Here is a 112,288-nt window from a genome sequence, read left to right on the forward strand (position 1 = left end):
ACGGTGCCTCATAGTAAAACACATATACAAAAACTGAATTGTCACAGACAATTTTAGACAAAATTTGAAATGCATTAATTTTCTATGCAGTTTCTGTACCCATAAACTCCCATGTGCCCACGTATGTAAAGGACCAATTTACACGTACTTTTTACAGAACTATTACAAATAGACCACGACGGCATGGTTACCGTGGAATGAAATATATTATGTCCAATAAAAAAATGCGTAGTGCCGCTTCTGGTGAACAATCAGGAGAAAACAAACCTTGTCAATGAAAATGTAAATGATTTGATTTGATTTCGGCTATTCTTCGCGAGATTAACGCAGAATATCGTGTTTCGCTTCATTTTGCAATCCATGTTTTACATCTATGCATTATTATTGTTTACATCCTGTTTTGGATGACAACCGGTGACAAGACACTGACAAGACTATCATTCACATCTGGTCACCGATGCTATGACGGGAACTTCTAAACTAAAGGACCCTCGAACATGTCGGATATTTTTCTCCTCCCCTTTTGGAGGAATGGAGGAGGAGCGCGAGGAGCTAACGCGGAAATACTTCCCCCAGATTCACCACCTGTGCAACTCGCGGGGAATTCAATTTGTGGCTGTGGACATGAGATGGGGAATCACGTCGGAGGCGGCTGAGAACGCCCAGACTGTCAGCATTTGCCTCAGAGAGCTAGATCGATGTGATATTTTTGTCGGATTCTACGGACAGGTATGCGTTATTAATTTTGGCAGTTATATCGGGCACAAGCAGCGATGTTATCGCGCTGTTACTAATGTAGTCTGGTAGGCCTAGATGAAAGCAAGTTTCAATACCAACTTGCATTTGAGGCCGCACAGTGTTTTATTGCTGATTTTATACTTTTAAGATATGTGAATCTATAAACAACTGAATGCCAATTGTATTACCGTATTGAATAAAATTTGTTTTTAAATTTATCCTTGGAATCTCAATGACCATGTGGAGGAAAAATATGTTTTTCTGTAAGTAGCACCAAATGAGGTATCCCTTCCTGTACAGACTTTACATTATCTACTCATGTTTTACTTCATCTGCATGAATGATGTAGCACAATGGTAACACATTTGTACAATGTTGTACAACTGATTTATTACATATTCATTGCAGTAAGCATGAGTAATTGTATCAGAGATAAGTGGGATAGAATACTCAGATCAAATGACAAACCAATGAAGCATCGTCTGCTAGGCTAAGAATATCAACTGTAATAAATAGCTGCATTAAACTTTATTTATTGTTGAAATTGATAAAAATCAATTATATATGCATTCATGTATTCCTGTTTTCAAACAATATGCAAAATATCTCATGGAAAAAATAGGTCCATTCACATGAAATGATAGGTTGATGAAAAGTGTATAGACTAGTTTCTGAACAACTAGTCATACCGCAACAGGGTCTCTACTGACTATGTGTGTAGGGAAGAGTGTTGTTTGTTTTTGTTGGTCTCTAAAGTGATTGAGCACAGATCAAAGTTAATCCGATTGATTTCCTTGATTTATAGATACTGTTTTCCTGTGAACTTTAATCCTTTACATTAACCTTAATGGGACAAGATATTTTGGCAACATGAGCCATAATCTTCATCAGAATATATGTAACCTCCCATATGTTAGACGGTCAGTTGTTAGACAGCTTCAAACAACAACATGGATGCACAGCTAAATACCAACCTGTTACCTTAGATAGGTTATGGAACAAGGCAGGTAAAAAGGCCCCCATCTTCTCGAGGCAAGGGCCTGTTATTTTAGAAACACTGGGACTGTTAAATTGGTCTTATAAGACAGGTAGCAATTTTCAAATTTTAAAAAAATTCTTTATGTTAAAATATAAATGATGATAATATTATTCTTTTTGTTTTAGCGTTATGGTTGGCATGGGATTGACAATAAAAACATCCAAAGGAACATTGACAATGCAGTGGGCCGCTATCCATGGCTGGAGGACTTCCGAGACAGGAGTGTGACAGAGCTAGAGTTTGTACATGGACATCTCAACAATCCAGGAGCTCTGCCAGCATGCATCTGTTTCAGAGACAAGGTAGGGAAGCTTATTATCATTAAGGGGACAACAATTAAAATTTCTGAGGTGAGGAGGAGGGGGTCAGAGGTGTCACTGTGAAATATGCTTAGAGTCAGCACCTTAATTAGAACATGAATTAGCAAATATCACACATTAATAATTTGATAAGAGTAAAATTGTCCATATTGCAATTAACTGTATTGAACTTCGGAAAACATGATATGAAAGGAATGTCAAAGTATGCAAGAAGTTACAAAACCTTCATGTGTTATCAGAGCTATGATGAAGAGAGGGCATCAATCCTAGAAACCTCTGGTGATGACAAAGGAGCCAAGCGGTATCAGAGTGAGGGGGATGAGGCATCAAGGAGACTAGCATCTCTGAGGGACAGGATACATGACACCAGAGACAAGGTAATAGACATAATATACAGTGTTAAACATGACAAGGGACAAGGTAATGGATGTGGTATTAGCTGAGTTTTACATCACCAGGGACAAGGTAATGGACATGGTACAAACTGTGTTATACAACATCAGGGACAAGGTCATGGACATGGTATAAACTGTTATATAACTTCCGGGACAATGGACATGGTATAGGCTGTGTTCCACAACATCAGGGATAAGATAGACACAATTTTTATGGATAACAACTTCTTTAATACTGTAAAAGGCGACGTTTCGGTATAGATCCTTATACCGTTGTCAAGCAAGACTGAATGAGGGACATAGTGCATAATATATATAGCAAGTGGAGGATTAACAGTAGAGGATTAACAGTAAATTGTGTCTATCTTGTCATCCGTCAACTTCTAAGTAATGCCTATCAAACAATCAGGGACAAGGTCATGGACATGGTATAAACTGTTATATAACTTCCGAGACAAGGTGATGGATATGGTATAAACTGTGTTATGCAACATCAGGGACAAGGTGATGGACATGGTATAAACTGTTCTATAACATTATTGACAAGGTTGATGGCATTAAAAGGCATATCGGATTGTAATGCAAGGGCAATAACTTTTGTTTACATCATTTGCTGATGGAAATATTTTAGATAAGAGGGTGAAAGTTATGCTGGTAGAATAAATTCATTGTTAATCGGTCCCTCTAGGTATATGGTGTGATGTACCCATGTGCAGGCCTATGTACCCAAAGCCTATTGACTTAGGTACATAGACTCACACACAGATTACATCACACCATCTGTGACCGGTCTTGAGACCAGTCGACAGCTAATAATGTTTTCTTTGTACAAAAATACTTTCACCTTTACACGAGACATTTATTTGTGGAGACACTTCTTTGAATATTAAGATTTGAAAATAAGTTGTTTATTATACCATATGTCATTTGATGTTTAACATGACCACTGTCTTAACTAGGCAGTTGTCTGATACTTATTTCTATGTCATGCTCATTGGTGTTGACAGACATTGGCTGTGCACATGGACTATCTCAACCCTAAAGAAGTAAGTACAGCTGGAATTTTCTCATATTGAATAGTGGCATGTTGCTCATTTTGTCTACTGACTTATTGCCAGTATTGTCTGCTGACACATTGCTTGTATTGTCTCCCGACACATTGCTTGTATTGTCTGCTGAGACATCGCTTGTAGTGTCTGCTGAGACATTGCTTGTATTGTCTACTGACACATTGCTAGTATTGTCTACTGACACATTGCTAGTATTGTCGACTGACACATTGCTTGTTTTGTCTGCTGACACATTGCTTGTATTGTGTGCTGATGCATTGCTTGTATTGTCTGCTTGTCCCTGTTCCTGCAGGGAGCGAAGCACATGTTCACAGCTATCTGGGAGCACCTGAACAACGTGATGCTCACCCGAGATGGGGACGAGGCAGAGTCTGAGAGGCTCCTGGAGCTGGCTGATCATCATGCCTTCATGGCGTCCAGACAGGCTCTGTACATCGGTGGCGACCACTACTTCCAACAACTTAACACAGTTCTGTCCTCAGGTGAACAAGCCAGTTTGGAAGTATCACAAACTTTAGGGATACATTTTGAAAACATGACCTAAGTTGCAATTCTTTATCAACATGATCATGATCATTCGTAGTTTTGACATTTTATTCCTTTTAGCATGTTTTGCTACAACCATGATGAAGTATCTATTCTACCTTATTCTGACTCATACTCATTGCTTTAGCGTACCAGTACAAGTATAAATGATATTTTTACTCTAAGAAATTATTGTTTTTAACTTATCCTGCATTACTCCTAATTGCAAATACTGCTTTCTTTTGACAGAAAAATGAAGCTGTGTGAGGTCCAGGTAAAAAAGAAGTTCCAATTTGTTGTAAGGCAGACCCCATCACACAGTACTCATGTGACCATGGAAATGAGGATATCACCGATCTCCACATTACTGCTTGTCACAAGGATGAATAGTTGTGTTTAATAACCTGCTCCAGCTATCTGTGTTCATCCTTGTGGTTGTTTTTTTTTTCATGATTTATTTGTGATTATCTCCTCCTTCTGGTTGATGTCTTCATGTTTTACAATATATTTTTGCATCAATATTTTGCACATGTTTGTGGCATATTGTCACAGTGATGTTACTTGTGCTTTGTTGTTCCAACTGTTATTCACTTTCATGGCTTTGTAATTGTTTAATATTACCTTCTATCAACCATTAATGGGTATTAAAGTTGTTTTATTGTTTTCACTGCCGTTATGTTGGTTTAAAACATTGAATTATTCTCTCTCTTGTTGGGAACATGTGGCTTAAATTGTGGATTTATGCTTGCTTGTTGTTCTGATTGTCGTGGCAAGAAGTCGCTAATGGATCCTCACCCCTTGCATTTAGACTGCACTAAGTTGTGCTCAGTGAAGAGAAAGTGTTCTTTTTGCTCCCCCTTATCCCCGCCAAGTTTCAACAAGTACCAATAGGTGTTCTGAAAGCATCATACCAAGATCAAGATTCCACTGTACCAGAGACTCCTGCAATGACGCCTCGACGTACCACCTTGGTTGGGAGCTGATCATGTCTTCCACGTCTTCCCAGGTGCCGATCCACATCCAGTTGGCTGCACCTTCCCAGGCTCCTATGATCTCTCCAAGGACCCTGACAGCCCCAGCGCATCCTGCAATGCTAGCGCCTGCACCAATGGGTCTCCTCCCTCCAGTGCCTGTGTCTGCTGCTCAAATGGGTTTTGGTTATCAACCTGCGCCTCCTGGATTATCAGCGCCTGGTTTCCTGAAGATACCTCCTCAGGCCCGGCCTTCACTGTTCATGGACTCCACCAGGATGCATGCTATTTATGCAATCAATGCTTCAGCAGTCCTGGGTGCCTGAGATCTATTTTCAAATTGTGTCTAAACTTCAGTCAGAGCCTGTGCCTTGGGCGCCTTCTACGTCTCAAGCGGCTCCTGCACCTCCAACATCTCCTGAGGTCCCTATGCCTCCTGCTCCTGTAGTGCCTTCGCCACCTGCCGTATTTCCGCATTACCACATTGAGACTTCTCATGACCAGAATCAATGTCAATGGTTCCCTGATGAGTCTCGACCTGCAGGATGTGTACCTGCATGTCCCTATCCATCCTAGTGACTGCCGATTCCTCAGGTTCCAATGCAATGGTGTCCACCACCAATGGGCAGTCCTCCCAGTTGGCATTTCAGTGGCCACGTGGCATGTATCCCTCCTATCTCCACCTGTGGATCATTCAGTTTGAATCATACATACATGATTGTCTACTGAATCATCTGGATTCGGCAACCTTGCTTCTTCATCGTGATTTTACCAGGCGCCTCCTCCATCAGCTGAGATGGATAGTCAACAAGGTAAAGTCAGACCTCACCCCACTGTACTTACTTCAGTTCATAGGAGCCCTGTTTCAGACCTCTTATCAGTAGCTCGGGACAGGTGGCTCAAGATACTGCTTCATCAGAGCCTTCATGGATGGATGCTTTTGGTGATCCGACTTGCTCTTTGCAAGTCACTACCTGCAGGACGTGGCCATGGAGGACGTTGAAGGCATACACAGTTTTGGCCCTCTGGTCGTCGCCCAGCAGGTCGCCAATCCCAGATGCCACTAACATCTCCAGTTGTCCAGAGACAGCCTTTCCCGACTCTCGCAGGGTTCACACACCAGACAGTGGGGCTTTATGCTACAAGCATTAACTTGGTAAGTCAGCTTTTAGATCTTAACGAATGCTGTTTTCTGTTTCCTTTTACCGGGATATCCGCTCATTCTTCCTTGGACATGACTGGTCCTTTGATTGCCGTTCCTCGCTAGAGCTGTGCTGGACGAATATTTCCTGATGGGTCACATCTGAAGCTATGCCCACCTCTGTACTGTCCGATTCAGATGCATTAAGGAGTAATGCAGGATAAGCTTAAACATTTGGGTAAAATCTAAATATTTTTTGCATTTATATGCTTATCCTACATTACTATATATCAGGACCTATGTTGTACCGGGGTGATGTGTGAATGGGTCTGCCTTACAACAGATTGGAACTTCTGTTTCAATTGGACCTAACAGAGCCCTGTTTCTCTGTCAAAGAAAGCAATAAATGTATTAAGGAGTAATGAAGGATAAGGATACAAATGTAACATATATTTAGATTTTTACTAATAGTTTTCCTTATCCTGACTCATACTAATTCCTTATCTCTCTCTATTTCAGAAAGGTAGTGGAACTTCCTGAAATGTGTTACCGGAGAACATAAAAACAGCTCACTCACATAAACCATTCGTCTGCTCATGTGCACCAGAACAGAAACATGTGACCAAGCCCGTATAATCGTCACTCTCTCAATTTCACAGCACTTGAGTGTTTGGGGAAAATTTCCGAGATATGTAATCCGAGCCATCCTATCAAAATTAACCCTTTGTCATAAATATTTTTGCTTGGATTACATTCGTCCTTTGTTCTGGTCCTTGTTTGCAGTACAGAGGAAGAAGATTTACTGTTAACGGAGGGAATTATCTCATTCTGCATCATCTTCTTGAGAGACGACTTCAATGAATGACTCAACACAGCATACCCCGTCAATGTCACAGAGATGTCACAGCTCCAAACCCTAACCCCTTGTTCCTTTTACAGGAAGAGGATGTGATCGAGTCTACCTTTGAAGAGGAGTCACCCCCAATTGGAAGATCATTCTTCTATCTGTGAGGATTATGAACTTCTAGCCTGGATCACTGATAGACACCCCATTAATTCACTGTCCAGAGACTCTTCACCTTCTGATACTTACTGTATCAAAGGGGAAGACAGTGTCACTTTGAATATTCCACCAATGAAACCTGTCTCACAAGTAGCGAAGAAACGTGATACCTCCTTCACCAAGGCCACTATAACTCGAGGACACCAGGTTTATCCTCAAAAAGTTCAATCTCCATGGCATGACACTCTTCCTCCGGGCCCCAGAAGTAGAGAAGGACTACACTCTTTTGTAAGACACTAAGATATTACAGAGTGGAAGACAAGAAGTTAGCACAATTTGATACGACTACTAGACGTTCCTTCTTCGGCCTAACAATGTCACATTCTATCAACAAGCGATGTTAAACGAGCTCAAGAATCCAATCAAGGACGTGGTGCAAGACTCAAAAGGCTGGATGTTGATCAAATCAACCCAGACGATGAACTCTATGTATAAACCATAATGCAGAGGATGTAGTTTTAAAGCAGCCCAATAACAAGTGAGGAGGAAAGTCTTCTGCCTTTCGTAGGCCACAAGACAAGGGGCCCCAAGCCTGGGATCTGAATGTGGCACTTAACCACCTAACCAGTAATGCCTATGAACCTCTACAACAAGTTGACTTTGAATATATAACCCAGAAGACACTATTTCTACTTGCCCTAGCCATTTCAGGCAGAATGTCAGAGGAACATGCAATTGATTTCTCATGTACAAGACTTGACAGCGGCGAACATGCATCTGCTCATCTGTCTGAGATTTCATCACCACGAATCAGCTACCAGGTCAACCTGACAGATAATTCCATATCCCTCTGCTCTCATCCATCCTGGGATCAGATCACTGTCGAAGATTTGTCACTATGCAGAGTTTGGGCATCACAGAGGACATGTTTCAGAAGACAAAGTCTAAGAAAACTGTTCATTCCATTATTACGTTATCCAGGAATAGTGCAGTAGAAGTCTCCAGAACAATCATCTTCTTCTGGATGAGAGCAGTTAAAGCCTACAAGACAGCAGGGCTGGATCCACCATCAGCATCCAGTCAGCACGAAGTGAGAGCCTTATCAATCCTAGCACTTAACAGAACTGCTCCATCCCAGTAATTATGGAAAGTTGTTTCTGGAGATTGGACACAGTCTTCGCTAATCACTGTCTCAGAGACTTCTCCACATACGATGTTGCTGAAATTCATCAATATGTACTGTTAGTAGTTGCACAACAACTGACAGTGCCTACTAGAAGATAGACCGTTCTACTAGTTCTCACCCATTATCACGCAGACGTCCTGATGTCAGGTTACTGTCCATTAAACAATGGGCAAGAGTCTATGTCCCCTGTTTTACTTCATAATTCAGAGCATGAGTGAAAACGAGTTTTATGTCCTCTTTAAACTTTGATTGTTTAAAGAGTAGGTAGTGGTACCCTGCATGGATTTAAAGAAAATTAAGAAGACTATCACATTCCCAAGGGGTTAATTGAACAGATCTTGTTCTGATTTATGCACACATGTGGAACCCACCACCTTCTGAGGGATTCAAGAAATTATTATGAGTCAGAATAAGATAAAATATGTATTTGAGTATACCAGCTTGGTCACACATTTCTGATGCGCATGCACAGGCCAGGTGTTCGTTATGGTGAGCTGTTTTTCTGTTCTCCGGGAACACAGTGTAGAAAGTTATCACTACCTTTTGGAAAAATGAGAGGGATTAGTATGAAGAGATTAGTAGCAATTAGTATGAATCAGGATTTAAATTATATTTGACTCCAAAAATAAATGTTGTGAGGTTCAGTTTGTATTGATAAGCACTTAATAAACTTTGATGAATCAGTTGACAGCATACATTAATATCATAGTCATGTGTCAACCTTCAGCTTTAAAGGCATTTTATGTTGAATACAAACATGATCTTATGGAATGGAATATATTTGTGGAAAGTAGTATGTTTCATGTTCTGCTTACAGATATAACAGAGAAGGTTGTCCTGGTGGCAGAGGCAGGGCAGGGGAAGTCATCGCTTCTGGCCAACTGGGTCTCTCAGGCCCAGGACTCAGATCCAACAGCAATTATAGCCTACCACTTCATCGGCTCCAGTAAAGATAGTAGCAGTAAGTCCCAGTGAATTCTGTCTTCAGGGCATAATGTAATAACACTACTCACATCAGAGGGCCATGTACTGTGCTAACTCTTCCTGGATTCTGACATCAGAGGTCCGTGTACTGCAGTTACTCTTCCTGAATTCTGACATCAGATGTCCATGTTCCGCAGTAACTCTTCCTGAATTCTGACATCAGATGTCCATGTTCTGCAGTAACTCTTCCTGAATTCTGACATCAGATGTCCATGTACTGCAGTAACTCTTCCTGAATTCTGACATCAGATGTCCATGTTCTGCAGTAACTCTTCCTGAATTCTGACATCAGATGTCCATGTTCTGCAGTATCTGTTCCTGAATCTGACATCAGAGGTCTGTGTACTGCAGTAACTCTTCCTGAAATCTGACATCAGAGGTCCATGTACTGCAGTAACTCTTCCTGAATTCTGACATCAGACGTCCATGTACTGCAGTAACTCTTCCGGAATTCTGACATCAGACGTCCATGTACTGCAGCAACTCTTCCGGAATTCTGACATTATAGGTCCATGTACTGTACGAACTCTTCCTTAAATCTGACATTATAGGTCCATTTACTACAGTTACTTTTCCTGAATTCTGACATCAGAGGTCCATGTACTGCAGTAACATTTCCTGAATTGTCACACAAGAGGTCCATTCAATAACTCTTCGTGAATTCTGACATCAGATCCATGTTATAACTCTTCCTGAATTCTGACTTAGAACTTGTTGATAGAACCAGTTGTGAATTGAGATGATTACAAAACTATTTGTGTCAACTTGACCCTTTACTTTCACAGCAAAGACAAACATCTTGAAACGTTTGACAACAGAAATCACAGAGGCTCTACCAGAAAAGAAACAGGAATCCTCAGAATCAAAGACCGACGATACAACAAAGAGTACAGACAGTGAGGGAAAAAAACCTGCCGTAGAAGACACGGGGAAGAACAAGGGTCAAGGAGATCAAGGTGAAGTAACCCTGGAAGACACAGATCAGGATTCAAAGGGCAGAGTTGAAAGTTCAAAAGAGAAAGAGGATGGTTCTAAGGACAAGGCTGATACAAATAACAATTCGGAGGACAACAAGAAGAAAAGTGAGAAGTCGAAGGATGTTCGTGAAATGATGACTCTGTTGATGGGGGAACTAGATAGGGCAAGGACAGAGGGAAGGGTGGTTGTCATAGTGATTGATGGACTAGACAAGATAGAAGAGACTTTTGGGAAGATTGCTAAGGTATGTTGCAAAGGTCTCATAGCATAAACTTGTCTTTCAGTGTTTTTTCAGTATATTCTAGTTATAACATCCACTAAGTGTATTTCTATTTTCTGTACAAATTGTAATGGAAGAAACTAAAAAAAGAGATGTCATAAGTTGTTTTCTTGCACAATAATCATTGCAGATTTATTTATCTAAATTTCAGCAATGGCAGCCTCAACAATTTTTCGGAATTAATGAATGAAAATCAACAATGTAACACTAAGCATTATCGTTTCCTCTGTACTTTGGAATGTCTCATATTTTCATTCAAATATTAGGATGGTTTGGCTGCAGATTATGGACTGACTATCAATGTCAGCAAATTCTGTTTTTCCAATTCTGTTGTCAAAAACAAAGTTGCCAGTATTTGAATACACATATAGCTATGAACTATCCTTATCTACACCAACTGCTTATCTGAAGAGGTCTTAAGCTTGGCCATATACTAATTGTTTGATATTTTGTGTCCATAAAAGACAAGATGCTGTTATCAGCAAAATTAACTGCCTCCTGCTTTGTTTTAAGGATAATATATGATGAAAGCAATTTGCAAGTGATCTAAATGATGAGGACAGAACCTCACGATTTTTTAATTGGAATTGTTTGTATCATACTTTGTTTTCTAAGTCCATGGCTAAGTTATTGATAGTCAGATTGATAACAATATTTCATATAGCTGACATTTTCTTTCAGTAGTCATGAAAGATTAAATGTAGGAAATATGAAAAGCTTGCAGAAACTTTAAAAACGAAACTTATGTAAACTTTATAAGAAATGTTTGATGAGTTACCATGGTTACAGCCTATGTAATTATCTCTCTGCAGCCTGTGTCCTGGTTACCAGACAAAATTCCAGATAATGTGAAGATTGTGGTGTCAGTGTTGGACACTGAGCCAGGCATTATAGAGGAGCTTGTGACTGCAAGGAAATACCGGAAGATAACCCTAGGGGGCCTACAGCTGGAAGACCGGACGCAGTTATGTGAGGTGAGTTTCTCTAGTCTGTCTGTTCTGTGTACTGAGAACTCAGCAGGATTGTAGAAGTCAAGTTTTGTCTATTCAATGTAAACAGGGAACTCTGAAGGAGAGGGGGGTAGGCATTGTCTAGTTTGTCAGTGTACAGAGAACCCTGAAAGGAGGTGGGGTGGGTGGGTAGGCATTGTGTAGTAGTTTGTCTGTCAGTGTACAGAGAACCCTGAAGGAGGGGGTGGGGATTGGGGGTGGGGGTAGGCATTGTGTAGTTTGTCTGTCAGTGTACAACAGAGAACCCTGAAGGAGGGGGCAGGGATTGGGGGTGGGGGTAGGCATTGTGTAGTTTGTCTGTCAGTGTACAGAAAACCCTGAAAGGGTGTGTGGGGTGGGTAGGCATTGTGTAGTTTGTCTGTCAGTGTACAGAGAACCCTGAAGGAGGGGGTGGGGATTGGGGGTGGGGGTAGGCATTGTGTAGTTTGTCTGTCAGTGTACAACAGAGAACCCTGAAGGAGGGGGCAGGGATTGGGGGTGGGGGTAGGCATTGTGTAGTTTGTCTGTCAGTGTACAGAAAACCCTGAAAGGGTGTGTGGGGTGGGTAGGCATTGTGTAGTTTGTCTGTCAGTGTACAGCGAACCCTGAAAGGGATGGGGGTTGGGGGGGTGGGGGGGTGGGATAGGCATTGTGTAGTTTGTCTGTCGGTGTACAGAGAACCCTGAAGGAGAGTGGGGAGGAATTGTTTTACTCTCTCTGTTCTGTGTACAGAAAACACTGAAGGAGAGTGGAAAAGAGTTGTCCAAGCAACAGCTGCAGAGGATTGTTGACAAGGATCAGACTGAAAACGCCCTCTTCCTGAAGATTATTATAGCTGTAAGTAATTTGTGCCAAAATTAGTTGTGTTGCGAAACAAAATTTTGCTAAACATCTGTAAATGCACTACTGAGTCACCAGATATTCTGGTTTGTTTACAGGCTGCCATGGCTTTGCAGGAGTACTGCTGTGCTGCACCATGCAACAAACAAACCTTACTCTTTGCGCGAATACCTGGTGCTGTCACTGATTTTCACAATCCATTCATATTATTTTCACCAGTTTTTCTTCTTGTGCCCAATGCAATCTATTTTGGCAGATAATCGAGACTGGTTGTCTCAGGCAATGACGTTTTATATTTGCTATAACCTGTGCTATCAGCATTTATTTCTGTGTCATCATTTTATGAACTGGATGAAAACAAGTAAAGCTACTTACCTACCTTCATACCCACCCATCCACCAACTACATGCCTCAACATCTAAAGATTTGTATCAGAAATCAAATGACATCTGCACTTAACAGTCGTTGTGACACCATGATCAATATTTTAGAGGTCACCTTTTTGTCACCTTTGTTGCCTATTCTCTTTGACTTGCAGGAACTGTCTGTGTTTGGGTCGTTTCGGAAACTGGATGAAAAGATAGATGACCTTTTGACATCTAACAGGTAAAAATTGTGTGCAGCGATTTAGTAGGAGTTATGAAAAGAGAAATGTTTTAATGAAGTGGAGATGTATACAAATACAGAGTATCTGCATTGATTTGTAGTCCATGTCAGTCAATATTAACCAGGTTAATTTCATATGTGAAAAATGATTCTTTTACAGCATTCGTGATCTTTGTGTGAAAGTCCTGGAGAGACTGGAGTCTGATTACAACACAGCAGAACAGCCAGATCTTGTACAGGAGGTGGGTAGCAACCATATAGATAACAAGGCACATGTACATTAGATAGCTATTAGCAATGTTGTTCATTGAGTGGCTAACAACAAGATGTAAATTTGGTGGATGAGAACAAGAAATTGCGTAACATCTGGAAACCAGTATTGAACAACACAGACTGTGACGCAGTAGGCCTAAATGTGAAGTTGCGAAAGGTGGACAAATATGAATTTGTACAGTTAGGATGGACCTAATTGTTCAACTGTTTGTTGTAGGTACTGAAGTTACTTCAGGTGTCTCATGAAGGTCTGACTGAAACGGAACTGAAGGAGATACTGGATCTCTCTCCCCATGTGTGGTCACCGTTGTACTTTGCCCTGGAGCAGTATGTGGTTGTCCAGTCAGGACTGATCAGGTCACTGTTTGCCTCCTATCTCATCAACTCTACTGTCTTGGAATGTTTGTTATTTGTTAGCTGAGAGTATTGAATTTCTTTTAATAATTATGTAAATATACTTAATATATTTCATTCGAGATAAAAACAAATATTAATACAAAATGTGTCAGTTTGACCTGTTGAAGACAGCAACTGAGAAACGGTTGCCACTTTCACCACATAATCTGATATTTGAATTTACGTCTTATAAACTTAACTACATAAACTGACGTTCTTGGATGATTTGACCAGGTTATTTTGTTACTTTGCACTAATGAGAGACATGTATGAATCTTTAGCCAGATTTAGATTTTACATAAGGTATATTAATGAGAAATTATGTCTTCACCTAAAATAATTGTGATGGCTGCCAGAAATTTACAATAGGAACTGTGTGGCTATTCTGGAAAACTGAGACTTTGAGCTGTGTCCCTGCTTGTCAACATGGTGTAAGCTGATATATGGTCTAATTGTTGTTCAGTTGCTGAAATATATGTGTAAGTAAGTGCAGGAACAGTTACTGTGTTTGTGTAAAACATGAAAGATTTTGTCCTTATGTACTTTCAGTTTTGCTTTCTCTGAGCTTGGTAAAGCTGTGGCGGAGAGATACTTGAACTTGACAGAAGACAGGTAGGAAATGTGGGGATTCCAGGTCAGGATAGATCTCTAGTACATCATGTTTGTCTCCCTATGGGGATTCTGCATCAGAATCGATCCCCAGTATCTCATGCTTGTAACCCTGTGTGCATTCGGGGTTTAAAATCATTCCGTCAGGGTTTAAGATCAATCTGTCATGCTTATTATCACACTTTGCCATTCTGGGTCAGAATAGGTACAGGATACTCATGTTTGTCCCCCTTCTCAGAAGGACCCAACTTTTCAGCATGTTCCCAAAATGGAATTAAAGAAATTCCAGTTCATGTTAATATGGTTATGACTTATACATATGTAACTTGGGGGCGGTCGGGTAGCCTGGTGGTTAAAGCATTAGCTCGTCATGCTGAAGACCCGGGTTCGATTCCCGACATGGGTACAATGTGTGAAGCCCATTTCTGGTGTACCCCGCCGTGATATTGCTGGAATATTGCTAAAAGCGGCGTAAAATCAAACTCACTCACTATAACTAAATGGTATGGCTTTGTAGAGTTAACTTGTATATCACTGATAAAAGGACCATAAAGAAGAAGAGGCCTGATACTTAGTTTTATATTATGCAATGTCAAAATATGTCCGAATGGAGTATATTTTGAAGAAAAAAAAGAACCTTAAATGAATCCCAATGTTTGAATAAAATAATCATTTTTGTCCCAGTGTACCTGCCAAGGGCGCTTACTTTAGAATCCTTGATAATTTCTTCTTTTCAGATCAGCTAGTGCAAAATGTCTCATCAGCTACTTTGATAAAAAGAGAAAGGTAAGCTGTACCACCAAGAATAAATATCTGTGAATGTTTCCAAATCATTACCCCATGTGATTATAATTTCACATTGTGCTAAACTTAATAGAAATAGAGGCTGTTTGTGTCAGGACGGTAATATTTGATTAGTTTATGTCTTTAGTGAATCATGCAATTATTATCAATATTTTAACAGGCATTTGACATATCTCCTACACCTGCAAAGTCATTGTTGAGGCGACCTGCTATGGAGTTGTCATGGTTACAGAAGCAGATCGATGATAAGGATGGTCTGACTACAACGCTCAGCGATCTGCTAATGTTTCATTTCCTGGTCGGGTATGTTCTGAAATAAAGTATTATGAAATAAATATGTCAAATGTCATGTATGTGGTCAATGTATATATGTATCCATTACTATTCAATATAGATAGCTACGAATACATGATAAATCGCTACGAATAATGATGAACAAAGCATGGTTTATTTCCCGTTAAAACACTGTTCTAACATTTTCTGGAGATTCAAACATGCTCTCACAACCATGATGACATTGTAAATTGAACAACATTATTTTTTAGAGGGAAGGGTCTAGCAACTTGTTCCCAATAGATGTAGCTGTGAAATGTTGACAAATGCAATGGCCAAACGATCGCATCCAAGGGTGGGAGAGATATGACAAAATGTTTTGGGAGAAAAGGTACAGATAATCAATGTGAAAATTGTTAAAATATTCAGGAAATGCCAAACTTAACCCCCCAGTTCATAAAATGGCTTGTCCAACATTGCCTAGGTCACATTGTTTTGAGGGAGTCATCATTATTCATATAGGGGTCAATATTTTTAACACTTGTACAATATATTAACATCCTTAAAGAGACAGAACATAATTATGATATCTCATAAGAAAAATACGACTTGTGGTGATTGTGTATCATACAGTATCGTCGTTTATTTCTTTATTAGAATGCTAGTCTTCTGCTTTGGGTTTCAGGAAGAATGAATATGAGCTGTTTGAGTTGTGGAAGTCAACTGGTCACACGTTTACAGACATTGCTGACATGTATGTGAAGTCGTTTGACAAGGCCCTGGTGGAAGTTTACTGCCTGGAGAAAGACAGCCTCATTGAACCCAAAGATCGGTCAAAAACACCTGGGCAAAGAGTAAGTCACACTGATCCTGCAGCCTGAAGTACAAGCTACACATATACTTTCTTCTGTTTCATGGGTTGGCTGTCAATGTTGTATTGTGGTAATGTATGAATCTTGCTTGGTATTAGTGCTGGACTGTTGCTTGGTTTCATTGCTTGACTATTGCTTGACTGTTGCTTGGTGTCAGTACTTGATTGGTGCTTTTTGTCAGTGCTTGATTGTTGCTTGATGTCAGTGCATGACTGTTGCTTGGTGTCAGTGCTTGACTGTTGCTTCGTGTCAATGCTTGACTGTTGCTTGATGTCAGTGCTTGACTGTTGCTTGATGTCAGTGCTTGACTGTTGCTTGATGTCAGTGCTTGACTGTTGCTTGAAGTCAGTGCTTGACTGTTGCTTGATGTCAGTGCTTGACTGTTGCTTGATGTCAGTGCTTGACTGTTACTTGATGTCAGTGCTTGACTGTTGCTTAGTGTCAGTGCTTGACTGTTGCTAGGTGTCAGTGCTTGACTGTTGCTTGATGTCAGTGCTTGACTGTTTCTTGATGTCAGTGCTTGACTTTTTCTTGATGTCAGTACTTGACTGTTGCTTGGTGTCATTGTTTGACTGTTGCTTGACTGTTGCTTGGTGTCAGTGCTTGACTGTTGCTTGATGTCAGTGCTTGATTGTTTTGTTTGATGTCAGTGTTTGACTGTTGCTTGGTGTCAGTGTTTGACTGTTGCTTGATGTCAGTGCTTGATTGTTGCTTGGTGTCAGTGCTTGACTGTTGCTTGGTGTCAGTGCTTAACTGTTGCTTGAAGTCAGTGCTTGACTGTTGCTTTATATCAGTGCTTGGCTGTTTTTTGGTTGTCAGTGCTTGACTGTTGCTAGATGTCAGTGCTTGACTGTTCCTAGATGTCAGTGCTTGACTGGGTGTCAGTGCTGGACTATTTATGGGTGTCACTGCTTGACTGTTGTTTGGTGTCAGTGTTGACTGTTTTTGGGTGTCAGTGCTTGACTGTTGCTAGGTGTCAGTGCTTGACTATTTGTGGTAGTCATTGCTTGACTGTTGCTTGGTGTCAGTGTTTACTGTTTGTGGGTGTCAGTATTTGACTATTTACTGACTATTGCTTGGTGTCAGTCCTGGATTGTTGCTTGGTGTCAGTGCTTGACTGTTGCTTGGTGTCAGTGCTTGACTGTTGCTTGGTGTCAGTGCTTGACTGTTGCTTGATGTCAGTGCTTGATTGCTGCTTGGTGTCAGTGCTTGACTGTTGCTTGATGTCAGTGCTTGACTGTTGCAGGGTGTTTTTTCTTGTAAGTGCTTTTGGCATCAGGTGTTGAACTGTATTGTGTCCATTGTTTCAGCTGCTGTTCCTGTTGGAAAATGTGAGGTTCTTCATGGACATGGCAAGTTGCATTGAAGGAAGTATCAGGACCCTGAAGCGCATTACACAGTTATTGGTAAGACTGCAAAACTGGTGTCTGATGGGTTGGGCTGTATGCTGCAGCAGAATCTGGGATGGATGAAGGGCTGTGTTAGATGGTGTCTGGGAATGAGGGGCTGTGTTATAGATGGTGTCTGATGGGCTGGGCTGTATGCTGCAGGATAATCTGGGTGGATGAAGGACTGTGTTGGATGGTGTCTGATGGGCTGGGCTGTATGCTGCAGGAGAATCTGGGTGGATGAAGGACTGTGTTGGATGGTGTCTGATGGGCTGGGCTGTATTCTGCAGGAGAATCTGGGTGAATGAAGGGCTGTGAAAGATGGTGTCTGATGGGCCGGGCTGTATGCTTCAAGAGAATCTTGGTGGATGAAGGACTGTGAAAGATGGTGTCTGATGGGCTGGGCTGTATTCTGCAGGAGAATCTGGGTGAATGAAGGGCTGTGAAAGATGGTTTCTGATGGGCTGGGCTGTATGCTGCAGATGAATCTGGGATGGATGAAGGGCTGTGAAAGATGGTTTCTGATGGGCTGGGCTGTATGCTGCAGGAGAATCTGGGATGGATGAAGGACTGTGAAAGATGGTTTCTGATGGGCTGGGCTGTATGCTGCAGGAGAATCTGGGATGGATGAAGGACTGTGAAAGATGGTTTCTGATGGGCTGGGCTGTATGCTGCAGGAGAATCTGGGATGAATGAAGGGCTTTGTAAGATAGTGTCTGATGGGCTGGGCTGTATTCTGCAGGAGAATCTGGAGGGAAAGTGGAAGGAGGAGTCTCAGCGCCTGGAGCTTCTGGCAGAGCACCAGTACTACCTGGCCTGCAGCGACTGCGACAGTGGCAACTACAAAAGGGGAGAGGAGTTGCACAAGAAGGTGATGAAGTACTGGAGGACGTAAGTGCAGCAACCCTTTAGCATATTGTTTGGGTCTCAGGGTGCATCGCTTAGGTACAGATCCCTGTTTATGATTCTTGGTCTGTTAGCACCATACCCATGCTTGGCTTTGTCTTGTAAACTTTTGACTTTACTCCCACAAAATGATGACAAACCCTTTATATTTGACCCCATTTTTGAATTGATCCTGTGGAGATCTTGTTTGGACTTGCTTGTCGTAAGATGAGACTAAAGTGATAGGGTGGTCAGGTATGCTGACTTGGTTGATGCATGTCATCGTATCTCAATTGCATATATCGATGCACAGGATGTCAACCACTGAATTGGTCCAGACTGCATTAATTACACACTGCCGTCATATAACTGAAATATAACTGAGTGCTGCGTTAAACAACAAACAAATTATACAACTGAATTTCAGCTCACCAATATTGCCCTCTTATACTTTGTACTGTTAGCTATCAACATGGAGGTGAGGTGAGGTGAAATATGGTTTAGTGTCACATTCAAGAGTATTGCACTTATAAAGCGACTGACATGTGTTTGATAGAGGCCTGATTTATATACTGACTGTGAATCACTGGATGAATAAACCTCCTACCTTCCACTCTCCAGGCTGATGCTCTATCCACTATAGCATGGAGGTGTTCATCAACACATGGAATATTAGATACCTACAAGACAAGAAGTGTTCCAAAGAAACATTAACTTCAGTGAAATGCTTATTGAGATTACATTTAGTTGAGACCAGAATAAAGACAAAGAAATTCTGAGAATTACATCTATTACATTTCTGCCATAAATCCTGTATTTTGGCTTCAGTCACACTAACTAAACTTTTCATCAGTCCTCTTCACTGTCAATTACACACAACTAGTTGTTGCCAAGTAGCATCATAACCACCCAAGCTATGACATATGCAAGGCGGCAATCTCACTTTTTTTCCTGTGTGTGCTAGAGCCAACCCTTTGTAATAGTAGTAATGATCTAGGACATGGTAGTAAGTCACATTAATCTAAGATTATTCTAATAGTTTTCTATAATAACTGACAATAAGTAGATATTAGTAAGCTGCTTCTGGAGTGACGATCGCGCGCACGTAAGTATAACTGGTGCTTTGTGGGGTCAAAATGGAGTCTACCTTTACCCCCGGGTGCAAAAAGTGTGGTCGTTTCATGATCTTGGGAGATCCTCATAATGACTTCACGAAGTGCAGAGGCACTTGCACTTGCATTGAAAAATGAAATGTGAGAAGTGCGCCAACACATTTAAAAAAAACATCATCAAGATAGCCGATTCTGACCAAGGCTAAGAGGCACGAGGCTGCCAAGCAGAAGGTGGAGGTCATCACAGCAGAGAAATCGGCTTCCACCCGTTTCTCCCTCTCCAGTTGATCAACCATCTCCTGCACTCTCCATGAGTCTAATTTATCAACTCTTCAAAGAACAGCAGGAGATGATAAAGAACATGTTTGAGGCTAAGCTCTCAACCCTGGATGAAGAAATAGAGAGAATAAAGGAGATAGCTCCTGCAAAGAAGAATTCCCAGGTTACGAGACCACATAGGGATGCCATCTGTCAAATCAACACTCACAGCCGTAGGGCCTTCTCCAGTCGACCAGCCATCTGAGCCGTACGGCCGGGTATAAGCCAGCAGGCTTTTCCCTACCATGAGACAATACCGTACAGGCGTCGCACGGTATCCATGGACCAGCCATCCATGGCAAACCAAGCCAGCCAGCCAGCCGACCAGCCAGCCGACTATTAAGACACTGATGGTAGCAGCGGCTTACCTTATGAACTGGCGGCTCCCAAGCAGCTACATGAGATCGTCCAGCCAACCGTTCAACTGACCGGTCTGCCGACCGAGAAGATAACTAACATATGGCTACCGGTAGACACGGACCATTGCAAGCCGCATGGAGTTTAATCACACCTGATCATGGACACAGGAGGATGACAAACCCCATGTTGTAGACACGGAGGACTACTATGATTATCCACTCCCCATGGGAACTTCCCACGGTCACTCGGAAGTGGAAACAGAGTGCTTTGAAGATCAGGTTGACAACTCAACCCAGTAGGATTACACGTAGGGTTACACATTCGTAGAACTAACAGAATTATACCATCTTATGCCTGTACTCTTACCTCCTGTGACAGAGATGCCGGAATATGGGATATGTCATGCTTTTACATTGTCTCGTCAGACATTTGTCAGACATTACCCTGGCCTAGCTACGCAGGCAAGGTAGTAGACCAGATGTCCGATAGTCTAAACAAGCTCAAACATGATGAACGACTACCCTTACCTCCATTAAAGCGAAAGATATATATACGAGGCTCGGCTTCCAGAATTCCAAAGTTTGGATGAGGACAAGATGGTAGGCAACCCAACACAAGTATCACATTACCTCCTTCGCGGATTAAGGATCTGACATCGGTTTCCAGAATGGACATTGGTGGTCATGGGCGGATACAGAGGGGGGATGTGGGGGTGCGCACCCCCCCTTTTTATTAAAAAAAAAATCTTTGTTTCTATATAAATTACCACCAAAGACGAATAAATAGATCTTAACTGTGCACCCCCCCTTTTAAAAAAAGCTGTTTCCGCCCATGGTGCTTATATCAACCACCAGAATCAGACACATCATTCCACCATTACAGTCATCTTATGAAGCATAACCGGAGACACGCCCATGACTATGAGGACTGATCAAGACTTATTCTCCACCCAATTCTGGATGTCTTCACAACTATTATGGCTACAGCGTCAACAACTTTATTCCAAGATCTGCTCCAAAGCTGTCTCTAACCAAACCAAGAGGTTGATAATGTCATAACCCATATCAGCTCCCACGAAATTCAACGGGAAATTGGGACACGTGATAGACGAAGTCAGACAAGATACTACGGAACGATTCCAACCTAGCTGCCAAAGCCCATTGATCTTCCAATCCCCAGAAACGTCCCTGGGACCAGAAATCTTCATCATCTAAAACTCAGCTACATCAGAACATGATATTCTTGATCCAACTTATGACCTACCTAGGCTTCCTAGTCAATCCCACCAAGTCCAAAACCACTACAGTTCAAGACATCATATACATCGGAGCAAGATTCCAACTAAACAGGGGATATCTAACTAGAGGATTGATTCGACAAGACATCAAGATGATTCAATCACTTTCTAGTCAACCCGGCAAGTCTCTGAGGTGGTGGATGTCTCTTCTAGGCAACTTAACAACTCAACAGGATATGACCTTCAGAGGAAGGCTGATGCTACGTCCTCTACATACATGGATCAACTCTATGCGATCCTACAGCTTAGAGTTACCTCCTAGATTAGTACGAGACCTGCATTGGTGGACAGAGAGCATGTGATGAGAGTCATCCCTCTGACTACTCCGACACCTGAACACCATCTATTCACAGACGCATCAGATTCGGGATGGGGAGCCCATATGGACGATCTCATGGTACAGGGATCTTGGAACGGCAGAGAGAAGAACCTTCATATCAATCACAGGGAAATGAAGGCCATCTATTACGCCATCCTGGCATGGAAGATACATCTTTCCCAATTGTCCATCCTCATAGACACGGACAACACCACAGTAGTGGCCTACATCCAGATACAGGTAGGAACCAGATCCAGCTCCCTGATGACAGAGACTACACGATTGTTTGCCCTGGCAGACTCCTTCAATTGCCGGATGAAAGCGAGACATATACCCGGGAAACTGAACATCCTTGCCGTCACCCTTCCCTGCCAGGGGAGAGTAGTGGCAACAGAATGGACACTACATCCCCAGATGTTCGCTTGGATAACCAAGTTATGGAACACACCACACCTGGATCTATTTGCCGTCTGTCAGAACAACCTACTTCCGGTTTTTGTCAGCCCAGTTCCCGACCCAAGAGCTCACCAGATCGACGCACCATAGATGGATTGGACGGGTCTATTTGCTTACGCATTCCTGCCTTAGGACCAACAGTAGATCACCCAGACAGACTCTTTTGTCCCATCAGAGCTCTCAAGTTCTATCTCACGGCTACAGACCCACATAGACACCATCGAAGGAGACTCTTCTTATCTTGTAAGACCAATTCCAACAAGGACATCACCAAGGCTACATTAGCGGGCTGGCTAAAAGCTATCGTTGCATCAAGTTATACACAAGCTCAGAATTCCACGCCTTGTCTCGGATCCTGCTTAGCTCATGAAATCAGAGCCCTAGCCACGAGTCTCGCTTCATGGACATCAGTCTCAGTAGAACAAGTAGTTTCTAGCTGTCAGTGGGCCTCACAAAAAACCTTCAACAGTTTTTACCTGCGTGACGTGCAGCTGGACCCAAGAGGGCATATATGGTCTTAGTCTTATTGTCGTGGCGCAAACTATCATCCAGGACGGGGAGCGAGGATCCGACACCAGCTGCATCGGAGGGTGAGTACACCCTTGATTATCCTGTCTATTAGGTGTAGGATGGATTAGGAGCACCTTGAGTATCAACTGCCTCCAGTGACCGGAAGTGACGTCATCACCAGAAGTGAGATCATAACCTTAAGTGACATCATCACCAGAAGTGATGTCAGTATCAGAAATAGCAGAACAAGGTCCATCTGATCAGGAAATGACATCTTTGGGTAGAACAAACCTTGAGAGACGTCATTACCCAGTAAAAGGGAAGTGACAAACCAGAAGTGGCGTCACAACCGGAATTGACGTCAGCACCGGAAGTGACGTCGGCACCGGTATTAGTGTCACAAATCCTAATTTAACAAGAAATGACATCATTAAGTAGAAATAGATTAGAAATGACATCATTATTATGATCAAGATCAGCAAATAAAATAGTAATTCTAGTGAAGGTATCACATATTGGACTGATTCTTGATACATTTCTGATTTTCAACTCTTCAGGGGGAATTTCAGAGGAAATTATCTCCAGTTAGGATTAGAAACAGTAAATAATGGTTTCCAGAAGAGGATTACTGTCAATTACACAGGGAGTTACTAGAGGCAGATCCCTATGGGTCATTCTGGTATATTCTGGCATAGATGTAATAGATGTAGAGATTTCGTAAGAATTATCGAACAATAGTTATCATTATTAATAATTCTAAGAATACTACCTCCATTACATCCAAAGTACTCCCACCCACCTCCCCAATTCATCTACCTCTAGGAGTTAGATGTGGGGGGAAACTGAGATTGTCGCCACTGCATATGTCATAGCTTGGGTGGTTACAATGCTACTTGGCAACAACTAGTTGTGTGTAATTGACAGTGAAGAGGATGTCTGTTGAAAATCTGAAAAGTTTAGTTAGTGTGACTGAAACCAAAATACAGGATTTATGGCAGAGATGTAATAGAGGTAGTATTCTTAGAATTATTAACAATGATAGCTATTGTTCGAAATTTGATGTAAACAAACTATAATGATGCACACAGCGTTACACATGTTGATGTGTGAGGTAGCGGCCTCCTGATATCTGTAGCTCACTCAAATCAGTCAACAAATTTAGATGTCTGTAGTCTAGTCAAGATATTCATCACTTATCAAAATGTCTGGTTTTCTGTGTTTTAAGCTGAACTAGGGATACTTTTTGTCATGTCCGTTATTCTATGTTTAAATGTGTTTGGCATATCAGTAGCCTGCCTCATTAACTCAATTGCTCACTATTTATATAATTACTTATTTGAGCGATATTAAAACAGAAAATGTAAATTCCAACATGTCATACTTGGTACCCTGTAAAAAAAATGTAATTCCAATACATTTATTGTCCGGGAAAAAGTTATGAAATTGTGATCCATATAACATGTATAATACAAATGTCACTGCTCAAAGACAGACTTGAAGCTTCCTGTAAATGGGGAAAGCTCCTTTTCCAGCATAGGAGAAATGTTGGGGCTGTTGGTGAGGAGTCAAGTATCACTTTACAGAGCTTTGGAATTGTGAACAAAACATGTGAAATTGCGGACATGTGTCAATGCAGGATCCAGATTAATGAGGTTTAAGTACTTGAAAATACTTTGAATGAAGTTAGTTAAACTGTTCTTTTTTTCAGGGGCGTACAGAGTGGTGAGATTGATAAAAAGCTTGGCGAGGAGAGAATGGCATGGTGTTATAACGGACTTGGTCTCACCCACTATTATCAGAAGCAGTATATTGAGGTAATAGAGGCCTTCTTTAAAAAAATGAATTTATAGGAATTTTACTGAGATATTTTCAAGTTCAAATTGTTTAATCTTTGTTTTCTTTAACTTTTGTATAAATTGAAATATGTAACATTTTTAAAACTTATTCTATCTCACACAACGCATTTCATCCTTCTTCGATTCTGGTGAGGAAATGATCCTAAAACAGGACTCTGGAGCGGCATTATTATGGAATCAGGACAGATTGACCTAATGCGAGCCTTTGGTGCGCTTTACATGTTGTTTGCATGACTGTTAGGATGTGCTGCTGCAGCCATGGCAAAGAGGAGTTTGATGATATATGCTTTTGTCGCCCTCCGTGTGATAGCGTGAAGCAGGGGACATAGTATTCCTGACCAATTGTCTGTACATACGAACAAAAGTGTTGACGTGATATCTCAAGAACCAATAGGTAACTTTCATTCATAATTGGCATCAAAGTGTATATGGAGGATGTCCACATGCCAGTCGATTTGGGTGACATTGGTGACATTGGTGACATTGGTACATTTCATGTAGACCATGTTAATGAAGAATTGCAAGCTGGAAGAGGAAATCCTCCGTACCTGAAGGAAGCAACTTAGTCAAATTATCCTGGTGTCCTGGTTTCTTGCATGGGCAGTTACTGGGCAGTTACTGGGCAGTTACTGTGCAGTTACTGTTCACAAGTCACAAGGCCTTACATACAGTTCAATGGTTTGTGTTTTGACAACAGAAAAACACTAACCAAGATGAGGAAATACACCGATATGTCTCCCTTCTCATTCATTCCTTCACAAGGCATCTGATCACGGAGTAGCAATGCTACTTAAGAGAGATCTGAGTTACACACATCTTCATTGGCCAACATCTCTAGAGCTGATGGCAGTTATGGTTACACATTCAGAGACATCTGTATTGGTTGTTATCGTATACTGACCTCAAGGCCCACTTAGGAACTTTCTGCGTTTTTTGGATGAAGCTATATCTTCACTTCCAACAGGAATGGGAAAAACAGTTCTGACAGGAAACTTTTACATGAATAATCATGCACAACTCTGTCAGTTGGTGAACAGATTTGACTTTCATCTTATGCAAGGCAGTCAAAGATCTACATACATCAAGGGTTGAGAACTTGAACAGACACAACCAGTCTCTGTCTTCTTCACTGACCACTTCCTGGTGTTGGTGAAGATGTAGCAGGTTTGTAAACTCATGAAGCATAACATTACTTACTTGACTTGCAGAAAAAATTGATTTTTTAGGTTTTGAATTGAAATCTTTTTTTATGAAGGTATTCTATATTGTCCATCACATGAAATCACAACTTCCTGTTTTAGATTTTTATTGATATCATGGAGAAATATTGTGTGACTACTTTACTTAAATTTAAGGAAATTATGTATGTTATCGTTTTGTGGCGGCAGGGGCACATTGTCACACTGTTACAATGACTGCGCATGGAACCGTTCACACCAACGCACCTCATTTTTGTCTTCCTAGGCCTGCGATGAGACTTTATTGCAAAGAGACGACTCCCTGGACAGGCAGACCTGTTATTTACCATCCCTCAGCTCTCCTTGATTTTAGTCCAAGACAATCTAGAAGATCTATCTCTCTCCTTAGTGAGAACTTCAAGCAGCCGAACATATATAACGCTCCCCTTGTCGACAGATGTGACTAATGAAGTATCCCAGATCAGTGTTCTTTTGGCTGTGATCAGTCATCTTACAAGCCTACACATTTGTGGGCTTACCACCACCAGTGGCCTTCAACCTGCATGAGGCAGTGGCATCAACCATGGCACTACAAAGCAACTGTACATTATTGGCGGTAATGGAAGGTTGCTTGGGGAAGTCCAACACAGTTTTTACCTGAATGACATCTCCACCTCAGACGTACAGGACCTACACCAGTTTGGACCATTTGTACTGGCTCAACAACTGACAACAGCCCATCAGCTCAGATGAAGATGGATCCATCCAGCAGGATTCTGTTTCATATCATCTACCTAACAAAACAAATACTTGAGTCCTTCAGACGTGTTTGTTGGTTTCTAACAGTTGGGGTTCCCAGACTTGGTGTCTTCAACACCGAAGTTGTCACAATGCGCCTCCGTTTTGACGGTGTACCAAACGTATGTCAGCCGAATGTATGCACGAGGAGAGTCATACCAAAAGACGTTAAAAGATGGTACTTGTTATACTGCCTGGTGCTCCGCATTAAGGGGTTAAACAAGGACTGGTTGGCTCGGAGTGAGTATTCTGTGTCTGAGTAGGGTACCTCAGTGGGCCAGCACTGTAAAATAGGCATTAGTCTAGGCTAGTACAAGCAGACACACACATACATGCACATCGTTGTGTAAGTGCAATAATGTTGAACATGATGTTAAACCTCATTTCACCTCACCTCATGTACATCTCACGGTTGAGAACTTTTACAGGCTTGGGTATCTGCACCCAACCCTCCAACCCTGAGATAAAGACATAGTGTGAGATAGGATAGGTTTCAAAAATTTGAAAATTTTATAATGAATTGTATGTTTATACATGTAATACTAATCCTGTCTCACACGGATAACACCCACCCAACCATCCCTGCATCACAGTTACACCAGCCAGTACGCTCTACGAAAGGGAATGAATAAGCTGGGGACACCACATGATCAGACAGCACCAGATGCATGCGTTTGGAAGTCCATTGGTGGTGATGGTAACCATGGTTATGTTTTCTTTGTTTGTTTGTTTGTTGTTTAACAACGCACTCAACAATATTCCAGCTATATGACGGGAGTCTGTAAGTAATTGAGTCTGGACCGGACAAATCCAGTGATTGACAACATGAGCATCCATCCACGTAATTGGGATCAATGACATCCATCAACCAAGTCAGCGAGCCGGACCACCCGATCCCGTTAGTCGCTCTTACGACAAGCATAGTCACCTTTTACGGCAAGCATGGGTTGCTGAAGATCTATTCTATCGTGGATCATAACAGGCCACCATGGTTATGTTGGGATATGTCTGGGTGAGGTGTTTTGTTAAGCTTGAAACATGTTTTGGGATCATTTCCTCACCAGGATTGAAGAAGGTAGGTGAATAGTGTGAGATAGGATAAATATGCATTTTCTCATAAACTTTTCAATATTCAGGTGTCATGTGTGTGTATTTTTATATCAAATGATTCTGTTATATTCAGGGAGAAATGATGTTCAGGGACTCTCTTGCCATTCATGAGAAGCACAAGAATATCTGTAGTGCTGCAGATTGCTGGACAAATATTGGTCTGATCAAACTTGGTTTGAAGAAACCAAAAGAGGCTATCAAGATCTTTGAGGAAGCTTTAAGAGTAATTAAAATTAACGATAATTGATTTATTATTTTTTTAATAGATTTTTACCTGGTGCTCACAAAAAGATGTTAAACTTTGGCATGGTATATCAGTGGGCTAGCACTACCCGACATAAGATGGTACAGTCAGGACAGAAACCAGAAACTTATCTCCCCTATGGGAATTCCAGGACAGAATACACTCTTAGCACCCAATGCTTGTCTCCAGGACAGAATATGCCCCCAGCACCTAATGCTTGTCTCCCCTATGGGAATTCCAGGACAGAATATGCCCCCAGCACCTAATGGAACAACCTACAATATTCCTGCCTGCAGACTAAATAAATTAATATGGACCAGAATATCCAGTGATTTCTATAAGTAATGATTTGCAAATGATGACATGCAAGCCCTAATGTCTGACCTGTCCCATTAAGTTGCCTTTTAGGACGGCCAATGTGAACTATACTAATACCCTCAAGGCTTTCCTGTAGTAAACAAGGTAACTGTTTTATCTCCAGCTGTATGAGGAACACTATTTTGACTCCGTACCTCACAGCATTGGGAACGTGTACACCAACCTGGCCCTGGCATACAGACGGGACAACCAACTGGATCAGGCGGAGGAATTCTACCAAAAGTAAGTCTTTGATAGGCACTTATATAATGACATGACACCAATAGGCTGGGCTCCTCTATCCTGCGTGATAGAGGAAATTGAAATTAAAACAAGATATGTTAATCGGATGAAATGCTCATGGAACTGGATGTACTGATTGACTGCAGAAAGCTAAATTCTTGTAAGTGACCCCAATGCAGCAATTGCTGCCCTGCAACAACGGTTGCCAAGCAACCCATGTTGCTTACCAATGCAGCGAGGAAATACAGCCAAGAAATTGATACCTGGTCAGGGTAGACTTGTCAAAGCGTACAGATGCTTGAGTCTGACCCTGTGGTCGTAATGTTAAGTGTACTTTAATTGAAGCCACTGGACACAGATTGTGGCCAGGTATGGCAGAAATAGAAACCACAATACCTTGGGACAGCCTGTCCTCTTTCACCAGACAGATATATGTACCAGGTGAGTGATCGGAACCGGCCAGATGTCTCCCAGGTTCTGTGATGCACTGAAAGCTTGGAACGCTAAAGTTCCTGCCTAGTCAGTCGCCCACATGTTTGCTGCCATGGATTGCCATCAAAGCCTCTCTGGCTCAATTGTTATCTCTGGGATGGGATGGTGTGTGAGTTACAGTTCAGTGACATAATTCTGGGTGCTGTTGAAGACCGTTTTTTCCTGTCAGCAAAGGCTGTGCCCCACAGACAATTGACATACACTGTCAGAAACAACTTCTGTAGGGTCATGTCACGAGTTGAGCCATCCTTCATCCACTCACGAGGGCAGAGACCATTTGCCCAGTTAAAGTATGCCCTGAACACTATGGTGCTGGCCGCATCTGTGAATAGCTTCAGATATGTATCGTCGGCCCAGTTTTGATTCTGAAAAACTGACATTGTTAAAACCCACCAGGAACCCTAGCCAAACCTCTAGGTCCTCCTGAACACCCTATATGATGTCTATGGCAAGACAATGTACCCATGGGTATGGCCTGTATAGCAGTACCCTGCTAGGGACGCATTCACACGTGCAACTCGCAGTAAACACAAAGTTCGAGGATTTATTCAGATGCATGTCAAATACGGGAGCCATCGCACATCACACAACAAATATAGTTACTCAAATACACATCGTAGACTCCGTGAACACCATGGTTCCTCTTCATTTACATCGAACATCGCAGTTTTCCCCAATTCTCAACCGTATTGCCGATCACCTTTCCAAAGCAGAGGATTCCAAAGCTAGTACCAGCTCATCACGTCCTAAAGACAATCCTGTCAAGCCTTTAATTTCTGTCACAGACGAAACCCTCTCAGACAGCTTCCTTACAGACGATTTGTTGACTCATGACCTGTCTACCACACCAAACAAGAAGATACGCTGGTCGATACGCAGATACGCTGCACTCAGTCTGTCTGACCAACCGGGGTCCCGCTCTCGTTATACCAGCGACTGATTGCGCCAGTCCATTTAAAATCCCGCTCTTGGATTCATCTCTCTCTACTCCCCCGGGGGCTGGAGATATAACTTCATCACAGCTCGTTTGAGATCGTCACACTTCGGTGCAACGTTCACCCTGCAAGACGACATATCGGCACTCCCGCTCCCACAATTGGTGGTCTCGCTCACAGGATCGGCATTTTCGATCGAGTTACCATGCTCGCTCCTCGGCTGATATCGAATGCTCGCACCATGATTGTCATCATTCACGTTCCCGATCATCTTCAACTGACCACCCGTCGGACAGTTCTCTCTACGGCAGAGATCGGTCATCCATTGTTGAATATCACCATAGTGGCTATCCTCATGTGACCTTTTCGGCGGTTGATGCCTACGCGGCACATCACAAGGTGCCTACCCAATCTACCATGACTCTTATTACTGTGTCCCGGATACCCTTACTCATTCACATTTTCAATAATTTATCTGAAACTGCTAGGGCTACATTATGCTGAACTTACAATGTTATAAATGTTGCTTGAATAATACTTATTTGTGATTAGTCTCTGATTTGATGCGATCAGTAAAGATCAAGCAAGGCAGATTCGTGTCTGTTACATTGCTGGTCCTTGTGCCACAACCTTTTCACCATGACTGTCATAAGTCTATGTTTAAGTTTGAAAATTATGTTACAGGTCACTTGAACTGAAGATTAACGCTGTTGGCAGTGAACACCCTATAATTGCAACTGCGTACATGAACCTAGGCACTCTGTATATGTTCAGGAAGAATTACCTCAAAGTTCAGCAGTTTACAGAGAAAGCTCTTCACATATACAAGGTGAGATTATCCTGATTGTTCCCCAGGGATAAAAAAAAAATGGGTGACAAAAGTTGTCCCAAATATATAGCTATTTATGAAAAATGCAAATCCAGTTTTTTAAGAAATTTGCCTTTTAAGTAAAGTAATATACCTTATCCTGACTCATACTAATTTGCTTATCTCTGCTTATTCCGGAAAGGTAGTGGAATCATCCTGTGTTCCCAGTGAACAGAAAACATCTCATCCAAGCAAACCTCTCTTACGTGCAGGCACACTGGAAGCTCGTGACCAACCCGTCTGACTCATCACTCTCTTATTTTCATACCAGCTTGCTGGTGACGAAATGTTTTTCTCTGTGTTCATAATCCAAACAATCCTATCAAAATTGCCCATTTTCATAAAAAGGTTTGGATTACCTTTTTCTAACATCATTTCATGATATTCATCAACTATTTTTTTTTTTTGCGAGATATGTTTACCTTTTGACTATTTGAAATCTGAAAACAGATGTCTGATCCCTGACCCCTCTGTTCTACTTACATTATGCACCACTGTACTGCAGAACAGAAATGCAAAATTCTGCACACCACTAGATGATGCTGAATACTTGAAAGATGAAATTTAGATTGAGCTTACTTCATTGTCTCAGTGCAGACTTTCTCCCTTGGCTGTAGGAGGGGCGGTCGGGTAGCCTAGTGGTTAAAGCGTTCGCTCGTCACGCCGAAGACCCGCGTTCGATTCCCGACATGGGTACAATGTGTGAAGCCCATTTCTGGTGTCCCCCGCCGTGATATTGCTGGAATATTGCTAAAAGCAGCGTAAAACCAAACTCACTCACTCATTGGCTGTAGGAGTGTTAACTCCTAACTGAAGAGCATTTCAAAGTCTAAGAAGAAATCTCCAGCTTCATCTGACTCTGGCAAAAATCTTTGAGCTCTAGCGAAAAAGAAAAAGTCTTCCTCCATGAAGGGGTCCTCCTCCTCTGCGAAAGAAGACACTTGCGAGCAACCCTCCATATCTGTGCAGCATCTGACTTTCGTCAAACCGCCTACCTTTTCACAGGCGTACCCTTGCAAGTATTTTGTCTTTGTTTGTATGTTGTCTTACGTTTGTCGTAATAATTGTTTCAGAAACCCACGCTGTGGGATAAACATATTATAACATACATAATTGGGCAGGGACGCATTGTGATTTTACACTGCTTCATTGCAGATAATTTTACACTGCTTCATTGCTCAAAGTGCCGACATAATATGTCGATGTGGGACCCCTACCCCCTGTGCCTTAATTGTGCCTCAATTCCTCCAGGGTCATAGGTGTAAAGACTGTCTCCCATTTTCCCCACAGCTTTCAGACAGTACCTCCATGTGTCCAGCAAACAGAGAACACAACAGGCCAGGAAACATTGGGGCAAGATGTCGGACCATTCCGAGAATTCGGCCACTACCAGATTGGCCATCTCGGACGATTACCCCCCGACCTCAACTACTATCTTGATGTCGGGACCCACGGTCTCAGTCTCTTCCCAGAGCACCCTGACGACCACTACTGCGTCTATTTTTATGGTGGCGGCCACCACCATGATGGCTCTTCCAGACGCACCTTGACCTCCTCTCTCTACCCAGGGACTGGTGGAAGTGCTTGCAGTCGCACATGACTCCAGCTCTCCACCTACCACGCTCTCTGCGCCAATGGCAAGTCTTCCTTGGCCTACTATCCTCAGCGCAGGACTTGACCTACAGAGGAAGGTTCCAACTGCGCCCAGTTCAGATGTTCCTGGTTCGCTACATCAGATGGCAGGACCCCTCTATATCCATCGCCCTCCTGGATCACCTCAAGCAGCGTCTCCCGTGGTGGACGGTGGAATCGAATGTCTTAGGCGTCGTCTCCTTCACAGGGCTTACGACCTCTCTACGCCTATTCATAGACGCCTCCCTGCAGGGATGGGGAGCACACCTATAGGGACAGGCTGCCTCGGGGCTGTGGTCCACCGATCAGCACCTATGGCATGTCAACAGTCTCAAAATGGAGGCGCTTATCTCAGCCATCGCTCATTGGGAGCAGGCCTTTGGACATGCCTGACTCTCCATCTCGTCAGACAAGATATCCATCGTCAGGTGCCTACAGAACAAGGGAGCCACTCACTAGACCTGAATCCTTCAACAGACGTTCCGATTCTTTTACTTGGTGGATCATCTGGTTATCCAGTTCCAGGTCCAACACATTCTGGGCTGCCGAAATATCCTAGCTGATGCTCTATTTCGGCCAGGCAAAGTCGCCCCTGCAGAGTGGAAGCTCCACCCAGACGCCTTTGCTCTTGCTTGTTGAGACCACGGTCTCCCCAACATATTCCTATTCACCACTAGCCATAACTACCAGATACCTACCTACATATTGCCGATTCCGGATCCCCTGGCTTGGGCAGTCGATGCATTCAACGTTCCCTGGGAAGGACTAAGAGCGTATGCTTTTCCGCCACCTGTACTCGCTCTGAGCCTTGAGCACACTGAGCCGTGCATCTTGGACTGTGCTGGCACTTCTTTGCCAAGAATCAACTCCCAGGACACCCAGATAGATTGTTCCTCATCCCTCTCCTATCTTTGATTGTGGGCACGGAAGATGAACAAGAGCTCCGTCTATATATTAGAGTGCTCCGTTGCTACATCAAATGATCCAAGGAATGCTGTAGACAACAACGACGCCTCTTCATACCGGTATCTGCGACCTCACGAGCAGAAGACAGAAGCAACACAATCGCCCTCTGGTTACAAGCCATCATTCTCCAGGCCTACGAGGCCGTGGGACTGGACCCCCCAAGCTCCAACAACCCGCATGAGACCCGGATGGTCACCTCCACCATGGCACTACACAGCAACTGCGCTCTATGTGCCATCATGGAGAGGTGTTTCAGGCTATCAAACACTATCGTCGCCAGTCACCATATGTGAGATGTCGCATTGGAGGATGTGCAAGGCACGCACAGCTTGGTCCGTTAGTAGTGGCCCAACAGGTCACCCCTACTACACCTCACTGACCTCGCCTCCAGTCCAGGGCCAGCCTTTTGACCTCCCGGCATAATGCCCTGGACTAGAAGGCTCATGCCCCACATGCATGCGGCTCGGTACTCCAGTCTAAAACTTTAACTTGAGAGGGTTATTGTCGATGGCTGAGTAGTACCAGTACACAACGCATACCTGACTCTTCCCATCCATAAAATGGTCATAGATGCCGACCATACAGCCGAGGATGGGCTGAGGGAAATGGAGGTTCCCTTACATAGTGGTCACTTGAAACCGACCACACAACTTGGCTGAGGGAACAGAGTCTGGAAAAAAGATGAAAGTCCTCATCTGAAGGTATGCCCTCCACCAATTACGTCGGATAAAAATGTCTAATCAACACAATTCACAACCCTTTTCTCCGGCATTCTGAAAGCAAAGGACAAGTGCTCCACCAGCTATCAAGGAGGTAAGACCACAGCCTTTCGATGACCTCAGGACAGACCACGTGATCAGTCCAGCCGAGGCCGAGGATCCAGAAGAAACTTGTGCCTACTGCTGAAGGAGAGCTGTTGAATGACTGGGACCTTCAACCGCCAGCCGTTCAAGTACAGCAATCACCTGTAGGTGGAAGATGGGGCAGATATTGGAGAAATTGGGACATCCTGGATGACCAGTTGGTATCAAACATTCTCAGAAAGGCTACAGTCCAGTTGCATGCAAGAGACTTCTTCTCTCTCAATCCGATTATGTGGCAAGCATCAATCCCCATTCATCCAGCCTCCAGGATATTTCCTATGAAAGGTCATCATTACAAATAGAAAGTCCTGCCCTTTGGTGTTTCTATGGCCCTATGGTAGTTTACACGTTACCAAACCAGCTGTGGTCTTTCAAGGGGATCCATTGCGCCTTCTATTTGGATGACAGGATTCAGGTTCATCAACAAGCAGAGCTACTCAGACTTCAACTGAATGTCACTCTGAAACTATGAACACAGTAAGAATGGTTAGTCAATTATCAGATGTCTGACCTCCAACCATCCCAAGATCTCAAGTTTTGGGGAATCAGGTTTCTGACAGGGCAGAAGTTCCAGAAGATTGTTGGATCAAAATCCAAAGTTATATTCCAGCAGCAATTCACAAACAGATATCAGTCAATCGGTGGCAAGTGTTCTACTCACTTTCGCCAAGCTCTAACAGTATGGGGCAGACTCCACTTGCATCCCATACAAGGTTTGACATTTCAGCTGTATGAGTTGACAGACAGTCTGAATCTAAAAATCAAAGCAAAACACATCGCAGGAGCATCAATGTCTTTCCAAACGTGCTGTCCATTCCCAAGGGTGGCCATTCGAGCAAAAAATACAAGGACAAAAAGTATGTAACAATAGTAAAATGTTACGAATAAAGTATTAAATGTAACAAATAAGGGTCAAAATACAAAACAAACAGATGCCGTTAAAAAAAATATGAAGCTGAAATAAAGGTCAAAAGTATGCAGTATGATAGTCAAATGTTACAAAAAGACATCATATGAAAAGAAAGAACAATATGCGCACGAAAGGACACTAAACTGCTAAAGGACGTTGAAATTAAAGAATGCCAGATGGCGCTGCAATTTGTAAAACATTCCAAGTTTACTCGTCTCGTTCTGTTATGTATATGATAACTGCATGCCGAGGTACACAGTGTTATTTCTCGTGCACCCACCGTCTGATGTCACTTTGTATAATGTATAAAGTACACATGGTGTATATCAATGTTGCATTTATGCATTGTCACAGGGAAAGGTCCTTTTTGCTTGGCGCAACACGAGGGTGTCATGATGCCGAGTTATGTTTCAGATACACATTTTCATAACATCTGTGAAATGGACATTGTGCGAGAATTGTGCTCTGTGTCATTTCTGGTAAGCAGTGTACAATAATAAGTGGCGACATTTGCTGGGGTTTTTTACGCATTACAAAATCTCAGACAACACTTGGCAGTGTCTCTTTTTCAAATCCGTTTCATATTTGCAGTTAAATTTACACCACACCACAGACAGGAAAGTGAACATTTTACATCTCTGCATAATTTTTTAGTCTGAGGTTGACACAGTGCCACATGGGCACAACTCTCGCACAACATTCACTTTTCAGATGTCATGAAAATGACATATTATACATTGTGTACCTCAGCATGCAGTTATCATATACGGGTACACAGCAGAACAAGCCGATGAAACTCAGAACGTTTTGCAAATTGGTGTTCTTTATTGTCAACGACCTGTAGTAGTTTAAAATGTCGTGGGCACTAACGTTCTTTGGTACACATTGTTCTTTCTTTTCATATGACATCATTTTGTAACATTTGACTATTATATTTTGACCTTTATTAGTAACATTTAATACTTTATTCGTAACATTTAACTATTATTGCATACTTTTGTCCTTTATTTCAACTTTGTATATTTTGACCGAATGGCTGCAACGATAAGTACCGTCGCTAACATAATGATGCTACATCCAGAAGCATTCCAACTGGTTATAAGGGAAGGAGATTGCTCATTTGCAACCAGGTTCAACAAACAACAAACCTCGTCTCCCCAGTACCAGACCCTCAGGCTTAGTCCAACAATGTGCTGGCATTATCATTCTATATCAGTATAGAAGATCATTCATACAACTAACCTTCAACCGCTCTTGTTAACGCCTTACTGGCCGGTGGGGGCGTGGTTTCCAAAACTTTCTAGCAATAGCAGGAAAACCAACTCCAAACTGACCAAATCTGCTTTGTCATCCACACTCAAAGCAAGTTCACCCAAGACCGAATATTTACAAACTTCACGTATGGAGCATATTACGAACAACCTCACAAGACGAGGCTTCCCTGCCAGGGCAGCTAAGTCAGTCTCCCCAGCTCTTCGTAGCTCCACAAGGAACTTGTATGATGACAAGTGGAAGAGCTTTGACCAATTCGTAAATACAAAAGGGTTCACAGCAGCAAAAGCTACTTCATCCCAGGTGGCAAATGTCTTCATCATCTTCCGTCATCTACACAACATAAGAAATCTCAAGGGTTCAACCTTAGGAACCAATTTGGAGGCAATCAGCTCCGTCTTAACTATGACTAACATAGAAAACCCCAAACAGATTCCCGAATTGGTAGCCCAACTTGAGGATCAATAGACAACGTTTAGAGCCCCAGCTTGCAATTTTAATGAATAGTGCTGCAACATATTATCAGTGGTGTTTACGAACCACTAGAAGAAGCTGACTTTGAACACCTGACACAAAAGATTTTGTTTCTCCTGGCATCAGCTACTAGCAGCCCAAATGTCAAAAATTCATGCGCTCAACTTCAGCTGTACCAGGTTTGACAGCAGTGAACACGCATCGGCCCGTCTCAGTTTCATATGGAACTTCATTGCGAAGAACAAATTACAGTAAACTACGGTTATAACAAACTCAAAGGGACTACTATTTTCGGTTCGTTATAACCGTAGTTCGTTATAAGCAAATATACAGCATAACTACAGCAAATAGTTGGGTTTAAAAAGTAAGTTCGGTATATCCGTCAGTTCGTTATAAGCGTGTTCGTTATAGCCGTAGTTTACCGTACCTGGACAACCAGACAGACAATTTCATGTGAGTCAGGATAATTTTAAGTATGATTTTTTTCTGATAAAAATCTCATTAATACTTAACCTGACTCATACGCTGAAGCACCCACCAAGCTGTCCCTGCACACTCAGATGATATGATGAGTCAGATGGGTTGGTCACGTGGTTCTGTTGCACCTGAGCGTGAGAGGGGTAGGATGCTTTCTGTTCACTGGGAACACAGCACAGGATGTTTCCACTACCTTTTGGGAATAAGAAAAGATAGGCAAATTCGTGTGAGTCAGGATAGGTATAAATGACATTTTTATCAGAAAAAATTCATTTTTCAGTTTAGGCATTCCAATTCTTTCACACCTTATTTCCATCCAGTAATGAGGTCAACATTTAAAGGTGTAATCAACAAAGCAAATAAAAAATCCATAGACAAGCTACATATTTGTAACTTATTGATAACAGAAAGTTTTATATAAGATGAGATAGAAAGAATAAAAACTGGAATTGATTAAAGGGATTAAAATAGAATGCCTAAGGATGAATATTAGGCTGCAGCATGTTGCTTGGTCTGTGTCTTATAGTTTTTTCCACCAATGACCAACATCACTTTGGTCTTTCCTTCCACATTAAGCTGATATTGTGATATGACTGAAATACTGTTTAAAATGGCATGTAGACCAGTTCAGTAGTCTAGTTCAGTAGCCTAGTGGTTAAAGCATTAACTCGTCAAGCTGAAGCACAGGTTCGATTCCTCACATGGTTACTATGCGTGAAGCCCATTCTGGTGGCCCCTGCTGCTGTATTGCTGGAGTATTGCTAAAAGGGACATAAAAACATACCCACTCACTCAAAGTGCCATTAAATCCAACTCACTTGTTATTTAGATTAACCAGTTGCATGGGGATCATCGGTCTTACTGGCAATGTAAGGAAAACATGGCAAACTGCCTACTGAAACAGAACAAGATCGAGGAAGCTGAACCATACTTCTGGGATGTCTGTAAGTTGCTTGTGATTGTTGTCAGGACAATAATAAATCATTTCGATATCCACAATTATGCAAATGGGGAGCGGTCAGGTAGCCTAGTGGTTAAAGCGTTTGCTCATCACGCCGAAGAGCCAGGTTCGAATCCCGACATGGGTACAATATGTGAAGCCCATTTTCTGGTGTCCCCCGCCATGATATTGCTGGAATATTGCTAAAAGCGGCGTAAAACCATACTCACTCACTCAATAATGCAAATGGACATGGTTCTTATCCCCTGCCACAAAGTGGAGTGGGGGATATAGGAACTTAGTTCGTACTTCTGTCTGCTTCTCAATGGGGACAAAAAAATCAAAAACAATTTCAGTTAGACAAATCACATTTAATCAAGTTTTCTCATGACATAAATCCACACTGCTGCCTATCTCTTTGTAGGGCTTTATTTTTTATAGTTAAAATTAACTTCTATATTATTCACTACTGTGTGAACAAAATAATTCTTATGTGCCCCGTGGCAGGGGATAGTGATAATGTTCTTTCTTGTTCAAGGATGTTTCCTCATCTGTATATACGTTTTCTATGATAATTATGTTTAAAATCTTAATCATTTAATCTAACTGTTCAAATGAAGAAAACAAAGGCCCTTAATATCAATACTGCACTGAATTCCTGCAATTTGACAAACCTCACACATAAAAATCCTTAGATTTTCAACAGATGTCCTCTTCACTGACAGCCATTCCAACCAGTTGTTAGGCAAACAGTACCACGTGCAAAAGCATTTCTGGATGTATGACACTTAGGTAGATTTTTGTAAACATATTTTGGGAAGCATGGACTCAAACCCACCGTCACCCTGCCATTCGTCCTTCATCATTCTGCATGAAACGTTGTCTTCAAACAAACCTAGGACGGCAAGATCATCGCGGAAGGCGTCTGCTAAGTCCTCAACCAAGAAGCATTTATTTTATAAGGCCTTGATGATGCATGCCCTGGCAGGAAGGGTACGGCAGTACTCGCATGGTGTTGGGGTTGATGACCACAATGTTCCCGTTTACCTGTAATTACTGGGTTTTTTTACCGGTACAATTAGGTTTGAACTGGTAATTCATGTGCCTGCCAGTCCCTGTGCACTGGCAAAAAGTGGATGTGCTTAGTGCATGTACACTGCATTGCACATCGTGTTGTCCTGGCGTTGCAGGAGGCAGCTAAACTATCAAAGTGCATATCAGTATGACAGATCAAAAGAACTTTCTAAAGTTTTGGACGACACAGAATTCTCGAGTGTCAAACAGCCCTGTACTGTAAGGGGGTTGTCACTGATTCGAGCTGTTACTTCTACAAGATTGAATTGTCAGCTGTAGTCATTGAAATTGAGGAAGAGGCAGCATAGCGTAACAACACAGTCGCGGTGAATCTCGCAAAATGTTTTATTGAAAACATTTTAATTTGTTGTGACTACGTACATGTTTTCTGATGTTCTGCCATACATGTAAAAACTTGTCACCATCTTTCAAAAGGACAGCCTGAACATAGCTATGATACAGCCTATGGTGGAGTCAACCATTAGATGCCTACAAACTTTATTGAATGAAACTGGAAAACACAAAAAACATTTGAATGAGAATGTAGTTGATGGCGAGTTTCGTGGTGTCAAGTTGACATACGCAGATCCGAGGTCTGTCATCGCCTTTCAAGCCAAACGAGTGGATCAAGTCAAGGCATTCATTCATTACACAATTGTTTTCCTGCTGAAAGTCTTATTGTCCTGCAGTCACTGGACATCGTTCTGAATCACTTAAGGTACCTACAATCACTTCAAGACCTCACCGTGCACGGAGAAGAATCCCTTGACATACTTCTGAATCACTTCAGCCCAGTCATTGGTCCAGACAATAATGACGTCACAGCACATCTACCGGTTCTCGATCGAGATTGCAAGAGAGACTTCCAGCAATTCAAGCAAGCTGCAGCTGGCCTGGCACTGTTATGTTTGCGAACACATGCCAGGTCCTGATAAATGAATATGCTGACATATTCCCCGATTTTGCACTACTGGCTACCATTGCGATCACAATTCTGGAAAGCAGCGTACCTGCAGAGCGCAGGTTCAGCGTTCAAAACCGAATCCACACAGCCAGTCATAATAGACTGAGTCAAAGGAGGTTGAATAACCTAATGATGCTGCATATGCATGCTGTTGGTGATGAAATGAACTATGCACGAGCAAGAGGAATATTCCATACAAAAAAAAGAGAAAATTGTGACTGCATGTACATTGCATAGAACAAATAAATTTTTGAGGGAATTAAACCCTAAACAATGTCAGTTATTGTTTGCAAATAATGCTTCAGAATGGTCAACATATACTCACACGCAAAAGAAATGCAAGTGGTTTTAAGCAAATAGGTAACAAACACGGAACCATAAATTGATACGAATTTTAGCATGTAGTGAAGCCTGATGGTGTTATCAATATTTTTGGTTGCATTTTGGAAGCCCCAAGTAAAAACGCAACATTAAAAATGAATCACGAAAACGCACCATTTCAATGAATATGTGGGTATCATGCACCCATTTCTCACGAAATCGAAAATGCAGGAACTGTCACGAACTGTAGTAGGTATAAAACTGTGGCTGATTCTTGGACCTACCACTCCTTGGTCAACAATGCCACGCCTAACTCAAATTCAGAGAAACCTGGCTATCGGACGTTTGAAAGCTGGAGAGTCTGTCCAAGATGTTACCCGTCTTTTCAACGTTAACATAACCACAATTTACCGCTCCTGCATCGATACAATGCTACACAGACCACAGATGACCTTCCTCGGAGCGGTCATCCTAGGGTCACCACACCTTGACAAGATCGGCAGATAACCCGCCGACACATAATCGACACATTAGCCGGGACACTGTGATCTGATGTCTCCGTTCCAACAACATCAGATGTCGCTGACCAGCACGTCGTCCTGTTCTCCAACAAGCACGACTTCAGTGGGCACATGGTCATCGCAATTGGCATCGTTGTGGAAAGGGATCCATGGGATGGACCTAGCGTCATGATATGGGCAGGGATTGGACTTAATGCGAGACTTGGACGCATGCGCTTTCTGAATGTTGGTCAAGGTCGGCATCACTGCTCAATGGTATATCGACCAAGTGATCAGACCCCAAATTGTTCCATTTTTTGCACAACATCAACAACACATTTTCCAGCAGGACAACGCTCATCCCCATGTTGCCAGAGCTACCATAGCCTTTCTGCAACAACACAACATCTACCGTGTTCTACCGTGGCCAGCCCTCAGACCTGATCTGAACCCCATCGAACACTTGTGGGATGAGGTTCAAAGGCGTCTGCACAATGTGCGCCCAGTCCCTACAACTGCCGATGAACTACGCACAGCTGCTCTGGATGTGTGCAGGAGGATCCCTAGGGCCTTCACAAATCTTTTGATCCACTCAATGTACAGGAGATGTGTGGCAGTGATCAGTGCTAATGGTGGTCACACCAGGTATTGACTGACATTTTGGGTATTGACCCGAAACTGTGTAAGCCCTTAACATTTGAAAAAAACAATGATGTCATCTGCCTTTTAATCTATTAAACTGTCTTCAGTCTAATTTTTATCAATCTTGCCCTATTAGTATTTCTTGTCTTTACTGTTGAAAATAAGTAACATGTATACTGCATACTCGACTTGCATTTCTTTTGCATGTGAGTATATTATCCCTTTAATAAGCCATCACTCATTAAACAATTAAATAAGATAAGTGACAACGTCCTGGCCCTTTAATTTGTGAGCAGCTCACCCATGCTTGCAGCTTTCCCTAAAGCATTTAACATCCAAGACCTGCATCACTTTGATCTCTCCATAAGCTGAAACACGCTTTATAGCGGCACACACTCACTTATAATCAGATCATAATTAAGCCTAGTTTATGACTGTATTTGCTCAGCACCACCTCGTATGTTTTTGTAAATATGTTGCTTTGTTTCTTCAGTTGATGTCCAAATAAGGCTAGGCTTCCTGGCTGACTGTTTACCATATGTTCACCACACAATATCTGAACACTACATCAACAGCGACCAGTTTGACAAGGCTGACCGTATCCTGACTGCTTTGTCGCATTGTAAGGAGAGAAGAAGAGCTAAAACCTTTCTCTTGCTGGACATACTTGACCAGAAGCATCCAAGGTCAGACGTAAACCCCCGTCCAAGGGAGGAAACTCTGGAATATGGAATGGAATTGTGAGTTATATTAATGATTTTCAAGATATATGTATTTCTATCTAAGTAAACTCAAGACACTTTGTGTATGATCAAAGTGCTACTGTATGCTACAAGTAGAAAAGCTAGCAGTGATATTGATAAGGTTTATGGGACCTGGAGGTCTTTTACTTGTGAAGGAGGATAATTGTAACCTTAGGAGTCGGTACTATACGCTTCTACCTTTGGTCACTTGTACTTATCAACCACTTCTTGGTTCCTGGGATGATGTCGTTCTCAAAATCACAAGTAGGCTTGTTTGCTCAATTCCTTTTATTTATGATGTAAGTTATCATAAATATGCACACACAGTCCTCAGACACAGCCTATCAGCTGGGTATAAGCCAGTAGGCTTCACCCTACCATGGGACAATACCGTCCACGGCAACCAACCCATCCAGCGACACCAGCCAGACACCGCACGGTGGTCACATGGACCCCATGGGCCAGCCTTCCATGGCAACCCACCCGACTGATAAGCTGTCCAGCCAGCCATCCATTATCATACTGTGTAGCACGGACTTCATGGGCCAGCCATCCACGGCTACCGAGCTGACCGAACACGGCTTACCATATGACCTTCATCAACCAAAGGCTCCCAATCCAGCTGCACAGACTACACATGAATACTAAGCCAGCTGAGAGGACAGCCACCGCATGGCTACCATTACCCACTGACCACAAGCCACACGGAGACATATTACACCGGAATCATGGTCATCGGAGGATGACAAAACTTACGGGGTAGATGCGGAGTGCTACGATTATCCACTCCACATGGGAGACACCCAAGGCCACTCAGAGGCAGAGTCAGAGGGTTTTTAGGATCAAGCTGATAACTCACCTCAACAAGATTTCACCGTAGGCTATACATTCATGGAACTAATCGATGAACTTTATCATCTTATGCCTATGCTTAAGCCGCATGTGACCACCCCAGAGTTCACCACCCCAGATGCCTGAATACAAGGGTATTATCATGCTCCTACATCGTCTCAACATATTCATCCGACATTACCTTGGCCCAGTTAAGCTGGCAAGTGGTTGTTGATCAGTTGACTGATAACATTCACAGGCTCAAGCATGATGAATGTCTGCCTTTGCCACCTATGAAATGGAAGTTATATAGGACGCACATGGCTACACTTCAGGAATTCCCAAGTATGGATGAAGACTTCTACAAGTTGGTACGTAACCCCGACATGAAGGTTACGTTATCGGCATCACGGTTCAAGGATTTGACATCTGTCTCCAGATACTCTATGGATATCGGAGCTTATATAAATTGGTTTGTCGCCAGAATCGGACACATCATCCCACCTTTACAACCGTCCTATGAAGGAGTTGCACCGGAAACACCCATGACTATTAGGACCGATCAAGTCGGACTCATCCATAGCCTCCTAGACTCGATTGTCAGGATGCAGGAACGACCTTTCATCCAACCAATCAGAGCGTCGCTTACCAGATTACGAAAGTGACACACTGAATGTGTTTTCTAATCATGCAACCTCAAAATATTTAACAGAGGGTATTCCGAACGAAAGTTACAGGTATTATGATAATATCCATACAATATAGGCCATCTATAAGCCATTCCAGAATGTTCTTTTAATCAGTTTTATAAATTTTAATCGAGAATACGTCAAAATATGTTTCGAAGCGTAGTCGCCAGTTTGAAACTAGTGTCGTAAAGCTTGAGAAAGCTGCCTTCTGATTGGCTAATGTTGATTTATTGTCAGTCATTTCATTGATCGGTCAAAGTTCACGAAAGGTCGTTCTGACATGAACCGTAATAGGATGTCCTCAGATCTTTGTTCAGCTGTAGCGAAAACTAAGATCTGATTTAAATGAGACTGCATTTCGCCAACCATATTACAATGGGGATATAATAGCCATGGAAGATCGGGAGGTAGACGTGACGCAAGTTCTGACTTCCTTACCACCCCCTCTGACGTTATAGATCCTTTCGACCTGGTTATGTCTATGGAATGCGATTTACGCCTACCGTCTTTCAACATAATGCCGGCTATCGTCTTTCAACATAATGCCGCCTCTGGTCCCAGTGGGAGGGCATCTACTGTCATACACCGAAAACTGGAAACATGTTACACCTGACCACTGGATTCCAGATGTCGTGGCTCACGGATACAAGCTACACTTCAGAAAACATCCGACCATGAACACACACGCCGTGGGCCGAAAATTTCTCCTGGTCGGAGCCAAGTTAGCGGCTGCAGACTCGGCCGTCAGGAAACTACTAAAGAAGCGAGCCATTGGGGAACTGAAAGAAACCAACAACACCAAGGGTTTTTACTCTCCGGTTTTCTGAGTCCCCAAGAAAAATACAACTGAGATGAGGATGATAATGGACCTAAAGACCCTCAACAAGAGATATCTGGTACCTCCGCCAAAATTCCAGATGGAGTCCAGACGGAAATTATGGTCGACGTTGAAGAAAGTGGACTGGCTTATCAGACTAGACCTAACAGATGCCTATCTTCACGTCCCGCTACTCCCTTCATCTCGGAAGTATCTACGCTTAGCCATCAATGGCCGACACTACGAATTCCAAGTCCTACCATGCAGGGATATCAATAGCCCCTTGGCTATTCACCAGGATTACAGCGCCAGTCATCAAGTTTGCTCACCTCCAGCTAGTTCGAATCCATGGCTATCTGGATGACTTCCTAGCGGCAGACAAAGGTAATGATATTCTTGGTCCAACTTACGACCAACCTAGGATTCCTAGTCAATCCATCCAAGTCAGATATTACTCCGGTTCAAGACATTATATACATCAGAGCAAGATTCCAGCTAGACAGGGGATATCTATGCGCACCGGAGGATCGATTCGACAAGACTATAAAGATGATTCAATCACTTTCAAGTCAACCCAGCAAGTCGCTGAGGTGGTGGATGTCTCTTATGGGTCAGACATGGGTCAATACTATCTCACGGCCTAGAGTTCCAGACTCAGTTACCTCCAAGATTACTACGAGACCTCCATTGGTGGAATCACAGACAACATGTGATGAGTGGCATCCCGCTGACTTATCCAACGCCAGAACACCATATATTCACAGACGCATCAGATTCAGGATGGGGAGCCCATATGGACGATCTCACAGTACAGGGATTGTGGAACAAAGAGGAGAAAAACCTTCATATCAATTGCAGGGAAATGAAGGCCATATATCAAGCCATCCTGGAATGGAAGATACATCTTCATCTATCAACCGTTCTCATAGCCACGGACAACACCACAGTAGTGGCCTATATTCAGAAGCATGGAGGAACCAGATCCAGATCCCTTATGATGGAGTTTACATGATTGTTTGCCTTGTCAGACTCCTTATTGGATAGATGGATTGGATTGCCTATTCATTCCCACCGTGGTCTCTCCTAGACAAAGTCATCCACAAGGTGGAGGAGACGGATTGTGTAATAATACTGATAGTTCCAATATGGCCCAGCAAGGCGTGGTTCCCCAGACTACTGAAGCTACTAATGGAGGAACCTATACAGATCTGCCCTCAAGTCCAGCATTTTTCACGAAAATCTGCCAAGGCTACATCCAACCGCCTGGAAATTATCACACAGAAGATGCAGACATCTGGATACTCTGAACTTCCCTCAGAAGCTGTGGCAAGATTGTGCCCTTTTATATGACAACAGATGGGACAATGTGTAATAGAGGTAGTATTCTTAGAATTTTTAACAATGATAAACTATTGTTCAATTTTTGTGAAGGTTTGCACATATATCATGCACCTATTCTCTATGTGCCTTATATATCCTCCACATATATCACCCATCTATCCTCTTTGTGCTTGACACTCACATATCTTCAGTGTGCTTCACATATCCTCCACATATATCACTCACCTTTCCTCAATGTGCTGCACATATCCTCCACATATATCACTCACCTATCCTCAATGTGCTGCACATATCCTCAAGATATATCACTCACCTATCCTCAATGTGCTTGACATATCCTCCACATATATCACTCACCTTTCCTCTATGTGCTGCACATATCCTCAAGATATATCACTCACCTATCAATGTGCTTCACATATCCTCCACATATATCAGTCACCTGTCCTCAATCTGCTTGACATATCCTCAAGATATATCACTCACCTATCCTCAATGTGCTTCACATGTCCTTCACATATATCACTCACCTATCCTCAATGTGCTTGACATATCCTCCACATATATCACTCACCTATCCTCAATGTGCTTCACATGTCCTCCACATATATCACTCACCTGTCCTACATGTGCTTGACATATCCTCCACATATATCACTCACCTTTCCTCTATGTGCTGCACATATCCTCAAGATATATCACTCACCTATCCTCAATGTGCTTGACATATCCTCCACATATATCACTCACCTTTCCTCTATGTGCTGCACATATCCTCAAGATATATCAGTCACCTGTCCTCAATCTGCTTGACATATCCTCAAGATATATCACTCACCTATCCTCAATGTGCTTCACATGTCCTCCACATATATCACTCACCTGTCCCCAATGTGCTTTACATATCCTCCACATATATCACTCACCTTTCCGCTATGTGCTGCACATATCCTCAAGATATATCACTCACCTATCCTCAATGTGCTTCACATGTCCTCCACATATATCACTCACCTGTCCTCAATGTGCTTGACATATCCTCAAGATATATCACTCACCTATCCTCAATGTGCTTGACATGTCCTCCACATATATCACTCACCTGTCCTACATGTGCTGAACATATCCTTTAGCTATATCACTCACCTTTCTCTATGTGCTTGACATATCCTCAAGATATATCACTCACCTATCCTCAATGTGCTTCACATATCCTCAAGATATATCACTCACCTTTCCTCTATGTGCTTCACATATCCTCCACATATATCACTCACCTGTCCTACATGTGCTGCACATATCCTCCACATATATCACTCACCTGTCCTACATGTGCTGCACATATCATCCATATGTCACTCACCTCTCCTCTAAGTGCTTCACATATCCTCCCTATATCGATGTTGTGTCTGCAGGTTCCCCAGGAACGAAGACCTGTTTGAGCAGCAAGTGAGGGTGCACCATGTTGCCCGGGGGGACCTGGAGGGGTTGGAGGAGTTCCTCACTGCCAGGGGTGCTGAAGCAGAGATATATGAACAGGTGGTGGACTGGTGTGAGGAGGAGGGCAAGCCTGGTATTGCTGCAGAAGTCATAGACAGGGCACTCCACAAGTTCCCAGACAACCAGGTAAACCACAGCTAGCTCCTCATCACTGGGCAATTACTATTTTCAGACTGAGAATCTTCTTTGCCTTCTCCATTTGGTAGTATTTATTGAGATCATTCTCAGGAGTGGAGAGGGCATGGGTGGCCAAGTCATCTGAGGTTCCACAATTCACTGGAGTTGTGTCCCTTTGGCATGACAGATTTCTATGACAGTAGATGCAAATTCCGGATTCGGCCTCATCATGATTCTTGGTTTGTCTGCAGAATATCTGGGTTTCACCAGAGTGATAAACTGTGCTACATATCTATGACCTGCATCACTTCCAATTTTCCTTCCAGCTGACTCACCATGATATAACTGAAAGAACTTTCTGTTTTGCACCCGCTTACACCCAGGTGTAGAGCATGATTTGATTCTTGGGAAGGTTTTTTTGGTAGCGCCAGAGACCATATAGAGGGACGGCCCTCTAGCCTTTGCACGAAACCATCAGTGCTATGGCTTGTTCTGTGCAGACTGTCCGGAAGCGACCAGATGCTCACTGCAGTCATTGTTGTCGCCTTTTTTTCCATGCAAAAGATTTCACAATACATATGTACACTCATGTATTTCTTAACATTGTCAACATTACAACCGAGATTTGTTGGTGCCCTAAAGCATGTGGTTGTCATTGTATTTGATGACTGTGATCACGCTTTGTCTTTGTCTGAGAGAGCAAAATGGCGCAAGTGTAAAATCGGCAAAAGTGCAGATTGTGATTTTTAATAACAACCACTAATTCGCAATGAAAGTCCTTGGTTACCAAGGTGTATAAAAAGGAGATATGTTTAAAATTAGTTTAGTGCCATTAACAAATTTAGGGCAGTTGCAAAATTTCTGATTTTGACTCTAGAAATGCGACTAAATCTGTATTTTTTCCGAAATAATTACACCACAACTCTTAATTTTCGCATGCTTTCAGACGAATGTGTTCCTAGTATCAGTCCTGAAATAAATATTGTTACATTCATCACGATTTCCCCTTTTGCTTGGTACCAAAGTTATTTAGGTACAATCGGTAGTTATTTTTGTATGATTTATTGGCGCAAACCCATATTTTACGTCATATATTTTAAATTAAATTACCATATAGCAGACGACATAGGATGCATTTTGTCTGTGATTATCGTCCAAATATATCTTTTGAAACATTCTACAAAGTGTGTTAATTTTGTATGATATTAGAATTATTTTTGTAAGATCAGTATTTTTTTTACCATTGTTTTCGCCATTTTTTCGTAAGGTTGACATAGCTATTAACTTTGTTTCAGTTAGGCTTCTATTATGTATTGCGCTGAAGAAAACTACATATTTTGACAATTATTTATATTTGTTATATTCTGTAGATTTTGTCTTTATTAATCATGACTACATTTAATCTGTTTTTTATTATATGCCATGTAAATATTAATTATGAGCTATATGATCTGGGCCTAAACACAATCGTTTATATTTGTTATCTTCTGTTATTTTCTGCAGCTCCGGCAAACCCCATTATCACTGCTAGCCCCAAACTGGCATTAACCAATAACATTTGATTACCTGCGTTTAATGTATATTTTTTATTCATTGGACCTATTTGCATTATAAAATAGTAGTGAATTTACATGAAATAAAGTCATGGCGTCATTTTTTTCTGGCTAATAGTAAAGCATTTACACCAGCCAGTGACCATGCATTTTTGCAAGTAAATCTAGCCTGGATTTATTATAAGATATGAAGATAATCTGGAGATATGTTTTCTGGACATCGGGAATATGGTGATCTGTTACAAGTGTCTTGCTTGCGTCTGGATGAGTTCTATATTTACACTTCCTGAGTTCCTGTGCAATTTACCGGATCATATTTTTTTGTGGCATTTGTAGTAGATTTGGTATGTTTGTTTATTTATAATAGTTATATAATTGAAGCATAAAATGAGATATATTTACTGATTTTTAAAACAAATATCGGATTGGCTTTTTCTTCACACGCCCTCGAAAACCTACGCTCGTAGACAGCCGTCATATTTTCATTTTCTATTGTTTTCTTTGAGTGAAACGTTTTGGGAGGTATTACCGACGGCTTGGTAGCGGTAACATCACTGTCATTCTATTCAGACCACGAGTCTTCCGAAACCAACCCCTGGTCGTAGAGTGGGAATTCTTCAAGTGGTATATCTAGGTACAAGACGAAATCGTCCCAGTGAATGAAGTCGTCCAAAGCTGTGGCGAATGTAAATTGAAATAAATGTAGTTGAAGACACACATTTTCGGCAAATAATATGCAGCCAACTGACATGTGCTAATGAGAGATATGATAAAAAATCTTTGTAATCCGCTAAGAGACGTCCTTTTATTTGATTGTCGCTGGTCATGGTCGAAGAAATCTTGGCTGGGGAATTAACTCTAGCCCCGGATATTATGTGATATTGTTTACTTGGTTACCAGAATGGTCAGTTGTGAATGTCTGCGCATCTATTGCGCATCTGCAGCGGTAAAGGGAGGCTAACAGCAGAGTGTCAGGGTGTATCAGTTACATGCCAGACCGTAGCGATGATGGTTTATGATAAACTGTTGGGGAGGGCTGTCCCTCTATTATATGGTCTCTGGTAGCCAGAATCATTTTTGTGTAGAAACAACTATCAACAATGAAGATATACTCAGTAGTTTGGGGATATTTTCTCCTCCTGAAAGCATTCTAGAAAGTATTGTTTTGTGTCGTTTAAATCAAATGAGATATTCTAAAGCAATAAAGCCAGTTTTCTGACTTTGCCCAGATTTGACAGTTGGCTGCAATGATTGTTTTCCACTTATAACACATTGAATAAATAAAGGACTGCACATTATTTCACACATAAAATTTCAGTGTTTTGGTTATTAGAATACCGGGTACTGTTTTAAAATATTGGAGATTGTGATCTAGTGACCATATTACATTTTGAGTTGAGATACCCAGAAGTTGACCTGGAGCCCTTACAGCATGATACAACATGATACAACATGATACAACTAGTGATAAAATCCAGCAAGAATATGAGCTATATGAATGGCTGTGCTACAAAACTGTGTCCTTGTTCCCAGATGCTGATAGGAAAGTCCGTGTCTGTGTGGTGCAGTGTCAAGCAGTTCGAGAAAGCCTTGCCCTTGGTGCAACAACTGGATAGTGAAGGTGTCCACAGTGATGAAGTTCGATTAAACTGTGCCCGGACTTTGCATCAATGCAGTGAGAATGAGGCAGCCTATCAATGGCTGAAAAAGCTGCTGACCAGTATTGGTTCCTTATCTGATGAAATGAAACAAGAGGTAAGCAACAGATACCCCTAATGTTCAGCAGGCTAAAGCGTACAAAATCAGTTTCAATTACATGAGGGGGATAGTTAACAGATAATCAACATTCTGCATGCTGACTTAAAGCAACTTTAAGCTGACATGTCTTGATTTCATTTAAATGTTGTGCAAGGGGGTATTCTACCATGACATTATAGAATTGTGTTCTCTGATTGGTCTGCCAATGGGGCTGAAAGATTAGACCATGATTTTTGTATTGTTTTTTATCTCATAACTAAACTCAACTCACTCATGGGGGGACCCGTGAAGATCCGGGGTAGAATAGGTCTTCAGCAACCCATGCTTCCCTTAAAAGGCGACTATGCTTGTCGTAAGAGGTGACTCGCAGGATCGGGTGGTCAGGCTCGCTGACTTGGTTGATGCATGTCATCAATCCCAATTGCGTGGATCAATGCTCATGAGATTAATCACTGGATTGTCTGGTCCAGACTCAATTATTTACAGACTGCCGTCGTATAGCTTGAATATTGCCGAGTGCAGTGTTAAAACAACAAACCAACCAACCAACCAACCAACCACTCATTGGGCTTGTACAGATCATTTAGTTTTAACCTTGAAAATATACTACCAACAAAATATATGGGAACTAATGATTTGAATGTAGTTATTGTTATGCCTGAGATTCACATATGGCAGAAAACATTGGCAACATAGTGGCAAATGGTATGCTAGGGCAACAATTCTTGACCATGATGAGTATAGGGGCAGTAATGTCATGGTGTGGGGATATATCACACCTGACAGGCGAACTGATTTGGTTATTGTGAAAGGCCATTTGACTGGCCAGCCATATGTTGACGAAATGTTGACATCCTGTCGTTCAATTCGCTAGAATTTAGCAGCAGGAATTTTGATCTGCAATTGGACATTGGACTGGCCCTCTGACATGTCCTCATTAGAGAATATGTGGGATGTTCTCAGGCAGAGGGTTATGCCGGAGACTCAACACCCCACAACATGACCCAGCTTGAGGTAGCTCTTGAGGCAAAATGGTGAGCAATAGCAAGGCAGTAGAGTTATATCAACAGTATGCCATCAAGGTGTCATGCATGTATTGTACAACGTGGTGGACACACCAGATACTCATCTACACGCCCAAAATATATTTTACTGACATTTGTCATCATTTCACCTCCACTAATGTTTCATCAGTTTCCCTATTGTTTGTTGGTAGTATACAAGCTGTTGAAGGTAACATGATGGTCTAGCACCCTATGGTGCCTCATTTCACATATGAGTTGACTTAACTGGGGATTGGGTGGTCAGGCTGTGCGACTTGGCTGATGGTGTGTCACCCTACCCATTGGCATGTGCCATTGGTCATGCTATTAACCACTGGTTTGCCTTGAACAGGGTCAATAATATACAGACTGGTTTCGATAACACTGGAATACTATACAAAAACCAAGATCACAAATTGTATTAGTTTACAGATTATGTTACTGCAGCTAGTGATAACAGTGACACATTTGTGCATCTAGTTTATCCTGAAGTCAAGTATGACCAGTGTCTCCCTCACACCATGTTTGTTTGTTTCAGGTGGAAGCACTTAAGGAGAAGATGGATGCTGAAGCAAAGCTATAGTGAATAAACAGATGTTTGGATGAGGGCCACCAAAACACTCTTGTGATACAGTGGCCATGTCTGTACCACTGTTGTATTAGCGCTTCTGTGGTATGATAAGTACCTTTATGTACATCAATCTCCTGCACTTTCAAATCACCCTCTCACACAAGTTTCCAAATCATACATACATACATACATACAGACATACATACATACATACATACATACATACATACATACATACAGACATACAGACAGACAGACAGACAGACACATTCATAAGAAATATATGTAATTTGTCAGACCTCTCTACAATCTGAACATTTTTCTTTGCAATAACATAATTCCATCCAACATCCTACCTTGATTACATTAGCCATTAATTACCACACTATAGAATCGTTTACATTTCAACAGAAGTCCTCTTCACTTCGAGTGAGTGAGTGAGTGAGTGAGTGAGTTGGGTTTAACGCCGCTTTTAACAGTATTCCAGTTATATTGCGGCGTGTCAGCTTAATGTGGAGGAAAGCCCGAAGTGATGCAGGTCTGAGACGTTTACCACTTCGGTGAAACCCACGAGCACGGGTATGGTACTGAGAAACCTAGAAACATAATCGAGGAGAACTGGGATTCAAACCCACAATCATAGGTTTCTGGCGTGCCCAAGGGACGCAACTCTGCACAGCGAATCGCGGCTCCTTAGACAACTGGGCCACCCACGCCCCACCACTTCGAACTATCTCTGAACTAGACTTGGATACTGCCAAAACAGTGAAAATTGTTTTTTCCCCAGTCACCCACATCCCATGAGGGGCAACATTTTCCATCTCAGATTGTCCATTTCCTGATTTGGTCAAGTTAATGACTGCATGGTGAAGTCACCACTGAAAGAGTTCATCCTCGATGTCATTGCTTCCATGCTTATTTTCTTGTTCTGAATATACATAGTTTTATGGTTGTGCTATTGGCAGCTGGTCCAGTCCTCTTAAGAGATACATGTAACTTGTTTCCACCTCATATATTTCTTTTTCTGTACTGCGCTGCCATGAATAAAGTACAGATCCGACAGTTGTACCAGAGTAACCTTGGCGTAGTGTTTTGTCTTTACCATGTCTGAATCTCTCAACTGCCTGTGATCTCCATCTCCACTGTGATCATTTTATCTATCTATTAATGAAATGAAACATTGGGTTTCCTTGTTACTGTTGAAACATACTCATAATATGTGTATTTTATTTTATGTCACCTTGTTTTATTAATGTGACACGTTATATGTGGACTATTCTGGTTACTCAGCTGGGCCTTGCTCCACATGCTCTTAGCATAAGGACTGTCGCAAGTCTGTGTTCTACCAATGTGATAATGCCAAGACTAGGGCTGGGATGATACACAATCTGTGAGATCCGATAGGTATCACGATGCCTTACTCATGATGGTGCATAAGCCGTCTTTTTCATAGACAGGATGGCCAAATACCTGGCACACTGACGATTTACAGTTGGCAGTGTCAAGTATGGCACAACAAATGAAAATATTTAGGTTTTCACTATTAACAAGCACTACTGATTAGTGTATAGTGGAACAGTTATTAAAGCAAACATTTAAGGTAAGAATCAATATTTTGTACATGGTGTGCGACTGTGATCAATACTTGCAATGAGAAGCAAAAAATCGGGATCCACCAATGCATTTGTGTATCATCCCACTACTAGCAAAGACCTCTCTGTGGGACAATGCCTTGGAAGTCATCTTTTAGCATATTTGGTATTCAAGGTGAGAAAGCCACTTAGTATTCATCATAAAGTGTTTACATCTTTATATGTTTTGTATCAAACTTTGTACTTTACTTTCCAATATTGTTGTGCTGATGTAGAGAAATTTATATTCATGTTTGAATATTCTTCAACAAAGGTTTTAGTATATGTTTTTGTGATAAATACATCACCTAGGTCTGAAGCCTTAACTTCAACAAGTTTGAAGCTGGTTGCAAGATGGGGAATTCATCTAAATCTCACCTCCATCATTGGTTCACTATGAGTACAAAATAGTATGTGACATCACCCAGAAAAACAGTATCATTTGATGCAAAAATGGTATACATGAATATTCTATCCATTGCTTCTATTGTTTTGTGGATGTTTGCATATTTATAGCCACATCTCAGAAAAATGTTGTACTTGTCCAACCTGTGAAAATATTCATATGTTTTCATGTTCTATGTTTATATGTACATATTGCAGTTTCTAGTGTGCAATTTTCTGTGATCTCTTTTTTAAAATTCTCTTTGCACATATTACTCTGTTTAGCTGTTTTTTTATCAAACTACCAGCTAGAATAGTCTCTATTTCAAAAATAAATTTTAAAAATAATATGAAAAATATCGGGTACAATTATACTGTCATCCCTGGTGTGTTCTGAATGCATTCAGAACTTCTGAAAACATTTTGGAATTGTTTGGAAATATTATTTCAAATAGTCGATTTGATTGATTGTTTAATTTATTCTAAGACATTAATAAATATTTATAAAAAAATGGAGATGACGTTTATGTTTGTACTCAGGTTTTTACAATATTACTTACATTGCATTTTGATTTGTATATTTTTTATCATAACTATTTTTATAAGAATTTTATACATTAGTGTAATACTATTGCATGCTGGACCAGAACTCTTTACAAAACGGACATGCAGGCCTGTTGAAGACGTAGGAGCAGCTGAAAATAATTGCTTGTGTCTTGTGACAAGCCCGGTTTTCAGTTTATTATCTTTATAGATTGAGTAGAATAAAATATTATCATTTCATAGATGAAATAGCTCCTGTTCATCCAATTTGTAAAACTTCTTATAAAAGATTAGGTTTGTTTCCAGAATTTCAATGAAACTATTTTAGTAGAATTCTTATTTCACTTGATAAATGTTATTTGTCTTAACACTTTTTTACAAAGTTATTTATTCCATTAAGATGTTATTTGGATATCTTTGTCTGGAATAAAGTATTCTCCACATCACATTACTGTTTCCTTTGCAATAAACATAACAATGAAAATGCTAAACCATCCCATGACTCTATTGTGGTTCTACTTTAAGTTTTTTCAATTGTGTGAGTGAGTGAATGTGAGATCAGGAATAGGCATCCCAGTGACATCCCAGCTGTGATCCACACCATCGCAGTACAAGGACACGCAACCAGTTGAGTCATGGGAATAGGCAAACCAGTGACTGAAAACATGTGCAGCGATCCAGACCATCGAGGTACGAGGACACGCAACCAGTCGAGTCACATGACCAAACAGCAATCCACACCATCAAGGTACGAGGACACGCAATCAGTCGAGTTACATGACCAGGCAGCTATCCACACCATCGAGGTACGAGGACACGCAATCAGTCAAGTCACATGACCAGACAGCGATCCAGACCATCAAGGTACGAGGACAAGCAATCAGTCGAGTTACATGACCAGACAGTGATCCACACCATCAAGATACGAAGACATGCAATCAGTCAAGTCACATGACCAGACAGTGATCCACACATCAATGTACAAGGACATGCAATCAATCAAGTCACATGACCAGACAGCAATCCACACCATCACGGTACAAGTACAAGCAATCAGTCGAGTCACGTGACCAGACAGTGATCCACACCATCAAGATACGAAGACATGCAATCAGTCAAGTCACATGACCAGACAGTGATCCACACATCAATGTACAAGGACACGCAATCAATCAAGTCACATGACCAGACAGCAATCCACACCATCACGGTACAAGTACAAGCAATCAGTCGAGTCACGTGACCAGACAGCGATCCACACCATCACGGTACAAGTACAAGCAATCAGTCGAGTTACATGACCAGGCAGTGATCCACATCATCGAGGTACGAGGACATGCAATCAGTCGAGTCACATGACCAGACAGAGATCCACACTATCAAGATACGAAGACATGCAATCAGTCAAGTCACATGACCAGGCAGTGATCCACACCATCGAGGTACAAAGACATGCAATCAGTCAAGTCACATGACCAGGCAGTGATCCACACCATCGAGGTACAAAGACACGCAATCAGTCGAGTCACATGACCAGGCAGCGATCCACACCATCGAGGTACGAGGACACGCAATCAGTCCAGTTACATGATCAGAGAGTGATCCACACCATCAAGGTACGAGGACACGCAATCAGTCAAGTAACATGACCAGGCAGTGATCCACACCATCGAGGTACAAAGACACGCAATCAGTCGAGTCACATGACCAGGCAGCGATCCACACCATCGAGGTACGAGGACACGCAATCAGTCCAGTTACATGATCAGAGAGTGATCCACACCATCAAGGTACGAGGACACGCAATCAGTCAAGTCACATGACCAGACAGTGATCCACACCATTGAGGTACGAGGACACGCAATCAGTCAAGTCATATGACCAGGCAGCGATCCACACCATCGCGGTTCAAGTACCGGTACATGCAATCGGTCGAGTCATATGACCAGGCAGTGATCCACACCATCGAGGTACAAAGACACGCAATCAGTCAAGTCACATGACCAGACAGTGATCCACACCATTGAATGTAACCATGGTCCCCACAGGAAATGCCATTCCAACATGTCATTTTGAAATATGTGACATTCTCTGTTGATCAACATAATGGATAATACAAAAGTTTCATCTTCTGGTCAAGGGGACTTTGTGGAAACTCTGGCCACAAGTCGGTGAATCTAAGAGTAAGATTCATCACACAAATGTCTGGATCTCACAATTTCAATCTCATGAATATTTTCATTTACTCTGACTTGATGCCATGTTCTGTTTAAACAAAATAAATGTATGAAATCTATGTAATGATGAGCTGTTAGAAATATTCCCCTGGAATATAACAACTTGGGTATCTTCAGCAGATACTTGATCAAAATAAATCATAACCATCTCTCTGCTGTATATGACATTACATTTTTATTTACAAAACGTATGTACAGATTGCACAATTCTCAAGATCTTAAGGAATCCTTCACTCTTAAGTATTTTTCTTGATCCTGCAAAGAAAAATTTCAGTGTTATTCTTAACATATTCATCAAAGCCCTCAAAATACCATGTTATCTCAATAATGATTTATTTATTATTTATAAAACAAAATTTATGTTCAGATTAAGCTTAGTACTATACTGAAAAGTGTCTTTTTTACCCCTCGCAACTAGATTCAAATGCCAAAGTTTACAAAACTATTACCAATAGTAAGAAGTAGTACCAGTGGCATTGTGGCAGGAACACATCAAGAATAGAACCATTAGTGACTCTCTATGCCTCACTCTGCACTCCATCTCCTTTGATAAATGTCCCTAAGCCAATCATCCATTATATACTTCTTACATAAAACTAAGCAACAGATTTTATTTTGATGATAACTTATCTATGCAAGTTGCAACTCACAGATGCTACAACAGCACTCTGAAATGTATTCCCCCAAATACCCCAACATGTTTATTGTGTAATGAATTACCTTTTTGGAGACCGATGATTTGACATTGTTGAATGCTGACTCGAAATGTTGGGCTGTGACACTGACTGTAGCAGGGCGGTCAGAGGCTGGCAGTTTGATGATGTCTTTGAGTGCCGTCACTGATGCCTCCCTAACCAGCGCGGCCAGATCAGCTCCTCTGTTGAAGTAAGCATGTGATAGGAGATGGATTTAAAGGGGAACCCAGAGGTCTGAATAGTGTTCATTTTGTGCCTTGTTCTAGATCTTGTAATTAAAATACCAGGGTGAAAATGAGATATTATTTCTGTGTAATTTCGGTCGTCATTAACTGCTAAATCGTGATGAGTTTGAGAGACTTAAATCAAAATTGCTGAGAGTGCCAATCTTTCCAAACCTATGGCTTGGAGGTGGACCAACTGATCCATAAACATGCAAGCAGAGAAAAAGAAAACATCTCAGTGTTATTTTAATGATAGTTGATGTCAAACTGTGTCAGTTGTTCAATAAAAATACATGACATAACTACATGGATGGATGTTGTGTTAGGCCAGTCCGCAATATTTCAGATATATCACGGTGGACTATAATGGAGTGATTGACCCTCCAGGTCATACACTGTGACCACCTGACCTGTATAAGTCTACTACCGGGGTACAAGAGATCTACTTTGTGACTCGATATCCCCACAGGGGTAAGACACAATTTCCTGCTTGGAGGGAAGTGGGCTGACTTACGTGAATCCCTCAGATCTAGGATCAATGGACACTGTGGCAAGACTGACATCTGGTGCCAGTTGTGGCTTGGTCCCATTCTGAAATACAGACATGGTTTTAACTCTGTAATACAGGTTAGACTTGCACATTTAACAGCCACTAGGAACATGACACTTTTGGACCCTACATTTAGCAAATATTTAGTACTGGTACATGACGGCAAAATGTGAAATATCTCAAGTCATTCTCAGTCACTTTGACATCAATATTCCATTACTGAAATGTTGTTATAAACTTCTTTGCAAAACTGCAAGCTTGCAACATGACAGAATGTGTGACTCTCCTCTTAACAAACAGTGACACAGTTAAATGTCTGATAAACAAAATTAACTACTTCAGTGACCAACCCCATAAAAATATGTTGTCAAGCAAATCCTTCATTCACAATGATTTATGAATTAGATTTGGTGATTAGAGATGTTCTTTATTGATTTTCAGGGTAAATTAAAATACTTACCATACATAGAGCTGTCAGTACCCCAGAAAATTTGTTAATGTATGATAGAAAACTTGCAGACCTGTTAACCCCTCTAACTAAACTAAGGAACTTTGTTCGAACATTGAACTTTGAAACCCATTCATTTACAAACACATAAATATCTGAATCTTTCTTGTGCTGTAGTGTCAAACATGTTCCACCATACTGACATTCAGCTACCTTGGTGATGGTATTGAGGATATCCAGCCTGTCTTCCTGTGATGGGAGACCCACATACAACAGCTTATCCAGTCTACCGGGGCGCAGGATGGCAGGGTCGATTATGTCTGAAAATGATCATGAATACCAGTAATGCACAATATAGGAAGGCTAAAGATTAAGCTTGCTGCGTTTACAAAATGCACTGAGAGTTCTCAATTTCATTTCCTCAAAAAGTATAACAATAATACCAAATAATTTTCATCGTCGTTGAGAAATTTGAAACATAAACAGGAAACGTATCTTCTGTTAATATGTTGCCAACTCAAAAAGCAGGATTGACCGTGTTGTTGGATTAATAATTCACTTGGATTGATGGTTTTGTTGGATGTAACAATTCACTTGGTTTGATGGTGTGTGTTGTCGGATATAATGATTCACTTGGTTTGATGGTTTTGTCTGATGTAATGATTCACTTGGTTTGATGGTGTCGCATGTAACTATTCACTTGGTTTGATGGTGTTGTCTGATGTAATGATTCACTTGGTTTGCTGGTTTTGTCTGATGTAACGATTCACTTGGTTTGATGGTTTTGTCTGATGTAATGATTCACTTGGTTTGATGGTGTCGCATGTAACTATTCACTTGGTTTGATGGTGTTGTCTGATGTAATGATTCACTTGGTTTGCTGGTTTTGTCTGATGTAACGATTCACTTGGTTTGATGGTTTTGTCTGATGTAATGATTCACTTGGTTTGATGGTTTTGTCTGATGTAATGATTCACTTGGTTTGATGGTGTGTGTTGTCGGATGTAACGATTCACTTGGTTTGATGGTTTTGTCTGATGTAACGATTCACTTGGTTTGATGGTATGTGTTGTCTGATGTAATGATTCACTTGGTTTGATGGTTTTGTCTGATGTAATAATTCACTTGGTTTGATGGTGTGTGTTGTCGGATGTAACGATTTATTTGGTTTGATGGTTTTTTCCGATGAAACGATTCACTTGGTTTGATGGTATGTGTTGTCTGATGTAATGATTCACTTGGTTTGAAGGTGTTGTCGGATGTTACAATTCACTTCAGTTTGGATGCATCATGGCACATGATGCCAAATTGTCAGTAATATAATATGGTTATGTGAGATCGAACCCCCGACCTTTCGCTGTCAGGGTAGATGCTCTACCATTAGACCATGGAGGCGGTCTTCGTACTGAGAAGGAGTGAAGGGTTACCTGGTCTGTTTGTGGCAGCCATGATGAAGACTTGTTTGCGAGATTCCAGCCCGTCCATCTCCGTCAACATCTGATTGACAACCCGCACGCTGGAACCTCCCTGTAGGACAAAGCAGGATACAGTTTACAGGTAAAAGGTATAATAACAGCAATAAATATACAACTACTGAATGACAAAATGTTTCGTCATATCAATGGTCGACATTTAAAGGACTGTACCGTCTTGTGTGTTCGTGGTAGAAAAACATGACATAACCCCCAGGTCTTAACGCATGAGATCATAGATGATGGAATGTTTGCTATAACTGAATATAAGATTGCTACATGATAAATCATGAAGAATATGGTGTGGTTAATTTCACGACAAAAAATTGTTCTATCATGACATCTTTTCTGGAGACTTGAACGTATGCTCACAACAAAATGATCACGATATGGCTGAAATATTGCCGATGTGACGTTAAATATTAACTCACAACGTGATGATGTCGTAAATTAGATATAATGTTTTCGAGGGTAGTGAGTTGTTACCCTTATATGTAGCTGGGCAACGTAGTGTGTGAGATATTGCAATCTATATTGAGAGTTGGTTGGTTGGTTGTTTTATGCCGCACTCTGCAATATTCCAGTTATATGACGGCGGACTGTAAATAATCGTGTCTGAACCAGACAATCCAGTGATTGACATCATGCACATCGATCCACGCAATTGGGATTCGATGACATGCTTCAACCAAGTCGGCGAGCCTGAACACACAATCCCTCTTACAAGCACAGTCGCCTTTTACAACAAGCATGGATTGCTGAAGACCTATTCTACCCCGGACCTTCATGGGTCCTATATTGAGGAAAAGTACTAAATTGAGAGAAAAGGTACAGGTATTCACCTTAAGAACTGTGAGAATATTCAGGAAATGGCAAACATAACCCCCAGTTCCTAAATTGGACTTGTCCAACATTGCCGAGATCGAATTGTATTCTAGGAGTAATCATTAACTAAATAAGGGTAAATATTTTTAAAGCTTGTAAATATGATTAACATCCTAAGGGAGGTTGTAAATAATGTTGATATCTCATATAAGAAATAAAGGAATCATGGTTGTTGTTTATCATACAATAAAACTGCAGGGAAAATAGGCATTTAGGATCAATCATTCAAATGGGTATGACTCTTATTCATAACAGTATTTAAGTAATGGTGAAATCATAACTATTTGAGAGAAGGTAAATGAAAAAGTTTAATTAATGACGATAAATCTAGTGTAATTCATTTTTCAAAATAATCTGGTATTACATTCAAATGAAACAAAACATGGAAAAACATGACAAGGTACACAAGCTGGTCATTCTTCCGCTGACTGTACCTCTCCTGAGCCTGACCGCTTGGGACAGAGAGCATCCAGCTCATCAAAGAAGATGACACATGGGGAGGAGTTACGTGCCCTTTGGAAGACCTGCCTCACAGCTCTCTCACTCTCACCGACATACTGGAACAGCAACACGATGGTATCTGAGAGTTTCTCTTGTTAAGCAGCTCTCTCACTCTCACTCTTGATGACACACTGGAATAGTTAGTTTGTTCCCATCATTTCACCTTAGTTTAGGTTTCTGGTATAATTAGATCTTACTTATTATATATATGTCTAGAATGATGAACAAAACTCATTATGATTCCCTAAACTAATTATACTTAAACTCATTTTAACAGCAACCAGTAATCATGGAAACAGTTATAAGATTCATTAATGATTGCATCTTCAAATGTTCTTAGATTCAAGAACACTGACAGAGTGTGGCCTGACAGAATAATATGATGTTTGTTTGTTTGTTTATTTGTTGTTTAACGCCGCACTCAGAAATATTCAAGCTATATGACGGCGGTCTGTAAATAATTGAGGCTGGACCAGACAATCCAGTGATTGACATAATGAGCATCGAACAACGCAATTGGGACCGATGACATGCATCAACCAAGTCAGCGAGCCTGACCACCCGATCCCGTGTGTGGCCTTTTACGACAAGCATAGTCGCCTTTTACGGCAAGCATGGGTTGCTGAAGACCTATTCTACCCCGGATCTTCACGGGTGAATAATATGAAGTTTGTAAACTACAACGTGAGAGAGTAAATACTGTCCGTCTCATAACCAGGTCATATCAGTCCAAATTGACAAGACATGGCCTATCTACTGGAGAACATCCTTTATCACCATTTGCATAACTCACCATGTTAAGCAACTCGGGTCCCTTGACTGAAATAAAGTTGATTCCAGATTCGTTCGCTATTGCCTTGAAAATAAATAAGTTTATCATGAATATTAATACCTCTCATATGTGGTGTAGAATGAATTCAACGTAGCCTACTGTAGCTGATAAGTTTTTAACATAATCTTACAAAGTGGTGTATTTTCGGCCTCTGAGAATAGCATTTCAGTCCCATATTGATTGTTACGACAGCTAACAATATACACATTGACATCTCCCCCTGTACAGGTCCCCATGCTTCCACATGGAAATCATATTTCAGGTTAATGTTTGAAATGTGTTCTGCACAAGCCATTACCAGTAATTTGTTATGCCAAGTCAAACCTACTCTTCCGCTATTTTACATACACCAGTCCTTCACTATCATCAGTCACTGACATCAGATTTTAATAATTAGTGACTTTCCTAGTTGTTCGTCTTGGCATCTTGAGGAGATGGATCACTGTTCATGCTGTGAACCACTGGTTTGTCTAGCTCAAATTATATTGATTTATGAGATTTAATCGTCTAATCCCTCCATTCCGTCCACACCCACTCACCTACCCACTACTGACATCAGATTTTAATAATTAGTGACCTTCCTAGTTGTTCGTCTTGGCATCTTGAGGAGATGGATCACTGTTCATGATGTGAACCACTGGTTTGTCTGGCTCAAATTATATTGATTTGTGAGATTTAATCGTCTAATCCCTCCATTCCGTCCACACCCACTCACCTACCCACTCACTGCCCGCTTACCTTGGCCAGAAGTGTCTTGCCACACCCTGGGGGTCCTGCAAGCAGTATCCCTGGGGGGTTGGTTAACCCTAGTGACTGGAACTCTACCTGGTGTTGCACTGGCGCCTGGAGACAAAGGGTTAAAAATATGTAAGATGTTAGTCACTGACCAAAAACAACCCACAATATGTAAGATGTAAGTCACTCACAATAAACAAAGTGATAGAGTTAAGTCAGGCTTGGTGACTGATTTTGTGTCATTGTGACCCAATGATGTGGACTGTTGATCCTGTTTTCAGTCACTTGGCTGCCTGGTCCAAACTCATTATTTACAGGCTGCAGAGACAAATGCAATATTGCGTTAAACAACTTTCACTCACTCACTAACCTATCAATCAATACACTATGATACAGAACCGACCGTACAAGTATAGCGAGTTGCAGTTCTTCCCTCACTGAGTGGAGAGCTCCAATGTCGGACCATGTCACGTCAGGAATGGTGGCGAAGCCTTCACGCTTGGCTGATGGCTGCACATGTTTTAACGCCTCCTGTTGAATTGAATGAGGGAAAGGTCAGCAAAATATGATACAGTCCTAAGAACAACCCCACCAGAATAACCCCCATAAACCTAATGACCAGCCCCTTAGCAAGTGAAGCTACAACATCCACCCTTACACTGATGGAGGAAATACAAAGAGCATTAGGCTAGTTTCTTAATTTTCTTTTCAACAGCTTAATTCTGTTTTAATAGTATACAGAGAATATATTAAAGAACGTATGGCATGACAGCATGTGATATTATTATTGTACTTGTTGTATAATGTATAACATTCAGAATTGTAATAACATAATATTTTATTAGTGCTTCAATAGTACTTGACAATAACAAATCAAATTTAAATAAAATTGTTTGCTATGGTTACAAAATAATACATTAATAAACAATGAGTAGGATTGTTTTCTTAAAAAATCATATATGAAGTGATTCTTGATCAAACAGAGTATGTTCACAAAATAATTCCATGTTTTGTGAAATAAATATTGAGATGTCAGTGACAACCTTTAAAAAGGTCTCAACTAACAATTTGCTATTGATTACATATCTCCATGTGACTATACTGCAGAATGTAAATACCTCAAAGTCCTCCATCTTAATGAAAAGATCCTGTAACTGCTGTTCCGACAATGGAGGGTGATCCCGTAACCATGACAACACTAAATATATTACATAAACACATGTAAAAGATAAAAGATCAATATTACAAGACAGTTAATTATATTTCTTTTATTTATTTCTAATAAGATAACAATCATGCCAATCCTTATGTCTATGTTACAAGGCAATTCAATATCTCCAGCAGATGAAAGATGTTTTCGTTTCGTCTGATCCAAAGTTACACAAATGCAGAGTACATGTTTAAGAACAGAAGGGAAGTAACTCTTTGACTTGTCTTTTAAAGAAACACTCTGAGCAACAAGTTTCTTTAATAACATATGTTTTACAGGTCTGGCAGTCAGACATGCCAACCCTATATTCTTGAAACAGAAATCTGTAAAGTAAGTCATGGACATAAAAAGGACTGATGACTATATGCTCACCTGATGCGAGTTCTGGAGATATGTGTCTCCTGTTGTCAGGGCAGTCTTCTACACTGTCTACGATGTCTGGTTGGCAGGATGTTGAGGCAGACGTAACTTTCTCCCTCTGCAGTTCCTGAAACACCCTGAAACACGACACTGGGAGTCACACACCTGTCTTCAGAGAAGATGTTTCATTTCACTTCCTTCATTTGTCTACATGTTAGCTGTCAAAATTACAACTGGTTGAGTCTACAACTACAGAAAGGAGTAAAAAGAGAACTGCCTGTAAAAAAATATTAGAAGACTTAATAGGGACATACTGAATGTCCAGATGGGGATAATTCAGAGGGGATGATTGTAGGGCTGGGACAAGTCCAAATTTACTGCCTGGGTACCCAACCTCCTATTACCTGACATTACCTGGGTACCCACTGTAGGTCTCAGGAGAGATCTCAAAATGTCTGATTGGGAACTTTTTTAGCATAGCTCTGGCAAAACATATTTAGATACATGTATTAAACAATCTGGTCATGCATACACTGAAGTTGACTTAAGTTATATCTTTATTCAACCATATAGAAGGAATGGGTGCATTTTCAGAAAGAGAAGTGAACATTAATGACTTGTAATGTAACCATAGAGTTCCAGATAATTTTAGTCATTAGACAATATATCACTTGACTAACCATGGGTCCGGGTAGTCCTGTGGGTACCCGGGTCCTAGTCAGTACCCACCCGACCCGGGTACCCGAATTACCTGTCCCAGACCTAGATGATTGGATATGCATGGCTGAAACAGCAGGTGTTTGTGGTGAGACACTGTTACTTCTCTCCCACAACGACTACAGAAGTTTACTTTAATGCAGGAGTCTGAACAATACTACTCAACTCCTGATAGGGATACTATTCTAGCTCACACTCTTACGAAAGCTAGGAGACAACAAACAACATATAGACAACTTTACCGTATATCGCCATCTAGAAAGCGACCCCACGTATAAGACGACCCTTCTATACGGGCCTCCAAAATCAATGGTAATTTATATACCCCGTCTATAAAGCGAATCGAAATGAAGCACATCACCAGCGCATACACAATCCCTACATTTGCAATAAAAACATGTTTGTCATCTGCAGAAAAAAATTACATTGTTTCCCTTCAGCAAATTCTGGAAAACGAACAGATAACAATTAAACTTGGTCAATACAAAAACTATTATTTTTTGTCTATCATGAAATGACTCTAAAGTTGTTTCAGGTCCAGCCCAAATCTCATCCTATTGATATGCCAACATCTCCAAACAACCTGTCAGAATTATCGACCATCTGGACACTCAGAATATCCCTAGCAAATGTTGAGCAGAATATGAATCCCACTGCACAGAATCCTACACCTACTTGTTGACAGCAATCATGGCCGCCTCCCTGGCCAAGGCCATTAGATCTGCTCCAACAAAACCTGGGCTGTTGTGAGCCAGATGCTGGAAGTCAAAATCTGCTGAAAGACGAAGGCCACGACACAGCACCTGCAGGATCCTGAAACATGGCAACCCTATAAACACATTGTACACAGAGCTTACTTCATAAGATTGTATGTTTGTTCACTTGCCGTTAAACACTGCAGTCAGCAATATTACAGCAATATGATGGCGGCCTGTATATAATCGAGACCAGATAATCCAGTGATTCATGTTATGAGCAATGATCCATACTGTCAGGGCACGTTGACATGCCATCACCAAAGTCATCGAGTCTAACCACCCGATACACTAAGTCCCCCCTTACAACCAGCATAGGTTGCAAGATACCAATTCTAACCCCAAATCTTCAAAGGGTTATTAAATAAGAGCATTTTGTCAAAGGAATGGGAAATTTCAAATGTTGGATGGGTTATTAAACTTAACTGATGTATTCCCTGAGTCTATCTATCATATACAAAGTCCCTTGTGATTATAATACAAACAATAACTGGAAAATCTGGTTAGCAATAGTCAGAGCTATAGATAAGCTTTGGGTTATTTGGGTATTTTACCCAGGGGTTTGACTTTGATTGGGTATCCACAACTTTTAGAGGGTATTCAAATTCTTTTTTACACACCTGTTTCTTGACATGTGGGTATTTTAACTTGAAAACCTGTTTCGTAACAATCCCTGTAAATCATTTAGAACTATATGAATAGTAGTAACTCCTTCTGTGTCTGCATGCTGCTCCCTCTCCAGAAAGCCGTTTTTGTTTGCATAACCTAGCATTGTAATTTAGGCATTATTTTATCTATCACCAATCAGCGACTGTTTAAGATACATGTACATTGACTAGGCACAATGTGCTTTTCAGTTGGCATCTATCAGTATGTTTGTCGCACAAGCTTTTTCGAATGAAACAATCTGTATGTTAATTTCGATATCTGTTGATACACAATCATTTTATCTAACAGTTGTAGTACACACATTAATTTTATTTTCAATAGAGTATTTATATTTTTTCTTGCGTATTTGATACGCTAGGATTTGATTTATCTGTGTATTTCAGTTTATTGCATATTGCATATATGCATATAATGCAGATTTTAATAAGCAGCTTATCTCAAGCTCTGAATAGTATTTCTTAATACATCTAAATAGTTCACACACATTTGGAAGACCTTGACCTTCAATCTCCGTCAAATACATGAAGAACTTTTTTCCAGGTTCAATGTCACATTTAATGATAACATACCAACAGAGCACCAATTACCTTATTCTTGCATTTTCATCAGGGATCCCAAGTGAGATTTCTCTATCAAACCTGCCGGCTCGTCTGAGAGCAGGGTCGAGAGAGTCAGGTCTGTTGGTTGCTCCTATCACTAACACAGGGGCAGTCTTTGTGTTCAGATCTGTGATAAAACGACAGTTAAACCAGTAACAAAACTAACAAAAACAGTTTCCTTCAATAATATTTACACAACTCAAAGTCAGGACCATCTGTTCTGCATAGTTCCACACTTTCCAAAACCTCTGACTGCCAAACAAAGTTTGAACTGTGCAAGCAATTGTTAGATCAGAATGTGGGCCAGATGACACAAAGATGATGTCTTGAGTCAAAGTTTGTTTATTCGGTTATATATTTTATAACAAGACATGTATGTGTGTACACACCAGCAGTCTCAACCAGACTAACATCTAACCGTCATCCCCCCAGCAACCTACCTCCCTTACGTCATATATACCATCACATTTACCAGTCATATGTTACCATGGTGACATCCAGTGCGATCACTCGCTGGGCACCGCCATCCTAAATGGAGTCTCGCGAGATCTCATGATATTTATGAACTAACTTTTAACATTTAACACAATCATATCCCTCTGTATGGAATACCTGCAGCAGGGGTCAATAGGTATGGAGAGTTGTCACCTTACAGCACGATGAAGAAAAATGTCACACTTTACAAATATTCGGGATGATGTAGTACAGAACAGTGATTGGTTTGCAGCAGTAAAAACGTTCTACATCTCAACAGACCTATATAATGTGTACAGGAAAATCTTGCTAACCATATACTGGTTATATGCATATCGTAATCTCTGGGCACTCCGGGTCTGGCCATAGGATTGACCCCTGTGTCTCAGACTGGGTTTGATCAGGAACTCTACTAACCATCCATACAAGCCAGCAGCTGAGCTACGATCCTCCTCTCCATGTCTTTTGAAGCTGTCTCTCTCTTTGGGGTGATGGCATCAATTTCATCTATGAACACTACACAGGGGGCACAACCCTGGAACAAGATCACAGCCAATCACTGATTACAGCCTGGAACAAGATCACAGCCAATCACAGATTACAGCCTGGAACAAGATCACAGCCAATCACGGATTACAGCCTGGAACAAGATCACAGCCAATCACAGATTACAGCCTGGAACAAGATCACAGCCAATCACGGATTACAGCCTGGAACAAGATCACAGCCAATCACGGATTACAGCCTGGAACAAGATCACAGACAACCACAGATAACAGCCTGGAACAAGATCACAGACAATCACAGATTACAGCCTGGAACAAGATCACAGCCAATCACAGATTACAGCCTGGAACAAGATCACAGCCAATCACAGATTACAGCCTGGAACAAGATCACAGCCAATCACGGATTACAGCCTGGAACAAGATCACAGCCGATCACAGATTACAGCCTGGAACAAGATCACAGCCAATCACAGATTACAGCCTGGAACAAGATCGCAGCCAATCACGGATTACAGCCTGGAACAAGATCACAGCCAATCACGGATTACAGCCTGGAACAAGATCACAGACAATCACAGATTACAGCCTGGAACAAGATCACAGCCAATCACGGATTACAGCCTGGAACAAGATCACAGCCAATCACGGATTACAGCCTGGAACAAGATCACAGCCAATCACAGATTACAGCCTGGAACAAGATCACAGCCAATCACAGATTACAGCCTGGAACAAGATCGCAGCCAATCACAGATTACAGCCTGGAACAAGATCACAGCCAATCACGGATTACAGCCTGGAACAAGATCACAGACAATCACAGATTACAGCCTGGAACAAGATCACAGCCAATCACGGATTAAAGCCTGGAACAAGATCACAGTCAATCACAGATTACAGTTTGGAACAAGATCACAGCCAATCACAGATTACAGCCTGGAACAAGATCACAGTCAATCACAGATTACAGCCTGGAACAAGATCACAGCCAATCACGGATTACAGCCTGGAACAAGCTCACAGTCAATCACAGATTACAGTCTGGAACAAGATCACAGCCAATCACGGATTACAGCCTGGAACAAGATCATAGCCAATCACAGATTACAGCCTGGAACAAGATCACAGCCAATCACGGATTACAGCCTGGAACAAGATCACAGCAAATCACAGATTCCAAAAACTAAGGCCAGGGAAGTTAAGAAACAAATAGATCAGAATAGGAGACACTGTAATCTGATTTATGACAAAAGATGTTTGCTTGTTTGTTTGTTGTTTAACGCCGTACTCAGCAATTTTCAAGCTATATGATGGCGGTCTGTAAATAATAGAGTCTGGACCAGACAATCCAGTGACTGACATCATGAGCATCGATCCCCGCGATTTGGACCGATGACTTGCATCAACTAAGTCAGCAAGCCCGACCATCTAATCCATTTAGTCACCTCTTACAACAAGCATAGTCGCCTTTACGGCAAGCATTGGTTGGTGAAGACTTTTTCTAACCCGGATATTCACGGGTACTATTATGACATGAGAAACCATATCAGTATCAACTATACACATAACATAAACTACCCCGATCTGTACTTACAACAGCCTTATCAAACAAGTCACGGATCTGCTCCTCAGACTCTCCAGATACTCCTGACACAATCTCCGTTGCAGCAATCTTGATGAAGGGCATCTCCAGCTCCTGAAAGCAGACAGTGAAATTTGAGGGCTTCTGGTATAGCATTTACTATCTGAGGCCTCACTAAACCCAGTGGGGATTCCCCAGGTACAGATGCTTGTAAGAGGTGACATAATGGATCCGGTGGTCTGGCTTGGGGACTTGGTTGATTGTGTCATCAGAAACCTACGATGTGGATGTCGCTTGCAATATCAATCACTGGATACTTACCGGCTGCCATCATACAGCCATAACTGAAAATCCTAAATTTTCCATCAATATGATTATGGTTATGGCCTCACTTAGCAATATGACGGCAGTCTGTAAATAATTGAGTCTGGACCAGACAATCCATTGATTAATATTATAACCATTGATCCAAGCAGTTGGGATCGATGACATGTATCTACCAAATCAGCGAGTCTGACGACCTGATCCCATTAGTCACCTCTTACGACAAGCATAATCGCCTTTTACAGCAAACATGGGTTTCTGAAGACCTATGGCAAGGATTCTATGACACACTTTAGACACAGGTCCTACATCTGTTGGGATGCCATGACACACAGACAGACACATGTCATATTATCTGTAAGGATGGGGGCTTTATAATGCTAAACATAGAACAGTTGTGTTTGTTGATTGTTGTTGACAGTTGGCAATGAGGATGATGTTGGTACTAATAATACTTCTTTCTGCTGTCCAAATATGTTATCATCATGTGATGTTAACTTATTGATGTTTTACCATGTTTACAATATACTAATTGAAAGAATTTTTCACCTGGGTATTGGTCTACTAACAACATATCTTAAAAACTGGTAGCTCAACCTCAAACTATTGAAATGAAAACAGAAAGCAATACATCTGAAGCTGTTGGTCATACATGTAACAACAATTAACTAAAAACTATAACAATTTCAACTTCTATGTGGACCTACCCCAGCAATAGCATGAGCGAGGAGTGTTTTCCCACACCCTGGGGGCCCGTGCAGCAGGAATCCTCGTGGTGGGGTGACCCCCAGCTGTTGGTACACCTCGGGGTGCTTCATGTGCACCAGCAACTTGCATATGTCCTGCAGACAGGGAGATCAATATATACTGAGCAAAAGTAGTGAGGGGTCATAAATATTTTAAAACTATATCCTTAAAAATAACCAAGATCCTTAACCTTAATGTACATTATAGACATGTACACAAGTAAATCCAGACAAGCCAGTCCGTACTTCAAATGTATTAAAGGCTACAAGGGTTTGTATAAATATTTCATCATTATGTTTCAAACCATCCTCTCCAAAAAATACTCTATTCCCTCATGTTTCTGCAATACAGTGAGAGAACACGACTTAACTCCTGACAGAAATCTTGCGGCTATTCATGGCGATCCTTAATACACCTATAGAAACAAATCATTTCATCATAGTTTGTCCAGAGCCAGACCAACAAATTATTCTCCAAGATGTTGGTCTTCATTCACTCTTGTCAGTGTCCCATTCCAAGGTTCAATACCTCCAGTATTATGTCATAGATAGATACTTAAGTTTCACTTTGACAAAGCAAAGCACAGCTGACATGAACCACCTTGTCCGGCACTGGCCACTGTCTTTGTCACAATGTACAACATCATTATGTAGAGCTGGTAAAGATTTGCCTACTTAGCATAACGAGTGGACCGACAGATGTAGATCCACACCCGGGGAAGCCCTACCTGCAGTGTAGCATCATTCCCTCCTACATCGCTAAATGTAACACTTGATGTCTGCACCGCAGGCCCTGAAACAGTTCACTTTAAAGCTGCTTGAACAAATATGTCATGACGCGTAGGTTTAATGTATGAGAACAGTCCAAAGATCATACATCATTTACACAATATCAAAATGAAATAGAGACTGTTCTAGTCAAATGTTCACCTTTTTTCTTTTCCTCCCGTTTATCTCCCACCTTTCTGACTTTCTTCTTCCCACTCTTTGTCACCTCCTCTTTCTGGAGCTGAAATGTACAAACGGGCAAAGACAATCCTTACTTGATGAAAGCACCACAAACGCAGTCCAAGCAAGCATTCAAGTTTTTTGTTAATGATTTCTGTTGAAATTTGGATGGCTAGTATTCAATATCAGGTTAGGTAAATGATGTTATCAGTATGGCAAAGTAATACAGTGTCTTGTGCGAGTTATGAGGTATCAAGCTTTCAGCTTATCATGGAAGTAACTTAGTGTCTGAACAGATGCCTCACAAAACAAAATTAACATTGTCAATGAATGATACTGGGAAGATGAAAAAGGGATGTTTTATTTGCTATTTTACTTGAAATATAAGCACCACAGCAAAAAAACTCAAATTCTTTTGCAGTTTTGTGTCTGATTATTTCAAACATGGTGCCTACAGGGAACATAACCAGACCACTGGCCCCACAAACCTACCTTCTGAGAGGTTGGTGTCTGCAACATTGACTTGCTTGTGTCAGTGAAGCTGACATCTTGGACTTCATTATGCACACTGACGTCATCATTGACATCACCAGCATCATCAACATCATCCTTTGTAGTTTTGGGCATCCCTCTGTCGATATACCAGCCTCCAACCTTGGGAGATGCTACAGGTGTTTTTTTCCCACTCTTCATATCAACAGGCAGAGGGCTGCTTTCCTTGTTTTCCCGCGACTTTTCTCCAGGTTTTGAGTGCAGTGGTGAACTCTTGTAGAAGTCAGACATCAGTGAATTCATTGCATTGGAGTCCTACAATTAACCACAGTAGTGATTGGGGTTATAAATGATACGGATGATTATCACGATAATGTCATTCAGGCAGGAAAGTAAGTGGCTTGAGAGTGTTTTTGGACATTTCTTGCCTGAAAATTATATTTACCATATTCGCCTTAATAAGCACCCCATGACCAACTTCTAGACCAGTTGGTAGGTAATCTTTACAAGAGCCCCCTTAGACCGAACATTTACATGACAGTCCATATTGCTTGTGTACATTACAAATTTCTTATAGAAAACAGCAACACATTTTATTTTCATCGACTTAAGAGCTAATTAAGTTTGTTCACTATTATTGGATCTCTGAAAACAATTTAACTTGTTGTGTATGGGTCTTAATAATCACACACTACATCCTTTGTCAGTTGCGTTAAGGAATATATATATTAGACGAAGGTCTAACTTTGAAATAATTCCAGGCATCAAACGCTCAAAAACATCCACCTTTTAACCTTTTTCCAGTGTCTTTAAACTTTAAATGTCATGATGGTGGTGGTGGGATAATCTCCCATTAAAAATCCATTAGTGGGAATATAGACTGGCATGTAACACAACTAACTGGAAAGGGAGAGTCTGCTGCAACACTGATGCCTACTCACTGAAAGTGGAAAAGATTTGCATACCTCAAATTTTGTATAGTCTGGATTATCTGATGAGAAACTGTTGCTGTCCGAATCTGAATCATCTGAACTGTAACAATGAAAAACCCAAACAGAGAATAATTTAAAAGCATGTTTATTTGCAAGATCTTTGTAAACAAACTACCCACTATATATCATGAAGTTCCAAATCTGGATATCTACCATGACTGGCCAAGAGAAACCAATGAGAAACAAAAGTGTGTCTCTGTTACCCTCATCTGATCAAATACAGCATGTAGGCCTGGTAGCTCATCAGCATTTTTTAAACTGATCTTTTGAAAACTAATACACTTCAGTGACCTAAAAACATATTTTTTTTCCAATAAAGCTCTGAAACATTAGTCAAACACATCCAATCATTGATCAATATGAATTAAAAAAAACAAGCCCCATATGGAATCAGCAATGTGGCCTACAAGTTTATTGTCAGATATCTACAAGAAAAGTAATAGCTTCAAGTGGGTTCAAAAAGAGTAGGAAAATTGTCTTTTATAATAGTTTGATGAAAAGGGATAACGAAGGGCCATACATATCAGTTTTAAATCCCAAAATACACAGATCCGGATAACCTGTGCAAAAACATAAAATATGGAAAAATATTCACCATTACCCAATAATTATTAGCTGTTTGAGTCCAACTTACACAAACATGCATGAATTGTTTTTCAGATCAACATCATAATAACATTGTGCATTATCACCCAATGTGGCCATTTCAGCCTGAGTACCTGTATTTCCTTACAGATCTGTACTTGCCACTTACTGAGTGAGTGCAGCCATCACATGCATGAACTCTACTGCAGTGAATGATACACAACAACGCCATGTGTTGATTATTGTAACTTACACATATATATGACTACACGTGAGTTCATACAAAATATGACACGCTTGGCACCCGAGGAGCAGCAAATTAAACACATTCAAATTAGTAGACACCTGAAACAGCATTTAAAGCTGAAATATGTTTAACAAATACCTACTCATTGGTTAAAAATACACAACAGACTGGACCAAAGGGAGCAAAAACATATTAAGGCAACAGATAGCTACCCCCAAAGAGAATAAAGACTTGTGTGTAAATATTCAATGGATTAAAAACAATTATCTGGAGTACTGAACACCAAAGTGATTGCTCCACTAATCTATCTAATATCTAATATCACATATAAATATATTCAAAACAGGCTTGAAGTTGTTGTTATGACAGGTGAGGTGGAGTGAGGTGAAATAGGGTTTAACGTCGCGTCCAAGATTATTGCACTTATATAGCGACGTGCATGTACGTGTGTGTGTTTGTGTGGCTGCTTGTACTAGTCCTGACTGATGCCGATTTATAGTGCTAGCTCACTGAGATACCAAGCCGCAGTTTAACATGAATACCCCACTCAGACACAGTGTACTGACTCCGAGCCGACCAGTCCTTGTTTTAACCCCTTAATGCCGAGTGCCAGACAGGGTAACAACAAGTACCATCTTTTAACATCTTTTGGTATGACGCGGTCGGGGATTGTACCCCGGACCTTCCGCTCTCCGGGCGGACGCTCTACCACTAGACCACGGAGGCGGTCTGTTATGACAGGAATACTATTCACACTTGAGTTAAAAAGTAACAAACAATATAGCAAGATCAATTAATATTACTTGTTTTACATAGAGATTTTCCAAACTTTTGAAAAACTATATAAAAAAACATGATTAAAATATAATTACTTCGAATAACTTTTTTGTATTTTGATTGTGTAAACTTGTTTTATATCTTTTTTGGAAATTGAACAAAATCATCCCAGCAAAATTTGTCACTTTCATTTGCACCTACCTTGTAAACAAGAATTGTATTGGTTGAACTACATGTATGTGCCATGATAAAGTAAAGTGTACTTGAAACAGAGCTAATTCAAGGAAGTTCTGTTTACTCCAAACCATTGTGAGAAAATGTAGTTGAAACCCCAGCATCTCTTATCATGATAATCACAAACATAAATTACCTTTCTGAATCAGTTTTCTTCTTTTTCATTTTCTTCATATGATTTTCCTCTGCCAGATTAAAGCTGTCCCCCTCCTCTGCTGCAAGCTGCTGACATGCTACTGAATAGGCTGAAATGACAGATATACAGAAACTGATTGCAGAAACATTTTTATGCAAGTAGGTTCTTTTAGAATACAATAATCCTTATCAAATTAATGTATTTTATTGATGACAGGTTGGAGTTAGCTTCTAACGAGGGAATCAATTTTGGAATCATTGATTGATGAAAATCCAATTATATATATATTTGTTGGAATAAATTTATATAGAATAACAAAGCTAAGGCTAAAAAAAATAAAAGTCTTGGTTCTCAGGCACTGTCCACATAATCATAAAGTTCACCGTATGTTTCTTTTTATATTTCCACTTTAAAAAAACAAAAAAAAATCCAACAGTAGTCAAATACAGTTTTCCAGTACTTTACTCGCCAAGGAATACATTTATGTCGGGAGGCCTTTTCCCAGGTTGATTGTACACAATTGTTTGTTTGATTACATACTAGTTTGAACAACCCCACCAAAACAAAATGAAAAAGACACCGCAAAAAAACATTGCCTGACAACCAATTCTTTTATTTTTTTTAGCCTAAGCATAAAGCTTTAAAACAAAACTCTCATAACAGACATGTTTTACCAATGCTTACTGTTATTGCAAATCTGTAAGTAGATGTGTCTTCGGGTTGCGGACAATAGTAAGAAATATTTAGAAGTTTGCACAGTTTGTTCACTGCTATTTACTTAAGTTACACTCAGTATTCTCTTGATGCAACACTTGTCTTTTCCTTTTTATGACTGGTCATTAATCCACAATGTATTCTTTTCTAAACCAATCAGTGTGAAAATGTAAACCAACTCGCAGCACTGTTATCCACATATTTGCCAGCATTGTACAGTATCTGACAACACATACCTTTTTCAACCATTTTGTGAAAAGCATTCTTTTTCTTTCGGGAGTATTCACTGAAAAATAAAAAATACTCTCTTCAAAATGCTGTCAAACATGTCATCTGTGGACTAGATTACTCACATCATACAGAGTAGCCTGCACACATATCATGGTGGATGTGATTGTTAATTAATCTTCTTTGTAAAGAGATACTACATTTATACATATTCATAAACTCAACTAGTGTCTAAAAATTAACAGCAGGATAAATATAATTTCTCCAAACCTAGACCAGGTCTCATTGTTCAATGCTCCTTTGCATAATGCAGAGGAGTCGCAGAAGAGCGGACTCTGTAAACTCAGCCTTTTCTGTAAAGAGGAATTTGTCTACTCTATAGATATCAAAATATCATATTACGGGATTTAAACATGGTAGAGACATATTCTTTGACTATGTGTGATCTATTGCTGGAGTGTGTGAGTTGTGATTAATGTCGTTTTTAACAGTATTCCAGTTAAATTAAGGTTTGTCAGCTTAATGTTGGAGGAAAGCCAGAAGTGATGCAAGTCTCAGACTTTACTACTTTGGTGAAATCCATGAGCATGGTTATACATAGCATAGAAACAGAATCAGGGTGAACAGAGATTTGAACCCACAATAATAGGTTTCTGATTTTCCCAAGGGACAACTCTGCACAGTGAACTGCAGCCCATTAGATGACTGGGCCACCCCTGCCCCAAACTATTGCAGGAAACAAATGTATATAGTAGTTGATTACCTTGCTGGAATCCTGTACAAACAGACCTTTAAGCATGTAAATATAATTTGATATCATGTAAAATGATAACTCAGAGTATCTTTTCACATGCAGTAGGCTATATAATATAGAGTTCTCAATACAAGCTGGAAGAAATACAAATACACTTGAAAATCTGCTCTTCTACCTGTTACAGTGTTTAATGAAATTGATCCTAAATAGTCAAATTATTGCTATTTACCCATACTGTCGCTGCAAATCTTCAGATATCGATGAAATACTGAGATGTTTTCTGTTGCTGTTAGCTTTCATATACTGAAATCATAAACACAAAAAACAAACTAATCAAACGAAATTACTAAAGGTGGTTTTAGCTGAGCTGTACCTCAGCATAACACCACTGAGTAGAAACAGCACCGATTGGTGTATTAAAGAGCCAGTATGTCAACCGGTCTTAAGTACTATTTGTAAACAATAGCCGATAACCCTGAGCTTACTCTGCTCCAGTGACCATATCGCGGGTGTAGTCTTATACCGTGACCAAACTTTTCTCGTTTGACAAAACACCTATACACATACATAACTGTTTAAGTTCAAAGAACAGGTTAAGCGAATTGCACAATATGACTGGCTTCTAATCTAATCAAGCTGGTAATTATAGTATTTTGTAACTCATTGGTAAGAAAAACACACAAGTTTTTAACTCGTTTTACGTCTAAAAAAAATTACCGAAGGCAGTTTAATATGCACAGCTCTTGCGTTGTCGACTTTGCTGTGCGGAGCTCTATTGTTTTGGTGTGAATCGGGTAATTATTTCATGGATGATTTAAAACCACACAGAACTTGTAGATGTTGTACCAAGTAATAAATGGCTGAATATAGTTACAAATATCTTTCTTACTGGTAATAGAAACTCTACTGGTACATCAATATCTGATTGAGTGGTAGTGAAATTATTTAATGGTTAAAAATAACATATTACTTATTTCATAGGCATTTAGAAGTTGGAGTACTAAGTAAAGATAAGAACTTATGGATGAACAACTTCTTTATTACAATTAAGAGCGACGTTTTGGTGTAGGTTCTAACACCGTTATCAAGCAAATGATATACAAAGTGTGGTTGGCAAGTATATATATACAGGTAGGAGGCAATGTTTATACATTAGAGTAGATATTGTTATACTGGAGTAGAGAAGCCTGTTGTGTATACAAGGGTAGTGATGAGAATCATCGGTGAAGTCGGTGACATAAACAAAGGATGCAGACAGTAATATAAACAACGGTATCATACATTACATATTGTTTAGGCCTACAATTGTTTAGGTCTGTAGTATAGGATGTGACCTGCGCTACACTCCCACCTGTTTTATTCTTGGGGTAAGCTTTGGATCACTTATGTATGATCCACTTTGGTGAGGGCTCTTGTGACCTGGGTTAGGTTTTAAATCTTGATGTTTTCTTTTCATGACGTTCAGAGTCTGTGGTTTCTGGTCCACACTCACTGATGGCAATAAATGTCATTCACCCACGTGCGGAGTTATCGAAAAATATTGAGGAGTTATGTCCCTTTGGTTACGGGGTCCAATAAAGGTTGCGAATTATCAAGTGAATGTGTAATATTGTCTTCTGAGCAAATTGAGCAATTATTTGTAGCTATACTATGATGGTCCACTATTGCGTATACATAAGCATAACGTTTTGTTAAAGTATCGTCTATACTGAAAGAGTGGACCTAAAGATTAGTTTGGAATATCCTGGTTAAGATGGACTAACAAATAGACTGTCCCAGATTATTATAGTTTTTCCGCTTCCGGTATTTTTTGTTGACAGTCATGGATGCTATTTTTCACGAGAAGGTGTGTATTGTCGAGTGTAATTTTGTGTGAAGTTATAATTCTATTTTTCATGGCTTGGTATATTCTAGTTATTGGAAGTCCATTGAATGTTTACTGGATGTTTTCAAACACAGTTTAAATGACATCCGGAACTGGCATGTGTCATGATATTTTAATAGTTTGTGTTTACTTTTAAGCAAGGTAAGCCTAAATTGATTGAACATTATAAAGTACTAAAAGCCTGCCTAACGACATTTGAGCTTCCGGCCCAGTAAACAGGGACTGAATGTACGAAACTAAAACGCTAATGTCCAAAAGGCATGATCATAATGAATCATGATGGCACTGAATACTTTGAACATGACAAAGGAAATTTCTTTCTTTTTGTCAAATATCGTGTTCATTGAATGTAAGGTAGTTGTGTTGAAGCCAAGCAATTATAAGAGTAGATTTGCAACCAATTTCGTGTCTGGGCAACAGTTGCAGCATATGTGTAAGTGCCAATTGCCTCAGGCTGCCGCTATTGCTTCGCTATGCTCAAAGATGTCTCATGCCTTTTAGATTCCTGCAGGTTTAGGTCAGTTACCCCCATGTCTATCCCTTACCCGCATCCACTTTCCGATCAAGGATCGTTTCAATCTTAGGTACATCTTTCCATTCAAAACATCCCTTCACCATCCTTAGGGTTGTGTACCACTTGCCAATGTAACATTACGTTACTATTCTTAGCGGAGGACACTCCTTTACAATCCCTAGGGTTAGTTCTGAATTTGGGTATGGGTTTGCTATCTCTTTGAACGAATTAATCCAATGTAATTTGAGGAAAATGGCTACTGTGCTTAGAGGTAAACACTCGAATGCAGTTCACTTGGTAAATGTGCAATTAAATTTTTTTATAGCACCCATGTTCCCTCAATAAAGTCTTGGCTAATTAGAATAACTCATTAGCTTAGCTTCAAGCTTGCAAAGCGTGTGAAACAAGACATTGTCTCTTTGTAGTTTGGGTCATCATGTAGCTAGATTGATCTGCATGAAAAATGTCTTCAAAGGTTTCAGCACACAAGTAAAGTTGACTCACTCAAATTTGCTATGACTTCCAATTTACTCAAGCCTAGTTCCTCATATTTTTTTTATCTTATTTAAAACTTCTAATTAACTGTGTAACTGGTAGTGATACTATGACTGATACTCAGATAATATGCATTAATTCATGTTTCACTGGAACTATAGGGGCAATGTACCCCCAGTATTGATAATATATTTATTAAGCTAATCACTTACTTGAATAGGGATCTAGCATCTGCACTGAAACAATGCATACATGGTATGTGAGATCGTAATAAGTTTGTAAGTTTGTATTCCATTAAAACGTTAGTGGATGTTTGCCAGGGGTTGATTTTGGGTACAGGTGCTGTTTTCATGACATATGTTCACCATCATGTGTTCTCAGTGGAGACACAGGTTAGAAACCATTATGATAACAGAAAAGGTCCCCAGTACCCTGATTACTTATTGCAGGGAATGAAATTTATGCTCACCTGTAGGCCCGAGGCTAGCAAAAATTACCTTGGGCTAATAAAATTATAATTGTACTAGTCCTTAGGGCCTGTAAGTTCTTTGACATATGCTGTAAGTTATATATCGTCCTCTCGATTCCCCCTGTCAAATTGCAGCACTTGACATTTGGCACAACTTTTCGAATCTTTAAGATTGAAAGTCTTCTTATTTGCAAGGCTAGCAGATAAAAAGTCCCACTAGCCAGGTGAGCTTGTTTGTTTTTAGTGTTAATTTCCATCACCACATTGTGAGATACAACCTGACTGCATTATTTATGTTTTCAGTCATTGGTTTGTCAGATCAAGACTCCATAGTTTCCATGCCACAGTGATTATGATTATATGGATGTAAAAATACTGATAGCAGTCTCATGTTTACTTATAACATGTATCTGGTGTGTCATTGTATGATATCATTAACATGATAATTCTATAATAGAAAACGCTGTTTGAGAATGAAATTTGGTTTTTTTTACCTTCCAGCAAGAGGGATCACTATGTGCACAGCATTGTCTCAATGGCCTGCTACAGGGCCAATACTTTTCCCCTGTCGATCTGGCCCAGATAGCTCAGAGCCTTGATGAGAAGGAGAGGAGCTTCATGGCGGAGGGAGGACTGCACTCAGTGGAGTACCAGCAGTTCCTCGAGGTAGACACATCTTACTCTTAAGTTTTGTGATACCCTTGGCCATGTTGGGGCAGTTTACTTATTTTCTGCATCCTAACTATTGTTTGTGTGAACTGGAAGTGCACTTGTGCATCACGATAACCAGCATGACACTTTTCATCATGTTCACATTATACACTCTGCCTACAACACTGTGAATGGACAACAGTGTCCAAGGCTGATCAAACCTGTGGTGCTGACCAAAACACCAAGTCTTCATGTTTGTGGCGTGGCGTCTCAGTGGGCTAGCACGATAAAACAGGCAATACTCTAGACTAGTACAAACAGATGAACGCAAACACACACATATGCATGCACATTACTATACAAGTGCAATAATCATGAATGGGATGTTAAACCCTGTATTTTTTACTTATCCTGCATTACTCCTTAATGCTTATTACTGCTCTCATAGAAAAGAGCTATGTGAAGATATTTGCTTGAAGAAGCTGTTCCAACTAGCTATCACACAGCTCCCATGTGACCAGGGGAAGTGATGTCACAGATCAGCATGTTACTCTTGTCACTTGCTGAGTGAAGACCTGTTTTTGATCTGTAGCATAAACTTGTTCAAACCCTCACGTTTTTGCTTCATGTGTTGATGTTCTTTGTGCCTGTGTTGTGCATATGGTTTGTATCTTTGTAATTCTATGTTATTAACATGTGCATGTGTTTGACACCTGCTGGCGTTTTCTAAAAAAAGAAAACATCGGTAATCCAAGTTGTCCTGTTGTTTCAAGTAGCCATCTTGGATATTTTACGTGGACACGTGGTTATAAACTGGCTTACATGCTATATTCTTCTTGTCTGGTACCACATCATTGCCGTACCTTTGCAAATATACTGTTTTGTCAGTGTATGTTGTCTTACGTTTTTTGTAATATTTGTTTCATAAACCCACATAGTGTGAAAACAAATCGGGCGGGGATGCATTGTGATTTTTCACTGCTTCATTGCAGATAACATGCCATCCTGTTCCAAGAGCCGGCGTAATAAGTCGGCATGGGATCCCCACCCTTTGTTCCTTAATTGTATATCTCCATGCCTCCAGGCTTCTCCATGAAAAGAAAGTCTCTCGCTTTCCCCCACAGCTTTCCGGCAATACATCAGTGTGTCCTAAAAGTGGAGATCGCAGCAGGCAAGGAAATTCCAACGTAAGATGTCCGTCACTTCCGAGACTTTGCCTACTAAGAGGGCTGCTTCGTCGGCTACCTCGGAAAAACTCGCCAGCCTCCACTGTTGCCATGATGTCGGACCCCTCGGTCTCAGTCTCTTCCCAGAGGACCCTGATGACCACCACCACATCTATCTTCACGGCGGTGACCACCACCATGACGCTCCGCGTGGAACTCTCCTTCCAGATGCTTTTCAGTCCACCGGACAGACGCCCTTGTTCTATGGCTTCCAACAGGCGCCCCCACCTACATCCCACTCGCCTAAGATGGACACCTCTCTCCTCCAGTACTTGCGGGCCATGCAACAGACGCCAACACCTTCTGACTCAGCCTCGACCCCAGCGCCTATACATGCATCTCTCAAAGCGCATGAAGATGGTGCCTAACCATTAGCCCGTACCACCTCCAGCGCCTCTTACTGTATCGCCTCTCTGAGGCAAGCCTTGTCGGACACCTATACAGACGCCCTCTCTGCTACCGGTCGTCAATCTATCGTCTACCTCCCATTACTCCTTGGACTCTGCTTTGCCCAGTACATCCTCTTGTTGGAGTGACAGTCGCTCATCTCGCCGGACTCACCAATCTAGGAGCCACTCTCCTCCTTAGACGCTCCAGCAGATACCACTCTTCGGAGGGTGACTTTGTCCCATGCTATGATGACACTCCCACTGACGGCAAGTCCCATCTTGGGCTAGACCAGGTAGCAGACTAGTTGGAGGACAGACATGAGGCAGTCGCTCCGTCCCCTGGAATAGAGATCAATTTAAGATCAGACCCTACATCACTCCCACCGGATCCTTTGATCAAGGATATGATCTCGGCCCTTGACTCCATCCTATAGAGCTCCGGGCAACAGACGGAGCGATTTTCCGATCCACCCTCTCTCCAGGTTGCAATGATGGAGTGTCTCAATTGTCTGAGGATCTCCATTGTATGACCAGTTCCAACCGTCCCAACTCAGTACAAGTTTCCGACAACAACCTAGCTTATGTGGAGACAGAGATTCCTTGCTCTCTCAAGACACTCTCACTTCGTCGACCTCCAGAGCCGTTCTCCAGGAACTGTCGGAGGATTATCCACACCGGATAGACCACCTTACCACCATCTTACCACCATCTTATCCTACCTTCAACGGCAGGTCGAGCATATGCGTTTCCATATGCGAGCCCCTCTGATAGAACTCACTACCACGCGGCGCCAAGGCAACCTTGCTCTGCCTGATTGGGACCCAGAATTCAAGAGGGACCTGCTTCGTCAACCCTGGTCTACTTCTGACCTTTATAATGGACAGGTCTCCCCCCTGAGTTTCAGCCTTCATCCGGGACGACACTACCCTCAAGGCCCTGGCTATGGTATCACAGCCGGCCTCCTACCAGCCATGAAGCAACACTCTCCAGCCCCAGGGCAGAGCTCCGCCTTAATTTTTGGGGGTAGAGGCAGAGGCAAAGGAAAGTCCTCGGGCTCGTACTAATCCTGCCACGACCACTCCAAGGGCGGTGGTGGTGACCGCAATGACTCTAAGTGAATCACCAGACACACACGACTGTGACCTCCACCCCAGTCTTAGCACCAGGCTTCTACTCACCCATCTTCCTTGTCCCGTAGAACGACTCGGACAGACACAGGATGATACAAAACCTCAACGCTTTCAACCTGGCGCGCCCACGTTAATTCATGATGACCACAATCAGGCTTCTGCGATCACCGATCCAGGCACACAATGTGCTTCATCAGCCGGGACCTCGAGGACCATATTTCCATGTCCCAATCCATGTCTGGTCCATCTACAAAGAGCACTGAACGCTAAAGGTTACTTGGCCAGAGCAGCGAAGGCCATCACGATGGCTCATCACCCAACCACCGGAAGTCTATATGACGACAAGTGGCTACCCCTCAAGAGCTTTTGCAGGGAAAAACAACAAGACCCCACCCGTTGCAGAGCTGCCTCCCCACGATTCCTTCCGATGTTCCGGACTCCAGAGTAATGTGAGGATCTGTGACGTCACTTCCCCTGGTCACATGGGAGCCGTGTGATAGGGTTGGCCTCTCAGCTAGTTGGAACAGCAAAGATCTTCACACAGCTTTTTTCTCTGTCAAGAACAAATAGTAATGCAATTATGAGTAATGCAGGATAAGTAAACAAATGTAAAAAATATCTAGGAACTTACTAGTTCACCTAACCTCACAGTGAGCCTGCATCGTTTAACTTAGATCCTTGTTAAACGATGTCAAACAGAATCTGATGTTCTTTTGTCCATTTTTCATCCTAATGAAAAAACATTAAGTTTCTCAATGCTCATATACATGATTTCAAATTGCAAATGTTTTATTTCCATCAATGTTTGAATGTTCTTTTCATTCATTATTATGCATTTTGTACATTGAATAATTATGATGGATATACCCTGTTCAGTGAAATATTTTTGACAATTCCAGCAACCATCAACCAATTTTGATGACAGTGGTTTCTTCTCTATCCAAGTAATCCAAGAGGCCTTACGTGTATGGGGACTCGACTTGGTGCCCTATAACAGCCAAGATGGCATCGCAATACAAGCTCGCAGAGAGCCAATGTGAGCATGAACAGGAAACATACAAACATACATAGCCGAAAAAGCTGTTCCTTTGTTTCAAACAGTATGTATAAACTAAATGTATAGTTGCTTAGATTCCAAAGTATTGGTTTCAGCAAGATATCCTGTGTAATGTTAAGAAGTGTTAAAGCCAGACGTAGAAACTAACATTAATGATAACATATAGCAAAACACTTAAAAGTTTCAAATTTCTACTAGTCCTTATGATACCTTAACTATTGGGCAGTTTGTCAAGGACTACAGTACTAGTGCCAGTTTCTAACGCTGGTTCAGCAATATGCATACAGTTGACTCCGCCTAACAGTCAGATGAAGTAAAATGTGAATAACAAAGAAATCCATCCATTGAAATTAAGGTACTTCCCTCATGTTATGAAAAAATACCATTTCATTAATCTGGACCTATGTTAATGATGGTTACTTCACTGAAAACTGTTCAGATTAATGGATTCACTGGGATGCTAAACTGACTGAATATGTGATGTAGAATGTGCAGATGATAAGAGTTTCCATGACTAATGTTTGCTCAATGATTTGTTTGTTTGTTTGTTGTTCAATGCCGCACGCAGCAATATTCCAGCTATAGGATGGTGATCTGTTAATAATCGAGTCTGGACCAGACAATCCAGTGATTGACATCATGAGCATCGATCCCTGCAATTGGGACCGAAAACCTTTTCATAGAATAACAGTCAAACTACAATTTGTTCTCACTGAAATGTGTGTCAGTAGGTTTTACTGTAATGAGGTATTTTTTATCCAATGTACTGTTGTATTATTTTCAGCCATGAAGAAGCCTACATATGTAACTTCAAGCAACACTGGTTCAGTGTCCGGAAACTGGGTCACCAGTGGTTCAATCTCAACTCCCTCCTCACAGGGCCAGAGCTCATTTCAGACACATACCTCTCACTCTTTCTTACACAGCTGCAGCAAGAGGGTGGGTAGCATTTTATTTAGTTAAAATGTGTTAATCTGAGCCTTAAAGCAAATCTAGTGGATATAGCGTCTGATCTGAGAGCGGAATGTCGGTGGTTCAATACCCAGCTGCATCATACCAAAAGACATAAAAAAAGATGGTACTTGTTGTCTCCCTGCCTGGTGCTGGGCATTAAGGGGATAAAACAAAGACTGGTTGGCTTGGTGTTAGTAGACTGTGTGATTAGGGTGTTCAAGTTAAAGACAAATGTGGCATGGTATCTCAGTGGGTTAGCACTGAAAAACCGGCATAAGTCAGGACTGGTACAAGAATCCACATGCACGTCACTATATAAGTTGATGTATTCTTGAACGCGACGTTAAACCCCATTTCATCTCGTCTCACCTTCAGTAAAACATCCTTGATACTCGGGTTGCACATGTGGCCCAGTCGTCAGAGGCACCATGATTCGCTGTTCTTCATGTGTGCAAAAAACAAAGCTCTGATGGGTTTCGAATCCCAGGTTCACCCTGATTATGTTTCTAGGTTTTCCAGGACCATACAAGTGTTCATGGGTTTCACCAAAGTGATTAATGTCTAAAACCTGCATCAGTTTGGGCTTTCTTAAACATTATAACAGCTGGTTGATCACATGTCCTGTACATACAATATATACGGATGAGGAATTTGCAAAAGACTAACTGACATTTAAGCATGTTAAGTACGGTTCTAATTCCATTTGACCTAATACTCTATGTTTTGAAATGTTAAACATGACATATAGGAAAAATAATTTAAGAGAATGAAAAACTGAAAAGTTGAACTTATTAAATGAAACATTGCATAAGAAGGTTTTATTTGTTTGAACACTTTTATTATTGATCCAAATTGAATTTATGTACTATCACCTATTAAATATCATTCACCAACAATTGGTGCTCCATTATTTTCCTTTATTAACCAATGGTTGTCCATTTGTCTAAGGCACCACAATTTGCTGTACAGAGTTGCATCCCTTGCGCAAACCAGAAACCTTTACCTCGTGGGTTCAAATCCTGGTTCATCCAGATTATGTTTCTAGGTTTGTCAGCACCATACCTATTCTCATGGGTTTCACCAAAGTGGTAAACATTGAAGACCTGAATCACTTTGGGCTTTCCTCGCAAATTTCGGCTGACATGCTCTGATATAACTGGAATATTGTTCAAAGCATTGTTTACAGAACTCACTCACTCTTATAATAACATGATTTATAATTATGTCAGTGGTTTTATTTGCTTTTTTCTTCAGGCTATGCTATATACATCATAGTAGGCAAACTACCAAACAGCGAGGCAGATCAGCTCTTAAAAATGATCCCTGCAGTTCAGCCAATCAAACCTACCCTTATAAACGAGGCAGCTGAAACCTCTGACCAATCAGGGGATGGGGACATGGAACTGCAGCGTGCCATTGAGGAGAGTCGCAGACTAGTCGAGAATGATGACACGATGTTACAACAGGCTTTAAAGATGAGCATGCAGGGTATTGGAATAGTTCTGAATTTATTTTTAAAATGCTGTCCTCCATTATTTTATGAGGGGCAAAGTACTAAGTAGACTAATCATGGTTATGACTCAGGTTTAAACCCCTTTATGTTATAGTTAAAACATTCCTTGGTTTGGGTTGAAAATGTAAAACCTTGAGCTTGTGAAAACCCTTGTACTTTTAAACCGTCATAACGAAAGAAATACCAGAAAGAATAAGAAAACATTGGGATACCTTTTAGTGATATAATACTGTACACAAGGTGTAAAACGAATTTGATGACAGCGGGCAAGAGAAAGATTGTGTGCAGCATGCAGACAACTGAAGTCATAACATGTAAGCTTGAACACACTTTCACACCAGCCAAGGTGGTTCAGTGGGAAAACAGTCGGTTACAATGCAAAACATGATATGCGAGGTTGCAGGTTCGAAAAGGTGAAAAACATTGCGACTTTTAGCCTGTCAAAAATCAACATTAGATGTATATTAAAAGGCTGTTTGTACAATACAAATGTAAAATCTCAAAGCAGGTCTCACTTGAAAGAAGTACCTCATGAGATGATGAGATAGCAAGATACCTACTATACTATAGGTAAATGAGGCATTAGGTTTGTGATAATTCCCCTGCAGTGATACTAATATTTGCTGGACTAATGCTAAAATCATGTAAAACCATGCTCACTCACTCATTTATTTGAACCCTGTGGATTAAAAATAGCCTGGCACAAGTTTTATTCTTTTGACGCTGTCATGCATTAGCTGGAAAATAGTAAACTGTGGCACAAAGCATCCCCCACTCTATCAACCACTGACCCCCCAGTCTCTTGTAGACATTGTCTTTGTGAGTAGGAAGCAGGGGAGGCCAATAGTTCGATTTCCTGCAAGATTTATTTCTCATGGCAAATTGTGTAATAAGACATTAATTGTTTCATCAGGTTATATAGTGGATGATGAGGTGAGTGTGGGCCCGAGACTGTTGAGTGAACAGCCTGGCACAAGCACAGCAGGTGCCCCCACTCCCACTCAGGAAGAGTTGAGGCAGAAGAGGTTGGCATTTCTCAGCAAGGTTGATAATACTCCGTCCACACCGAACCAAACAGAAACTACACCAGCTAGCGAGGGTGAGTCATCTATCCATCAAGGGAATACACCTAGTGTGTCCTGGCAATATAATGCTAATGTAGAAGCAAATTATTTAGGATTTTTCACACACCCAAGAGGGTTTGAAATATGAAGTATGCTAGTCTGAGACTAAAATTTTGGAAGGACTTGTGGCAATCACTTTTACCCTTTTGGTAAACAAAATGGCAATTCTGTAGCAGATCATTTGTGAAGATTTGTGAATATGAAATTAATTTCTAGCCCTGTCTAAGGGATATGTTTAACATGTCTTTTGAGTTGATGGTCAGACTGTGACCTGGCTGTGTGGCATGGATTGTTGCTCTATCAACCACTGCTTTTCCTTGCCTAAACTTCATTTACACACTGCTGTGACATTGCTGGAATATTCATGACAATGGCTTCCACACTCAAACTACTGACATGTGTAACTCTATATATGCCCATGTTCCTAAGGACTTGGAGTTAATGAAGATAATGGTATATCTGGTTGCACATGGTCCTGTGCACTGCACACAGGTCACAAATCAGGTGAAGTTAAACAACATTGGTCACAGGGAGTAGTTGCATGCAAGTCCACATTTAGCAGCTGGGCTGCCAGACAGGTTCTAGGGTATCGGTCCTGCTCAACACTGAAACACATGTAGGACATGTGGTGTTCTTCGGCAAGTGACTTTGTGAGTGGATACCCAGTAGGATGAGATTACCATTTCCAAATCCACTCTGTGTTTCAGATGATCTGAGTGAAGAAGCCATGTTGAAGAGAGCGGTGGAGATGTCGATGCAGCAGGGGGAGCAGGCATGATGACGGCTGTTTATAGTGTCAACCGTGTTTCTTAAGTAGAATGCATCTGTGATAGATGGCATACCAGCATTGGTGCCATCAGCTGTTTGTAGACTGACATGGCATCTATAGAGAGACACTGACGATGGTGACCGTCTCTACTGACCACATAATGCAACTCAACACTTCAGGGATGAATTACTTGATAATTCTCAAGCTAAACCGAGTTACTATTGTAAAAACTGCTGTGTTAGAAACTTGTAAGTGATATGCAACACCTTAATATGAGGTCACTGATAATCAAAATCCAAAATAGAATTGTGTAACATGTTTAAGTTCCAAATTACATGGTAATGTGCGGCATTGATAAACAAGATTAGGTAATAACAGAAAGTGTTAAATGTGTTAAAATGTATGAGCCCTGGTCAAATTATAACCAGCACCCAAGTCTGAGAGTGACATTTCCCAGAGATCATATGAACTACAGCAAATCCATATATATATCCTTGGAGCAACAGATACCAGTTTGTAATACAAGTATGGCTTTTGAGGGTATTATCAAAACGTACAGTACACTACACCATTCATAACTTTACAGACCCTTAAAAATCCAGCAATGGACCCTTTAAATTACTTATTGGGGAGTATTGGGGAGTATTGGGGAGTAATAAGTACTTACTTTTGTAAGTCAAGGTAAAACCCTGTTATCACACGGAGACTCTTATTAAGTAGGTTAATAGTTCTTTTTATGTGTAGGATAAAATCGTGACATTTAAAAAATCCTGAGGGCAAGTGTTTTGTCTTACTTATAAACTGAAAGAAAAATCTGAGACAACATTTATCAACAATTTGATGTTTCAAACATACTTTTGATGAATGAACCTTAGGAAACGTGCATAAAATATAGCTTGCTGGCCTACATGTACTTGAAAAAGAGATTCTTAAGAGCATTGAGATTTATAAGTGTCTCTGTCACCTTGTGGTTCACTCACAGCTACAGATACAAAGGTTGCAGGTTCAGTACACGGAAATATAAAGTCAGCAGTATTCAGTGAGTAAAATCAGGGCATTTTGTATATAAAGTCCCTGGTATTGCACAATATTGTTACTAATTCCTCATATTTAACTAAATATGAGCAGCGAGTCTAGGGCAAAAGATGGTCGGCGGTTGTTTAGTCCTGGACTATCTATTGTAAACGAAAAAGCCAGCATTTCAAGCTCTGCAAAACAAAGAGTACAATCCCAGATTGGTTGTGAAAGGGATATAGAGGCTATTTGACTAATATTCACATGATCTTAATCTCATTGAGTGGTCAGCCAAACAAGTTATTTCACAAGATTAACCAAATATTCTGTTAAATATCCTACATCACCAGAAAACATTAATATTCCTAAGTAAATTATCCCCAACTCACAGCCATGTGACCGTCGGTCCTATCATCCCATTGACGTAATGGTGATGTTGTTGATCAACTTGACTTAATGTTTTAACAAGTGTTATTTGCAATTATTTTACTAATGTTGGCATTTCACTGTCATATTTAGAGTGTAATCTTTTTGCTGCAAGGTAAAGAGAGCTCTGTTTGTATTCATAAAAGTTTTGTTTTGTTGATGTATGAAAAGTGTAATTGGACTAGTGTTTCAATTGTACATAGTAATGTTTTTCAACAACAGAAATCTATTTTAGAATAATTTTATATGCGTTCACCAGATATTTTCCACCAAGCAGTTTATATTGTGTGATTATTAGTATAGGTGTGCAGTGTTCAAAATAAAGGGGAGTCCTGGGTCCTTGAGGTATTCCAATACTTGATTCTAGAGCCCCCTAAAGTTTAATGTAAGGGTTATAACACGGACCCTTGCTTTGCATGCTTAATTTTGAACACTGCAAATTACGTGTAGTAGTCATGTGTTCAGTATGTCAACTCTGTGATTTATCATTCACAGTTTCAGAGATGACTTTGGTCCTAAACTGCCTTGGTGTTTTCATTATAGTGTTCCTGAAAGTTAGACCCACTTTATACAAACCTTTATATTCTTTATCCTTCAACAGCAAGGAACTTTTTGGAGCATTCAGTTGTCTCAGTACTATTTTTTCAGATCATTTCATATGAGAAGTTTCATTTCAAAACTGGGGGCTATTTTTGGTTGTGAAGTTAGATTTGTGTTATTCTTATGGAGTGGATTATTTCTACTGATAACTGGACTAGGACAATGGTTTGGTCTTGAATTTGTGTTCAGGAGGGACACATTTTCATATGTCCTTTATCTTGAATTATTTGTATTCATACATTTACCACAAGAGTTTCAAATATGAAGACTTTTTAGTTACTTGGTTTACAGATTATTTCTGAACTAACTGATAAAAGCATAGTGGTAGAGTGAATTAAAAACAAATTAAATAAAGAAAAGTGCTGCTTTGGGGTCTTCTTGTCTCCAAATCAATACTGAGGTTCTTTTTTCTAAAATTTGTTAAAATGGGAAGAAAAGAATAATATTCTTGAACTTTCCAGTTGGTTCAATATTTGAGAAAACTTAGTGAGCTGACATGACAATCAACATGGGTCAACTGGAATGGTAAACATTCTGTCACAAAAGGGATATAATTTATTTAATAATATTCATTGATTCTATTTGTTTTCTACATTATTTATGATTTTGAAATGTGTATCCTGTGACATCCAATGTCATATTTTCAGAATTTCCCCTCGAATGGAATAACTGGAAAACCTCAACTTTTGTTACTTTCATAAACTATGCATATTTCATGTGTAAATTTGTAAGTAAATGTAATCATACTTAGCTCAATAAAAACAAAGAATTCTGACTGCATTGACCATGTTGGCTTTATTGTCTGTAGATGAATGCATCCATCATATTTGTATGACATATTCAACTGCTCGAACCTAAACCAACACACTGTACAAGGCACCCACATGTTGATATATACATTATATGCCTGATACATGTGACATACAGCTGACAAGGGAAGTCTTTGGAGCCACTGCAGTGATATAAACCTATTGCCTGTTGAACGTGGTCAGCTGTCCACAACTAGGAAAAGGTTGAAAGAGTAATAGATTAAGTAGTCTTGTTCCAGTCTTGCTCATGCCTCCCAGTTGTAATTAACTCAGAACTGGTACTTTAAACATACATTCCAATCTGATCATGCCGACAGTCATAACCCAAATAGTATGTCTCGCCTTTGAAATATAATATCATCGATACACACTCGACATTCATGAAAAATATGATTACAATCAGCACACCATCCATGCAACTTTGTAGTCTTAATGTCCAGTGTTGCTGTGTATCACTCAGGACTGCCAGTACTATTTCCCAGTCACGCTCTTCTGACTGCTCTCTTCATCCACAGGACGGTGAAGCTGTAGCAGAAATAACGTGATACAACACATGACTCAGACCCCAAGTTTCATCTTTTCCTATTAACAAGGATGGAGCAAGAAGCTTACTTTTTTTCTAGGGAACTAATATGAAATTAAGGTACCTACAAGTTGCTAAGTTCATGTTAAGCCAGTGAATATGAACAGATATCTATCTTGGATTCTTAACTATTCTTTGGTCTAAAATGTAGATTTTTTCTCTCTCACTTTCTTCAAATCAAAGATACTTTGCATTCCACATAATGATTCACTACTAACTTTTAATTTTGGTCCTGTTATTAGTTAAATACAAGTCAACCTTGCTAGGCGTTAACATTACATTAAATTACAGATTAGTTACTGAGTTGGGACAATATTAATTCTAAACTGGAAACTTGTACTGCCATTTGCAGCAGACATGGGCACAAATTTCCCACTTTGAGAACACCTAGATAACTCCATGACGACTCCCAACCAGTTAACAAATGTCCATTTCTCATGGACCTCGATATGGAAGTCATATTTCATTAGGATAGTTTCTGTGTGACAACTATAAGAGTCAATCATTTTCCAAGGCAATAGTATTTCTCTGGCAGCCAGGACCATCCTTCGGTCCAATCACTGACAATAAATGGGCTTTGTTATTTGGCATTTTAACTCCCTCACATGAACACTGAAAAAAAAGGGACAAAATTTGAAAAAGATTCTGATACCTCAGTTAATCACCATTTCAGTTTTTAAAAATGATATACAATAAAACAGTCTACTCCCACAAAATCTTTAAAACATGTTCCCAAAGAACAAAGTATTTTAAGAGTTCTTTAGCCTTACAATGTTTACTGTGACACATTTAAGAGTGATTGCATTGATGATTCCTCAATTCTCCCTGTGTACATTATATGCTTACTGCTTTCGCTATGTCGGCCCACTGCATTGCTTGAGCAAAGCGGTCATCAGCACTTGGCAGCTTGTCTAAGTTCCAATATGTCATCTTCTGGAACCGGTGTGTGATGTTGAGGTCTCGGTCCTCATCTTCTGTCACTGGCTTCCTGTTCTCCTTCACCACAATACCTGAAACACCACCATTTCTCTATGTACAACTTTACATGTTGTGTGAGTCATTTAGTTACGTCTCCTGCAAAACAAAGAGGTATAATGATCAACCACTTTTTTTGGCGATACAATATTGAGACCAAACAAAATGTATATGTGTCACATGATACACTAAACATGCTAAAAGAGTCGTATTCCATCAACAATCAGATTTACTTTCACTTGGTACTGATGACCTCAGTATGATAATCATATAATCAGTGTTCATAAATAAGGGGGTCTTGGATTCCTTGAGGCCCTTTAGATTGTTTGTTTGTTGTTTAATGCCGCACTCAGCAATATTCCAGCTATATGACGGCAGTCTGTAAATAATCGAGTCTGGACTAGGCAATCCAGTGATTGACATCATGAGATAATGACATGCATAAAAAAAAGTCAGTGAGCCTGACCACACGATCCCGTTAGTTGCCTCTTACGACAAGCATAGTCATCTTTTACGGCAAGCATGGGTTGCTGGAGACCTATTCTACCCCGAATCTTCACAGGTATTCTGTCTATGAAAAAGATGGCTCACGCACAACAGATAAGAGCACATGCAAGTATCATGTAATGTATCGGATCGTGAGCAAGGTATTATGATATGTATTGGATTGCACAGTTGGTGTATCGTCCACAAACAAACTTTTTCTTCAATTTGAAAACATAATAAAAACATGACTAAAGCCAGTTTTATCTGCACAGAGCTCTATCCTTTTGGTTTGAGAATTGAATCGTGCATGTGACATCAGACAAAATTATTTCATGCATGATCTATAAAACCCATAAAACCGTTGACATACTTGAAGCCACATACTGTCCCTTAAAACCAGCTCATCCACTGTAACTAATCAATGTATGCAATCACCATTATCAACAATACCTGTATATCCGCTTGGTAAAGTGACCTCCTGTCCATTTAATGGTCTACCTCGAAAGGATGCTGTCAGGGCTGGAAACATAAGTATAAGTATGATAAGGCTTGGATGGCTAACTCTGGTCAGGTGGGTCCTGAGTAGGACCCGGACCAGTGGTTAGTTATGTGATACTGAAACGTCGCTCTTAATTGTCGCTCTTAATTAAAAGAAGTTGCTCATCCATAAATTCTTATCCTTACATGTGATAGTGTTTAATGACATTAACAATAAAACTTCATGGTTACACTACAAGTATAGCTCATGTGTATCTAAATAGTTTTTGCCAGGACTTGGGTAAAACAATTCCCATATGGACATCTTGTACCCAACCATAGCGGGTGCAGGGGTTGGGCCAGGTAAAAGGGTATCGGGTACCCAGGTAGTAAATTTGGATTATTCCCAGCACTAAAGTATGATAATGATGAATATCGATATCCAAATATCACCATGGTCACTGGACACCAAATATTTTTGCTAAGTGTAATTACTGACTAGGCATAATTCTTGATTTGATTTCATTCAACAACGCCCACAAGATGCTCACCTGTAGTATACTTGAGGTATGAAACATGTTTCTGTATAGGTTACTGATCTAGTTACGAATTGCCGTATTTGGTTATCAGTTGCTCCTGTACACACTGTCTGAGTTGGGGCTGGCTACATATCATGGAGATTGATAATCGTTAACTAAATATCAATCAATATTATTGATAAATAAATGAGATGTATCTTTGGGCAAATACGAAAAAAAAATCCTAAAGAAATTTACATATTTCACTCCACTGGTGACACATTTATTCAGGGATTACTTAGATCTAGTGGACATTTATATGATATTACAAAAACAGTTACTTTCGTTCAATATTACTGACAATAACATATCTGTTTTGGTAAATCCAAACTTTATTTGATCACAATAGTATAGATCTATGTAAGATATTATCGATGACACAATTTAATTTTCATATCGATAATCGTTAATATTTCTTTCCATAGATGATAATTCCGATTATCGATCTTTTTTGCCAGCTCTACTGTGAGTGTCCCTGAATCATTACTGGTTCAATCATTGTATGACTATGAGCCACACTGAGCTGTCTGGACTATGACCACTAACCTTCTTGTTCTTCCCTAATTGACGTCTTAAAGTATGAAGATACATTTGCACTTCCATCATGTTCAATGTTAAATGGCATCAAATGACACGATTCTTCCACAACCCCTGGAACGGATGATGTGTTCAAGTAGACAGACATGTTCCCGCGATATATTTTAAATGACCTTCACCTTTGAAGACCGGAATGGAAATCCCGACCAATGAAATGTGTTTTTACAATTACGGTCTTCTTCCGGTGTTCCTCCAGTTTGTTGACATATTTACCACGTGTCTGTGTTTTTGCTAAAAATGAGACGGTACAGATATGGCGATCCGTCAAAAGTTAGCCGAATACACTGGAAAAGCGCATTGTATTTCCTTGCAGCTTGGAACGTGTTAGGCATTGTCGTATATAAAGTGTACAAGTCGAAAAAGAAAGATGAAACGCCAGAATGGGATAACCTGACAAGTAGTAAGTAGAGAGAGAGATTGTAAGTTTCAATGTGGAAACATATTTAGTAATAATGCATGGTCATGAATGAAAAACGTATTGAAAAGTGTTTGCTATTATTAGTCTATTTCTATCAGTCTTTATGTCAAATGAAATGACTAATAATGTAAATAATTAAAAAAAATATTATACTTTTATTTATGCTATGTCAGTTTGGCTGTATTCATAATGGACTATCATGGTGACCATACAGTTAATCTGTCATTAAATATTGTCCTTACAGCTCAAAAGTACATGCAGTTGGTCACTGTTGGAGGAAATAAGCCTATAGAAAAGGTACAAATGTCCGGTCTGACACCTGTGCGGACAGAAGAATTTAAGAAAGAGTGATTATAAAGGTAAGATGGCACAGTCTCAAACAAGTTGTGAAGATCCAGGTTAGATTAGGTCTCAGCAACCCATACTTGTCCTAAGGGGCGACTATGCTTGTCGTAAGAGGCAACTAAAGGGATCGGGGTCAGACTCACCGACTTGGTTGATGCATGTCATCATATCCCAATGACAAAGATCAATGTTCATGATGTCAATCACTGGATTGTCTGCTCCATACCCGATCTACAACATAAAGCTGGAATATTGCTGTGTGCGGTGTTAAACATGTTAAACAACAAACAAACAACAGTCTCAAACCCAACCTTTCACCCCTCCAAGAAGATGTGAATCTTCCAGTGGTCTAAACTTCTGCAAATTGATGTATTGGTTGCTGGTTAGAAGGATTTAAAACTATGTGCCCTTTAGTGGAAAGACATCTGTATATCCTTATTTGATGTTATAATGTTAACTGTCCAGAGCATGATACAGCATAAACACAATGCTTTTTATGCCGTGTTTAGCAATATTCCAGCATTATCACAGCTGGGGACACCAGAAATGGGCTTCACGCATTGTATCCATGTCGGGAATCAAACCCAGGTGTTCAACATTGTGAGCGAACACTTAACCACAAGGCTACCCAACCGCCCCTGCTTACATGATACCATCTATCTTCTAGATAAAAATACTCCTATTATCAATCATTCTGTTTTCGGAATATGCATTATGTATGACTGCATGATTTATAAATGTTTAATCTTTACACAGATATTAATATTATGGATGATGATGGACAAGAGAAGGCTTCATCAAAAGTACCCTTGGAGTTTGATCCTGTTTTAAACTAAGAAGTTTATATCAGTGTATATTGATGTGAATATGATCACGCTTAATTTTAAGATATTTTCAATGTTTTTTTCAGGTGATTTGTGTGATTCATGTAATTGTGATCCTCTGAAGGGTGCCAGATTAATCACCATGGACACTGGAAAATTTATGTGTAGTTGTCATAAATACCAACAGAATCTGATAAGATGTGTTTGTGTGGCCTCATTCGCGTATAAATGTCAACACACATGAGAAATCCCAACAGTCAAGAAGAGTATTATTTTGAAAGATGTTAAATAAGTGTCTAGGGCAAAGTACACCTACTTATAACATTTCTCAAAAACTGAGATCAAATATGTTGGTGCCATATATCCACCAGTTTGCACAGACATAGCTGTAAATGAAGTACAATTGGTTCCTCACTATGAACTGATTTTTATATTAATGACTTATTTATATGTCATTCTGAGAGTTTTCTTTAGCGACATTGTAAGATTGTTTTGAGTGAATGTGTTTGTGTAAATAAATGAGAGTGTTGCCCTATTGTATTTCTACGTGTGTCCAACATGTTTAACACTCCGTGCTTTTGCAGCTTTATTTTAAAGGGCTGCTTGGTGTTTGGATTTTACATCCACTATTATCTTCAGATACGTCGCAGAGCCTGACCAAGCCTACCATTTAGTCTGGGTAGTGAGGACCTAGTCCCACCTTGGTCCCAACAGGGTCTTGCTTGTGAGATATATGAACCATATCTCAGTTGATGGAAAACAATTCCACATTATTTCCTCACGACATGGGATGGTGGGGTTGTCTAGTGATACATGCATTCCCTCCACATGATGCCAAAGGCCCTGGTTCTCGTGCCCTTGGGTACAATGTTTGGAGCCTATTTCTGTTGTCCCCTGCCCTGATATTGCTGGAATATTGCTTCAAGCGACATAAAACACTTACTCACTCCTGTAGGACAGCTACATCCCTGGGTAGTATTGACAAAATAACATGGCAGTGTTCATTGAAGGTTCTTGTCAGCTTACATTATGTCTTGGGGGTCGATCCCTAGTAAACTTTTAAACAGGACCCCGGACATTTCAAGGTCCATGGTGCCAAAAATTTGCATCCAGTTCAAATACAACTTCACAAAACAAGTGTAAGAATTCTTAGATTTTCCTAGTGAGAGCCGAGTAGTACATGAATTCTTACACAAGTTTGATAAAATCAGTATGACACACATGCGAGGGTACTAATTTCTTTATTACCCATTATTTTTAATCCTCTTGAGCTCCCCTATAGAAACAAACACTGATCATGAACTCTGTCTTAGAAAAATGTCGTCAACAATGTTCAGGTATAATGTTTCTAGTGTGACATCATTCAAACAATATGTCACTATAAGATTTGAATGACGTCAGCAATGCCATCCAGATGATGTAAACAATACTTTGGTGCAGGTGAGGTGATATTTGCACACATGATTTTTATGACATTAATTATTTCTACCTGTAGCTTTATGGGTAATTAATCAACGTATGATTTGATATGCATGAAGTATTATGTATTTAACTGCCTCTTTTTCGTGATTTTTACCCAAAGATGTCTGACCTTTACTTGCACATACCGTCACAAATTTAATTCAGTCCTTAAAAATTTCCTTCGCCATAATAAAAAAGATACATTTCTGAGATTGGTAGCCCCTGAAAGTATCTAAAACCACTGTTTTACAAAGGTGTGTGTAGAAGATCCCAATAATGATGTTTCTGATAGTTTTGCCGCCTCGAACAACAAGCCCAGGTTACCTGGCACCTATTCTAACCTAATCACCATATGGATGTCATTTTATGTTCGTATGTTGCAAGCATTCCAAAATGATGGCTGTCTTTTACAAACAAATTTGAAACAAGAAACACATATTTGCATCTTTATTCCTCTGTACAAATACGAGATGTCTAGGAGGTGATGATGAAATTGACATCACGGGTGTCGTAGATCTTGCTGTGTGGGTCGCCGCTGCCGCACTTGCCGTAACATACATCTGAGAAAGAATGTATTTGATAAGTCTGGTGGATAACTAAATACTAATTAGAAATGAGACCCCAAAGTTCTAACAATAGTAACTATAGAGTCACCATCATCAGACTGGCTAAGTTGTAGTCAGTCAGGGTGAGACGGGTCATCAAAAACACTTTGCTAACATAAATATTTTTATGTATATTAGTCAAGCCATTAACATTATCCAAGAGAAAATGAGTCGATTTTGATTCTAATTATTTCCTGCTACGGACAATAAATGCTCCCTTGAGATGTGTCCCTCTTTAAATTAAGAACAGAAGTATTATCTAACCTTGGCAGGGTTTAAGGAAGGAAATCTGCCTATGTTACGTAATGTTTACGTACAATTGGAGTGGTCCCAAGTGGTACCTAATGTATTCAAGCTTTTTCTTCCTTTACTGACACATGGTTTGATCTAAAAGCAAACACCAACTAAGACCATATTTCTTGCATATGTGGCTCTATCTCCGCATTAATACTTACCAATACTGAGTTTGTAGTGTCCAGGTGACCATTTTCGACAGGGTCCCTTCTTGGGGTCACAGTGGGGGTCGGGCTTGGCCATGAGGATGAAGCTGTTGGAGTAGGTGCCTGGCGGTGACCTCTGGATGAAGAAACTGTCACCTGTAATGTTACATCATGTGTCGTTTAAACAACAGGTGTTGTATAGAAATGCCGGGTTCTGTTCAATACATGTAAACAACAGGTGAAGCTTAATTCTTGTGTACAGCACATGATATTGCTGGAATATGAGGGCTGGTCAAAAAGTTCTAAGCCTGACTAACTTTCAAATATGGGCCATAATAAAGTGAACTAGTCAATGTAGTACATTGTTTGAGTAGTTCATGGCAAGTGTATTTGGTCTGTTGAGGCCGTTTGTATATTAGTCGCAGCCAGTTGAATGTGATGTGGGTCTAAATGGACACAGAAATGGAAAAGAATGAGTACCATCATGTTTTTGACTTTAGAGAAAAGTACTCCCCAAGAAATTTATGACCGCATGTCACAAGTGTATTGGGATAAGTGCCCTAGCTATACCTCTGTTAAACGTTGGGCAGCTATGTTTAAGGCTGGGAGAACAAGCTTTGATGATGACCTTAGGTCTGAACGTCCGTCAACTTCCATCAATGAAGATTAAGATAAAGGAGATAAAAAGATGTTTACTGTCAGATAGATGTATTACCATTGCTGAACTTCAGGAACACCCACGGTCTAAGCCATGGATCATTGACATTATTATTCATGAACATTTACAGATGAATAAGATATCTGCTTGATAGGTGCCAAAGTTTCTAAAAGAAGTAAAATTGCCAGAGAAAAGTTAGAGCTTATTGAGGAGGATTCCGTCAAATTCAAAAAGAAAAAGAGATTAGTAACGGGAAATGAATAATGGGTCTACCATTATGATCCCGAGTCAAAACGTCAATCCATGGAATGGCACCATTCCACTTCTCTGACCATGCTGACACCAAAGAAATTCATGTCTTCAAGATCATTGAAGAAAGTTGTGGCCACTGTATTTGGGGATGCAAAGGGTGTGATGCTTGTTGATTACTGAGAAAGTCAAAAGACAATTACCATGCCTACTATCGCCCAAGAGATTCTATAAAAGAAAACCAGTGAGGAATGCTGACTGCTGGAATTCTACTACTTCGTGACAATGCCCCTTTTCACCCCTGTCGACATGCAAAGGCTGCTGTGCAACAATGTGAGTTTGAAGAGCCTCCTCACCATACTCACCAGACCTGGCACCAAGTGATTTCCACCTGTTTCCTTATCTGAAAAAACCCACAATGACCTCAAAGCTGCCGTAAATGGGTTTTTAAGGGTGGCTTCAGAAAACTTCTTCCTGACTGTAATTGAAAAGCTTGACTATCAATATGAGAAGTGTATTGAAAAGCAGTGAGGTTATGTTGAAAAATGAAATTAAAAACACTTCCACAATTGTTTGTTATGTTTGTTAGGCTTAGAACTTTTTGACCAGCCCTAGTACTGCTAAATTAGGCATAAAACCAAACCGACTCACATCTCTGTTATGATTAATGTGCAGACACTATGCAATGTGTTGTCCATGTGTCCTGACATTTTCCGAGGACAGTTGATTCATGGTGACTTACCAATGGGAAGTCCACTGGGTGGCTGAACAACAACAGCTACTTCTCCAGCTCCAGTCCCGTTGTCGGAGGTGTAGGAGTAGCTAACTGTTCTCTTGCCTGAACCATATTGAAGAAACAAATCAGTATTCATGAATAATCAAACAAAAACTGCTTTTGGGAGGACTTGATTTTGACTGGTCTATGTAACTTAACCCTATTTAGCCTCCTTCAAGGAACCAGATCCGAAACCAGGAGATAAAAAAACAGCTTTAAGGCAAAGCATGACAGTTGATTCTACACAAAACCAAACTGCTAAGTTTCAGACAATTCAGTTTCTTTGATTTCAATTATTTTGTCTGGCGACATCATCTCCAATGCTGAGCATTATGTTTAGTGCAAAACAGAGGCTGCTTGTGCATCTTCATTTTCATTCAAGGTCCTGCTTTGTTTAGGTGATTTTTAAGAAATATTTGAGCCCTGTCAACAACATCTACAAAACCTTTCAGCTGAATCCAATAATCTACAGAAAAGCCAAATGTTGTCTCCAATGACGGAAATCCATTTACAATCAAACGAAGTATAAGTGGTCAGATGTATTCTAAGATATCTTTAAATGATAGGGGTGGTCAGGTTCCCTGACTTGGTTGATGCATGTCATCATATCCCAATTGCGTGGATGTCAATTGCTGGATCGTCTGGTGCAGACTTGATTATTTACAGACAGACGTCATATAGCCAGAATATTGCTGAGTGCGGCGTTAAACAACAAACAAACAAAATTCAATAATTCCATATTTAAATATGGACGTTTATGGAGGCAACTGATGACATGTTACTGCCTTTTGGTCAGGACAAGCTTGTGACAAAGCACTTCTTTCAATATATATACTCACCGCCTAAAGAAACATGAACTATAAACATATAGAGAAGTATGTATGCTAAGAAGAGATGTTTCCATAGTGTACCAATTAATGACAAAACTAACAATCAGTCAATATCACGTGCAGCATATCGTGATAAGAATAAAGACACTCTGTGGTAACCCGACAAACTTTACAGCCTAATCCTAAACAAGACAAATGGTGCATCTCGAGTCATGGATCCTTGAATGAGCATCAGTTCACTCGAAATACCAGTATGTTGTGCATCGAACCAATCTAATATCTCTGGAATATGAGTAAGTCTTCATATATTAGCCAAAGTGTAGGGTATTCATTTCTTTTGGTGGTAAGTACACAAACCATCGGAAGGTTATCATTTATAGAACAAGCATCCTCGAGATTTAACTACAAAAGTTCAGGGCAAAACTATACTTTATTACACTACACATGGGGGTAGAGCAAACCTTATTTCTTAAACAAGTTCTGGACATTCACTGAAGCCAGCGCAGTTACCAATCACAACATACATTAGCATTTAATCAATCACACAAGATCATATACGGAAGGTTTATCTCCTATAGGTATTTTTGACTCCAACTGAAAAGTAATACACATGAGTCGGTCCCTCCAGAGACTAATGTATCCCTGACAAATGGCGTACATACCTTGAGGTCCAATGGATGGGGTGACGGAGAGCTTTCCGATTTGGGCATCACCACCGTCAAAGATTTGGCACATGGTGAGCAGTTCACAGAAGTAGAATGAATCTAAGTTAGCCCTGCAGAAGAAATAAGAGTTTCTGTTTCAGTCCCTGTCATTCAAAAGGACCTAAGTCTAGGACAATCAAACTTCCATGCTTTTATACAGGCTTAGGACTGTTGTGACAGTAAGGTCGCTGTCATGACAATGCTGAAACTTACGGCTTGAGTCTCAAGTTATTCAATCTAATATCAAACTTTAATGCAGAAAACACATTTTTTGGAAAATAATCTTTAACAGTGATGTGTATGAGATTTCATGAGCCATTAAATACAGAGTTAAATTACAGTTACATGAGGTATGTCCTTTCTGCATGTTTAGAAATAGCTTTTCTGTTGTGGAAATGGAAAAATAGACATCCCAAAGGAGTGAGCGTGTTGGGCTTAACACCGCCTTGAACAGAATTCCAGTTATATCATGGTGTATCAGCCTAATGTAGGAGGAAAGCCTGAAGTGATGCATGTCTCAGATGTTTACCACTTTGGTGAAACCCAAGGGCACAGCAATTGCGCTGGCAAATCCAGAAACATAATCGAGGTGAACCAGGATTCAAACCCACAATCAGATATTTCTGACAAGCGAAAAGGGACGCAACTCTGCACAGCGAATTGCGGCACCATACATGACTCAGCTACCTATGTCCCCACATCGCAAAGGACCACATGGTAGTTGGTAGTGGTTTTTATGGTCAAAGGGAGGTAATTGTGTTTGTACAAGAGTTTACTCCCTTGCCTTTAAGTCAACACAGTGTTTCACTTAAAAATGTGTGCCCTCCATCAAAGGGAGCTAATCGGGCAGGACATCTCAAAATTTATGTCCCTTGTTTCAAAGGGAGGTAAGTTTGTTTAGCAAACGGTAAACCGGATTACTTCCCTTTCACCACCAACATCACAGCTTCACAAATCCAGTGATTCTTATCGATGTAACAGGCAGGTAAAAAATAAACCGAGTGAACCCGAATAAAGCTGAAATCCTCCGTGTGCGGCCCATGAAACCACACTCGTGACCGTCAATCAATCATGTATTCTCCTAAATTACAAAACACAGATTAGTGCATGAAAACGTTGACTGAGTTGTCTCCCTTCGACCTTTGACATAACAAGCCCCTTCCCAGGAAGTGACACTTTCGTTACTCTTCGAATATAATCGTTGCCACTAAACTGGTTCAGTTACGTGAATTAGAACTCAGCGTGCGTGTATGAATATCTCTTCCTTTATGCGAATCTTTGTGTAACAAAATTGGATTTGGTATGGAAAAACCCCATTGCAAATGACCAAGGGGCAGTCGGTAGTGGTTGTTTATGGTCAAAGGGAGGTAATCGTGTTTGTACAAGAGTTAACTCCCTTGTCTTTAACCTCCAAGCTCCTCACATCGATAGTACGTTCCCGGAGCTCTCTATACAATCGCTGCCACCAGTCAAAACTCCCCACTGTGAATAGGTGGCCACAACCATGCTTGGAGTTGAACTCGCAACTGAATGATCGTTGTGTTTACAAACAAGTGTCGACTGTCGTGCGCCGAATACACTTATCGCTGCTAAATTACTTTCTTCGTTTGTCAGTTTGAATTTCTGTTTCATTAAAACTATCGTGTTATTGATATAGTAAGAATGTAAGCAAGAGGTTGGTTGATTTTCCGTTAGTCTGCAATCTCGAACCAATCTGATTATCAAAACAACAAAGTAAATTCGTCTGGAAAACATGGTCAGTCGTAAACCTTTTCAAATTGAAATATGATGGCATTCCCAAAGACATAAACAAAAGTATAAACGTTACTACATATGGGGTTGGAGGGCAAATTTCAAGATTCTTGTAATGGCCGCGCCCACACTGGTGGCAGCGATGTTACCGAGAGTGTAACGAAGGTGTCACGCGCTGGGAAGGAGCTTGTTTAACCTCAATAAAAGGGAGCTAATCGGCTAGAACATTCTCAGGAGTTATGCCCCTTTGTTTCAAAGGGAGGTAAGTTTGTTTAGCAAAGGATTAAAAGTTACCTCCCTTTGACCACCAACATAAGGCTCCACAACGCCAATGATTCTTATCGATGTAGTAGGCAGGTAACGGAATAAACCGAGTAAACTCGAATAAAAACGAAATTGTCCTTGCGCGGCCCATGAAACCACACCCGTGACCGTCAATCAATCATGTATTCTCCTAAATTACAAAACAGATTAGTGCATGAAACCGTTGATTATCCCTTTTTGACCTTGCATGACAAGGCCAATCCCAGCAAGTGACACTTTCGTTAATCTTCGATATCACTGTTGTCACTAAACTGGTTCAGTTACGTGAATTATAACTCAGCGTGCATATTTGAATATTCTTCTCCCTTTATGCTAATCTTTTTGTTACAAAAAATGGATTTGGTATTGAAAAAAACCCATTTCAAATGACCAAGTGGTAGTGGTTTTATTTACGGTCAAAGGGAGGTAATCGTGTTTGTACAAGAGTTAACTCCCTTGTCTTTAACTCTGCACAGTGTCTCACTTAAAACTTCACACACGGCGTGTGCCCTCAATTAAAGGGAGATAATCGCGTGGAACAAATCAAGCGTTATGTCCCTTGTCTCAAAGGGAGGTAAGTTTGTTTCGCAAACGGTAAACAGAATTAAAGTTTCCACTCAGGGTACACTTCGCTTACTACCTAAGTCTGAAATAAGAGGATGAAACCGATGATTGAGTTGTCTCCCTTTGACCGTTAACCGTTCAAATTCCTTCCCAGCGAGTGACATCTTCGTCATTGCTACCACTGAAGGCTGAAGAGGCAAATTTGTCGTCTGGTGTAGTGCATAAATCTATCCGAGATAGAACTCAGTATACAGAAATCTATCCTACCACGCAGTGCTAACAAATTGCGATTCCAAGTCAAACAGGGTTGGAAGCTCTGAGGTCGCTGTCTCGGACCGGGACATTTTACAACGAGCTATGGAAGGGTTTAGAAATGTAGCTTTAATTGTATGACTGTAGAAATATCCCTACACAAAAACTATTAACCCCTTACATTAGAAATTAAACATTCGTGTTTTGTTTTAAAAATAAGAAAGTTGTGTTTTTCCATGGAAGGCCGGTGAGGGAGGAGAGACGGTGTCCTGATGATGTATCAGTTGTAAACCTGATTTAGCACACATCGTACTCAGCTCCGTTGTGTAATCATGCCGTCATACAACCACACTTTTCTGTCCACCCACACACTCATACTGTGTAGCTTGGTTTCACTCACTTCACAAAGAGCTTAATAAACGCCTGGATACCGGCAAAGTTACAGAGGCGTCCACACATGGCCGCCTGACTCTTGTCACTCAGAGCTGCACACAGTTCCGTACAGGAACCAACGACCCCAGAGTCTGCAACAAACAAGTTGCATGTATGAATCCTAAACTTAACCATGATTATTTTATCCTCAAGATTCTTCAATCTTCACGTGAGAGACAATATGGGTCCACAGATGTGAACTTTGAAACAAGTATAATTGTACCTAGACGCCCTTACTGAGAATGACGTTGAGAAGGTCGGCACCAGCTTTTCTAGTGAACTGGACGCACGTCTTGCACTTGACGGCTGTTCCCGTGAGCTGATCTTCGGATTCGGCGAAGGCTGGCAGACACTGGACTCCCGTCAGGGCCGCCAGAAATACTGTGACACCCTACAACATGGTAAGAACCCCTTACAGAATCTCAAGACATCGGGTAAAGAGGAAGCACGAGTCTGAACGGATTTTCATCACTGGTTTTCAGTGATCTATTCCTATTATTTTCACCAATTCTCGCCCAAAGTAATCTCTTTCGGCAGATAATCAAGACTGATCATTCTTTGGCGTTGACGTTGTTATGTATTTTATGTATTTATGTTCACTTTGAGAACACTTTAAACGTTTACACCATTTCGTTTTGCTGTAGACCCGTGAAGATCTTGGGTAGAATAGGTCTTCGGCAACCGATGCTTGCTGTAAAAGGCGACTATGCTTGTCGTAAGAGGCGACTAAAGGGATCGGGTGGTCAGGCTCGCTGATTTGGTTCATGCATGTCATCGATTCCAATTTTGTGGATCGATGCTCATGATATTAATCACTGAATTGATTGGTCCAGACTCGATTACTTACGGACCACCGTCTTATAGCTGGGTTACTGCTGAGTGCGGCGTAAAAGAAAAAAACCAAACATAATCATAAGAAATATCTAAGAATCCCTTGCACGATTCTGACAACATCATAAGTATGTGTTTATGAATTCCTATAAAAAAGTGACGATGCCAAGAGATCGCGAAACAGTGAGCGTATCCTGCATCATAGGTGACATCCGTCATAAATACATGTAAAGGCAAGTCAAGTGCCCACCGGAACAAACACGGGAACACATTGTACAAGGCAAAATAGGAAAATGTATCTGGAAACGCCCTCCATATATACCCTAAACTTTACCCATGAATTCATATAATTATACCATTAAGCTACAGAACTGGCATTATCTTTATTAGACATTAATAGCCAGTGACATTCAGAAACGTCTTCTCCACTTTTTTCACCCCGTCAGTATGAAGTGTTTCAGAGCCATATTATTAACTTAGCCGTAGTCTGAGATGTCCCAGGTCGACAGTATGACGCTGAAGTCCCCTATGAGACACGAGTCATTGCAGACATCTGTCAAATCACACAGCGGAATGAGGACGACATAGAGCACTATCACAATGAATATATTCTTTATCTTGAACTAATTATTCGGACTCTAGAGTCGAGAAGGGAGAATGAGCACATTTGATTGAAATTAATCTATTGTGTTGAATAATATGCATATCGTCTATAGAGTTTATATTTGTTTTTAAATGCAGGTAATCTTGTAACCTATTATTAAAAATTAATCTTATATTCTAAACCCCTTTTCTTTTGTGTCTGAGTAACTATCACCGCGTATAATTTATTATTATTTATAACAAAATATCGTTATTGAAATTACCTTGATGTTCATTGTACGTATACCCCAGCCAGATCTACAGCAAGGAACAGGCACGTGCCAAAGATGTTCCTTTATAAAGCCTGATGTACGGAAGCCCAGTAGGGACATTTATTTAACACATAAACGATGCATAATAAAACACTGCAGGGAGAATAAACCACGAGGGGCGTAGGTGAGCGTATCCTGCATCATCGGTGACATCCATCATAAACACATGCAAAAGCAAGTCCTGTGCCCAGCGGAACAAAAGCGGGAACACATAGTACAAAGCAACATATAGAATCGCAACTGTTTTATTTAAGGAATAAACGACGAGTGGATGTTGTGTATCGTTTAATAAAACACTGCGGGGAGAATAAACCATGAGGGGCGGAGGTGAGTGTATCCTGCATAATCGGTGGCATCCGTCATAAACACATGCAAAGGCAAGTCCAGTGACCACCGTAACAAAAGCGGGAACACAGTACAAAGCAAAATATAGAATTGCAACTGTGTTATTTAAGGAATAAACGACGAGTGGAAGTTGTTTATCGTACAGTAAAACACTTCACCCCTCGTGGTTTATTCTCCCGGCAGTGTTTTATTGTACGACAAACAACGACCACAAGTAATTTGTTTTCTTATATGAGATATCAACATTACATAAGTCTCTTTAAGGATCTTAGTAAAACTTACTCGCTTTAAAAATATTTACCCGTATTAAATATAATCCGACCGCGACAATGTCGGACAAGTCCATTTTATGAACAGGGGTTAAAATGAGTCTTTCCCGCATATTTTCGCAATTTTCACGTCGATGATCTCTACCTTTTATCATCCAAAACTGACTCCCACAGGAGATATCGCTTGGATTAAATCAAGCGATCGCTGCAATGAAATAACATCACAATGCATTGCAGACCATTGTGACATCACGGGTTACCATGACGTCACAATCAAATGACATCACTAATGGCTCTGCAACTGAAGCTGTTAGCAGTAATTTTTACACTGAAATCACTGCTAATTACTGTCCACAAATTGAAAAAGTTTGAAGAATGATGTTGGATGATAAATAAAATCTGACCCTCGTGTCTTTTGATATCAAATATATCAACACTCGTTGATAAAAGTGGCAATAATCCTCGGCAAGCCTCGGAATTTTTCCACTTTTATCAACTCGTTTTGATATATTTGATATCAAAAGATACTCGGGTGAGATTCTCTGTTTCTCACAATACCGATTGTCATATAATCCCACTTTTGGAAGCGATCGTTTGGCCATTGTTTTATCTACTTTGCCCAGCTTCATCTATTGGTCCACAACTCACAAAACAATTCTCTCTGAAAAATAACGTCGTTCAATTTATGACGTCATCGAGTTGCGAGCGCATATTTGAATAAAAAATGATGTCATGATAGGACAGTGTTTTATCGTGAAATAAACCTCGCTGCGTTTCTTCATTGTTCTTTGCCACTTATCGCGTTGGTATCTTATAACATACTAATACAGTATTGTTCCCCTGAATGGACATTAAAGCAAACCAACATCCGTCTATGCCTCCGCATGTATATCCCCCTGACCATTTGTCTCGTGATCCATATAATTATTTGTTTAACTAGTTTAATCCATTAGTTAGACATTTATATGAAGTTGTATTAACTCATAACTGGTGTCGTCTTCTAAATGTGTTAATATGTTTAGGTGTTCCTGTGACTACATGTCGACTTGTCTTTCTGTCCTATCATTTTTATCTGCGGGTCTTTACAGTAACAATTACATGAAGTCTATAGTAACTGACCTGATGTATGCCTTTATCATATTTATGCCTATTGCAGCAAACCGAACCCTCGTTTCGTAGCTCACCTGCTCAGTCACTACTGCGATATTTGTGTCTCCCGAAAGAGTATATAACTTTTAAAACTTAAATATAAACTAATTTATCAGGGAAAAGGGAATTAAATAATGTCCATATTGAGCAATTATTAAACGAGGCTTTGAACGTTTATTTTGTCTTTTGAATGTCTTTTAGAGGTTTGTGGTACTACACAGATTCTATATAGCGATGTCAACCTTTTCTTGATGTATGGCTTGACGTGTCGGGTCGGCTCTTTCTCCCTTCTACTGCTTTCTGTGCCAGACGTCATGTTGAACTTCGAACCTAATACACTAGCATAGAGTTTCAGTACCCAATAACAACCGCGTTATATCTGACAACACACTCTTCGTATATATCTTATTGTATGCTGGATGCACCACATCTGCATCACCCACTAAGGGACACAAAGCAGGGATGTTATCTAGAACTACAGAGGTATATACTATGTAATGTCAGTTTTCGCTTTGATCATAATTGCGGGGATTGACCATGCCCATGACGTTAATCACTGGATTATCTGGTCCAGACTCAATTATTTACAGACCGCCGTCATATAGCTAGAACATTACTGAGCGTGGCGTTAAACAACGAATGAACAAACAAACATAACCGACCTGACGTATAGACATGTTATTGTTATAGGATGTGCACGTATGTGTACGCTGTTGATGATACGTGTTGGAAGCATACAAAACAGTACGTAAAGGTATCACAACACTATAACCAAATCATTTGGTGATGCGTATTCAACAAATTATAACAACGAACAAACACATAATGTCTTTCGAATTATTTCCATTTATTTAATATGTTGTTGTATGAGTAAATGCAACCCTTTTTAAGAAAATATGTATACACACTTCTATTGATGAGTGCGGCGTTTAACAATATTCACTCACATTCCACCATGATCTATTTTGCACATCGCCTCTGAGCGGTGACGTAAGGTGATTAACGTGTGTGCGTGTACCAGTCCTGAATAATGCCGATTTTTATACTGCGAACCCACAGAGATACCATGCCGCAGTTTTAATATGAATACCCCTCTCAGACAGAATCAAGCCGACCAGACCTTGATTTAGCCCCTTAATGCCGAGCGCCAGGCACGGTATCCATCTATTAACGTCTATTGGTATGATGCGGCCGGGGATCGAACCCACGACCTTTCGCTCTCCGGACAGACGCTCTGGCACT

General features: G+C 40.6%; 5 protein-coding genes and 1 long non-coding RNA gene across 6 annotated transcripts; 3 read left to right on the forward strand and 3 right to left on the reverse strand.

The window, feature by feature from the left end:
• Positions 1–410: 410 nt before the first annotated feature.
• Positions 411–53,461, forward strand: LOC139443316 (TPR repeat-containing protein DDB_G0287407-like). The gene is made up of 27 exons (XM_071224296.1): positions 411–729; positions 1,903–2,079; positions 2,337–2,474; positions 3,500–3,538; positions 3,855–4,044; positions 9,206–9,349; positions 10,158–10,594; positions 11,443–11,604; positions 12,352–12,456; positions 12,998–13,065; positions 13,226–13,307; positions 13,556–13,695; positions 14,284–14,346; positions 15,081–15,129; positions 15,308–15,450; positions 16,106–16,274; positions 17,603–17,698; positions 18,423–18,571; positions 24,646–24,751; positions 27,953–28,102; positions 28,605–28,723; positions 30,835–30,979; positions 38,442–38,556; positions 42,547–42,793; positions 47,890–48,100; positions 51,178–51,399; positions 52,984–53,461. Exons 1-27 carry the CDS (start codon positions 463–465, stop codon positions 53,026–53,028), a joined length of 3,978 nt encoding a protein of 1,325 aa, XP_071080397.1. The 5' UTR covers positions 411–462; the 3' UTR covers positions 53,029–53,461.
• A 4,518-nt stretch (positions 53,462–57,979) lies between these two features.
• Positions 57,980–79,726, reverse strand: LOC139442596 (nuclear valosin-containing protein-like). Its single transcript, XM_071223448.1, has 24 exons — positions 79,557–79,726; positions 78,435–78,508; positions 77,460–77,509; positions 76,510–76,618; positions 74,504–74,570; positions 73,539–73,853; positions 73,029–73,107; positions 72,827–72,891; positions 72,060–72,194; positions 71,041–71,142; positions 69,355–69,472; positions 68,452–68,590; positions 67,116–67,253; positions 65,736–65,860; positions 65,272–65,351; positions 64,562–64,684; positions 64,157–64,261; positions 63,380–63,442; positions 62,520–62,642; positions 61,156–61,255; positions 59,942–60,048; positions 59,245–59,321; positions 58,532–58,688; positions 57,980–58,066 (listed from the first exon to the last, which is right to left on the reverse strand). Exons 1-24 carry the CDS (start codon positions 79,659–79,661, stop codon positions 58,022–58,024), a joined length of 2,601 nt encoding a protein of 866 aa, XP_071079549.1. The 5' UTR covers positions 79,662–79,726; the 3' UTR covers positions 57,980–58,021.
• Positions 79,727–80,013: 287 nt separating this feature from the next.
• Positions 80,014–91,020, forward strand: LOC139443121 (ataxin-3-like). The gene is made up of 7 exons (XM_071224069.1): positions 80,014–80,051; positions 82,070–82,234; positions 85,864–86,000; positions 86,806–86,960; positions 88,230–88,463; positions 89,402–89,587; positions 90,320–91,020. Exons 1-7 carry the CDS (start codon positions 80,028–80,030, stop codon positions 90,388–90,390), a joined length of 972 nt encoding a protein of 323 aa, XP_071080170.1. The 5' UTR covers positions 80,014–80,027; the 3' UTR covers positions 90,391–91,020.
• A 2,160-nt stretch (positions 91,021–93,180) lies between these two features.
• On the reverse strand, positions 93,181–97,034 carry LOC139443122 (ribonuclease H2 subunit C-like). The gene is made up of 4 exons (XM_071224070.1): positions 96,876–97,034; positions 95,725–95,793; positions 94,660–94,823; positions 93,181–93,755 (listed from the first exon to the last, which is right to left on the reverse strand). Exons 1-4 carry the CDS (start codon positions 97,012–97,014, stop codon positions 93,702–93,704), a joined length of 426 nt encoding a protein of 141 aa, XP_071080171.1. The 5' UTR covers positions 97,015–97,034; the 3' UTR covers positions 93,181–93,701.
• An 84-nt stretch (positions 97,035–97,118) lies between these two features.
• On the forward strand, positions 97,119–99,039 carry LOC139444027 (uncharacterized). Its single transcript, XR_011651744.1, has 3 exons — positions 97,119–97,326; positions 97,589–97,703; positions 98,600–99,039. It is a non-coding gene; the product is annotated as an uncharacterized lncRNA (long non-coding RNA).
• A 1,387-nt stretch (positions 99,040–100,426) lies between these two features.
• On the reverse strand, positions 100,427–109,292 carry LOC139443263 (countin-3-like). The gene is made up of 7 exons (XM_071224235.1): positions 109,236–109,292; positions 107,776–107,929; positions 107,507–107,630; positions 104,194–104,306; positions 102,669–102,764; positions 101,035–101,175; positions 100,427–100,534 (listed from the first exon to the last, which is right to left on the reverse strand). Exons 1-7 carry the CDS (start codon positions 109,245–109,247, stop codon positions 100,449–100,451), a joined length of 726 nt encoding a protein of 241 aa, XP_071080336.1. The 5' UTR covers positions 109,248–109,292; the 3' UTR covers positions 100,427–100,448.
• Between the last annotated feature and the right edge of the window lie 2,996 nt (positions 109,293–112,288).

The sequence above is a fragment of the Haliotis cracherodii genome, unplaced genomic scaffold (genome assembly GCF_022045235.1).
Source record: "Haliotis cracherodii isolate W230 unplaced genomic scaffold, xgHalCrac1.p SCAF_5, whole genome shotgun sequence".
Taxonomy (NCBI): domain Eukaryota; kingdom Metazoa; phylum Mollusca; class Gastropoda; order Lepetellida; family Haliotidae; genus Haliotis; species Haliotis cracherodii.

Bases quoted from the DNA above. Each gene is read 5' to 3' on its own strand.
- LOC139443121 (XM_071224069.1), top strand. From the start codon at position 80,028: ATGGATGCTATTTTTCACGAGAAG. The intron at 80,052-82,069 runs GTGTGTATTGTC...TTTACCTTCCAG, and splicing joins ATGCTATTTTTCACGAGAAG to CAAGAGGGATCACTATGTGC. The intron at 86,001-86,805 runs GTGAGCATGAAC...TATTATTTTCAG, and splicing joins CAAGCTCGCAGAGAGCCAAT to CCATGAAGAAGCCTACATAT.
- LOC139443263 (XM_071224235.1), bottom strand. The intron at 101,176-102,668 runs GTAAGTCACCAT...GTAACATTACAG, and splicing joins ACCCAGTGGACTTCCCATTG to GTGACAGTTTCTTCATCCAG. The intron at 100,535-101,034 runs GTAAGTATTAAT...ATTCTTTCTCAG, and splicing joins ACACTACAAACTCAGTATTG to ATGTATGTTACGGCAAGTGC.
- LOC139443316 (XM_071224296.1), top strand. From the start codon at position 463: ATGACGGGAACTTCTAAACTAAAGGACCCTCGAACATGTCGGATATTT. The intron at 12,457-12,997 runs GTAAGTAATTTG...TTTGACTTGCAG, and splicing joins TCCTGAAGATTATTATAGCT to GAACTGTCTGTGTTTGGGTC. The intron at 15,451-16,105 runs GTATGTTCTGAA...TTTGGGTTTCAG, and splicing joins ATGTTTCATTTCCTGGTCGG to GAAGAATGAATATGAGCTGT.
- LOC139443122 (XM_071224070.1), bottom strand. From the start codon at position 97,014: ATGTCTGTCTACTTGAACACATCATCCGTTCCAGGGGTTGTGGAAGAA. The intron at 94,824-95,724 runs GTATTGTTGATA...GTGGTGTTTCAG, and splicing joins TTTACCAAGCGGATATACAG to GTATTGTGGTGAAGGAGAAC. The intron at 93,756-94,659 runs GTAAGCATATAA...TTTCTGCTACAG, and splicing joins GGGCCGACATAGCGAAAGCA to CTTCACCGTCCTGTGGATGA.
- LOC139442596 (XM_071223448.1), bottom strand. From the start codon at position 79,661: ATGAAAAGAAAACATCAAGATTTAAAACCTAACCCAGGTCACAAGAGC. The intron at 64,685-65,271 runs GTATTTACATTC...TCAATTCAACAG, and splicing joins TTAAGATGGAGGACTTTGAG to GAGGCGTTAAAACATGTGCA. The intron at 61,256-62,519 runs GTACAGTCAGCG...TTTGTCCTACAG, and splicing joins AGCGGTCAGGCTCAGGAGAG to GGAGGTTCCAGCGTGCGGGT.